The sequence below is a fragment of the Phyllostomus discolor genome, chromosome 3 (genome assembly GCF_004126475.2).
Source record: "Phyllostomus discolor isolate MPI-MPIP mPhyDis1 chromosome 3, mPhyDis1.pri.v3, whole genome shotgun sequence".
NCBI lineage: Eukaryota > Metazoa > Chordata > Mammalia > Chiroptera > Phyllostomidae > Phyllostomus > Phyllostomus discolor.
The window spans coordinates 196,804,711-196,948,889 of NC_040905.2; the positions used below are offsets into that span (position 1 = coordinate 196,804,711).

The 144,179-nt window shown below is 40.7% G+C and overlaps 2 protein-coding genes across 5 annotated transcripts; one reads left to right on the top strand and one right to left on the bottom strand.

The window, feature by feature from the left end:
- Positions 1-2,580: 2,580 nt before the first annotated feature.
- On the top strand, positions 2,581-110,300 carry KIAA1958 (KIAA1958 ortholog). Of its 3 annotated transcripts, XM_028517788.2 has the most exons (5): positions 2,581-2,754; positions 46,737-47,931; positions 74,550-74,633; positions 91,489-91,661; positions 104,552-110,300. In XM_028517788.2, the coding sequence occupies exons 2-5, from the start codon at positions 46,761-46,763 to the stop codon at positions 105,356-105,358; spliced, it is 2,235 nt and encodes a 744-aa protein (XP_028373589.1). In that variant the 5' UTR covers positions 2,581-2,754; positions 46,737-46,760; the 3' UTR covers positions 105,359-110,300. The 3 variants fall into 3 exon arrangements, with proteins under 3 accessions (XP_028373589.1, XP_028373590.1, XP_028373588.1); XM_028517789.2 differs by lacking the exon at positions 74,550-74,633; XM_028517787.2 differs by lacking the exon at positions 104,552-110,300 and having other exon boundaries at positions 74,550-75,599; positions 91,489-91,573.
- A 13,040-nt stretch (positions 110,301-123,340) lies between these two features.
- Positions 123,341-137,802, bottom strand: LOC114500087 (INTS3 and NABP interacting protein). 2 transcript variants are annotated; one of them, XM_028516677.2, is made up of 5 exons: positions 137,652-137,797; positions 135,663-135,742; positions 129,698-129,800; positions 127,356-127,446; positions 123,341-126,260 (listed from the first exon to the last, which is right to left on the bottom strand). In XM_028516677.2, exons 2-5 carry the CDS (start codon positions 135,685-135,687, stop codon positions 126,165-126,167), a joined length of 315 nt encoding a protein of 104 aa, XP_028372478.1. In that variant the 5' UTR covers positions 135,688-135,742; positions 137,652-137,797; the 3' UTR covers positions 123,341-126,164. The 2 variants fall into 2 exon arrangements, with proteins under 2 accessions (XP_028372478.1, XP_035877950.1); XM_036022057.1 differs by lacking the exon at positions 135,663-135,742 and having other exon boundaries at positions 125,534-126,260; positions 137,652-137,802.
- Positions 137,803-144,179: the final 6,377 nt, after the last annotated feature.

The window sequence follows — 144,179 nt, forward strand, 5'->3', positions numbered from 1 at the left end:
AAGAGTCAGTTGACTATATTTATGCCCATCTCTTTCTGGGCTCTCTCTTCTGTCCCATTGATTTATTGTTTATTCTTTAACCAAGGAACACTACTTGATTACATGGCTGTACATTAAGTCTTGAAGTTGGTCTTCCAACTTTGTTCTTCTCCTTCAATATTGAATTAGTTATTCTGGGTCTTTTGCCTCTTCATATAAACTTCAGAACCATTTTGTTGATATGCTCAAAATAACTTGCTGGGTTGTTTTTTTTTTTAAATCCTCACTCAAGGACATGTTTGATTTTAGAGAGAGGAGAAGAGGGAGAAAGAGACAGACACATGGATTTGAGAGAGAAACATTGATCAGTTGCCTTCCATACATGCCCCTACTAGGGACAGAACCCGCAACCTAGGTAGGTGCCCTGGCCAGAGATTGAACCCACAACCTTTGATGTACGAGATGACACTCTAACCATGTGAACCATCTGGCCAGGGCAACTTGATAGAATTTTGATTGGCATTACATTGAATCTGTATTGTAGTTTCAGACAAATATATGTCTTGATAATATTGTCTATCCATTAACATGAAATATCTTTTCATTTATTAAGTAGTTCTTTGATATATTAGAGTTGTGTAGGTTTCCTTGTATAGATCTTATACATATGTTAGATTTGCACTTAAGCATTTCATTTTGGGAGTGTTAGTGTAAGTGGTAATGTGTTTTAAATTTATATTTTCACTTGTTCACAACTGGTATATAGCAAAGTGACTGACTTTTGTATTTTAACCTTGTATCTTAAACTTTATGATAGTCATTAATTCCAGGATTGTTTTTTGTAATTTGTTTCAGATTTTCTACAAAGACAATTACGTCATCTATGAACGGTTTTATTTTTTCCTTCCCAATCTTAACTTTTATTTCTTTTTCTTGTGTTATGGCATTGGCTAGGACTAACAGTATGATGTTGAAAAGCAGTAGTGAGAGTTGATATCCTTGATCGTGATCTTGGTGGAAAATCTTCAAGGTTCATTTATATTTTAGCGGGTGACCGAATTTCTTAAGGCTGAACAATATTCTATTGTATGTACATGCCACCTTTTCTTTAGCCATTAATGGCCATTTGAGCTACTTCTACCTCTTGGCTATTGTAAATAATGCTGCAGTGAATGTAAGTAGTTAAATGGCTCAAGCTCCTGTTTTAAATTCTTTTGGTTCCAGTTTCTCCACAGGATTACATATTTGAAATATGTAGCAATTAACTGTTTTTGTTTTTTTTTTTTGTACAGACATCATTTTGTTAAAAATGTTTGCACAGATTTTGTATTCAGCCTAGACCAGGAGGAATGTTGGTAGAGCCAGGTATTAAGAATCCTTTTTCCTTTGTCCAGAAGTTAAGTGTCTGTCTGCCTCAGTCCTATTCTTGTCTCTGCTACCTTAAGAGTATAAGTGACTGAGGTTTCCCTGTTACATTTGGGATGAGGTCAAGATGTGAGCCCCATCCACATACAACTAGTCAGATATGCTCTAAGTGTCATTATTATCATAACTATTTTGGAGATGCTCACGTCTGTAAGTAGAAGGTTAAAAGACTGGACACTGCAGCCAGACTGCCTGGGCTGAATCTGGGTTCCTCCTGCTGCAATGTGAACTTGGGCAGATTTCGAAGTTTCTCTATGCCTCAGTTTCCCCATCTATAAAATAGGAATGCTCACACCAACTTCATAGAGTTTTTAGGATTAAATAAATTAATATTGGCTAAGCACTTAGTGTGAATTCCGGGCATACAGCAAATGATCTGAAAGTGTTTGCTAAGTAAAATAAGGGTGGGGGGGTGCCTGGTAGTACGTAGCATGTCCAACCTACTACTGTTGTGACGTATAGGTGGTATTTATCGTATGATTCCTTGATCTTCGTGCGTTTTAGGTGCTTTTAGCGGCCCCGCCCCTTCCGTGGGAAGGATGCGTGTGTTGCAGTTGGATTAGGAAATTCCACCGGGCAGCAGTCAATATGGGGTGTACGTCTGTTGGTTAGAGTGTTCTTGCACAAGCCTGTGTGTAAAGATGACTATTGAGTGCGTAAAAGAGGTGACACACACCTGCCATCCACGGAGCATGGTCTCGTAAAGAGGTCTGCTCCCAGGTTTTAGGTGGAGCTGTAAGGAGCTCCGAGTGGCAGCCGGGACCCCGGGCGTGATGCAAGACGGGGTGCTGCCCACCTCAGAACGAGCCCAGGGATCGTGGGTTGCACACCGTTCCGGGTGCGGAGACCAAGCTCGTGGGCACGTGTGTGTAGTAGGAGGAGGGTCGAGCCACTCGTCCTCGGGGCAGCGACAGTGGCCAGCTCGGTGCGCCGTCGTAGAAGTGTCGTTTACACACTTCCTGTGGGTCTCGCGGACCACAGAGCGTTTCCGGTGCCCGCTGAAGCCCGGGTCCGAGCCCCCGCCCGCTCGCTGGCCCCGCCCCACCCTCGCCCCGCCCCCAGCCCGCCCGCCGCGCTCCGAGCCGGGTGTGAGGAGCCCGGGGCGCACGGGTCGCTGCGCGCCGGTCGGCGGAGCTAGGCTGGCGCCCCCGCATCCTGCACCCCACTCCGCGACGTCGTCCGCTGCCCGCCCAGCGCCTTCCCGCTCTCTCTGCCGTCGCTGCCCGGCTCTCTGGCCGCTCGCTCTCCCTCCCTCCCCTCCCGTCCTGCCCAGTCCTGCCCGGGTTGCCCGGCTCCAGCAGGCCCCCCCACGGCCCGCGTTCCTATGGACAGACGCACAGACACCTGCAGGTGAGTGAGAGCCGGAGTGCAGCACTGGGGGCGAGCGCGCCGACGCGCCTACCGTGGCCTGGGAGTCCCTTTGTGTAGGGGGCGGCCACGCTGGGGTCTAGTCTGCATCCCCCTCAGCGGCCGCGCTGTGACCCGGCTGAACCCTCCTTTTGTCTCCTCTGGGCGGGGGGAGGGTGGGAAGGCCGGGAGTCGGGGCTGAGAGCTGGGCGGCCGGACGTCGGCGGCCACGGGCTTGGGGGCGTGACTGGCGGAGACCCCGCGCAGCCGGCCGCGGGAGCTCCCGGAGCCTGCCCTGCCGCTCTGTCCGCCTGCCGGGGGCCGCCTGCTGCCCAGCATCTCCGGTCGGCGGTGGCAGTGGGCGTGCTGCGCGGGTGCAGCTCGCCTGCCCCTGCTTTTGGGTTTGTTTGAGGGAAAGAGGGCGGGAAGGAAAGAAAAGATCTACCCTCTTAGTTTCCAAGTGTTGAGCTGGTGTGGGGGAGAGGTGGTTCGGGCTTTGCCCGACTCCGTGTGTCTCGCGGGAGGCACGCGGAGGTGCGTTTGGGGCGTGTGTGAAGGAACGTGCAGCGCTTGGGTCTCTTATTTATTGTTTCTAACGGAGGAGGGCTTTCTCCGAAAGACTCTCCCCCGCCCCCCATCTGAGGCTGCGCACAGTGATTTGTGTTTGTTATCAAATACATCCAGAAATGTATTTCCCTGGGTGGAAGGAGGTTGGGCTGGCGAGAGTCAAACCAAAATCAAAGAATGGTTGTGGGATTTCGGGTGACTTTCTTTCCGTTTTTTCTTCCCTTTCCTTTTTTTCTTTCTTTCTTGTTAAGATAGGGACTTAAAGGCGAGATATAAAAGACAAACATGGCTGTGATTTTTACAGTTTTTTATATGTGTATATTTTAAAGTTTTGGGGTAAAGTTTTGTTATTTCCCAGACTCCTTATGATTAACATGATAGAATCTTCTACCTATTTAAACAGTTAACAAGTGAGTCAGGTAGTGACAGCTTCCACGGTGGTTAATTTAGACTGCAGTGAACAATTACCTAGCTTTCCGTTTAGGCTGAAACCTTTCTTTTTTGCTTACTGGGGATAGATCTTTCACAGTGTGATGTCCCGCCCCCATGGTTGTGTTTTCCCTATTTTATTATATGTATTTATGAGTACTCTGTACATAACCCAACGATTGGGTTGCATATTTAGTGGATACAATGTTTTGAGAAGTATCGTGATATTTCTGATTTATATTTTTTTCTGGCTACGTTTCTTATAAACAGTTGCTATGTATTTCAGATACTCATAATAAATGAAGTTGAATAAGCACCCAGAAAATTAATTTTACAGATTCAGATTTTTAATGCAGGTATAGATTTACATCTTTTTATTAGTTTCAATCTGCTGCACACTTCTGGATACTTTTTATTTATTTTTGCCTAAAATCTGTATCGACAAACTTAAATATCACATTTACCAAATATAGTATAAAAAACTGTTTTGGGGGCACTCAGTTACATGTACGGCTGTATGTAGAAAATAGAGGCTTTGTTAAAAAATAAAAACAATATCTAAACTTGAAGGAAAAACATGGTGGAAAAATATTTGTTTAGATTTCATCATGTAGAAATTCATCAGAAAACAGTATACAATTTAAGCAGTTTTAATTAGGCAGACTGAGTTTTGTCCTTTTAAAAAGAAAACAGGTATACCTAAAAGAGCATTTTCTGGAAGAAAAACTTATCCTGGATTCTTGCTTTAGTTGCATTAACTGATCAATATCATTGCATGCCTAATTTTGTAAATGCCTGGAGTGTACATTTTTGTACCCTTAAAACCTTGGAAAGGCAACATCTAGCAATGATCTTGCCAGCCCCTTGGAGTTGATCAAATTTTATTAGTTCCTAATAGAGGAACTATTTTAGCAGGAACGAATAAAATAAGAGATAATCTAGACTACTTCTTCCAGTCTAGGTTAGATAAGTGAGTTTAAACTCTGCACAAAGGCATGGAGCTCTACCAGCTGCTGGTAGGCCCTTGAGCAAGGTTCCTCTTTCTTTTCCATTAAGGATGGATGGCCCAGAGAGGAGGGTGGGTATTGAAATCTGTTCAGGCTCTATCCTGAACGGGGCGTTGGAGTTCTAAGATTCTCCCAGAGTTGCAGCTCTTACACACTTTTCATGAGCGCTTAGAAGTATTAAAAAAGATAAGCGAACAAATCGAGTTGCTTGTTTATGTATTTATTTACAAGGCCGAGAGTCTTAGTGATAAGGGTAACAAAGAGTCACTGTGTAAACTGAACAGTAAGAGAGTGTGGCCTGTGTTGAGAACTGCTTGGCAAAGTTGTAGTTGTGCTTAACAGTTTTCTGGGATTGGCAGTACAACTGGCTGCTTTTTGTTGTTTGGGTTTTTGACTGTGTTGTGTAGATACTACTTTTGGGGGTTTTGTATAATAATATTTTGCTGTAATCAGAGGCATTCCAGAGAATCTTACATGTTTTCAACTGATTTTCCTTTTGGTATGTTGTTGTTTAGGAAGGCATATAAATTATTTTTCACTGTTCATGGTTGACATTTCTTACTGCTACTTTGAAATTTTTAATTTGTATAAAGCTGGATTTTAAATATAGGTGAGCAGTATATGACACCAGATTCTTTTTTTAAACAACATTAAGCTGTCCACAGTCAAATACGATAGGCTTAAAAATCCGTGGGCTTTTCTACCCTTTTCCTGTTTGTTAATTTTCAGTGTGGTACCTTTAAAGGCAACTCAAAAATGTCCCAGTTAACATAAACTGGAACCCTCAAATGACTAGTATTATCATTAGTAATAACCAAATGGAAAGCTGACAAGTAACGATTTTACTTTTTAGAATAGATTTATGACTTTCAAGTCCTTTTTTTGTGTGTAGTTTTTGTTGGCTAGGAGGGAAGCAGGTCTGACTGTGAGAGTGACCTCTTATTCTAGCCTTTATGTCCTGCATTGTTTAAAAATAGTGCAAACCCTTGCTGCTTGCAGAAAATGTAGAATTTACTCTTGGATTAATATTCTGCTACCAGATGTATGAGGCTGGCTCTAAAGTGGCTTTTTCTCTTAAATACTGTCAAAAATAGAGAAGCTGAAGATTGGAGAGAAGCCATTTATTTTGAACAGTTTATTTTCTGACAGTTTGTGTTTGTAAAGAAACCTGTTCATAATATTACGTAAGAGATCTGCATAGTTGCTAGCAGAAGCACCATAGGTTTCTTTTTTTTTTTTTCTTTAAAAAAGTTCCATCTGAGCCTAATTCTTACATGATACTTTTTGACTTTGCTTTTGATTAGTTGATTTATGGGACTTTATTTATTGACATAATGGGAGAATTCTTTTGCTATCCTGAAATTGCACTCTGCCTGTGCTCTGGTCTGTTTCCTAGGTAACAAATGCATTGCATAGATTCCATAATGAGGACTGTGGTTGGCTAGTTACAGTGTACATTCTGTTGTTTGGTAAAGCTTAGTCTCAAATTCAAGTAAAGGTCAAGAATCCAAAAGTACTAAAGATGCACATTTTTGAATGTTACTTTGTTTTCAGTGTCAACAAAGGTTAATATACTTTTCTGGAGAAGGGCACATTGTGTAGCAGTATTCAAGTTTGTTGCAAGTCTTACACTTGAATAGTTGACAAGCTTTTTGACTTTTTCCATATTGGTAATACCAGTGGCTCTGGTGCCAAAGAAGATGTATTTCAGAAACACTTTATCACACTTATAACATAGAAAGCAAAGGGCTTTGGTCTAGGTCATCAGTAATTGTTCCTTTTATACTGAAAGAAAAAATAACGCATATGTTTCAAAAGATAAATTGCGTAACTTTATGTAAAATACTCATATAACTTTAAAAATGTTAAGACTTAAAACATTTAATAAACTTTGTGAAAACATTAAAAGTCTTACCATAAAATCATACATTGTACTCTAGCACTTTTCCTTCTGTCTTCCTGAACTTTGCCTAGCGCCAGGGAGCGGGTCTCAGAATAGCGTTCCCCATCACCTTCCTCTCCTCTTGAAACCTACAGTCTCACCCCAGGTCCAGGGCAAGATGTAGTGTGCAATTGCTAGTAATTATTATGTGTTCATTTAAAAAAAACTTGCAATGAATCAGAATTTCATTATTTACCCATTGCAAATATCTTTTCATGGATTCCTGAAAGTGTTTCTTGTTTGCTAATCATCAAGGATTTTTGCTAGGTGAATATTTTAGTAATTATTTACAAGGAAAGATTTTATTACCTTTTTTCTGTTGAATTCTAGAGAATATCCAAACTTGCCTCCATTACTTTCCCTTGCTTGGATGGATTGTTTTTGGATTATTTACCCTTTTAAAGTTAATTTTAATTTCAGGACCAGGATATATTTTGGTTGGATTTGCTCTTGGTTTTCCTCAAAGGTAGCACTACACTAAACTTTTCTAATTGCAAATATATCCTTTCAGTTTTCCCTGGTAAATATTTACTATTTAAATTTTTTTTAAATCATTGTGTTATTGAAGACATAACCACCACATATCAAATACTACACTTTTCTGTGCTGGCTGGGTAGCACAGTTGGTTAGAGGAGTGGTTCCCAGCCTTTTTGACACCAGGGACTGGTTTTGTGGAAGACAGTTTTTCTACAGATGAGTGGTGAGGGTGGGGGCGGGGTGGCTTTATATAGCCTGCCACCAAATGCAGCATAATTGTCACTTGCCACTCACTGATAGGGTTTTGGTATGAGTCTGCAGACGGTTGATTTAGTATGGTCTCTGTGCAGTCAACCTTCTCAGCTAATGGTAATCTGTATTTGTAGATGCTCCCCAGTGCTAGCATCCCCGCCTCTGCTCTGCCTCAGATCATCAGGCATTGGATTCTCATAAGGGGTGCGAAACCTAGAACCCTTGCATAAAGAATATGTAAATGAACAAGCATTACGTGTTCTAATAAAATTTTATTTACAGAACCAGATAGTGGGCTGGATTTAGTTTACAACTCATAGTTTGCTGAATCTTAAATCTATTATATTCTGATAAAAAAGTGTTGTCAGATTCTGATACCAATATGATTTTTTTAAGTGACTTTATTTTTTTGCCCAGATGTCCAAATCACTTTCATTTTGGAGGGCCGGTAATTTTACTAGAATATGTCTTAAGTGTCGGCTCTTTTCTGATAATTTTCCAGATACACAATGTGTGTTTTATTATGTTGGCTCAAGTATTTTTTCAAAAAACTAATCAGTTATAGATTTTAGTATATATTGTTTCATTGTTACCATTTTCTTTGTGGTCTCCTGTTAACTCGTATGTTGGACCTTCTTTGCTTGTCTTTTATATCTATACCTTTCTTTAAAATCTTTTAAGCTTTTACATTTCCTTTACTTTTGTATTTTTTCCTTTTTATCCTTCAGTCTCTTTAATGTACTTTTCGTAGTATCTCTCTAGTAAGTCAAGTGTCCCTTTTAGTTTTGTCTCCCTTTCTGAACTTTTTTCTTTCCTAGTCTGTTCTGGACACTGTCATTTCTTACAAATGCTTAATTTATCTGTTCTCTTTTTTGGTTTCCCTGTTTCTGATATATGCGTCCTTTCATATCTTCTATAATTTTCTTAATTTCTTTTAGTTTTTTCTTTGTAATCCTTCCCCAGGGATATGTTTATTGATTTGAGAGAGAGAAACATTGATGTGGGGGAAAAAAAAATCAATCAGTTGCCACCTGCATGCACCCTGATCAGGGATCAAAACCACAACCTCAGTAGGTATGTGCCCTGACTGGGGAGGGAACCTGCAGCCTTCTGGTGTACCGGCTGATGTTCCGTCCAACTCCACCACCTGGCCAGGGTGCCTTTGTTTATTCTTAAGTATGAGTTTTTTTGTTATCTTGGAAAACTTTTTTTTCCTATTCATCTGTGTAGGTTCCAAAAAAGGTAAGATATACAGTAATTTGATTATTAACAGCTCTTCTTAATTATCTGCTTTATAATATAATGTGTTAAGCCAATATACAGGGTAGGGCAAAAGTAGGTTTACAGTTGTGAGTACGTGAAACGGAGTTTATTCTTGTACTATTATTTATTAATTATTGTATTATTTTCCATAGAGACAACTGTAAACCTGCTTTTGCCCCACCCTGCATATTTGTTGCAGAGAGTTTACTTCTTTTCTAAATTAATTGGGTTTTTAACATTCTCATGACAATTCTGCTTCAATAAAACACATTTTTTTGTTATTTTGAGAAGACAAAGAGCTCTATATTCATGAACTTCTGTATAACTAACGTTTATCTTGAGAAAACTTTAAGATTTTAATATTCTGGTAGAAAATATTCTCCTTGTGTAGATTACTATAGGTGCCAATTCAGTTACTTTTGGGAATTTGCCAAAGGAATTCTTTTCTGGCATCTGGATGAACCCAAACAATTTGACAGAATTTATCCAGAGTCATATATGTAGGCATACCCAGTACTTCTACTAATTGAAAAGAGAAAAAGATATGTACACAAACACATGCAACAAAAGGGAGATCAGGTTCATGGGCCAAATCGGGCCTGCCGCAGCCCAAATCCAGCCACAGCCATTGGTCACGGCTGCTTTTGTGCTGCGGTGGCAGAGTTTTGTTCTCACAGAAACCTTGCAAAGCAGAAAATAGTTACCGTCTGACCCTTACCAGAAGTTTGACGACTCTCCATTAGAGTATTATATGGAGTCGTGAAAGATTGGCTGTAACCAGTATATCCACGGTAGTGGAATTATTAGATAAATCCTGATATAAGCACTTGATGGAATAGCATGTAACTATTTAAATGATTATAGCCTGGACAGTTGGAGTGCTGTCCAGTAGAGCAAAAGGTTACGGGATTTGATCACCAGTTAGGACACATACTTAATTTGTGTGTCCAATCCCCAGGCAACAGATCAATGTTTCTGTCTTTCTCCCCTCTCCCTCTTTTCCTCTTTCTCCCACCTTTATTCCCTCTCTCTCTTCCCCCCTCTCTAAAAATCAATGTGTTATTTTTCTTGTGGATGTAGACAACAGTGGGGGTGGGGGATAGTGTGGCAGAGGGGATGGGGGAATAGGATAAAAGGTAATGGAAAAAAACACAAAATAAAAAATAAAATCTCAAAAAATAAAAAGTAAAAAAATAAAATTAAAATCAATAAACGTATCGTCCAGTGAAGATTTAAAAATAAATAAATAAAATGATTATAGAGATTATCCAGCAAACAGTTGTTGGGCATTTGATATGCATTAGGTACTTTTCTAGTTCCTGGGAAATAAATAAAGACAAAAACTTCTGTTCCCCTAGAACTTTAATTTTAGTAGAGGAGATAAGTGAATAAACAAGATAAGTATATAAAATAACACATACGGGATAAGTGCTGAAATTAAAAAAAGGGAGGAGGCATATATGAAACATTTCAGGATCAGGGCTTGACAATTTAGACTGACAAAGAGGCCTCACCAAGAAAAGGACTTAAAATCCGTGAAAGTGCTTGACTTACCTGGAGCTGGATGAAGAGCACTTGAGGCAGAGGGGACAGTACAAAGGGCTGAGGGACTTGGTCATCTGCAGGTTTTGGTATCTGCGGTATGTCCTGGAACCAATCCCTTGTGGATACCAAGGGACTGTATATACTTCATAGGGTTGTTTTGAAGATGAAATGAATTCATGTGGGTAGAGACATCGGAGAAATTATTATTGAGGTTAACTATCTAGAAGGGAAGGTTATTTGAACACTAGATATCAGAGAAAGTTGGTTTGAACAAATAACTTGTTCTGTTGAAAGTCTGTCTACTTTGACTTCATAGGTAATACGTAGTAATTTATTAAGCACAGCAGCTCCAAATCATGTGCTGTGTTAGCACATATACCGTATACCTTTTATAGATGGTTATTGACTTTTGGAGAATATTTCAATAGGAGAAACACTGTGACTTTGGTGATCAGCTTTTGTGGGTCATCTGATGAAACGTGGGGAAGGCTGAGTGGTAAAAGGCATTCGGCCAGCTCTGGGAAAGATTGCTTTTGCTTATTGGAGCATGTGGGAACTTTGCTTTGTGGGTATATAGGTCAGGGCGCCGAACAACTCTGTTTAGACAGATACACACAGTGGTGAAACGAGATCAAGGCGAGCGTGGTGAGTGAGGATGTGACCTGGTCCTTTGAACTGTGCCACCAAAATTCTAGTGTTTGAGTGTCTGCTCTTCAGAGAGGCTGAAGATCACTGAACTCACATAATGGATATAGTTAAAAACTTTTTTTTTTAGTTTTTCTAGAAAATGACTTAATTTTTAAAATACATGGGGAAGCTTTTGGTAAAGTCTGAAGTATAGAAAAAATGAAATTTAACTTAGAGAATACTATGGCGCTCTGGAAAATTTTTGTGAAAAATATTAGGAATATTTTTCTTTGTGGTATCTATTTTAGTGAAGGATAATTTTATATACATAGTGTGTCCTGAGTGTATTTTGGGTTTGTGACTATTTGGGGATTACATAAAATTATATTACCTTACAACGGGAAAAATCTGAAATCTTTTTACAGGGATGATTTTGTTTTTTTCAGTACTAAGTCTTCAGAAGTTACACTTGCTCAAGCTGCTGCTTAAAAAAAAACAAAAACAAACATAGGTGGATAAATGCAGTTATAGTCAGCTGTGTTTCTGCCACACTAGCTCTATAAGAAGGTGTCTGCCTTCCTTGCAGAATCATGGATTGTAACTTAGGATGTCTGTAGGCACATTAATTCTGAATAGAACCCAAGGATTGTGCTTGGTAAAGTGTGGCAGTTTTGGTAGTAAGTTGCTAACAGGACTCAGGTTTTTATAAGCTTACTAGTACACTCCTGTTGTAGCAATCATGGTATTTAGTTGAACCTGTAGGTCTGTTGTATTTTTCCTAGTCCATTAAAGTGAATGGAAAGACCTCCGAGAAGGTTTTTTTAAAAATGCAATTCAGTACTTATGATTTAGTTACTAGTTAAGCTAACGATTTTTAGAAGCATTTGAAGGTTGGGGGAAGGAAACCATGCGTTTACAGAGGTATTCATGAAACATGAGGTTGTGACACCGGATTAGCCTGTGTCTCCCAGCTCTCTGCTGATACACCAGACCCTGGTCCGAGGAGTAGCACAACTCAGATTCTCCCTTAACACTCTTGTCACTTATGCACATAATTAGTCCGGAATGCTCAGGAAGGATGTGTGGAATCTCTTTGGGCTTTAAGAAATGACTGATTGAATGTTTTAGTGTGATTTTTTTGAGGAGAAATTTTTGTTCTGTGTGATAAATGTGCAGTATTAGCACTAAGAAAACTAAATTTATATCGCCTAGGACACCAGTCAAATTTTCTATACCTGCAAGATCAAAGTTTGTGTCTTTTGTCTTTGATATTTCTTAATCACTTTGTGGATTTTTGACCCCTGTGAGAATCAGATAAAAATTTTGGATTCTCAGAAATGCCCATTTGTACATACAACATGAAATTTTGTATAAATTTTAAGAAATATGTGGATCACCGATGCATTGTGCTAACAATCTATTTTGTGTAATTACATTTTAGCATATGATTTCCTTCTAAGACTAGAAACCTTATAAATTTGAGAAGGATTTAGGTGAGTAGCTTATGTGCTCCCAAGAAAAACTTACTTTTTGGGTGAGGAGACGATAACATGGTATTTTTCCATCAGAAATTTATTTAAACTGTTGTTTCTGATAAGTGTGCTAGTAGTGTGCATCTGGTTAAGTCATTCTCTGCACTATAGGTTATTAAGAAACAGTATCTTATTACTGGTGCATTTACAATGGCAGACTAGCAAGGAAAAATTAAAAAATTTAAATTTTCATTCTCATTTCTATAGGAATAGAGGGAGAATTCATTATATCAAGCATTACAAATAAGCATGTATTAAAGCGGCCACGTGCGACAATGCCACGTTGTTGGAACACCCCATAAAAGATAATTTGCATGGAAGATGATTATTCAATAGGACTTTAATTTACAAGAAACATTCCGTCATTTAATTGAGCCCTTTTACACACACTGCTTCGCTTCAGTAGATTGCATTTGCTCCTGCATATGTGCAGTGCCATAAGGGTGGTTAAAACCTGATTCAGTCTAGCCGGAAGGTGAGACAGCAGCTGAAAGTCATGTCATAAAAACATACATTATTAAACACTTGAGAATTGTTTTTGAAATCGGTTTTCCGTTGGCTGGTTTGTACCATAAAGCTGATTGTCTAATTTTTTTTTTCTAATAAGATTTGTATAAGATTATTTGGCCCTGCTGGCCATTAGTTAAACTGTATGGTTCAGTTTTAAAATCTCTCACTTTTATAGGCCATTCATCTGTATTGTACTTTTATGAAATGAGCAAACATAGCCTGCATTTGTGGTCATTATTGAAAGAAAACTATTTGGTGATAAAGAAGACACTAAAATAAGCATTTCAACAAAAGCTAACTTGTGATTAAAATGCCTAGAAAAATAATATATGGTAAAACAAGTAATATAGCTATGTCTAATGTCTTCTCTGTATTAGCAGAATAGTGTATAATGTATAGATAAACTTTATCATAGAGAAAGAGTTTTGGATGAGCTTGGGACTGACTCATTGTGGGTGTTCCATTCTTGAGACACTTAAAATAAGCAGTGTTGTCATTAGCCAGGCCCATTCTTCATGAGGAACTCTGAATACTTCAAATGAGGAAAACACTGAAGGCCTGTGTGTTCAGGGTATCTCTTATCACCATGGACCGGGAGGTCCCAGCCAGTGTAGTAAGGCGAGTCCAGAAAAGGGGATACAGATGTTTTAAAGAAAGCCCTATAAATACTACCATTTGCAGGAACCGTGATGGAATAGAAGGAAAGAAAAGAACATTTCTGAGAATCAGAAAGTGGTGAGGTGGGAGGCTGAAACATTTTCCACAGTGCCTACTATGGTTTTGGTGAAAGAAGGCTTTCTACAGAAAGTAAAGGGGCTGAGGGTAAAATTGGGCAATGAAGAAAAATGAGAAGAAAGGCTTTGGAGTGGCAGCTGTGATGAAAAATTATTTGGAATAGCTTCAAGACTTCAACTGGGAGCGAATTGGTAGGAAACACTGGAGTCAGGTGACAGACGTTGGTTCCTACCAGTCAGGGTGACTTCTGGATCCTCAGAGCGTATTAACTGATTGATTACCCGCCTGGGCAGCTGAGAGGTGGTTCAGCCCCTTTCACAAAAATTTGCTCCTGAAATCTGATATTTGACTGCATGAAACCCTGAAGTTGGAGATATTGTAGGATCAATTATAAGTATGGTAAGGGAGAAAGGAACGATGAAACTATTTGAGAGCAAAAGCCTTGCTTAATTTTTTTTTAAAGATTTTATTTTTTTTAGAGAGAGGGAGAGAAAAGAAACATCAGCCCCTGTTGTCCCCTCACGTGCTCCAGCCCAGGACAGACCTGCTGCCCAAACATGTGTTCTGGCTGAGATCCAAACCAGCAACCTTTGCTCTGTGGGATGACGCTCAACCAGCTAGCTACACCCGTCACGGCTGTGTTTTATTTTTGTAGTGGACAGATCCATCAGACAGATTATGTACCCAAAGGCCTCAATGATAATTCATCCTTCCTAGGGTTGTTGTGGAGATCAGCTAAATCAGATGTGACAGTGGGTATGAGCCATTTATCACAGTGCCCCGAATTTAGTAAGCTCTGAGTAGATACGTGCTGTAAAAACAAAATCAAAACTCCTGTGCCATGTGAACCTATTATTCCCAGATATTGAAGCAATCTTGTCTCCCATACATCCATTCAGTTCTCAGCATCCTTAAGCTTTCCCTTTGCATTGGTCCGGGCCCCGTTCCTTCAGCCCTGCCTTTGCATCCTGAAAAACCTCTGCTTGAGCCTGCTGCTGCTGGTTCCCCTTTCTTCAGCAGTCCGATTTCTTACATAAGTGGATAACAGTGCTGTCTGTTCTCTTATCACTAACTCTCTTTAATCCCAGAGAATTTGGCTGCCCTTACCTCTCTTCCACTCCTAGTCTCAACATAGATGATAAACAGACAAACAACTAAGTAAACTATCAGGTTGTAATAATTGCCGAGGAGAAAAGTAATTCAAGGTGGGAGGCTGGGGAGAGCCAAGCACACTTCAGGTTTGTAGGGTAGTTTTGGTAGTTATCAAAGGGAAAGGCCTCTTTGATAAGAGGACACTTGAGCAGATCGTAAAGGAAGTGAAGGAGCGAATCATGCAAATATCTGGGGAGAAGAGCATTCAAGTAGCCAGCGCAAAATTCCTGAAGTGAGGGCAGTGTTGGTAGATTTGAGGAAGAGCAAGGAGGATTTTGCAGATGGGACAGAGTGACCAAGAAGGGGGATGTCAGAGAGGTAAGTGGGTCGATGTGACATTGGGAACAGGTGGAAGTGGTCTTCTCATTGCTTCTGTTTCCTCTCTGAGGGTGAGGATGGAGCAGAAGGAATTGGGGGTTCGAAGAGACATTTGGTTAGGACAGTGGCAAGTGAATAGATTTGAGCAAATTTTGATCCTGGACCAGCGGCATCAATATCATCTGGGGATGTGTTAGAAATGCAAATCCTTGGGCCTCATCCCAGACCTACTGAATCAGAAACTCCGGCAGTGACAGGAAACAATCTGTTTTAACAAGCCCTCTGGATTATTCTAATGTACAAAAAAGTTTGAGAACCACTGGACTAGGGAGGTAAATACAATTACTATGTAGTCCTGAGGACCCACTGGAGTTTAATGGCCTTAAGTTTGATGTGAAAATAGTTTAGGTTATACTGAAGAAAGAAAAGGATGAGGGTATTGAGTATGTACAAGAGATCGTTTTAAGTGACAGACCGTGACGTCTAAGCTGCGTGAAGAACAGAGAGAGGACAGACAGGTCAGTGAGACAGTGGAAACATGACAGGATCAATCGACTCAGGTCCCAGCAGGTCAAAAAATAGGTCAGTGAAAAAAAGTCAGACACGGATCTGATTGATTCCAAATTCCAGGTGTTTTCCCTTCAGCTACATGTCTTCATAATAAGTGTTCCCTGACTTTACAGTTGTATATCAGAGCAAATAATTTTGAGTCAAAAGTTTTGAGTTCAAGTCCTGCCTTTATTGTTGTCTTACTTTGAGTAAGTCACTTAATCCTCTGAACCAGTTCCAGTATCAGTACAGTGGAACTAAAAATACCTAATAGCTTAGCCTTACAGTTGTTCAGAATTTGAAATGAGAGACAAATGTATGAAAATCTTTGTAAAATACGGAGTCCCATTTCCTAGTCTGTGCCCTCCACTCTTTTCCATGGTCTTCCTCTCCTTTATCACCCCATATTTTGTTCACATAGTGTAAAAAACCTTGCCTCATGGCTATGATAAAAGTGTGAATCTTGTAGAAAAGCAACAAAAGAAGTATTCGTGGCTATTGTTGTAATTACTTGGCTTGTGATAACATTTTGTCTTAAAAATACATTAGACTTATGTTTCTGGCCAAGGTGGAGTAACTGGGAGGTGATTAATCATTCCACCTGTATTAGGGTTCTCCAGAGAAACAAAACAAATAGGGTGTGTGTGTATCTACATCTAAAAACACACAGTACACACACACACACACACACATACACACACACACACACAAAACTATATGAAGAGATTTATTATAAGGAATTGGATCACACCATTATGGAGGCTGAGAACTCCTAAGTTCTGCAGCCAGTGAGTTGGAGAGCTAGGTGAGCCAACGGTATAATTCCTGAGTTAGAACGCCTGAGAACCAGGAGAACCAATGGTGTAAATTCTAGTCTGAAAGCCTTTGGCAGGCTCAAGACCCAGGAAGCACCAGTGTTTCAGTTTGAGTTCGAAGGTAGGAAGACTGATGGTTCAGTTCAGCAATCAAGCAGGAGGTTCCTTCTTACTCAGCCTTTTTGTTCTGTTAAGGTCTTCAGTTGATTGGGTGAGGCCACCAGTGTTAGTGAAGTCAATCTGCTTTACTCAGTCTATTGATTCAAATATTAATCTTATATAGAAAACACCCTCACAGACACATTCAGAAAAATGTTGATGAGTGCCTGGGTACCGTGTGGTCCATTCAAGCTGACACATAAAATTAACTGTCATACCACCTGAAACAATTAGTAAACAAGACAGAGTATATCAAATGTGATTTTTAAGACATTGGGTATTAGACAATGAAAGGACAGTGATCTCTGAGAGATGAGAAACAAATAACATGAACCCTGTGATGACTCCTGTTTACCACCTGGAAAGGGTTTCTAGGCTGTGGGTGGTGCAAGGGGGAACCCAGGTAGAGGCTGGCAGACTCCGAGTTGAGAAGATGGGACTGGGAGTCTGAGGAAGCCAAGGTGACTAGAGGTCTTAGGAAGAAGAAAAACTGTTCACAGATGACATGGTCCTAAATATAGAAAATCCCAACAAATACACAAGAAAGCTTCTACGTCTAATAAATGAATTCAGCAAACCTGCAAGGTACAAAGGTCAGTTGTATTTCTACACACAAGCAATGAATAATCTGAAAAGGAAATTTAAGAAAGCAATTCCACTTACAGTAGCACCTAAAAGAATGAAATAACTAGAAACAAACTTAACCAAGGAGGCAAAAAGACTGGTACACTGAGAACTACAAAACAGAGCCGAGAGAAATTAAAGACAACCTAAATAAATATATCCCATGTTCATGGATAGGAAGACTTAATATTGTTAGTACATATGTGAGCTATCCTTATCAAAATTCCAAGAGCCTTTTTTTACAGAAATGAATAAGCTCATCCTTAAATTCATTTGGTATTGCCTGAGGCCCTGAGGAACCACAACAGTTTGGAAAAACAACAAAGTTAAAGAACTCACACTCTCTGATTTCAGAAACTATTACAAAGCTATAGTAATCAGGACAGTGTGGTATTGTCATAAGGAAAGAATTGATGGTGCAGAAATATACTTATATATCTAGGGCTAATCGATTTTTGACAAGGGTACCCTGTTCATTTGATGGGAAAAGAATACTCTCTTCAACAGATGGGGCAACTGTATTTCTGTACACAAAGAAATGAAGTTGGACTCGTGCCTCATACCATATATAGGAAAATTAACTCAAAATGGATCAACAACAACATTTCAGAGTTAAAACCATAAAACTCTATGAGTAAAATGTCGACTGCCAAAGAAAGTAGAAGAAATATCATTCTTTGCTGATTTTAGTTTGTGGTTTCTCTGTTGATTGCTCTATAAAACATGTGCCTTTTACCAGTCGGTGCTATTACCTATATTAACATGAGACTTGACACAGATTAGATGTTTATGATGTCTGAGCTTGGGCTCACAGCTTCCCAAACTGTTCAGGATCCATTTGGAAGTTTCATGATCTAGTTTTTAATTGTTGGTTATCAGCAGGACATCATATTCTTGTATTTAAATGTGATTTCACTATAGCAAAAGCATCGTAGAAGACAAATACAAGTGACATTTAGGTTTTTAGGAATTTTTTGTTTTGAATTATCCTTGCGACTCCTGAACATTTCCTTAGTGCTTATTTGCCTTCCTTAGTGTTTGGTGTATAGGTGCTCAGTGATTATTTGTGGAATGAGTATATCTTATGTAAGGTGTCGTGATCATGAAAATTAAATTCCAAATCTTTCTGTTCTTTCAGGCATTTCTAGCAGATACATATTATTGCTACAAGTGAGGACAGTGGGGAGAAATGCTCACATACTTACTGGAGTTCAAAGACATCTTTGTACTAACTTCTGATAAAACCATAACTACATGGGAATAATTTGATGTCACTGGATTATGTTCACATAGTTGTTGGATTATTAAAGCATTTAATTAGTATTCCAGTAAGTGTTGATATAAATATATCACCTTGTCTCTTGTTCTTAATTATACAGTATTACAGGAAGTGGACCAGTATAATAGGAAGTAGAAAAGACAGAACAGATAAACATACTATATTCATTAATTCAGCCTTTAGCAATGGCTTTGAGAAGAAGTACTACCTTCTTTTGCCAATAAGATAATGCATGTGGTATAGTCTCAAGTAACTAGAGACAGAATGAAATTGATATTTTTCATTAGTTGTGCATTATTTATCATGTCTGATAAAGCAGCAGCATATGCCTGATGCTTTACCTTACATGCCCCTAAATGACAAGTCTTTATTTTTGTCCACACACTTGAATGATCACTGTTGGGCATAGAATTCTGGTTTTAAAGAGCTTTCCCCTAAGAAACTATAGACCACTTTTGTTGTCTTTTAGTATTTCATGTTGCAGATAAGGTATCTCATATTCTGTTTTAGTGCTGTACCCTTAATTCTGTCCCCAACAACAGCCACCCATGTCTTAACCATGTCCTATATGTTTAGTGTATCTGTTGCCTCTAAGTAGCTCTTGGTCTACTTTCCTTTTCACCTGAATCACATTTGATGTCTGTCTAGCCTCTGTTCTTCAGACACCCATCTTAGCACCTGGTAGGTACCTTTGAAGAAGCCAGGATTCCTTCTCCCTTGGTTCCACACCGTGGATATGATTGGCTTGATGTGTGTAGTCATTCACATCACTTGTTTTGACCCTGGACCCTGACCATGTTGGGGACAGTTTCCTTATTTCCATTTACCATATCTACTTTTCTGTGGCTTAATCCTTGGTTACTGCCATAACAGTGATCCCTCTTTCCCAACCCTGAGTCTAAAGGAGGGCAAGATGAGGATACTAATTCAGAAGGACTTGGTTCAGCCTAGAGTGGAACAGCTGCCGAGGGCATCACTACAGGAGCTTATTCTCATTGTGTGGATCTGACATCCAGCATCTGCCTCTTGGTCATAATAGGTAGAATGGAAACTTGAATCCATATGGTCCAAATTGCTTTTAGAGTCTAGCGGATGGTGGGAGCACCTCCGATTTAACAGGTGTGGGTTGCTGGAACTAGCAAGGTGTACAGGGTTATGTGATGACAACTGGGCGATAATGTTTTTTACCCACAACACAGCCCCTACCACTGGAGCCACCATCATCACAGCTACCCCTCAGAAATTGATTTTTTTGTATTCATGACTTCTAATTTGAGAAGTGACAATGAGAATCAGATGCGAAGGGTGGAGGATGAGCCTGGCAGGATGCTGAGACTTTTCAGATTCATGTATAATTGAATATGTTGATTTTAAAGCACCAGTGGGTAGACATGTGGTTTTGGACGCTTTACGTGGGTTAAGTGAAACTTAGGCTATTTTTCAGATGTGTTCTCTGGCCTGGAATTTCCTCACCTTGTTGTATGCTTTTTGAAAGTCCTAGGGAAGGTAGTTGAGAATTTCATAGTGAAGTATATTCTGAAAACAAAAGTGAATCTTTACACAAATCTTTCTCTAAGGTATATGTATAAACACATACTTTAGTGTCATTTTAGCACAGGTTGTTGTATCACTTCTAGTCTAGTCTTGTATGGAGCTGGTCTCTGTATTACCAGGCACTGTTAGATCAGCTACAGGGGGGCCAGGCTGCCAACTGGAGAGGGGTGGGAGCATCAGCGTGCTGTAGACTATGCTCTGAGATACCATAGTAAGTAAATAGGGTCAGTGAGTCTACAAACTAGTGGAGAGGGGCCAGGGAATAAAGCTTGTGTGGATGAGGAGTGTAGTATACTGTAATAAACAATAGCTTCCATGTATTGAGGACAGACTTAGGGGCTGAGTTGAGAGCTGAATATACAGCAGAACTGGGAGGCAGTTAGCTGAACTGGACAGTGGCAGTTTTGCAGAGAGGAGTTTCTTAAGAAGTCTTTTTGCTGGATGTGATGTCAGTCTTGTACACATATTCTCTTACTACAGCCATAAAACTAAGGTGCTGTTACTATTATTTCTCTTTTATAAATGCGAACATTGAATCTCAGAGGTTGTGAACTGTTCAAAGTTATACAGTTAGTAATTACTGGAGCCAAGATTTGAACCATGTCTGTCTGATGCCAAAGCTTGTGTGTGGTGTATTGAACTACTGTGTATAACTGATAAGATCCATGAGGTGATGTGTATCTGTAACTTTATTTGAATTTGCCTTAAAAAAAAAGGCTTCAGGTTTGTTCCACTTTGTCTTAACAGATTGAACAGGAACATTGCCCTGAATGGGAATTTGCGAGTACCTCCGTTAAGATTTGAGGATTAAATGAGAGAGTGTAGGTTCATTCAACATCAACAGTGAATCTGAGTGGACTGCCAGGTGGTGCGCATGAGCCCACACCACACATATGATGCCATTTCGGGCGTGCTGGCTTCTTTCAAAGGCCAGTTGTCATGTTCATAGACTGATGACTGGTGGGATTAGGAGAGTTAGTGTGGCTGGTTTAGCAGCACAGAGAAAAGCTCAGTGTATTATGACCTATGTTGATGAAGTTGTTAGCATTTCTTTCTCTATATAAAGAAAATGCTAAAACAAAGCTTAAGATAGGGCTGTGTGATAAGTGGGCTCTGGTTCAGATGACTTTGTTTTTATTCTTGGCCCTCATGGGTGGTTAGGTGTTGTTCATGTGGGGAGTTGTGTTCCTAGAAGTCACTGCACATTATCACACGTGCCCCACGTGGGGAGTGTACATAAAATGCACCCATTCTAATAGGTTTAAGGCAGGACTCTTGAGTGAGATTTCATAACCGGGGAAGCCCTGAGGTTTGTAGGTGATGACAGAGATTGTGAGCTATTCTTACTTTGGGGCCATTGACCTACGCCTTACTCCCCACTACCCCCAGTCCACGCCACACACATAGGGCTTTTGCTCCTCTTGTTCTGGCAGACTTTTTTTTTTTATTATTCCTTCTAATTTCAATTTTTTTTGGGGGGTGTGATAAGTAGATATAACAAAACTTAACCAATGGAACCATTTTTAAGTATGCAGTTCAGGGGCATTAAGTGCATTCACATTGTTGTGCTGCCGTCACCCCCATTATTCACAGAGGGCTGCTTTGTTGTGTGGTGCTACAAGAAAGTGAGAAGCCTTCCTTCATAAAGATGGAAAGCAGTGTTGTCCTGCAGAACTTTCTGTGGTGATGGAAATGTTCTCTTTTGCCCTGTCCATTACAATAGCCACTAGGCACATTTGGCTGTTGAGCACTTGGAAAGTAATAGTAAGGACCTGAAATTTTAATTACATTTACTTTTAATTATTTTAAGTTTACATAGCCCCAGTAGACAAGGGTTAGTAAGTCTGTAATGATCCTGATGCTGCCCTGGCACCTTAGGGCTGTTGGAGGGTAGGGCTTTGATGCTGTGAAGAGTCAGGGCTGGCCACCGTGGTGGTAAACTGGGAAGGCATTGTCATAGAAATAATAATGATAATTCTAGTTGGTAGTGTTATGTAGCAATATTACTTCTATACTTCTGGTTAGCAGAGTAGGCTAAATGAGATTTTTGTGGGTGGCCTGAGAGCCTAATTACTTTATGTATAAAATTGTTTTTATGATAGCATCCTCATTTGTATTCTAAACCAGTTGACTTACCATCTTTGGACCTCGATCTTTTTAAAGAGGCTTGCCCTGTGTTTTAGACTTTGTCTCCCCAAAATGCCCTGCACGGAGGGTTACAGCACATTGTATTTATATAAGGCTCGATCCACGTTGACTCCTCCACTGGTGTGTCAGATGGTTTTGTCAGTGAAGATAGTTGGCTAGGTATTCTACGTACTGAATAATCACAGAACATTTTACTGCGCTGGCTGTGAACTGACATTTGACACATTTCCTTTTCTCCTTTGCTCAGTTCCAGTCAGATTGCTCATCCTCTCAGGACAGTAAATGCTACACATTCTCTCCTGGAATCCACAGCAGTTGACCTCCCTGTAAGCATACAAATCTTGAGAAAATGAGCCTTTCCTGTGGTTTTCATTTATTCATAATGGTATGTCCCCAGTAATGGTTGAGGTAGGCTGGTTCTGGGGATCACCAGTGGTCTGTTCATTGCCTGAATTATTTGGCTCTTCTTAATGATGCCATTACTCCTGCTTTATTGGTGTTTATTGCTGCAATTATTCATATGTGAAAGTAATTTTGCCCAGTACCTATTATATGAAGGGGAATTTATTACAGATTTCTTTTTTATGTAATTGTCTAGTCCTGATAGGATTCTCCAATTTTACTTTTTTGAGTGAGAGAAGCCACATCATGTCCTTGATCGTTGTTGTTATTTTACAGTCTAATTACATTACATAACCAAAAGACAAAAAAATAGACCCTCAATTTAATGAGTCTGGGTGAGCACAGAGGAGAAGAAATAGGACAAAGGGATTCAGTGGCTGTTATTTGGGACCTTGGGAGTGGGAGAACTTGGAAAGCTCCTGTAAGTTTTTATTCCGTTATACATCCCCATCTGTGAATTCCCCCAGTGCCACCCTAATCATTGATTGTCAAGGCTTCTGGTGTTTGTATAAAACTAAAAATTGTTCTACAAAGTTTGAAGGAAGGAATCCCCTTTGTGTATCTCTGGGAGGTGCTGAACAGGTTGGGGTCACTGCCTCTGTAAGCCTGGGAGGTGTTTGTGATCACCTCATTCAGGCACTAACATGTTTATGTACCAACAACGTTTTATCTCAACTTTTATATTGACAGGATTGTCTAGGTATTAAGGCACTTTCCTTCCTCAGCATCTTTACGCTTAGTGTTCTCTTTGCCTGCAGTTTCTCCCCCAACCCCCTCTGCTTCTCATGACTCTTTGGTATTCCTCAGTTCTCAGCTTAAGAATCACTTTTCAGAAAGGCTTTCCCTGATTGATCATCTTTATTAGGTCTCCCGTATAATTCTCTGTCATAGCATCTTGTTTGATTTTTTTCCCAGTATTTACCACACCTGTGGTTATTTAGCATGTCTTTATTTTATCTAAAGCTTCTCTTCTGATTGACCTTCAGGTTTATATATCTACCTGCCTATTAGACGTTTATACATTTATTTATTCTCGAATATTTATTGAATGCCATGGTGTGCCAGATGCTAAGAGGACAGACAGTCTGGCCTCTGCCCTGCCCTTGTAGGTTTATAGCTTCCACAGCACATAGTGGTAATCAAATACAATTGATCACCACTGTTTGTGGATTACGTATTTGTGAAGCGTGCTACTCACTAAAATAAGTTTGTAACTCCAAAATTAGTACTTGCAGGCATTTGCAGACATGCCACAGTGGCAAAAAATTTGAGTTGATACACACGTGCCCAGCTAAGGTTGAACAAGGCTCTGGCTTCTCGTGTTCGCTCTCATACTCTAAACAGGTGTTCTTTTCATGGTCTATTTTGTACCACCTTTTTTTGCACTTTTTTGGTGATGTTACTGTTTGAAATGCCCCGCTCGTGTAGTACTAAAGTGCCGTCTAGTGTTCTGAGTGCAGGAAGGCTGTGATGTGTCTTATGGAGAAAATATTTGACAGATGAACTTTGTTCAGGCATGAGATACAGTACAGTTGCCTGTGATTCCGGTGATCATCAGTGGTGTCCAGTATGTTGAATTAGGTATCTTTAAACAAAAACACATATGAAACAGTGTGTCAACCAAATGGTGAAAATTTTATGACCAGAGGCTCACAGGAACTTACCTGTATATTTCTTTCCTCTAGGAGTTCTTATTCACTAATGCGGTGTTATAGTGACTTTACAGAACAGAACTCTAAACAGAAGTAACAGAGCAGATAAGAATCAACTGTAAAAGATTGCTAATTTCTCCTTCAGCATTAGGTGATACTTTTCCTTTACCATATACTTTTTGTGGATGGTATTATAGAAGTAAAACCAGCGTCACAAAACCTGTTCATTTATTCATTCCAGAAATGTTTATTCAGTGGCAGGAGGTGCTCTGACTCTGGAATGTAGAATAGTAAACAGAACAAAGCCCCGCTCTCTGGGAACTTGGATGTGTGTATGATCTGTCAGTACTTAGATATCCGTTTCAATCATGTGTAATTCTAGAACAGTTTTAGATTTACAGGAAAGTTCCGAAGATAGTACAGAGAGTTCCCATGTACCCCATATCCGGGTTCCCCTATTATTAACATCGTCTGTTAGTATGGTATATTCATTACAGTTAATGAAGTGATGTTGATACCTTATTATTAAATAAAGTCCACACTTGAATCACATTTCCTTAGCTTTTACCAAATGTCCTTTTTCTGCCCGGGATCCCATCCAGGATACCACAGTACACTTAGTCGTCATGTCCTCTTAGACTTCTGTGGGCTGCGGCAGTTTTTCAGACTTTGTTTTTGACGACCTTGACAGTTTTAAGGAGTACCGATCCTGTAGAATGGAGAATGTCACTCGATTTGGGTTTCTCTGATGTTTTCCTTGTGCTTAGAAGGGGATATGGCTCCCTGGGAGGAAGACCACAGAGACGAAGCACCATTCTCATCCCATGACATCAGTGGTACACGCCATCAACGTGAATTACCACTATTGATGCCTGATCACTTGGCCGAGGGGTACTGTTTGTCAGGTTTTTACACTGCAAAGTACTCCCTCCGCCCCCGAAACTGCGCTTTTTGGGAGGAAGTCACTGTGTACAGCCTGCACCTAGGGGTGGGGAGCTATGCTCCAGATTCTTGAGGAGGCACCATTTATATAAGTTATTTGAAATTTTTCTATGCAGTAGATCAACCTGTTCTCTCATGTATTATTTATTTAGTCAGTGATTTATTTATATCATGTGGACTCATGGATATTTATTTTATACTTTGGTTCACAATCCAGTAGCATTTTATGTATCGTGTTCCTCCCGTTGTTGTACCTCTGGCTGTCGGGGGCTCTCAGAGTCGGCTCCCGCGCTCCTTGAGCATGCGCCCATCCGTTTGTTTTTGGGCATCTCCTTCACCCCCGGTTCTGTGGGGTCCTCAGGCATCTTGGTTTGAAAGTGTAAGTGATTTCCCTTCAATGATTTCATATAGAATTTAAAAAATAATATGTGTATAGATGAACCCAGGCTATGGAGTAGGTAAAAAACAATTTCAGTATTGATTGGTTTTATTTTTGTGATGATTTATACAGCTACTTCTCATAGGTGAAAATGTATAGGGAATATGAAATTTCTCAGAATAAGTGTTGTGTTTATGACCAGTTTTTATACTTCAGTTTGTTCAGATACAAATTCTACTTTGCAGTTCACAGTAGAGAAGTTTTACATTTCTCTGGTTTTCAGGGACATTTATGGCTGCCAGTAGCTGAACAGATATCATTATGCTGGAAGAGTTTCAGTGATTATATGTGCTGAGTGTTAAGATTGCTTAGTCTAAAAAAAGGACTCCACAATATTTGGCTTTTGGTTATAATTACCAGTATATTTGCCAGAAATTAAGTTTAACTTTTAGAAGCCTGGAATTCTTCATGTTTATCTTTAAATATTTCAGAGACTGTTATGAAGCTCACAGTAATTCCATTATATAGTATATGTTCAGCTTATTCTGAGCTAAAGCTGATGGAATAACATATAGCAAGTGATTGTACAACATAGGAAATGCTTATGATAACAGGATGTGAACAGCAATATTTAGATTTATTATTGCTATTTTTTAAAAAGAAAGTAAGTGACCCCAAGTACAAATAAAAAGCTGGAAGGAAAATACCAAAGTGCTAACAGTCAGTGACTGTTAGGTTGTATGACGTGACTTTTTCTGTTATTTTCCAGTTTAAAAAGTTGGCATGGTTTTCTTTTTTTAAAGCGAAAATGAGGGAAATTCTTTTAATTTAGGAAAAAGCATATTCTGCAACGACTGCTATTCACTGTTTGTTTGTTTGTTCCATTCTAGATGCTGAGAGTTAAAAGGCCTTTTAAAAAATTCCATAACTTAGTTTCTCTCTTCCAGTGACCTGGTGAGCCAGTTCTTATTTTTATAGCAACACTTTACAGTTTACAAAAATTTTAATATACCTTATTTTATTCTAAAAAAGTCTGTTATCAAATGGATTTTTACTTCACTTATACACACAAACGGATCAAGGTACAAAGGTTAACACTCAGTGTTGACGGATTGAAACCCTGGCTTGATTAATGCCTGCTCAGTGGGGCAGGCTTGGAGGCCGAGGGCCCCAAAGGCTGCAGGGCGAACCCTGGCCTTTGCCGTGGCTGCCGACAGACCACATTGTGAGGGACAGCCGCAGTTCCTCTCATAGGAGACTGATGGCCTAAATAGATCCCTTGGGGAGCCTCTTCAGATTAAAAACACCTAACTCTGGCTGGTGTGGCTCAGTGGATTGAGTGCCGGCCTATGAACCAAAGGTTCCTGATTGGATTCCCACTCAGAGCATATGCCTGGGTTGGGGGCCAGTTCCCCAGTAGGGGGCATGTAAGAGGCATCCACACATTGATGTTTCTCTCTCTCCCTCCTTCCCCCCTCTCTAAAAATTAATAAATAAAATCTTTAAAAAAACCCACATAGCATTATTTGGCTGTGTTGCTTTTTTTTTTTTAAGCAGTGAGGGGTAGGTATGAATGGAGGCTTGGAATTGGCATAATAGCTTTAGCAGCCTGACATCTCTGCATATCCTCAGGATGGGGCACAGATCGAGGATCATAGTGATAGATTTTATGGATTATATGTTCCAATCTTCACAAGATTTGCAAAGGTACCACAATTAAAGGCAGAAGCATTCAAGTCACTTTTCTTTTTGTTAATCCCTTCTTAAAAAAGTAAAGACCATACTCTTCTTTCTAATTTAACATTTAGAGATACATTCAAAAGGACTTTTTTTTGTTCTTAAGGCAGAGGAAAATTATTTTCTTTTTAATATGACCCTGTCCCTAATGGCCAGTACCCAGCCTCCTGATCTTTCTGTCCCTGGGAAATATATGCAAGAGAATAGGGATGGGAGTGGTCATATCCCTGGTTGCCTCCTGAGGGTTAGTCTGTTTTAACAGAAGGTTCTGATAAGTGGTGGGTTCACCACAGAATTTGGTAGCCCAGCCATGGAATTAGGATAGCAATGCCAGAAACTGAGGCCCCATTCTAGTAGTGTCATTTTATGGTGTCAGTGGGATTGGTTCCTCCAGCCCGTTGGGTGCCACTGTGCATGGTGTAAGCGTGCCCTGTGCCTTGACAAGCTAGTGTAGTTTTCAGTAGAATGTCCGTGAGTTTTTTACAGCTGGATTTATCAGGACACTAAATGGTAATCAAGAGCTGTGCAGAAACTCTCAGGCTCTTTTCTTTATAATGGCCCTCAAAATAGCCCTTACAAATCATTGCAAGAAAACTTGGCTGTCTGTTCACAAAACTGTTTCAAAATTGAGAAAAAGCTGTGTATCACATGTATAATTAAATAAACCGTTAACATTTGGTTATATTTGCTTTATCTTTATGCATATGTATATATCTGAAATTATGTATGTGTGCATATACACATCTCCTTACTGGACCATCTGAAACAAGTTGCAGACATGACACATCTGGGGTTTCTTTTTAAGTGCAATTTGTCTAAACAGCCCCTGTATTGCATTGCTGCTACTTCTTTCCCCTTTAGTCACCCTCTCCCCACATCAGCACCCCCTACCTGGGTAACTAAGACAGACAGTCTAGTACGAGTCCTTCCATATTTATTACACGCTCATTAATTACATGCATACATATATTCATATGTGCAGTTTTGTCATTGTTATAAAAAATGGAATCATGTGTACATTTTTCTGCATCTTGCTTTCCTTACTCAGACTTACCGTAGGGAACTCCTTTAAAGTCAGCTGATTTAACTATAATTAATTTCTTCTTTTTAATATCAACTGACAATGTATCTCACATACCATAAGTATACTCGTTAAACTGTACAATACAGTGCTGTTAGCATATTTATAGGTTTGCAACCTGATCACCCACAATCAATTCGAGAACATTTTCATCACCCTAAAAAGAAATCTGGTATTTATTAACATTTACCTCCAATTTCCCCCCAAAGCCACTCCCAGTCATTAGCAACCACTAATCTGCATTCTAGCTCCATAGATTTGTCTATTCTACTCATTTTACATGAATGGAATGTGTGGTCCTGTATCACTTGATTATTTTACTTAGATTTCCATCCATGTTGTAGCTTTTACTATGTTATCTGAGTATTTTATAATGATCAAGTATTAGAAAAAACAAAATACTTAAAATTTATGATAAAATGTTTTATTATAGTAACAATAGTTGATTTATGTGGAGCTTATATGGATGATTATTCTACTAGTCTATTTTATCTATGTTTGATACTAATAAAAAAGTAGGAAAATGACATTAGAATGTTTTCTGTGATCATATTATTGTAATATTTATGTATTAAAATTTTAAAATCACCCACCCAGCGTAGCTCAGTGGATTGAGCGCGGGCTGCAAACCAAAGTGTCACATGTTCGATTCCCAGTCAGGGAACATGCCTGGGTTGCAGGCCATGACCCCCAGCAACCGCACTTTGATGTTTCTCTCTCTCTCTCCCTCCATTCCCTCTCTAAAAATAAATAATTGAAATCTTTAAAAAAATTTTTTTTAAATTACATTTAAAGAAAAAAATGCCTTAAACATTCCAAAATTCTGAAAATATTTCCTAATCTTGTTGGTTTTTAATTCCAATTTTTAAAAAAAATTTTTTTAAAAATTTAAAAATTGTTTTCTAGGTAGACATGCAGATCATGTGGAAATAACGCTGGTTTTATAATTCTTTTCTAATATTTTTGTCTTCCATCTTGCCTGAATCACAAGCCAACAAAATCTGTAACAGCTTTGAATGCTTATGCTTAGTAGGCATCTTTATTTTTAGTGGCAGTCTCTTGTTCCAGTTTTAAGTTCTTATGATTTTTTTATAAATATCGTTTATTGTGTTAAGGATGTTTCCTTCTAATGTTAAAATAGTTAAGTAAAACAGAGCAGTCAAATCACAGAATTAAATAAAGACCAATTCTAAAATGTAGAACAAAAATGAAGGTACTACTTAAATTTAGACCCCAAAAACCCCTGTTACTTCTGTATGTATCCCAAATCGCTGTGTTCGAGTATGGTGAGAAAAACGGAGAGATGCTCCAGAGCCTGTGAGAGCTGAGACCCCAGGACGGCACTGGTGCATGCCCGAGTGAGTTTCACTGGGTAGGTCCTGGCCCTCCTGTGTGCTTGGAGGCAATAGCCCTTCAGAAGAAAGTACGCCAATTCACCCATAAAAGCAAGTGTGTTCTTCTTAAAACAGTTTGAAGGAATGTTCATTTTGTCAAAGGTCAAAATTATCGGATGGATTAGTTGTCTTGTGCATATACTCTTAATTGAATATACACAATGAATATGTGTATATTGTTCTTAATGAATATATTCTTAATGAATCTACTGATATTCATTACATTTTAAATTGAGCTAAGAATTTCCTAATATGACCAAGAGTAAAGGGCATGAATATGAAGATCTGCTGTTGAAAATATGAATATAGTCTTAATGACTATATTGATATTCATTAAATTTTAAACCAGGTTCAAAAATGCCCCAATGTGAAGAACGTAGCTCATGAATATGAATATAAACTTATGAAAATGTTCATGAATATATTGATATTCATTAATTTAAAACTGCATTAAAATGTTTTCCCTGTAGGGCAAAGAAGAATATATTCATGAATATATTCATAAGGAGGATATATTCATGAATATAATCATCATAAAGAATATATTCATATTTATTGAATATATTCATAAGAAAACTTAAACCACTCTACAACTCTTTGCTTTTAAATAGTTCTTAAAATGCTGCTATGAAGCAAATGCTAAAATTTTATTGAAATCTTCAAGGAGTAAAAAAAGTATAACTTTAGTGTATTCAGTGAATTGAGTCAATTTACGAGTTGGCTGCTAGTGAATAATTTTTGGCAAATTAATTTAGAGCCCTCTCTCTCAATATGATATGAACCATTATTTATTGCAGCATCTATTCTGGGAAAACCATGACAAGAAAGAGAGGATATTGAAAACATCTGGGCTATCTGAATACTCAGAGAAGATCAGTTAATGACACTAAGAACATGATAGTACCGGTTAGACATAATGACACTGCACCACACCCAAGAAGCAGAGTACTCAGATACGTGGGACTAGTAAGTCAGTGAATGCAGCCAGACATTGTTACTTCAGGTTCCTGGTCATCTCCCTTGGGTTTATGTTCAAAAGGCTGTATAGCACAGGTGGCGAACACAAGGCCCGTGGGCCGAATCTGGCTCTCCACCTTGTTTTATCCGGCCCGGCACCTTGTTTCTACCCGGTGGCAGCACTGAGCTGTTGCTTAACTGTTAAGGAGTAGTTATATTTATACAGCCCTAAAGTTACATTCCGGCCCTTTGAAGGCAACTGTGAGGCTGATGTGGCCCCTGGTGAAAATGAGTTTGACACTCCTGCTGTACAGTATAGTGAAAGAGTGGTTTCTGAGATTGGACGACTTACATTTGGAAATCAGACTTCATTTACTGACTCTGTACCTTGAGTCTTCTTTAAAAAATTCAGATATAATTTACATACGATAAAATGGACATGTCTTTAAAGTGTGTAGATTGACAAATTCTTACAGCCAACAACTAAAATGTAGAATACTCATCACTCTAGACACTTTCCTTATGCCCCTTCCTAGCCAGTACTTACCCTCTAGAGATTGCTTTGTTGCTTCTTGAAATTCATATACATAAAATATACAGCAAATATTCTGATGTGTCTGGCTGTGTTCACTGAGCGTAATATTTCTGCAGTTTATTCACTATAATTGTGTATCAGAATTTTTTTATTGGTGTACATTGTGTGACTATTCAATAAATTTTTAATCCATTCTCTTGATTTTAGTTCAGTTCCACTTTAGCACTGCTAGGAAATGAGACTGCTATTTATATTTTTGTGCTTTTTGTGGACACATATACTCATTTCTCAAAGTCTTTTTTGATAAAAAGATGATCAATTATAGTGTATTGCATGCCTACTAGGTATTAAGCAGCACATCTGCTCTGCTTTGAGACAAATACACTGATTAAAAGAAGTTTCAGCAATAAAATACAAAATAACTAAATATTAGAATATAACTGAAAAGACTATCATTTAATATTTGTTAACAGATTTTAGTTTAGATATGGTCGAAGAAGCTGGAGGGGGTCAGTTCAGAATAGGCTTTCCAGGCGGGAAAGGGGCCTGGGTCCGTCTCCTTGGTGACGTGTTCCATGCTACGTCAGGTGTTTTCCGTACCCCTTGCCTGGCATTCAGCAACATTGGCAAGCAGGTGCCACCTATTTTAGATTGTAAACGCATCTGAGGTGTACCTGCGAGGCACATCTCTGTCTTTTGTTATAGAATAAGGTGTTTTCAAACTTGGAGCTAATGATACTCTGAAGATTACTATTTTCTTTTTTGAATCAGTAGTATTTTGGGGCTGAGGAGGTTAGCCCACCTATCATCTGCAAAATGATAGAGCTTAACTTAAAATGAAGGGAATCTGGGAATCGCATGGCTGGCTTTGTGAGTGTAGTACCTCATTTTCGTGTTTTGATAGTTCAGAAAGTAATGCTTATGTTTTGGTAGCTCAGAAAGGAATGTTCAGGCTTCAGTTTGCTACCCTAAGATCTTGTAAATAAACATTTACGGTCTGAGTTCACCTTAAGCAGATTGGAGTTTGGTACAGCTTGAACCCTGCTCACCCTAGAGGCTTCCTGCCAGCAACAACCCAAATTTCTCAGCCCATTTATAAAAATAAAATTTTTAAAAATCACAGGCACATCTTTTGGAAAAAATACTATTAAAATTTCTTAGCATTCTGTGGGTACTCAGAAATAACTGTTACCCCTTATGTTCATAGCAGAATCACTTGCAATAGCCAATATTTGAAAGCAGCCCAAGTGTCCATCAGTAGATAGATGAGTAGATAAAAAGCTGTGGTACATTTAGACAGTGCAGTACTACTCGACTTTAAAAAAGAAGGAAATCTTACCCTTTGTAACAGCATGGATGGACCTGGAGAGTATTATGCTAAGTGAAATGAGCCAGTCAGAGAAAGACAAATACCATATGATTTCACTTATATGTGGAATCTAATGAACAAATAAGCTAACAAACAAAATAGAAACAGACTCACAGATAAACAGAATAGACGGGCAGCTGTCAGAAGCGATGGGGTTGGGGCTAGGTGAAAAAAAGTGAAGGGGCTAAGAAGCAAAAAACAATAACTCATAGACACAGACAACAGTATGGTAATCACCAGAGCAAAAAAGGGGGGTGGGGGAGGGGGAAGGGAGAATTAGTGGAGACGGAAGGAGACTTGACTTTGGGTGGCAACCACACAATACAGCGTACAAATGGTGTATTGTAGAATTGTGCACCTGAAGCCTACATAATTTTATTAACCAGTATCACCACGATAAATTTTATAAAGATTTTAAAAAAGAGATAACCATCTATTAATACTTAACATACAAATATGAGTAAACAATTAACAATTAAATGTAAATGCGTGTTGAGTACACCAGATCTTGGGAACCTCTTGGTTATATTGATGTTTCGCATGTGATACTAATTTTTCTGATGTTTGTGCGAAGAATTCTGTAAAATGCTTCACTCCTCTGTTAAGTTTAAATCCACCACTAAACTTTGAATTTAGTACCCATTTCTGATTTATAGTTACTATGCTACAACAAAGATGCCTAATCTTTTTTAGTGCATACATATGTGAAATATCTATCATGGAAATACCTTGTTATAGACGATTGTTGTAATGTTTGTAAGAAGTTCCAGCTGAAATACCAAGTCATTGTAATATAGATTTTCTTACAGTATTTACATTTCCCCAACGATGTTTGTGTTGCTATTTTGTCCATTAACTAGTTAAAGGTGGTAGGTGTGAACCCTTGTCTGTGTCTCTGTTGTCTTAATAAAGATGTTTTCTTCTCTGTGTACCCAATTTTTGTGCACTAAAATCTCCCTTCCCACATTTCTATAGTACAATATTCATTTCTTAGTCCTTCTTTTAATCGTCCGCCTTCTTTACTATAAAGTGGAGGAAGTGTTTAGCGATTTGAAAGGTTTTTAAATTTTTCTATATGACTAGGCTTGAAGTGAATGTTAGTTGGATCTGAGAGAATCCTCAGAGGCCACCATTCAGTCCCTCTATTTTATTGATCAAGAACCTGAAGTTCTAGTTATTTCCTCAGTATAACTCATGCCACAGTTTTATAATAGCTTGTTTAACCATAGTCATTTCTAGATAGACTTTAAATTCAGTGGGAATAGGGATCACATCTATCTTATTTAATGCTTCATCTCTGGCATTGAGTGCAGTGCTTGGAAGAGAATACAGCAGGTTGTATAATGTTTCATACTGATGAAATGTTGTAGGAGCTTCACACTTGCTTACATCAATTAGCCTAAAGTGGACTTGGTTTCATTATATGTCGTTTTGCTTCAACTCCCAGAACCTATTAATGACATTGAGTGAGGACTTATTGTAGATGTTCAGTTATTGGTGTGGAATAAAAAATATCAATCAGTCAATCACAATGGACGAAGGGGCTTACAGCCTACATCTGCTGAATCCCAGTTTAGCATATTTAAGGTCGGACACACACTGCAACACTCTAGAGAGTCAAGGTTTATGGAAATGATTCATTTTCTTAAGTGCATGCCAAACTCTACAACGGATACATTTCCACACACTAGCTTCCTGCCCCCCTGCCACACACACACACATACACACTGGCTTTCAACATACAGAGGCAGATAGATATACAGGATATCAATTGACCAAAGAAACACCAGAGGATATGCAGCCTCATTCTTGCCAGGATAATATGTAAGTTCTTGCTGGTAATATAAACTCATGAATTGCATAGGTGGATGTAACTATGACAGATACCGGTTTCAGTCCCCTGATTTCTCCATCCCAGTAAAGTTCAGGCTCTTCAGCTCGGCCTCTGTAACTCTCCATGCCATCCCATCCTATTTTTCGTAACTCGTATCTGGCTCCTTTCCCTAACCTACTCTGTTTTCAAGCAAATGAGAGTTTTGCTGTTCTCTGTACACCCGGAACTTCCCACCTTCTTGCCTTTTCTTAACACTGTTTTCTCTCTATAAATGCCCACATTATTTCTGTATCTCCTGATTCTATTCATTCAGTCAGTCCACAAGTATTTAAAGCCTCATTATGTGCCAGGTCCTGGGCTAGAAGCTGAGAGTATAATGATTACTAAAATCATAAGCCTTATGTTCGAGGAGTTAACACTTGAGTAGAGATGGACATTGCAGTAGGGTATACCACAGGGTCCCAGGGGAGCAATTGGAGAGGCACCTAACCAAGCCTTTTGGTGGGTGGGAAGGGGAGTAGAGGTTGAAGAGATGTCTCTGTCAGTGGTCCTCAAACCGAGGTGGAATAGAGGAAAGCATTTGATGATACATGGAGATGTTTTCTGTTGTTACAACTTGAGAGAGGAGAGTGGGCTCCTGGCATCTAGTGGGTAGAGGCCAGGGATGCTATAAGATATTCTATGCACAGGACAGCCCCTCACAACAAAGAATTACCCAGCTCACTAGGTAACTAGTGTCTAGGGTTGAGAAGCCTAGCCCTAAATTAACTTGGAAAGATTGAGTAGGAAGGTGTGTAGTTAGGGGGAAAAAGGCAGTATTTGTAAAGATCTGGAGTTAAAATACTGCAGTTTGGGGACCTAGAATGAGTTTAGCTTCTGAATGGGAGGGAATTAGGTTTGAGAGGTACGCCTCAAAGGCAGAGTCCAGATCCAGGACTTAAAAGCCATGTGGAGAAGTTGGGATGTCTTTTCTTGGTCTATTTGGAGCCTTGATGGAGAGTGATATTACTCTGGGCAAAACCTAAAATCCACTCTAATGTAAATCCACTGATAAGTAAACAGTTGATATACTCTGGTGCTTTGTAACTAGTAACAATCTGAGTTTCATCTGTAGACACCCATGGTAGAGTGGTGTCGCTGAGAACAAACATTCTAGCAAGTGTGAACTTTTGGTTACCCACGTACTGAGGATCGTTGGTAAGGCTCTATAAGGGAGATCCTGTTAGCTGAGGATAAATGGCACTGGAAGCACATTTAAAGGGAAGCCACTGAAAAACGTAGGGACAATTTTATAGGAGCTAGTGAGGAGACGTGATGGGGGCTTAGTGTTGGAGTGTCCCAAGACCACTCCCATGCTCGATGATTCGCTAGAATGACTCACAGAACTCAGAAAGCTGTTGTACTCATGGTTACAGTTCATTACAGTGCAAGAATGCAGATTAAAGTCAGCAAAGGGAAAAGACAAGTGGGTGAAGTCCAAGAGAAAGCAGGCATAAGATTCCTGGTGTGCCCTCCCGGTGGAGTCGTTAAGTCCCAGCAGCAATGTACGATAGTATCGCCAACCAGGAAAGGTCACCTCCAAGTTACTCAGCCTGCAACCACCTAGAGGTCAAACCGATAGCCTGTGGCCTTAGTGCTCAGGCATAGAAAAACATTCTTATAGCCAAGGTACTGCGTGAGTTTAGAGGTAATCTCCCAGAAACTTGGTCAAAGGCTAGTCCTCCTTCCTTTGAATGTGCAGGGTTTGAGCAACCCTAGCCTGCTGAATTAACCCTTTACTGCACAGGTCTTTTTTCCCCCTTAAGGTTGTAAGGAAATTACGTATTATTTCTGCTTTACTATGAAGGCTTTTTGTTTTGGTGGTGGTTAATAGACATAACATAAAACTTGGTATTTAATCATTTTAAGTGCACGGCTCAGCAGCATCAAGTACATTTATATTGCACGTGGCTGTGCAACCATCACCACTGTCCATCTCTAGAATTTTTTCATCATCCCAAATTGAAAATTTAATGTACCCATTAAACAGTAACTACCCATTTCATTCTCCCCAAGACCCAAGTTACCACTATTCAATGTTCTGTCTCTTTGCATTTGACTTTTCCGTGTAACTGATGGTAAGTGAAATCACACATTTGTCCTTTTGTGCCTGGCTTACGTAACATAATGTCTTCAAGGTTCACCCATGTTGTGGCATGCGTCACAATCTCATTCCTTTCTAACCCTGATGCTGCACGAACGAGTTTCAACTCCAAAAATAAACCAGGAATTATTCATAGTCTTTTAAAAATCTTGTATGTAGCAGTGTTTATATAATTGAAGGTCATGCTAATTCTTAGAAGAAATAAGAAGTGGCTTAGGTGGTCATTTGGGGGATATAGTTTTCCTGACAAAATTATTTAAGAGCATAATGCCATATATCCATCAATTTGATTTCACGTAGCCAGCTTAGGAAGAGGGTATTATTGCACAAATATTCCTTGGCATTTTCAGTCTTCTGAAGGGCCTCTCTTTGTTCTTGGAAATTTGATTTGTTCTTTTTGAAGTATCTGTTGTATCATCTTTGTGAATTCTCCACATTTGTTAACTAGTCTAACTCTGCCAAACATGAACTTGTTAAAATGGCTTTACACATGATTAAAGTAGTTCTCTAGCATTTTTCAGCAACTTCTTTGGAAATGCTTTTAGTTTCAGTTTACATTCATCCTGCTTTTATGTGCTCAGGTGTTTGCAGCATCCAAAAGTGAGAATGAGTGACAGAAACAGGTTCCCAGAACTAGACCTGGTGTTGGGTGAGAGGGAGTTTGAGTGGAGACTGGTCAGCTTGTTGGGGAATGTGTTTGAGTATGACAGCTTTTTCTTCTCTCCACAACCTCATGACTATAGGGTCATGGTTAATGAGCATCTGCATAATGAAGACTTCTGTACTTTATTTGTGGGAGAAGTGTACATTTGCTCAATAATCTGTTAGAGGATTTAGCTCACTCACTCATTTAGGGGCAGGACCGAGTGAATGTCCCTCACAATATTCCTGGAATGTGCTTCTTTAAGTTGTCATACTTTAAATTTTCAAATAGTTTGGCAGATTGACAAAGGATTAAAGATCTTTGGTTTTAAGCCTTTATAGTTCCCTTGTTTCTAATGCCTGTGTTTTCACCATGTTCAAAGTAATTCAGTCCGTCCTTAGTGTTTATAGATGTAGTGTACATGCAAGTGTAAAGATAGATGCCAGCCCATAGGAGCCAGGCTGCGGTCAGGCAAGGTCATTACAAGAGGTAATCGCTTTCAGTATGAGAGTTTTAAAAATCAGAAATTGATGGATTCCCGCCCCCCCCCCCGCCCCATGTCCTCATAAAACAGTGGTGGTTAATGTTCAAATATCTCACAATACAGAGATGATTACCAAGAAATTATCAACATGGGTGAGTTGGTGATGCTAATTTAGAAATAAGGAAAATTCCCTTCCTTAGTCAATACTCTGGGGGTTGTGGCGCGAGGGCTGCAGTTCTGAAAGCAAGAGGGGGAGGAGCCTGCGTGCCGTGTCTTCGGAGCCGTGCAGCACTTCATCCTTTGCTGATGGGGCGTGGGCTCAGGAGCATCACCTGAGAGGTAGTATAAAGTAGTGGTGAGTAGCCCTGACTCAGGTGGACTATGCAGATTTGAATCCTGACTCTTAATTTACTAGGTTTGTGACATTGGGCATGTTTCTTAAACTGTCTGACTCGGTTTTCTCATCTGTGAAAGAGAGATAACAACAGTACCTCCTCATAAAGGTCAATCAGTACATTAATATATCTGATGTGTTTAGAGTAGAGCCTGGCGTATGGTAAGTGCTAAGTCAGTATGTATTATTATCTTAATTGTTAACTTTAATTCTCAGAGGAGCTTTCGCCGACATTTCTAAATAGGTCAGGTCTCTGCTTTATAAGATCTAATGGCACCACCTATCACAGTAATGATAATAAGTACCATTCACTAGATTTACTTATTTGATTACCGAGTTAATGACACTTTAAAAAAGACTAAGAACCATGTTTGTTTTTGTACTACAATGGTCACAGGGCCTGAGAAGTGTTTAAGAAATATCTATTGAATGACTAAATATCTTTACAATTATAAAATAATTCAGCAATAAGATGTTATTTCACCTCTAATGTTAGCAAAGATTTAAAAAAATACTGTCATACGTAGGCAGAGAGGTGAGGAAATAGACACTCCATCCTACAGTTGGGCGCTGTCGGTAATAGACCCTCCCCTGAAGGCAGTTTGGCCAAGAGAATTAACGAAGTCTCTGCTTTTGATTCTGTGTCTCTAAGCATTTATCAAAATCACATCCAGGTGTACTAAGAGGTTAATATAAAAATATGTTCATTGTAGGACGTATATTAGTGAATAATTGGAATCAAACTAAGCAAAACATCTTCAAGTAAAGTCTTGGTTAAGTATAATATATTCAACAGTAAAAATTTTTAGAGCTATAGTTCTCAAATGATTCTTATATTGGCTGCAAGATAGTCACCAAACATTAGATGAAAACAGATTTCCAAGTTTAACCTTTTGGGAAAGCTAATCAGAAACTCTAGATTTGATCTGAGAGAGTCTCTGTTTTCTAACGAGAACCCTAGATGATTTCAGTGCACAGCCTGATTTGGGAGCCACTGCTCTGGTGGCTCTCAGGTTATGCTTTGACTCTCAGTCACCTGAGCCACAAGTTCTACTTATTTCTTTTTTATTTTTAATAATATTTTATTGATTATGCTATTATGGTTGTCCTGATTTTTCCTTCTTTGCCCCCCTCCACCCAGTGCCCCGCACTCCCTCAGGCAATGCCCCCACCACTGTTCATGTCCCTGAGCCATGCATGTAAGGTCTTTAGGTACTCCATATCCTATACTGTACCTTACATCCCCATGGCTATTCTGTAACTATGCCTGTTTGTACTTCTTAATCCCCTCACCTCTTCACCCATTCTCTCCTTCACCCCTCCCGTCTGGCAACCTTATAGTAACTAGTTTCTTTTGTCTTTAAAGAGGCTCTCTTTATCTTTAACCTTTGGTCTTTTAATAATGATGTGTCTTGGAGTGGGCCTCTTTGCATCCATCATAATGGGTACTTTCTGTACTTCCTGGACTTGGATGTCTATTTCCTTCACCAAATTAGAGGAAGTTTTCTTTCACTGTTTTTTTCAGGTAGATTTCCAGTTTCTTATTCTTGCTCTTCTCCGTCTGGTATCCCTGTGAGGCAAATGTTGGACCTCTTACAGTTATCCCAGAGACTGTTTATACTATCCTCATTTTTTTAAATTCTTTTTTCTTCTTTTGTTCTGTGTGGTTATTTTGTGCTTCCTTATGTTCCCAATCATTGATTTGATTGACTTGGTCCATTCTACTGTTGGTTCCCTGTAAATTATTCTTTATTTCAGTTGGTGTATCCTTCTTTTCTTTTTTATGCTGTGGAGGTCCTCACTAAGTTCCTTCAACATCCTTATAACCAGTGTTTTGAACTCTGCTTGTGATAAATTGCTTATCTCCATTTCATTTCAGTTCTTTTTCTGGAGTTTTGATCTGTTCTTTCATTTGGGTCATGTTTCTTTGTCTCCTCGTTTTGTCAGTCTCCCTGTGTTTGTGTCTATATATTCGGGAGAGCTGCCTGACTCTATGTCTTGGTAGTGTGGCCTGTTGTAGTTGGTGTCCTGTAGGGTCCAGTGGCACAGCCTCCCCTATCACCCAAGCAGGGTACTCAAGGTGTACCCTTCATGTGGGCTGAGTACATCCTCCTCTTGTAGTTGAGCCTTAGTTGCTGTTGGCAGATCATTTGGAGGGATTTACGCAGGCCAGTCAGCTGCAAGGATTGGCTGTGACCACTAATCTCTGCCCTCCGTGGAGAATCAGCTGTGCAGGGGCAGGGTGGTGGTACTCCAATGTGGTCTATAGCCATGCACTGTGTGCGCAGGCCCTGGTGTTTCCCAAGAGGTTCAGGCCAAGATCAGCCCTGACCTGTCTTTTGCCCTGGGCACCCAGCCTGAGCTGTAAAGCAATCTGAGGTAGCTGCTACTTGTGCTGGGCTTGGAGTCCCAGGTGAAGTGGAACTGTGGCTCTAAGGCTCAGTGAAGCAAGCTGTTGCTTGTTTGATAGGATTTAGGAGTCAAGACCAGCCATTCTTATGGAAATGCAGCTTGGGTGGGTCTGTAAATTTGGTAGGATAGAGTCTCTGTGGATCTCCAGGGTGGGTCACACAGTGTTAGCCAGGTTGACGGAATCTCAGATATGGCACCAGCCTAGGGGCTCTGTGGGAGGAGGGCTCAGCAAAGGGACAATGACCACTGGCTCACCCCGATGCCAGGCACTTCAGTCTCTCCCTATATACCACTGGTTCCCTTCAAGCTGCCACCCCAGTGCTAGAGCTCAGAGGGTGAATAGGTGGATCCGTGTGGGGGTTCCCCCAGAGGAACTGCTTAGCACTCCAGAAGCCTCCTCTACCAACTCAGTCCCTGCTGGGTTTTGCAGCCAGAAGTAGTGGGGACTTAACTTCCTGGCACTGCAATTCTGGGCTGGGGGACCTGGTGTGGGTCTGGGACTCCTCGCTCCTGAGATACCCCTCTTGAAACTTTATCCACATGGGTGTGGAGCCAGCCTGTTTAGTGTCCACGCCCCTCCTACCAGTCTGGATGGATGTGAGTTCTTCAGCTCCGTAGTCAGACTTCCATGCAACTCGATTTCTAATGTTCCTGAATGATGATTGTTTTATATTTTAGTTGTGATTTTGAAGTGGTTGTGCAAAGAGGGGAGCTGTGTTTGCCTACATCACCATCTCCTCTACTCATCTCCTAAAGCCAGGTGGAATGCCAACTATATTAAAATATGTAGGGACCCTAGAAAAAAAAGAATGAAGACTTCCGAAGATCCCCCATCCCACCCCCCAGAACAATCTGGAAGAAAGGAAGGGGATGGGATCAGGTTATCCAGAAAGAAAATTGGTGCTGAGCACCCTAACACAAGCCAAGGAAAAGTCTTCTTCCACCCACTAGAAAAATTAATGGATGAGTTTCCCCAAAAAGAACAAGAGTCTCCTAAAAATTGGAGCAGCAAGGCTTGGTTTTGGAGGTGATAGTTACCTACACTAGAGCTCACAGCCAGGCAGCATTTTGAAGGAATATCCTTCAGTGTGACAACATGGATGGAACTAGAGGATATTATCCTCAGTGATGTAAGTCAGACAGAGAAAGACAAATGCCATATGATCTCACTTACATGTGGAATCTTAAAGAACAAGAAAAGAACAAATGAGCAAACACAACAAACCAGACTCAGAAGCAAAGACCAAAAAGATGGGGTGGGGAAAGGAGTGAAAAGGGTGAAAGGGAGTATAGTTGAGAATATTGTGATAAATGTACATGGTGACAGGTGATTACTAGTACGAGGGGGTGATCACACTCTAAGGTATAAAAATGTCAAATCACTATTGTACACATGAACCTAATGTAATTAGTATAATATTGTATAGCACCTATACTTATTTTAAGAAAAGAGTTGATGATCTTATTTATAGTTTTAGTCACCATAGATGTTTCTGGGATCCCATGAGCACAGGCGAGGCAAGTGAGAGGTTAAGGAACAACCAAGACCGAGGCGTTGTACCACACAGAGCGGGTGGTCGTGCTGTTCACCCTCTGACTTCACTTGCTACCCCTTGGGAGCCAGATGAAGTTCAGAATACTCAGTGATGTGTCTTCTTCTTTGAGTAGACCCAGGCAGCCTAAAAGTTGAAGCCACTGTGCTTTCATGGGAGGCCCAGCTCTTGGTCTCTCCTGAAAACCCTCTGCACCCAGGGCAACGTCTGCTGCCTTCAAAGCCAAGTAGCTCCCAGCCGAGTTCCTTAGAGTGGCACTGGGCATAGTTTCGAGCAGTTTACCACCTAGTATACACACATGCACGAATTCACATATTTAATTCACGGGCCTATAGCTTTACTCTCTAATTTTGTTGTTGATTGGATATAATACATCCCTCTCCACTTAGACTTCTTGAATGAGCTAGGCAAAAAATGTAGCAGGCTTTCTGGGTCATTTTTTAGTAATGTATAACTGCAATTAAAGATGATACATACTTGTTGAAGGATTTTTAGCCAGTGAATATTTCCCGTGGATTTTAACCCCTGCCCCTTCTCTTGGCATCTGCTCTAGTCAGGTTGGGTAGGAGGTAGTCAGACCTGGGAGACACACAAGGTTGAGCTGACAGGTGGACAGAACAGGTGGGTAGCATATTTCAAATCAAAGAATTCATGAGAACTCAGTTGAGTTTGTTCACGTGGCAAGTAATGATTCAATATTTGTTCAGTATTAATTGAATGCCTTCTGTGTTATCAGCCTCAGTAGTGCTGGAGGCACAGTACTGGGTAAGGTTTCTGCCCTTCCAAAGTCTATATTTACTGCTCACAGAAGGATTGCAGAGCAAGAAGTTGCCTTGCACACAACCACTTAGCGTCAGAGCAGTGTATTTTTGTCAAGATCCCCAAATCTTAAAAAAAAAAAAAAAACATTTAGAAATCTAATTCTGGGATTTGGGCCTCAGCAATAGGGAAAATGGTAGTGCCATTTACTAAGATATTAATTAGGGAAACATTTGGGAATATGTATCTGCTAATGAGATTCACAGAGGTGGATGAAAGCCTCATCTAGCAAGACAGTACCATGAGAGGACTTCCAGGACCACTGGCAAACTTAGCTTTAAAGGTCAGAAAGAGCCAGTGACAGAAATGGATTAAGTAGCGGTGGGGATGCAAAGTGGGTCAGCACTCAGAAGTCTACAAGTTCAACTTGCAATGTGAAAAAGAAAAAAGATCAAATTACAGTTGATTAAAACGTGTGATAAAGTTCAACATTCCTTGTAATGAAGAAACAACAAAAGTTTTAACAATGTTAAAACTTTTATTGGGAACAAATGTCTAATGTCATGCTTAATTAGTGGAACATTGAAAGCCTTGCCACAGAAGTTAGGAATTAGAGTACAATTTTGAAAAATAGGGATAATGAGGAGGGATCTGCCTTCCTAGATATAAAACCATATTCAGCTGTAGAAATTTTAAGTGATGCATTAATTGTAAGACAGGTAAATAGATCAAGGATTCAGAATGTGTTTTTACAAAGGGGCCATACATAATATTCAATGAAAACCATATCAATTTTTTAATTCCTTTACGTTTCTCAGGAAAATGGTTTCTTTCCTTCCGTGATGTTTTCTAAAATGAATGCTGTGACCCTGAGTTGGAGGGCTTACTTCTATTACCAGTGTCCCTTTTATTTCTAAAGCATTTCACTTCATGAACAAAACTAGGTTACATTCCCAGCACCTGTCACAGACTCATCACCGCATCTGGAGCACTGGTACCACTTTCATTACTCACCACCCTCGTTCAGAATGGAGGGACTATTGATATGATCTATACAGTAGCTTCAGAATCTTACTCCCACGAGCAAATACTTCACAATGATAAGAAACACCCGTCTTCCTTTCCTGAGAACTAGTAAAGATGTAAAATTTAAATTGCATATTATGCAACTGTGTCCATATATGTTATATAATTGTATCCATACTTATTACCATATTTAAAATGATAACGAGTAAAGAAAATACAACTCCGTCTGAATGTTTCATCTTTTTTCTACGAGCTTTAGAAGTGTAGCAGTAATCAGAATCTTTGTGAAGCCTAATCATTTGTGGAAACTGGAGGCCAGAGATGAGTTCTCAGAATTGAACCAGCCCTGCACATTCCTGTGTGTAGAAATGTGGAGGGTATATTGGAGTCAAAGGTGACTCGCAGGATTTGGATTTCAGAAGCTGAGGAGATGGTAATGCATTGATTGAGATATTAATTTGGATCCTGATTGTCAGGATATATCCCTGATAACCAGATCCACAGGGGTGGTTGAGGGACAGCAATCTAGTGAGACAGAACATGAGCAGAGTGCCAGACCACTGACAAAATTCTGCATTAAAGGTCAAAAAGAGGGTGATGAGCCCCAGCCAGGAAAACTGGGAAAAAGCAGAGCAGGGAGGGTGGTATGGTGGAAGCTAAGGAAAGAGAGGCTTTCACGTAAGGCAGAAAGCTCTTTTAGCCGCTGAGAAGCCGGAGGACGAGAACCAAGGAATGTCCATTGAAGTTCCTGACGTGGAGGCTACTAGTGACCTTGACCAGAGCAGTTCCAGTGGAGAGTAGAGTGGCATGCGTGTTTCCACACGATTCTCTTCCGTTGGGAACTGCAGCCTGCCTTTAGTTCACTTACCAACGTGGGACTGTATTTTCAGCATCTAGGGCAGGTTCTGCATCATCAGACTCTGCTACTCTCTTAAGTCTTAGAAAATTCCATCAAGAGAATGAGGCTATGTAAATTTAAAGGCAGCCAAAAATGTTAACACCACTTACTTTGAGATAGGATTTTCTTTTTTTCTGTTTACTGCCCTTCTTTGAGTGGGCTGTAAGGCACAAATCATCATGTGAAATCATGCTCATTGGTGGGGAAACCGCTTTAAAATGTGATCAAATAATTCTGCTGGTAAACACCTATAGAACAATTTGACTGAATGGAATGCCACCACCAAAGAGATGGTGAGCTGCATTTTTTAGGAAAGGGCAGGTGAACTATGGTAGGGTGGTCAGGGCGAGAAGTACTTCAGATCCTTGCATCTGTTATCCCGACCCACTGAGCGGGTGCTGGGATACTACAGAATATGGCTGAGGGTAGGTGTATAATGGGGGGAATTCCAGAACCTTTCTTAGATTCTTTGCTTGTGCTTATCCTTATGCCTAGAAGTCTCTTCTCCCCTTTGGCCCCATCCCTTTTCCTTTTCATCTAACCAACCCTTTCTACTAACCCTTCAGCTCCTAGCTTAAATATCACCTTCTCAGAGAAGATTTCTCTGATCCCCCAGAAGAGAACAGTTCTCCCTGGTTTTATGCTCTCTTAGCACTCAGTACATTGCTTTTGCAAAATTCCTATCAGAATTGCAACAGAATTATTTCGTATATAATTATCGTTTGCCCCTGTCATCCTGCCATGGTGAATTCCACGTAGGCACAGACGTGACTGTCTCGTTCACGGCAGTTTTCCTAGTGCCTAGCAACTCGGTGTCATTCTGTATTTGAATGAAGCGATGCCACTGAAAAGCATGGCCATAGGATGGATTTCTGTTAAAAGAAACTCTGGGACTGAAGTTCTAAGGTGACTACAGAATAGATTGTATAGCTGGTGTAAGGGCCTGTTTGCATGACTCCCAGGGGTGTCTGGGTAATTGGCTACAGCATGAACAAGTTTCCCAGCAAATTGGAAGTAGAGTGGTGGCACTTTAGGGGACTGTGGACACGGATGTGAGCAGAGATACAAAGGCAGCGGGATGCTGAAGTTACGCAATACTAGGGTATGAGGAGATTTTTTAGATGATCCCTAATGCTAGGGTATAAGGAGATTATTTAGATGATTCCTAATATGTTTATATTAATTGCATTTTTATTGTAATCAAGTAAAGACAAATATTTTGACACAGAATTTCACACTTTTGGTCTACAGCCAGCCTGTGCCCCCATCCCAGCAGGATCCTGCCCACTAGTGGCTCTCCCAATCTGCTCTTCCTTCTCTGCTGAAAACGTCTTCCCTACTTCCCAAATTTAGCCCCCATCCCCCTTCTTGGACTCCTGGTTGTGTTGTTTGCTTTCTGGTGCCCAGCAGAGGACTGACGGATTGGCTTCCCTTCTTGCACCTCTGTCCTAGAACGGATCTGAGCCTTGGTTGACTCTGCCTGCCTCTAGCAAGGAAATTGTTGATGGCAGAGGGGAAGTTCTTAGTGCGTCACCTTGGTTAATAAAAAATACACGTATTTTATTATTAAGGAATTGACTGAATTTCTCTCTTTGTGACTTTGGAACTATAATGTATCATGAAGAGGCTCACTTTTTTACCAGTTAACTAACTTATTCTCGCTCTCGCTCTCATCATGCAGGTACTAATAAAGGAAAGTAATAAGAATTTTCTCAGCTCTCACAACCATACTTTTTGCTGTATTTTCCAGTGCCTATCCATATGCAGTGATACTGGCTGGATTCAGTTTTGAAGTGCACTTCTTTTTTATGCTACGCGATGATCATAGTTCAAGGAAATGGAAGTGATTGAGATACGGGAATATCTCGGGTAATAACGGCTTTTTATTTGGATTGTTTCCCTTTAGGAAAGACACTGCTGATCCTGTAACATGGAGGACTGCCTTCATACCTCATCTGAGAATCTGTCCAAATTGGTCAGCTGGGCCCACAGCCATGGGACTATTTGCAGCCTCATCCCTAACCTGAAACACTTGCTTTCGGAAGGTTCCCATGGGAACCTGACCGCAATGTGGGGCTGTAGTGCCGGGCATGCTTATCACTGGCCACTGACAGCTACTTGCAGAGCTGGGTCCCAGGAAAGGGTCTGTTTCCAGGATAACAGAAGTTTTAACTCCGATAGTCCCAGTATAATCGGAGTGCCCTCTGAGACACAAACTAGCCCAGTTGAAAGGTACCCTGGGAGACCCGTGAAAGCGAAGCTAGACTGTAATCGGACCAGAGACTCTTGTGACTTCTCTTATTGCAGTGAGCCCTCTGAACTGGACGAAGCTGTTGAAGAGTATGAAGATGAAAACACCCTGTTTGACATGGTTTGTGAGTCTTCTGTTACAGATGAGGATAGTGACTTTGAACCCCCAACCCAAAGGCCTCAAAGCATTGCTCGAAAAAGGCCTGGAATAGTCCCGTCTTCTCTCCATTCAAGCTCCCAGGCTCAGATGGTTGATGAATGCAGCAGCGATGTCATCATCAAGAAAATCAAACAAGAGATTCCTGAAGATTATTACATTGTGGCAAATGCAGAGTTGACTGGAGGAGTAGACGGACCGGCCCTGTCGTTGACACAGATGGCCAAACCCAAGCCTCAGACTCATGCTGGTCCCTCCTGCGTCGGCTCTGCTAAGCTAATTCCCCATGTAACATCTGCCCTCAGCACAGAGCTAGACCCACATGGTGTTTCTGCATCTCCCTCTGTGATGTCCAGACCAGTGGTCCAGAAGACCGCCAGGGCACCTCTGGCTTCACCAAACAGAGGGCCCTCCGGTGCGCATGGCACCAACCAGCAGGTGGCCATGCAGATGCCTGTGAGCACATCCCATCCTAACAAACAGATCAGCATCCCCTTGTCTGCCCTGCAGCTGCCTGGACAGGATGAGCAAGTTGCTTCGGAAGAGTTCCTGCCCCACCTGCCCAGCCAGGTCTCCTCCTGTGAGGTGGCCCTTTCTCCCTCAGTTAACACAGAGCCAGAAGTGAGCTCCAGTCAGCAGCAGCCCCAGGTGGCCCCAACCATAACCACCGAGGCCATGGCACAGTGCATACCAGGTATGGCACGAGAGGTGACAGTGAGTCCCTCATCCATGTACACCAGAGAATTCTGCGCCGCCCGCACTTCTAAAACCATAGGCTGAGTTTGCTAGACGCCGGGCCTTTATTATTCTCAGGAAGATAGAAATAGTGAAATGGATTACATCCAGGTGATGCTGTAAGGGAAATCTGAATTGAGGCCATCCGTCCAGTTGATATACCTCAAGGCTGGGAGGGCAGCTGTGGGATTGTGCTGTTGATAATGCATGGCTAGATTTAAGGTTCGTATCTGATCTTAAGCCAAATTTTTATAAGTGAAGTTATTTTTAAAAAATTTTTTATGCTGTCCTATTAGTATCAAGATATTTGGTTGCTGTTTAAAGCCAAAATGATGTTGAGTTACGCATATAATGACAAAAAGCCTAATGTTTCTCCATTATTATTAATTTCTCTGAACCAGCTTGGCATTGCTATTTATTTTACTTGGTGTGGCAGTTTAAGACAAGTTTTTTAAAAAAAGTATTTGATCTCTTCTCTCAAAATTTAAAGGAATCAGATAGCTTGTATGTCTGGAATACATGAGTCTAACTGGAATGGATTGGGAGGACAGGGAAATAGTTTTCCGTGATTCTAGTATCTAATGTTCTGTAATTTTAACAGTCAGTCCTTAACTTAATCTGGGTTATTATTATATGAAGGGGGTTTGGATGTCATGCTTTTAGGTTCATGATTCGAATCTCATGAGCCAGAGTTAGAAACATGGACAAAGATAAACAGACATGCAGAGGGAATGGAAAGCAGAAATTTGTGGCACTTTTTGGTTTCATTTAGTCCAGGTCAAGAACGTCAGGATTTTGGGGAAAGCTTCCCAGAGGCCTGAGGCACCTGCACCTTCTCCCTGTAACTTCCTGCATTTGGGGTGCTTTGTAAAGTGCCTTCCCGATGCTGGTGTCAAACCTGAGATCACCAAAGGAAGCCTTTGACTTCTGCTTTTCCTGACACAGTCATGGTATACAATAAAACATACAACTGAAAACACATCTGGATTTGAAATTGTGCTTTTCAGTTTTTCTTTCATTTTAAAATACTAGCTTTCTTGAGATATAATTCACATAACCATAAAATTCACTCTTAAAAAGTATACAAATCAGTGGTTTTTGGTATATTCGCATGCTTGTGCAACCATCACCACTATCTAATTTCAAAAAATTACCCCTTTCCATTACCCCTGAAAGAAACCCCGTACCCGGTAGCAGACGGTTTTTCCTTCCGCCCAGCCCCTGTCAGGCACTAACGAACTTTCTCTGTGGATTTGCCTGCTCTGCACATTTCCTACAAATGGGGTCTCATTATACAGCCTCTTGTGATGGCCTTCTTGCACTTAGCATAATTTTTTTTTACAGATTAATCTATGTTGCAGCATATAGCAGCATTTCTTTCCTTTTTATTGCCAAAATAGTATTTCATTGTATGGGTAATACCATGGGTTTTTTTCTTTCATCTGTTGGTAGACATTTAAGTTGTTCCAGTTTTGGGGTGTTGTAAGTAATGCTGTCAGTAACATTTGTGTATGAGTTTTGTGTGGACATATATTTTTGTTTCGCTTGGGCAGCTCCCCAAGCAGTAGAAATGCTGGGTTGTGTGGTAGCTCTGTGCTTGACTGTCTGAGGAGCTGCCTATACACTGTTTTCTTCAGCAGCGCCACCATTTCACAGTTTCACCAGCCACGCAGAAGGCTCCCGTTCCTCCGCATGCTCACCAGCATTTGTCATTGTCTGTTTTTAAAAGACCAGTCATTCTGTTTGTTGTGTTAAGTAGTATTGTGATTTTGTTCTGCATTGCTCTAATGACTAATGATGTTGAACTTTGTTTCTCGTGGTTATTGACCATTTGTATATCTTCTTTTGAGAAATTCATATCCTTCACCCATTTTCAATTAGATTGTCTTTTCATTGACAACCTGTAAAAGCTCTTTATACATTCAGAATATAAGTCCCTTACTAGATATATGATTTGTAAATATTTTCTCCCATTCCATGAGTTGTCCCTTCTTCCCTGCTTTCTCCTTCCCTCTTTCTCTACCCCCTTTCTTTCTTTTTTTTAAAGTTTTACTTCAGTCATTTAAGAACAATATAGTCTTTGGCTAATCTTCACATCATTAGACACAATATTATCTTCATTAGGTTGAGGAAGTCTTAGCACTAGGATATCTGACTCGATACATACAGGATAGGAGTAGTACCTTTTCCCTTAAATTGCTGTGAATCTGGTTTATTTGTTTCTCTCCCCCAACCACCATCTTTAAAAAAAAATAGATAGGAGACAGCCTGAGTGAGTTTTCTGCCTTCTCACTTAATTTATATTTGAGGGTACAGTTATATTTTGCAAAGTGAGTCAGCAGACCAAAACGGCACAGTGAGACTGTTGTTTGTAGTGCACAGCTTTCCACTGACTTCCCCTGCAAAGCAAGATGCAAGATTTACTTGCATCTGCCTAGGGGATAGTAAGTGAGACATTTAGGCTCTTTGTTAAACCAAATAAGAGTATCTTACTGTGTAATTATTTTGGAAAAGAAATTCAGCCTATTGGAAAAATATTTTAATCTACTTAATGTTGTATGGATGACATTTCCTTAGGTTTTTTTCCTTTTCTCAATGAAAGTACACTTTTAAGACAGCTGTAAAAAGCAAACATGAACAAGGATAGCGTATAACATATACAGTTGTTAAACTATGATTTAGCGTTACTGTTACAGGGAGGATTCGTGTAGCTTGGAATTGAACCTTCAAGAAAAAACAGTATGAAGAACTGGTGGTGGGAGTTTCCTAAGGAATGATTCTGATATTTTGATCGATTGTTCTGTGGGAGAATATTATATTGCTAAGATACTATTAACTTTAGGGAAACGCTATTTGGATTGAGAACATCAATGGGACAGATAAAAATCTGACGCTTTTCTAGTGGGAAACATAGAAACTTAACTTACAATTTACCTTGTTCCACAGAGCCCAAACTACACTTTGTGCTGTAAAAATTTTATTTATTTGTTTTGCATATTTAATTATAGTAAATAGTTGTGCTAGAAAAGTTTTATTTATTTATAGTCTTCATTATAAACATAGGTCTTTTTTTAAATGGAGAACCCAGCATATCCAAATACATGTGAATAAATAGGTACAGATGGCCCTTACACAGTTACTACGTGAAGCATTACTTGGGACTAAGCAAAGAAAGAGAGGTTCTGAAAGAACTAGGGCAAAGCAAAACTAGATACATTTAAAGTGGGTGTTGTATAGGTTGAAGTCTTTATCAGATCATTGTAGAAATACTGCATGTGTTTGAATGGTACATTTATTTATTGATTTATTGTTTTGCTGGACAATATTTTATTATTTTTTCCTTTTTTATTGAGGTGACATTGGTTGATATAATTATAGGCTTCAGGTGTACCATTCTAATATATCATCTGTATATTGTATTGTGTGTTCACCATGCCAAGTGACAGTATTTTATTTTTAGTTAATTTATTTTTATTGTATTTTTTCCATTCCCCTTGTACCTTCCTGTGCCCTGCAAGCACCACACTGTTGTCCACTTCCTTGAGTCCTTTTTTTCTTTTTGCTTGATCCCTCTGCCCCCTAATTGCCTCACTGCCCAGATCGGTCAGCCTGCTCTCTATCAGTGAGTCTGTCTCTATTTCTCTTGTTAGTTCAGTTTGTTCATAGATTCCACATGAATGAAATCATATGGTATTTGTCTTTCTTTGACTGGCTTATTTCACTTATCATAATGTTCTCCGGGTCCATCCATGCTGTTGCAAAGGGTAAAATTTTCTTATTTTTTTGTGGCTGAGTACTATTCCATTGTCTAAATGTCCCATAGTTACTTTGTCCGTTCATCTAGTGATGGACACTTGGACTGCTTCCGTATCTTGGTAATTGTGAATAATGCTGCAATGGACATAGGGGTGCTTACGTTTGTTCAAATTAATGTTTTGAGTTCCTTCAGATAAATTCCCAGAAGCGGGAACAGTAGGTTATAAGGCAGTTCCATTTTAATTGAAGTATCTTCAAAAAATTAAATTTCGTTTTTTGAAGTATCTCCATACTGCTTCCCACAGTGGCTGTACCAATCTGTATTTCCACCAACAGTGCAAAAGGGGTTCGTCCCCTTTCTCCACATTTTCACCAGCATTTGTTGTTTGGTGATTTATTGATGATAGCCATTCTGACTGGTGTGAGATGATATCTCATTGTGGTTTTAATTTGCATTTTTCTGATGATTAGTTACATTGAGCATCTTTTCATATATCTATTTGCCATCTGTATGTCCTCTTTGAAGAAATATTTATTCAGATCCTTTGTGTATTTTTTAATTAGATTGGTTTTTTTTTTGATGTTGAGTTTATAAGATCTTTATACATTTTGGACATTAACTCCTTATCAGATGTATCGGCAAATATACTCTCCCATTCCATAGATTGTCTTTTTATTTTGTTGATGGTTTCCTTTGCTCTGCAAAACCTTTTAGTTTGATGTAGTCCCATTTATTTATTTCCTTTTTTGTTTTCCTTATCTGAGGTATATATCAGAAAAAATATTGCTACGGACAGTATCTGAGATTTTACTGCCTATATTTTCTTCTAGGATTTTTATGTTTTGGGGTCTAACATTTAAGTCTTTAATCCATTTTGAATTTATTCTGTGTGTGGTGCACAAAGGTGGCCTTGTTTCATTTTTCTATATGTATCTGTTTTATTTCCCAATACCACTTATTGAATAAAACTGTGTTTAGCCCATTGTATGTGCTTGCTTCCTCTGTCGAATATTATTGACTATAAAGATGTGGGTTTATTTCTGGGCTTTCTATTCAGTTCCATTGATCTATGTGTCTGTTTTTATGCCATTACCATGTTATTTTGATTACTATGGCCTTGTAGTATAGTTTGATATTAGGTAGCATGAGTCCTCCAATTTTGTTCTTCTTTCTCAGGATCACTGTTGGTTTGCATGCAGGGACCTTTTGTGGTTCCATATAAATTTTTGAAATATTGGGTCCAGTTTTGTGAAACATGTCATTGGTATCTTGATAGGAATATGTTGAATCTGTAGATTGCTTTGGGTAGTATGGACATTTTAATGATGTTAATTCTTCCTATCTATGAACATGGTATGTGCTTCCACTTATTTGTATCTTCTTCAGTTTCTTTCTTCAGTGTCATAATTTTCTGTCTACAGGTCTTTTACATCCTTGATTAGGTTTCTTCCTAGGTATTTTATTCTTTTTGAAGCAATAGTGAATGGGATTGTTTTCTTTCTTAATCTTTCTCTGATAGTTCATTTTTGGCATATAAAAATGCAGCTGATTTCTGGATATAAAATTTTGTATCCTGCTACTTTACTGAATTCATTTATCAGTTCTAACAGTTTCTTGGAGGAATCTTTAGGGTTCTCTACAGTATCATGTCATCTGTAAATAAAGACAGTTTTACTTCTTCCTTTCCAATTTGGATCTTTTGTATTTATTTTTCTTGTCTGAGTGCTATGGCTAGGACTTCTAGTATATATTGAATAAGAGAAGTGAAAGCGAACAACTCTGTCTTGTTCCCAGTCTAAAGGGGAATGCTTGAAGTTTTTGTCTGTTGAGTATGATGCTGGCAGTGAATTTGTCATATGGCCTTTATTACGTTTAGGTATATTTCCTCTATTTCCACTTTGCTGAGAGTTTTTATCATAAATGGGTACTGGGTTTTATCAAATGCTTTTTCTTCATCTATTAATATGATCATGTGGTTTTTCCTTCTTTTTGTGTGTGTGGTATATTACATTTATTGATTTGCAAATGTGCCAATCTTGTGTTCCCAGAATAAATCCCACTTGATCATGGAGTATGATCTTTTTGATGTATTGCTGTATTCAGTTTGCTAACATTGTGTTAAGGATTTTAACATCTATGTTTACCAGGGATATTTAATGGCCTGTAATTTTTTTTTGTAGTGTCTTTATCTGGTTTTGAAATTAGGATAATGCTGACCCCATAAAATGACCTTGGGAGTCTTCTCTCCTCTTGAATTTTTGGAAATAGTTTGAGAAGGAGATGTGTTCATTCTTCTCGAAATGTTTGGTAAAGTTCACATGTGATGCCATCCGGTCCAGGGCTTTTGTCTGCGGGGAGTTTTCTGAGTACTGCTTCAATTTCACTAGGTATAATCTGTCTATTTAGATTCTCTGATTTTCCCTGTTTAGTTTTGGAAGATTATACAAGGTCTGTCTGGAAAATGTCCAGCCATTGTTAATATAACGAGAACGGTTTACACGACATCAGTGGAACCTGGCAGCCAAGGAGCGTGGACTGGAATGCAACGCATAAACAACGATGAATTCACTTTACTCGTGAGGGGGCCCTAGCTGCTGTTGAGTGAGCATGTGTACCATGTGGCTATTATATTCACAACGACTGAGTGAGTAGAGCAATGAATCGGCATCAAATTTTGCTTTAAGTTTGACATTCTTCTGCAGGAACTATTCGAATGATTCAGAAGGCCACAGCTATGGGCAAGTGATGATTGGCAGCTTCATCATGACAACGTGCCCACTCATGCGTCATATCTCCTACAGAGTTTTTTGTTGAAACATCAAATTACCCAGCTGACTCAGGCCCCCTACAACTTCTGTGGCACCCATATGTGGCACCCTGCAACTTCTGGCTTTTCCTAAAATTAAAATCACCTTTGAAAGGGAAGAGATTTCAGACTGTCAGTGAGATTCAGGAAAAGACTACACGGCAGCTGTGGCGACTGGGAGAACTGTCCGAGTTCCTAAGAAACCATTTCGAAGGGGACTGAGGCATCATTGTCCTGTGTACAGTGTTTCTTGTATCTTGTAGCTTCAATAAATGTCTGTTTTTCATATTACATGGCTGGATACCTTCTGGACAGACCTCATTGTGTTTCTGGAAACTTATCCATTTCATCCAAGTTGCCCAATTTGCTGGCATATAGTTGTGCATAATATTTTCTTAGAGTCTTTCATATTTCTTTGGTGTCAGTTGTTACTTCTCTTTCATTTCTGATTTTATTTGGGTCCTCCCTTTTTTGTCTTAATGAGTCTGGTTAAAGGTTTGTCAATCTTGTTTATCTTTTCAGAGAAACAGCTCTTGGATTCATTGATCTTTTACACTGTTTTTTTTAAGACTTTTTTGTTTATTTCTGCTCTGATCTTTATTATTTCCTTCTACTCACTTTGGGCTTTTTTTGTTGTTTGAATAATATTTTTAAATAATTTGACAGGTGACTATTGAATCAGCTGAAACAAAGAGAAATTGTTCAGTTTTGTTTAGTTTTAAAGATGCCATTTAAATTCTATTTCTGTAGTGGAAAAAGGCATCCTTATTTCTGTTCAGAACTAAACTCACAGAGTTACATAATTTTAATCAAGATGTGGATAAACTTATTAATTTTCACATCAGTTCTATCATACTGCTCAACCCAAATCTTAGCAAATTTTGATGAGTAAAAAAGACATACATTATTAGAAGAATACTGACTATTTCCCAGTAGCTTAGATTCTATTAATTTTTGAAGTTTTTAATTTGGGCATTTGTCATAAATTTAAATCTCTATTGCATCATAAGTTGAGAAGCAGTTATCTGGGGAATGCAGCATCCACATTCAGGGGCACGTTGTTATTTCGTCTGGATACCCAGTAACTTGGAGCACTTCCTGTGCGAGAGAACTCCCTTCTTTGTGCACCTGCACTCCCCATTGGAAGGGCCAGAAACTTGCTTTCCAAGTTTGTACTTCAGTGAGGGCAGTCCTGTGAGTCAAATGCACTCACATTGGACTATTCAGAAGGACTTGGAAGAATCCGTTTTGGCAAATACAGTCAGTTTTTAGAGGCAGCAGGAGCAGCCTCCCAGCAGGAGTTCCAGTGTCAGAGGCCCACTCTAGAGTGTTGATTTCTGGGCTGCCCCCACCAGAGCAGATCTGTGGTGTGATCAGGGAATTATCTGTAGACACCTCCAAGCCTGATTCAGTGACGTGCCAGGAAGTTGTGTGGCCTTTATTCAATTCTTTTTCTGCCTAAGCTAGCTAGACTGGGCTTTCATTTAAAAAAAAAAAAGCAATCTGGAGGAACATAGCATCTGAATCTAGGAAAGGTGTTAACCTCTGCTAAGTGTTGCAGGAAAATAAAATAATTTTCTTTTTGCCACTAGGCTTGTATTTTCAGCTAAAATAAATGACATCTCCTTGCTAAGTAACAACTTGTATGATGATGCTTCTTAGTGTGTGCTATCTTGCTCTTCAGACTGTACAAGCACCCCATTGGATGGTAGAGATAGCTGCTTCTCACACTAAACCTTCCCCCCTTTCCCAGTGGGAGTTTCTACTGAAATGTGTCCTTTGTGGGCATTTCCTTGTAACACATTCTCTGAGCCTAGAACGGGAGAAGGAGGTACTTAGTGCCTTTGCTTCCCACCCAGGCCTTTAAGGGCATTCTGGGAAATAAGAGAAATCCCAGTTGGAACTTCTTACCACCATGTTGCCTCTCTAGTAACAGTTAATTTTGAATTATGAGTTTTCCCTTAGGTGTACCTTTTTTTTTTTATGTCAGTTCACATGATACCACTATTTCCCGAAATGGTCTGTGTTATTTCTTTAGCATTTCCTAGATCGGTCCCTTGTGGAAGGACATTATATTACTGAGAGGAATTGAACAGCAGAATCACCAGGAGGTAGCCCACAAGTAAGGCTGTGTTACACACACAAGTAAGGAGGACATTAGGAATCTGGACGTTGACATTTTGTATTGCCTCGTGTAAGTCATTTCTTTCCTTCCTTCTTTTCTTTCCTCTGCCTTCCATTATTTCTCTTTCTCCTTGCCTAATTTCCTTCAGTTGCCATCAGTAGTGGTAGTAATGTGGAAAGTTTGGTAGGGTCCAGTGAAGGGGAACGAGCTTTATTTCATTGGACCTCTAGATGGAAGTTATTGGACTAGATGCTTAACTAACTTAGTTGCACTTGTGTTAATGCTGAGGGAGGCTTTAGTGGGACTACGCAGCACCCTTATCTCCAGTCCCAGTGTCTTGCACATTGTACGCGTGTGGCCATCATGTTGGTAACTAATTGACAGCAGGAACACATCCTAGGGAAAAATTATATACTTGGTCCCAGGAGTTTCCAGGACTTAACTGCTTGGTGTTAGCGACCTCATCTAAAAGCAATAACCTGGTTTCATTCCTCCACTCACCTAATTGGCAGGGAAGAAGTCAGTAAGATAAGGGACTGCATGTCCACGGGAAGAGAGAGCACATGAAAACCTTGATGAAATCATGGATCCCTGATATGTCACTAGACTCTGGGAACCCTTTCCAAGCTGTACTATCAGCACCCCTTTCCACAGCCTCTTGGAGGCTACCTTCCGCCCTCTGCTGGGGATCACAAGGTTTAGTTATTTCTCTCCCCGCAGGTCTCCAACTCTTGACTCTCCTATATGAGTGTCACAAGATCTTCCTCCCCTAAGTGTCGCAATGCCCTTCCCCACCTATGGAGCAAAGTGCAGTTCTCCGAGTGGTGCTGGGGTTTGTGTTAGGTTTGGCTGTGTGTAGGGGAAAGCCTGTGATCATGATGCAGGGAAGGAGCCGGACGTCGTCATCTCCAGCCCCTGGCTTCTGACCTCTCTCTTCCTTCCTACCTGCAATGCAGTTCTTAGAAAATGGCTTTAAAATTAGTAGTTTTTAGCCTTGTTTTCTACCCTGGGGGAGAGGTATGGGGAGGGGATATGTAGTTAAGTACTGTCATTCTTTTGAAAAAGAATTGACTATATTGTCATGTATTAATATTTTCAAGGTATTTATGTTTTTATAAAGATAGTTTTACCAATAGTGAAAGCCCATTATAACTTACATAACATACAGTGTATAACATATACACCTTATTATAAAGCTATAGTGATGAAAGTGGAGTGGGCTGGCACAAAGATAGACGGAACAGTGGGACAGCACAGACAGCCCAGAAACACACGCACACACGTGCAGGAACCTTGTGTGAAAGAGCTGTCACAACACATCGGCGGGAGAGGAGCAGACCAGTCAGCGAGTGGCTTTGGGCATTGGTCACCTGTGTGGGGCCAAATACTATAGTTAGACCTTTCCTTCACATCAGACGTGAGATAAATCTCATTGAAAGATGTGACGGTGGAAGTATAAAACTTAAGACAGATGATAATCTTGCAAAATGGCTTTGGTGTCAGGATGAGGTTTTTAAACATGACACACAAAAAGCACAAACCATAGAGGAAAAAGCTGAAAATGCTGACAGCCTGAAAATAAAAATCTTACCTGGGACAGGGGCTGTCACAGGTTATGTCAGTGTGCATAACCAAAATATTCACATACAGAATATATAAAGAACTGCCACAAATCAGCAGGAAAAAAACGTCAAATAATCCACTAGTGAAATAAGCAAAGGTCATGAAGCACTTCTAATAAGAAACCTATGTGATTATTAAATATATGGAAAATGCCCAGCCTTGCTTGTAATCAGGAGAATGCAAATTAAAACAACAATGAGGTATCAGCAGAAAGGCAAAAGTTATACATTTTAACTGCCCTAAGTGGTGTTGAAAGTATGGGAGAGTAAGGACATGCTGGTGGGAGTATAAATTAGTATAGCCACTTTGGTGAGCAGTGTACAGTATCTGATAAAGTTAAAGATGTGCATATCATATGACCCAGGAATTCAATTTCGAGGCATCTGCCCTAGAAAAACTTTCGTAAATATATGTGAATATATGTCTATATCCATAGATATATATTCCTCAAAAGGACAAATGTACTGGGGCATGCATTGCAACTTTGTGATAACAAGGAAAAAGTCAGTTACCCAGCCCAGCATCTGTCAGTAGCTGTGATACAGTTTTCAGTGGAATATATGCATTTATTCATGTAGATGAATCTTGAAAACAGTTACAGAATAATTTAGAGTTGAATAGAAAAAGAATTGAAATTTAGAACACCATACCTTTTTTAAAAATACAAACATTGCTGTGTACCGGTGCATGTCACACACTCACGCACCACGCAGAATTGATCGTGAAACCTGAAGGGAAGAGAGTTGCCTCAGACACGTGATGGTGGTTCCCTTTGGGGAGGGGGGTGTGGGAATGGGCGCACGGGAAACTCGAACTGTAACTCTAACATTTTCTTTTAAAAACATGTAAACATATTAAAATCAGAAGGCTGTCTTATGTGAGAAGAAATCTGAATGCTGCATTTTAAAGAGGGTTAAACTGGAATAGGTAGAATGACTGATGTATGAAATGTGGATTGACTGGTGTAGTGAAATACATAAGAAATATGCAGCCGGATCACTCATCTCGGCATACATAGTCCTTGATCGTTTGGATGTGACAGAGACTCCGCAAGTAACTAGCACAATTGTTTTGTTTATAGTAAAAAATAAAAAACATAAAAATATGACAAAATATTAGTATTAGTGTTAAATCTGAATGACAGATTTAAGTGTGAAAGAACATGAGTTCGGGTTATACAAGAGGCAGATATAAGCACAGGGCCTAATTTTGGAAATCCAGGCACACGGTTGCCTGGATTCAAATCCCAGCTCTGCTCCTTGTTTTCCAGGCAACTTGGGCAAGTTACTTACCCTCTCTGTGGTGTGGCCTTATCTGTAAAATGAAGAAAACAATGTATCTGGTTTACAGGGTTGACATAGAATTAATGTATAAAAAGCCCTCTGATTTATGGTAAGCATCCTTTAATATTCTACATACTTCCTATATATTTTAAAATGTGAATACTTTTAAAATACAGGTTGTGAGGCTTAAGTAGAATTGATTGCAGAATGATGGGGCCATTGCAACATTGTTATGTTATTACTGAACATAGAGGAATTTTTTGTAAGAAAGTAAAACTTCACTAACATTGTCTTCTAGTATATTTGTGTATGGACAGAGAACTTGAGAACTAGCCATAAATTCCAGTGCTGTGGCTTCCCTCCTTGTGACTATGATGAGATGCTGTCTTGGGGCATTTTATTAAGTTCTTTTGCTGAAATAAATAAAAAACACAAACACAAAATGTCCTCTAATACTCTATCAAGCACTTTTATTTCCAGGGTCAACAACTGCCTGAATTCCATGAGGAAAGAGGTGGTTTCCTTTATTTTACTGTAGGAAATGAGACACAGAATAACTGGATGACTTGCTTGGAGTTACAATGGGAAGAAAGTTGGTCCCCCCTTGTTAACCGAGAGCGATGGAGTGAGTGAGTCACTGCTCTGCGCCCTGGTCCCTCCCTCTGCTTGTCTTGGTGCAGGAACCGCCTCAACCGCTGATGGCTTCCCTTCCCCTTTCATTTTCAGGTCATGCCCATCACTTTCCCAAAGCTTAGGCTGCTAAAGTGTATCCTAAAGAGATCATCCGTTTCCTCTGAGAATCGTTTTTGCAAGGACCCAGAGTTGAACAGAAGGACTCATTGTACCAGGAGCAGGGAGACGTGTCTCGGTTTCTCTTTCTGCTGGGCATCTGGACACATCCCTTACCCTTCAACTTACTAAACATTTTTTTCAGGATCAACCATATGTCAGGGCTAGTGAAAATACAAAGATGAATGTCAAATTTCCTACTCCTGGAATATCCGTCTTTAGAAAAGGAGGCTGGCAAACCAACAACTCCACTTCCAAGTATATAGAAAGAGGTATATAAAATGCGGTGGAACACAGGTGAGGAGCAGTTCACTCAGCCGTATGGGACACGGGGAATGGCATTTCAGGTAAACGGAACAAGATGAGCAAAAGCCTTAGGGCATGGACATAGGCAGACTACTTAGGGAGGCAAGGATTCGAGTGTGGCTTGAGAGTAGGTTTCAAAGGAGCCAGGAGAGGTGCTGCTGGAAAGGCGGCTGGAGCCATTGGGAAAGGCTGTGCAAGTGAGGTCACAGGTGCCCTGTGAGGGGAGCAGAGGGACACAGTTCATCCTCTTAGACGATCAGACTGGTAACAGTGGGAGAGTAGAGACTGAGAGCCAAGAGCCGTTGTGTAGGGCTTTGCAGCCATCCAGGTGGGCGATGGCAGTGAGCCCTCCTCTGAGGCAATCATAAGGGCCCCAGACGGGAGGAGGGAGGTTGAGGTTTTCAGGAGTTAGAAAGTGCCTTGATGACCTCTGCATGTTGGGCCTTTTGGGATCTTTGTTGTCTCCCGATATTCTCGGTCAGAAGGCACAGCACCGTTTTAGGCCACACCGGAAGGTCTTCAGAACACAAGTATCTACAAGGAAGCCATAATCCTCTGTGTGTAGGACGAAACAGTGTTAAGAGTGCTGAAACACGCCATGACCGTTCATTCACCACCCATTCGTTCAGCAGACATCTGTTGGAAGACTTCATACAAGCTGGCTCTCCGAGCACAGCGACAGGCAGGGCAGAAGTGTGGTTCCTGTCCTCATACCGCCCACACTCGAATGGGAGAGACAGCCTGGCACTTGCCCTCCCGAAGCATCTCCAATTAAAGAAAAAATAAACAAACAAAATGGAATCAAGATGCTGTTCAACTGTGAATGACTTTGTAAGACTAAATTGATTGCCTTTAGATAATACATTTCTGAGATGATATATGACTAAAAGTGGTTAAATGAATAATTAAGCCAGTATGATAAATGAAAGTCAGGTCTTTCTTCGCTGGGAATTAAATGTGCAGAGGCTACAGGCAACCCATTCCACATCATAATTTATTTGAAACAGCTTTCTGCTCAGCCAAAAATAACAGGAGCCTAGTTATATTACAATTATAATATTGCTTGTTTTTGCAAACAAGTGACCTATCTTTAAGAATTAAAAATATAATTGTTAGTTTTCTGAATGGCTTTTCCTCCAGTGCTTGCACTTTCTTTCTTGATATCATTTGTTTTAATATTTCACAAGAAAGTCTTCCCAATTAACTGTTTATTTCTTTAAAATAAAGGCATTTTTCTATTATACCAATGAAGTGAAAACCATTATTTATATATTAAGTATATATTATTTATATACATAGAAATTCACCCAAATACAATTGAGACTTCCAAATATAAAAAATGTACCTAAACACAGCAGGCTAACTATTAGCTACAAACCTCAGAAGGTAATTTTCTTTCAATAAAATTTGGATTTGACTAAGACTACTAGGAAGCCAGGAAACGGGTCAGAATTGAAGAGGTATCGGCGTTGATTTTCTAGCCTGGGTATTCATTCCTTGTGATCTGAAAAGATGAAATAATGTGTAGTCAGGGCAGATGAGTCGGTGTCAAAGCACCAAAGCCTCAGCTTCAGTGTCCCATCATCCCTGTGTGTCTTCTCTCCTCACTGGCGAGCTGTCCTGGCCGCGTTGGGTCCCCGCAGGCACAGGCAGAGTGCAGGGGACCCACTGTGTTTCAGGCCCAGCGGTAACTTCTCTCTCGGTCTTGACCTCACTTGTGTAACTCATGACTTGTAGTCCCGAGAGGGAAATTAGACCCAGAAGAAGGCAAAAATGATAAATTATGCTTCTATGACTACAAGATTATTTTAAGCTTTATTTTAGGTGAGAACAGTGATCAGACTTACAATCAAGTAAATCTGATTTAATGATCGATGTGCTTGGTGTATTGACTTCAGTTATGAAGTTATGAATATAAGTCAGTTATGAATATACACACATCAGGCTGATTCTTCTGTGCATTCTTACAACTACAGAGTTGCTTTCTTAGACAAAACAACGATATTTATTGCCCTTTTCATTTTTTTATTTTACCAAGGTAATATGTGTATGTGGCAATGAAATAGTAATTGTTTAACAATAACAGTCTCACCTCAGTCTCATCACCACGTAATCCCAACTCTTCCGAGGAAACTTCTTTGGAGCCTTTCTGTTCAGTTCTTCCACAGTTCTAACCAAATTGTTTATACTTTTGTTTCTTGATTTGTTTTCTTGATTTATCAATTTCAGAAATAGCTACAGAGTCCTTGTGAATGGTGAAGATTTAACTCATTTTTTTTACCCTTCTAATATTTGATTGTTATGCTAGTAAAATACCCAAGTAACAAATAGAAAAATTAAAAGTAATGGAATGGGAAATAAATATGCTTTTTTTAACCTCAGGGTTTAGATACTGGTGCTCCTATCCTTCCTTCCACTGGTCTCCCCTCCCCTCCCTTCTCACCATCTTCACAAGGTTGTCAATATTTTCATTCTCTTTTGTGGCCATAACTGTCTTTCCTGCTTTGTCCTTAGATTGACTCCGAATGTTCAGAATCAGAAACACCATTTATATTATTTTTGACAGTGTAAATATTGTTCATAGGTTTTCTTGCCATCCTGATGAATTTCATGACCTCTGGGACACTGAAAACAGAATGTTCCTAACAGTGGTGGGGTAAATGGCATGGTCCATGTGCTAGAGCAATTTCTGGTACAGAGAGTAAGTCCTCAAAGAGTATGTCTGTCCCAGCCAGCATCGTCATTATTACCACTGTATTTCATTGTATCCAAAATGCCACCGATGGTAAGATGTACCATTATTTTATGTTTCACAAAGAAAGAAAACCGCCCAGGAATTTTGAGACAAACTTCAGAGCTGTTAAAATGTGAAGAAGTATACCTTACAATCAATGGAACACGGTACTGTTTAGTTTTTAGTGTTTTGTGTGTGTGTGTTTTTCTAAAATTTTTGGTAGCATTTCTTGACAGAATAGCAGTGTGCCTTTATATATATGTGCCTCCCTACCCCCACTACCATTTTGGTTCTTAAGGCTTTCTGCTTTAAGTTGGACTAACTGATTTCATGCAAACCTGAGGTAATCCATCTCCCAACTCTGAGGCTTCCTCTGGATTATATCCGTTGTTCCCTAGATTTTATTTATTCCTCTATTTTTCCTCATTTTTGCTGGAGCCCATCAAATAATTTCCCAAGAGTGGATATGTGGAAAGAGAATTTTGAGTCTTTAAATTACAGAAAATTCCTTTCCTCTAGTATTATTTTTTAGAAATTTCCTTTAGTATTTGTTCTTTTATAAGGACTGTATGTATTCATAATCTCTCAAATCTCGGAAAATTTTAATTAGAAGTTTTCTAAAAAGTTCTCTTACATCCTTGAATTATCTTTTCCTTTGCTTTCCTGTTCTTTATTCTTATCCTTCTCTTTAAAGTTGCTAGTTTTCTCCTGATGCCTAGTCTAATTGTTCACATTTAAGAATACAAGACAGGAAGCTGGTGTTGTTTTCTTCTGCATCTTTATATGGTTATAATTAACTGCCGCTAAATTATTATTCTATGTGATGGAAAGCAGCCGTCTTATTAAGGAGAAAGTTTTATTTTCCTATTTTGCCTGTACTTATAAATGAATAATAGAAAGCTAATATATATAGAAAAATAATTTTTATTTTATCAGGAACTTTTCAAGAGTATAGTTTGTTATTATCCACTAAAGTTGATATCCTCCTGTTCATTAGGTTACTACTTCTTGGATGGAGTTTAATCAATATTAATAGCCTAACTCAGAAAAGAAGGAGGTAATTTATTAGAGTTTTGTGCATTTCCATTTTTGTGTTATCTGTTTTCCTTTGCTTTATGCGCCAAACATCTTGTTTCAAGGTAATAATTCCTTTGTGTTTTTTACTGTATTATACAGTTTCAGTAAAAGATGCTTCACATGTTGATCATCCTCACCAATTAAGATGTGCACTTGTGTACATCGAATGTAAGTTTAAAGGAAGAAATGGTTTCTAATCAGAAGTTTGTTAGTGACAATAACTTTCTACTGCAGTATAGCACTTCATCTCTTAAATTCATCAGATGCTACCTTGTATATTGTGTTTGAGTTTCTGCTCAGTCATTGAAACCATAGAGTTTTGGCAAACTCATGAAAAGTACTTCTCGGATTCTCAGTTTTGACTGACATGCTGATGAACTATTGACAAGTGGTGACGATTATTTTACTTCCAAACTCCCCTTCAGTGGGCAGGGTCATGTGCTGTTAGCTTTCTTTGATTACTGTATGCGAAATAGCAGTAAAAATAGCCAGTGCGTGTGGAGTGCTTATTATCTTACTTAATGACTGATGGAACTCAGTTCCCACAACTCTGTGAAGTTAGGACTACAATTAACTCCATTTTACAGATGAATAAACTGAAGGTAAAATGGTTGAACCTGTCAGAGATCACACAGGAAGAGCGTGGGAGAGCTGGGGTTCGGGCCTAGGCAGTGTGATCCCCAAGTCCGTGCCCTTAACCACTAGGCTCACTTGCCGTGGTGACACTCTTAACGTGCTTCGGTGTTCTCCCTCCTAGCACTTTTAAAAGTCCTCTTCTGGACCTGAACTTTCAGTTTTCTTTATTTCTCAAAAATCCTTATCGCCAAAACTTACAGTTTTACTCTTCCTTTTCTGTCTGCTTTTATTGTCTAGTTTTCTCCCCAAGGAGGGGACAAAAGTGTTCAGCGGTGGAGGAGACATTTACGAACGTGCCTAAAACAATGCCTGTCATTGTTTTAGGAAGTACCGAATATGTTTCTGTCGAATGTTGAAGCAGCTATGCAAATAGGAAACTTTGTAGAAAGAAAAGATAACTTTCATTTCCTGTTTTCTTTTGGGAAAACTCACTCAGGCTACTTGCTGTGTGGGGAACAGTTTGATGGGGGCAGAAGTGGACACAGGGAGTTCTCAGAGCTAAGAGAGGAGTTTCTGGGTCACCAGTGGTTAATGAATCCAATAGCAAATTCTTCTTCACGTCTTCAAATCTGTAATTTTAGATGATCAAAAGATCATCTTATCCAGGCACCACTGTGTTAATAGTAATGTTGCTCTTGAACACCAGACAAAGCAGATTTGCAAAGAAAGATAAAATAAATCACAAAAGAGAACTGAAGTGTATAGTTAAGATGAAATAGACTAGATTCTTGGTGATTAAAGAGTACTATTTTAAACTAAAATTTAAAGCCAGCTATCCACCAAAATGGCTATCTATGGGTGATGGATTTTTAGGCAGTTTTGCTTTCTTTTTTATACCTTTATTTGGGGAAAACTTTATATTTAATATGTATTTTATGATAAAACAAAATTATTTTTATTAGAGGAAATCTACATGAAATAATCTTTTCCTCTTGTGAATATTTACCCTACAGCCATCTGTTTTTTAAAACTTCAGTCATTTCTAAATTAGAAGAAATTTATGCAAAGCATTTTTAAGGGTGTGTTAACTCACTGAGGTAAAATGTAGACATTGCTGAATTCCTGAGCTGTGAAAGAACTAGTTTTTACTTTGGAAAATGATTTACTATTCAATAAAATTTTGCTTAAGAGTTAGATGTTGAAAACAATGAAAGAACCCTTGTAGGATGATGAAATAATGCCTGTTAAACAGTCCTCTGTGCTGTATACAGAATCCAGCACAAATAACGCCCGCTTTTTATTACAAAATCATAAGTGTGTAATTCTGTAACATAACAATATCACACTCAAGCACACCATATGACATTTTAGGTGAAATGTTCAAATTAAAACCATAAATTATTACACCCATATTATTACCCTGCCAACCACACTCAAGCAGGCCTTCTGCCGGACCCTGCAGTAATGGCGTCACCGTAGAGTTAACTGGAAAAGAGAACCATGTGTGGAAAGCTGTGGCTCCATGACTGAAACTGGAAAATGTAAATATCACATCTATAATGGATCCATGTATCTTAAACAGCTGTTTTAAGCAGAAAAGCAAGAATTTAAAAACAGGGTCCTTTTTAGAAATCGTATGTGATGTTTTGTATTTCAGAGTCTGGTGGCAGCCCCTCACTGTGCATTTTATGTGTTGCACCAGCAGGAGACATTTCAGGCATATCACAGATATCAGAAGGTACTCGTGATTCACTGTCTCTGGCTGTATAATAAAAAAGTGGGGAAGAAATTTCTGTAGTCTCTAATAAGCAGTATATCAATGAGAGCTGTCAGATTTTGTGGAAAATTCCACAGCATGATTTATTGCATTAATTACAGGCATGTGGGTTTCATGCCACTAAGCCTGAAAATGCAGCCACATTCTAAAGTTGATTTAAAATATAGTTTGGCCAAGACAAAAGTGCTGCTTATTGTGATTAATGGAGTACAGTATTTACTCTCGTGTTCTATTCTTTCGCCTTTGGAATGCTTAATTTCTTTTCTGACTTGAAATTAAGTTTGAGATTTGAAAAGCTTCATCTCATTTTTATTCATTCCTGTCATCTGGTCTCCTTTTTGCCTTTTTGTGTCTTCTTAGTTGTCATTGAATGTTGCATCTCCTTTATATGTGAAGCCTGTGTGACTGCTCTCCTTCTAAACAAACGTGGGCTAGCTCAGAGCTGTCCCTGGCTGGCGGAACTGACCGTAAGGCTTGTTAAGCCCCACCTGGGATGCTACGGCCCTTTTTTTGAGGGGGTGGGAGGGAACAATTGAGGAGAAACTCTCATTTCCTTAATTTAACTAAAAAAAAAAAGCAGCATTCTTAGAAGAGAATTGCATGATTTTACCCATTAGTACTGTGCTGAATTTGTACAGTCACATGATGTCTCTTACAGTGACACAATCAGCTTGTCCAATCACAGGATGCGAGGTCAGTGGAATGGAAGGGCCCCTAACAGCTGTTTTAGATTCATCTATTAACTCCAGTTGTTTACACGTCTGTGACAGGATATGCCTAACATTGGTGACCTTTATAAAGCTAGCTTGGAAGAATAGCAATTAGTTGCTAGAAATTAAAGCATCAGTAGAGGAGGAACTCAGTTGAAGTACACTTTGACTTTTGTGGATTCGAACACATTTCTAAGCAGTGATATGTTTAAAGAGTAGAACTAGATGATCTGTGTGCCCAAGGCTGAGATAAGTGTATTGCTTTTCTATTTTATTTAATATTTGTACATCTCATATAAGTACAATTATTATTTTGCATACCTATTTTACAATTGAAGAAACTGAGGCTTAAGTTTAAAAAAAAAACCCATACAAATTCACATAGCTGGTTAAGTGATTCGAAGGCTGGGATTTGAACTGCATTCTTACTGACAAAGATGGAGCCATTAATCATTTGCTACACTACTTACGTCAAAGGCCTTGAAAGGGACCAAGTAAGATGAGATTTGAAAAATTGTTTTTGGCAATTAGGGAAATGGTGTTGAATTTAGTAATTCCAGGAAAGTTACAAAAGAAAAGGTGTGAATCCAAGAGGTCTCAAAGGGAAATAATTCTTTAACTCATTCATTATTTTGTCAAACAATACCAGTTAGTCCAGTATGGATTTTTATAGTACTTTTCACTGAAGCAGAACTCACTTAAACACTTATTATTTATCTATGTATGAAGCAACTGTTCTGCTAGGAGAAAGAATTTTTCAGATCAGAAAAGCTGCTGTTCCTTCAGGATGGCAAGTGCTGTAACTGAGGCCGAGCTTGGGCTGAGGCTTATTTGAAGGAGTCATTTTCTAGGTTTTCCAGAGGAAAGGAGAGATAAGACACTGTTTCTTAAATCATGACCTACTAGACCTCACCTATATTAGAATCATCTGAGAACTTGTTAAAAATACGGACTCCTGCACCCTGCTGGCCATAAATTAATTCCTTGTTGTGAGGATCTGCAAGGTCAGTGCCTCGTCTCTTCACACGCGTAGTATCTTACCCCACCATCCAACACACACAGCTCCTTGACCTGATTCGATTCATAGATGAACAGTAAATATTGCGTGAGGAAGAGATGTGGCTTTTTTGCCTGTGTTTTGGTTCATAATACTTGTATTTTTTGTGCTGTACTTTATTTCAAAAGTTTTTATTAAGGAGAAATTTTTCTAGATATTATAGAGTCACATAACATACAACAAGGAGAACTGAGCAGATGACAATGTTTAAGCGATTTCTGCTTCAGTGAAAAGCACTATCAAGGATCATGCTGGACTAACTGGTACTATTTTAAATTTTCATGCTCCTGAATGTTTATGTAAGACAAGTGTTTTATACCCACTATTGGAAAAGATTAATTGAGCCTGAAAATAATTTACTGGTCAGATAGCAATAAAAGCATACAAGTCTGGCTTCAATTAGTAATGTTAACAATCCTAGAAAATAACCTGTTTTAGAGTTCTAGGAGAATGCATCATGTATGCAAGGACTTGGGTGCTCAAAGGAGAAAAAAGACACTGAGTCCATTGCAGGGGTTAGGAACTATTGCTATTTTAAAAAATGAAACAATGAATGTTGGCAAATATGAATGTTTAACCCCCGACAAATAAATTGAAGTTGGCCTGTTTCCTAAGATGACCAGCTAGGGAGTATTTTTTTTAAATACCAAGATTATTTACTTTGAACCTAAAAAGAGTTATAAGAAAGCGTCTTTCAAATGAATACATGTATGGATGAAGTAAGTACCTAATAGGCAATGCCATAATGTCAGTATAATATCTTTCTAAAGTGGAGATTAGGATTGGGGGGAGGGACCTAACCCTCGATTTTGTGTCTATATTAATTCTAGACTTTTGTTAAAGTATTGTCATGTTTCCTTATCATAAGAGTAAGATAAAGATACAGTCTTGTAGCAATTTGTGTGATGGCTGGTGTGTCCTTATTTCCTAAGGAATTAGCCCTGGGAAAAGCTTCCAGTGGCCTCATAAGTTATTTCCTACCACAGCTGACTCTCCAAAGAGCCTTCACAAAGGATGAGGTGACAGATTCTGATTGTGAGTCCCAAAATTTAATTTTATGCCACTGACTTTCATTTTCATCTTTTCTAAATGCAGTCTTTTCTAAATGGGCTAAAGTGAATTGTGTGATCTCCCTCACAGAGTTATCTCAGTAACTCCTTTTCAGCTTTTGTGTTAATTCAGCCTACACACTTGTAATGAATGCTATATTCTCCAGTGCTTTTCCAGACCCTGGGAATAAAGCAGTGAGGTCCCGGCCTGCACAGTGCTCACGGCCCACTGGGGAGAGACAGATGCTAAGCAAGTTATGAAGTAAATGTGTAGCATGTCAGGTGGTGATATGGAAGAAAATAACACAGACATAGAAAATTGGGGTATTTATTTGTTTTTTCAAAAGCAACTTCTTCAAATGTCTGACATTTGGAGTTTCTTTGCATTTAGAATATTCGGTCTCTTCTCGTTGGTGTATATTTTTATAATTATTATATTCAACCCTGTATACCTGGTCATCCTACTGGTGTAGCTCTCTTTCCCACGCCAATCCTTCTCACACCTCCAAACCAGGACCAGTGTTTTATAGTCCTGACCATAAGCCAGTTCCTTTCCATCTCTTTCCCTTTGCTCATGCAGTTTCTTTCTGGAATGCCCTGCCTTCCTATTCTGATTAACCAAGTGGTACGTACCCATCCTTTAACACCTAACCCAGGTCTCCATTCCCCAGGGAACAGATCTCCAGCACCACTCCAGCTCTGTTCGACTTCTCTCTTCTTCTTTCTGAATTCCTATAGGATCTAGAGCCACAGATTCAATTCCTAATTACACAGCTGTGTTTGGTGTTTTTAATTAGTTTTGTGTGTAATAGTCATCTCTTCTAGCTATGATAGAATCTCTATAACCATCAGGGACTTGCCTTTGACTACACTCCATAGGTCTTCTTGAAATGCTAGGGGCACAGTGGGTACTCACAAATGTGGATTAAATATTAATTCCAACCGTAGCCTTGTAAATATAAATCTACTCACCAGTTTTCTTTATACTTTTACTTTCCAAATGTAAAAAACATTTTTATTTAATAAGCTCATGGATTTAGCATTTACTGATTTATAAGAATTTGAACATCATTGGTTTTCTCTGTCACGTGAAAGGACAAAATACTCCTCTTAAATGCAAATAAATAATAAAGAAGTTAAACATCAAGAAATGTATTACTTCAGTAAAATTCTAAAAGGGATGTCATAACTGAGTTGTTTTTTTGTTAAATTGAGTGCTGTAGCAATAGATGTAAATAGATCCGAATTTAAATCTAACAGAAAATCTCAAAGTAAGTGAGAACACAAGATAGTGCTCTAATTTTGTGTTTTTCCATTCTAGCTCCTAACAAGGGAGGTAATAATTGGATTAGTGGGCCGTGAAGACTGTGTAAATAGGAGAGAAAAGCCCTCTGTGGAAACCTCACTTAGGGTCTGGGTGAGAGTTGTGACCCGATGCCTAGACTCCTTCTGCAGCTCCCCCTCGGGTCAGGTCGCAGATCTCTTGGAAATCAGTCACCTGACCTTTCTGGGTTTTTTTGGTGGGGGGGCTCCATTTGTTGCAGACCCATTTCACCGTACATGTTTCCCCTGCTGTCAGACAGTAGAGCATTCCTGTGAAACCTTCCGTAAGCCGAAATAACGTACAGCGAAGAAGTAATTATCATTGACTTATTGTGTTCCTGTTTCATGATTGAAACACTTAATTCACGTATAGTTTTACGCTCATCATTCCACCTGTACAAGCTCTCTTGGCTTTTCTGATACCTTAGGATCCGGCTAAAGGATGCGCAAAATAAATCAAGTTATAGCACAGGTGCTCACAGACACAGTTCAAAGCTGTGGCAGCTTGATGCTGAGATGCCGAGTGTGGTTCCCAGGAAAGGAGCTTGGCCGGACTACGCAAGCTGTTCCGAGTTGGCTCTGATTCCATAGGAGCTCACTGCACAAGCAACACTGAAGGCTATTTTTACAACAGCGAAAATCCTCTTTGGATTTCTTCCCATTACAGCAGAAACAGATAATATTAATGTAGGTCTTTTCCAAAAGTGAAGTAGCATAATGCAGCTTTTGAAAAGTGGGGTGGGATACCTATCCTAGGTTTTATGGGATGGCTTTCTCTTTTGAAAAGCTTAGAGTAAGTTTGAGTAATAAATATTATGGCTCGTATGGATGTATAGCAAGAAATAAGTGACCATTCGTTCAAAGAACTGAGGTCACTCATACCCTCTACTTTACAGTATACTGACTAATGTTTAATTACACACTTAAACTCTTTTACTCACATATTCTTTCAAAGAACTTTGAAAAACTCATTTTTAAATTGACATCCTAAGATATTTCGATGTTAGTTTCAATCTGTGTTTTTGTAAAAAGGAGGTAGAAAATATTGAATATTATATACAGATGAGGAATTGACCATAACTAGAATCATCATTTCATAATTTGTTATAGTTGTTAGGCATCTTTTTTAAAAAAATTATTTTATTATTGTTCAAGTACAGTTGTCTGCATTTTCCTCCCTCATGCCCCCTCCCCTGATTGCACCCCGCCTTGGTTTTGTCCATGTGTCCTTTACAGTTGTTCCTGCAAACCCTTCCCTCCTTTCCCCCCATTAAGTGGAACCTAATCAACAAAACAAGCAAGCAAAATATAACCAGAGACATTGAAAATAATGGGGGTTAAGCATCTTATAAACAAAAGCAGGCTGTCTCTGAAAGAATTGAATAAAATTTTAACATTTTGGTAGTCCTGGAAAATATTCCAGTTTCAGTTAAAAGAATCAAAACCTCCCTAACCCATAACCCTTTGAAAGTCCTGATTTCAGAACACTGCGATTCAGGCCCAAGTACCTTGTTTCTCATGGCAAATTTCACCTAAATTAGAACATGTATAAGACAGACGATAAGAACCATGATGGATTTAGTAACCAGTTTATAAATTTTGATGGCTTCTTAAAGTCTTTTCAACCCTCCAGTATGTACCAAGGTGGATTTCAGATGCTAACATGCGCAAAATCGGTCTTCACTTCGGACAAAAAAGTTTTAGAAAAGGTTCCATGGGAAAGTTGAGGAACTGGGGTTTTTTTCCCTCAAGTTGTCTGTGAATGTTTATTTCTTAGAAAGTCTTTGTTTGAGGTTTGAAGACTGCTGTGACAGGTATTTGAACAAGTAGCCAAGATAAACAGATGTGCCGGTCCCCTTGGCTTCACATGTACACAGTAAAGGGAGCCAGCTTGGTAAAGGTTGCTTGTAGCCTCTGGCATCATCTTTTTGATGGAGCGAGACACAGTTTTACATGCATCTTTATTGTAATATAAACTATTTCAAGTGGAAGAAAATAGCGTGCCTGAAAGTTAAATCTAATGAAGCATAAAATGTACTTTTGTAAATTGGAATTTTGGAATTATGAACTCAAAAATGTGCTTATAAAATAATTTGCTAGTTTAGTGAATTTTAACTCATTTCATTTTATAAAGTTATGAGGATTTTGGCAATTATATCTTAGGACTGTCATTTTAAAATAACATCATTTTTAAATGTGTACATTAATACAAAAAGTAGTGTGTTTTGTAAATAAAATTCAGTTTATTAGAAAATTTATTTTTACTACTGTGTGCTGTTATTGCAAAGACTTACTTCTACTGAGCATCTTTATAAATTAAAGTTTTCCTAAATGGATAGTTACAGTAAACAGAATATTTTATGTTATACTGTAGAATCAGAAATTACATGTTTACGTTGTGATAGCCTAGTTTTCTATTGTGTAACTTCATTTTTAGGATTTCTCTTTTGAGTTCCATACATTACCATGTCCGATATAATAGTGGTGATTTTGACAAAACGTTTTCATTGTTAATGTAAAATTCCAAATTTAAATTGTATATTACTGAAAGGAAGCCATTTAAATGACCAGTAAACTAAATCATTGTTTAAAAAACTGAGTAAAATGCGGTAGGGTTTTCTTCATTAGACATAAGCACTAGAACTTTGTTTCAATGCGTTCTTTTGAACCTCAGCCTGGCCTCGGAGGTGCCGGCCAAGATGCGGTTTCCTTGGCCTGCCACCCAGCACTCTGGTTTTGACTGAGCGTCCCGTGTGACCCTGAAGCACTCTAGAGCGTGGGAGCCTCTGCTCCACAGCAGCGTCACCTGGTCAGGGATGACCCATAATGCAGAGTATAAGTAATAAACAGTGATCCGGGAGACAGACCCTGGTCCTTTCTTATATCTTGATTATGATAGCTTGATTTAAATTCCGCTGTCCTGTCTTTGTAGCTGTGAAGTTTTATCCTCATTACTTTGCAAAGTACGAAGTATTTTTATCACTTATTACAAACTGCCCTGCAATTATATGCAGAGTATTTGTAAACTCTGTTTATCCTTTACCCAAATCACTGTAGAATTAGTGAATTAACTGCTGTAAATGATCTGTTTAGTAATTTTTAAGTAGAGCTCTCTAGTGATGTGCTAAATAAATTCATATATTTTAGTTTAATTCAATAAAATGGAACCAGCGCAACCTCTGGTTTCACACATGAAGTGATTCAAAATGATTGTGTCTGTTGTAATGGGGTCCTTGCACACTGCCATGGGATACCTAGCACATTTCTGCCTCACACTTTTCCTAAAATGAAAACGACCTTTAATCTCTTTCCACAAACCTCCATGCACTAAACTACGTGCCAACGGCATGAGATGCTCGTTCTGACTGCAGTGGGCCATACTCTTGCCTAGTACATCATTTGTGAATATAATAGTTGCCTATTACAATGCAACAGGTATGTAAATAACATGTATCAGTGATCTCTGTAAAATTGATTCCCTCTTTCCCTTTTCATTATAAGAGGAAACTTTATTTCAGAGTAGAAAGTGCATTGTCTGAACTCATCAACACCCTCTCTATCCCTCCCCTCCCCAATTTGTTGCAGACCAGGATGAAAGAGCAGCTGAGCTCAGCAGGGAGCAGAATGAGAAAACCATCCGGAGCACGCAGACTGCGCTCCGCAATTTCCGGGAGTTCCTCATCTCCAAGTATCCTTCCGAAACAAGAGAGATTTATGTCATCCCTTGTAAAGAGTTGGATGCCTACCTTGCCTCTTTCTTTGTGGATGCCAGGCAGAAGGATGGGTCCGAATATGAACCCAATAGCTTGGCCAATTACCAGTGTGGACTGGAACGGTACCTAAAAGAACACAGGTATGGCTACAGTATCACCAGGGATAAGGAATTCAAGCGTTCTCAAGAGGCCCTGAAACAGAAGCAGATTGAACTCCGCTGCAAAGGAAAAGGAAATAAACCCCACAAGTCCATGAAGCTCACCTTTGCTGATGAGCTCATTCTGCGGAAAAGGGGCTTGCTAAGCCGCTATAACCCTGAGGGTCTGCTCAACCTCGTCTGGCTCAACAACACAAAAGCTTTTGGGCACTGCACAGGCTTCCATGGATCTACCTTGAAGTGGGGTGATATCCGTCTCCGGGTAACAGAGACAGGGTTGGAGTACTTAGAGTGGATGGGTCAAGACACCGGTGACCTGAATGCCAAAACCAAGAGAGGGGGGACAGATTCCCGTGTGTATGCCACCCAGCATGCCCCACAGACGTGCCCCGTACAGGACTATAAGGAGTATGCCCAGCGGCGGCCTCCCGCCATGCGCTACGAGGATGCCCCTTTCTACTTGTCTATCAAGCCAGTCGTGAACTTGGCGGCTCTGCATTGGTACAACTGCCAGGCTCTGGGCAAGAACAAGCTGGCCAAGATGGTGAAGACCATGTGTGAGAAGGGCAACATCCCCGGCAGGAAAACCAACTTCAGCGTGTATCAGAGCTGCAGCACCTTGTCCGAGGCCCAGAGCAACCAGCTGGTGCTTATCTGTAACAATTTGAGCCAGCAGGCGGCCCAGTCAGTGGCGGGGCACTCCAGCAGCGGCAATTTCATCGTCTCTGCCTCCTACGACTCTTCCTCAGATACTGCATGACCAGGTGGCTTGAGCCTGACCCCAGTTTGGTTACTGTGTCCAGAGAAACTGTGATTATACACTGCTTCTCGTGCCCTTTCCCCTGCCCTCAGTGTTAACTTTATAAAAATATAAATCTATAATATATTTTTCTTTTTACAAATAAGCCGACGGAGATAGTTTAGTATTACTAACATAGTATTTATAGGCTTCCAACAAACGTACTTGTGGGTGAGTCAGTGTCATTACTGTTACAGACTTTTTCAAAACCGTAGTGATTCTCAGGCAACACAAACTAGAGAAGGAATTCTGTTTTTTAAAAAACTGTCCAAAAGGAAACTGAGTCGTGCTAGACGCTGTGTCCTCAACTCCCACTTTTTCTTCCCACAGCAATGCTCATTGCTAGTCTACTTAATAAATGCCTTTATTTTTTTAATTTTTAAAATTCTCTATTAATCAGGAGGCGATAACACTAACTTTACTGCTTACACACAATTACATTCAATCAGATCCAAAATATGAAAGTGTTGGCTGTAAGCTCGACTTCCAATTATTTATATACTCTTTTTTTTACTTAATTAGAATTTTAGCTCCTGCACCTCAATTTTTGCAAAGTATGAAAATTTAGGGGCTTAGCTAACATTTTTTTTCTTTGGGGGGAGGGAATAGAGGGAGGGAATAAGGTACTACACATTTTGGAACATAATTTTAAAATAATATGCAAAATCCATTTTTATGGCAAAAAAGACTGTTACATGACTTATTTTTACTATTGTGCTTGAACTTGGATAGAATTTTTTTGTTCCCTAAGAAATCAGTGTAAATGAAATTTGATGATCAGATTTAAAAGAATTTAAAACTACCAAAGCCTTGAAAATGTTCCCAAGCATTGGATTGTATATCAGGCATAAAGAGAAGGTAGAGAATGGGAAAATCTTACTAAACATCTAGAAGCACTAGTTAAGACAACAAAAAAACTCATTCTCTTCAAAGCTCAAATCCCTCTTGAATTATTTATTTATAAGCATTAAACTTCAGTATCTTTTCTCTAGGGGATTACTTGACTCTGTAGTGGAGATCAAAGGAAAATTGACACTCATTTTAGGTAACAGCATTTGTTACCAGAGTTAGCTGAATTCAAAGCATTCTTGCAAATGTGCAAAGTTCCTTCTATAGTAAATGTAAATGCATTTATCTGCATCATCCTACAATAATAATAATTTTGGTAAACAGCTCCTTGTGGTAGTTTTTCCAGGGTCTTTATTTGCAAGTCTTGAAGTCTGTGGTGAATTATTAGTTAACATACTTCAAAAATAAAATAAATTTAGACATTAGGGCCACAATAAAGCTGAGCTAGGTTCTCATCCTGTATAATCATTAATGCATAAAAAATCCAAATCTTAATTGCTTTGTTGGATCTGGGCATTCTGTTGGGGAGTATTTGTTCTTCAAGGAAACCTCATAATTCAGTTAGCTAGGAAGGTAGGTGTTGTATTATGTATTAATTTATTGTACCACCAGGACAAATTTCATTTTGATTTGCTTTACTAAAGCATCACATTAGCTGAACTTTCCCATGGCGAGGCAGCTAGGCAGCCCTTTCCAACACTAAATAATAAGCACATGAAGACCCTTTCCTCTGAGCTGTGTGACCTTTGAGTTGGCTTGGGAGTGGGAAGTCTGTCGCAGCCTTTGTGTGGTGGAATCGACTTCATTTCATGACTTTTCCTCCATAGAGAGGCATCCATAAACAAGAAGAAAGGGTGAAAGATATCTTATTTTTTTGTATTAATAATGATGATAAGCACCATTTTTGATCCAGTATGTGTTCCAGCACTGTGCCAAGTGACTTATATGCTTCAGTTATATAAGAAGTAATTCCTAATTGTATGAAAATTAAGAAATACAGATAAGCATAAACAAGACAAAATATATACACATTAGCTAGCCAAAAATAACCTCTGTTAACATTTTGGTATATATTTCTTCAGGCAGTTCAATATATACCTATGTATTTCTATGTGCATTATCTTTAATCCTTTCAATAACTTTGAAAGGAAGGTAAATTATCTTCGTTTTATGTTGAGATCAAGACAAATCAGTTAGATTATAGCTAAGGAAACGGTACTGTCTGTCATCTGACTCCAGAGTTCTTCTGTTTACCTTTCTTAGTTCCAACTCACAGTTTCCAGTGATTTGAGCCAGATGTGGGGGCAGTGTCTTCCCAGACCTCTGGGGTGCTGAGTTCTCTCTTATGGAGGCGCACTCTGTTCCCTGGTCCTCGCATTCATTTTGAACTGTGGTCCTCTTTCTCCCAGTTCTTTACGAAACATTCCTGTTCTGCTTATTTGGTAACTGGTCTTATAAGTGCATAGGACAGCCTACTGTAAAATAACTTTTTAAAATAAGGATATTTTTACATAGGGTACCTCTCATGTTTAAGAAAAGGCAGAAGCCTTATAAAGTGTTCTTTATAAAAGAACACAAAATGGGATTGTGCGTTTTATTTTTGCATTGATTTTTTTTAAAATTCTTGATATGTTTTAGATAGCAAAGTAAGTTTGTTACAAGGAAGAAGAGCAGTCAGTAAGCAATGAAAAACAGAACTAGGAAATTTTAAATTTCCATTTGTGTTTATTGAGGTATTAAACTTAAAATCTTGTTTTTATTCCCATTGCATTTTTATTTAGAAAAACACAAATGGAGAATGTGAATTATTTTTTATTTATTTTTGCTTTGGTAACCAAATAGGAACATTGCAACAGATTTGGAAAGCTGTTTTTGGAAGAATGCCTTGGTAGACATATAGCCAAATTAGTATCTGTTTGAGTTAAATTATGAAAAATTATCTGCAACTACCTCTAAATTTTGTGATTTTATATAAACAATACTGAGGACATACCACTGCCAGATGCCATTTTTATTATTTGTTATTGCAACTTAAGACAAATTATGTGCATACTGTGACAGTGGTAGACACCAAAGTCATATATGCGCTTCAGCAACAGTGCGACAGTTTAGCAGTATAGTACATGTGCTACCTTTCCAGACGATCCCGTGGTTCATATAGAAACACTAAAACTTTATTTGCCACATTTACACTTGAAGGTCAGTGCAATGTCATGTAAGGCAGTTTCCAGTGCCCCTCACATGACTCTGGAAGTTTTTTGCACTGTCTGTAACAAAAATGTCAAACCCATCTGTTCATTCGGATGACATAGCATAATTCAATCCTCTATATTCATTTAAGTGACTGGCTATTGAAAACCATAGACTGTAACAGGTTTTTTTTTAAGATTTTATTTATTTATTTTTAGAGGGTAAGGGAGGGAGAAAGAGAGGGAGATAAACATCAGTGTGTGGTTGCCTCTCATGCGACCCCCACAGGGGACCTGGCCTGCAACCCAGGCATGTGCCCTGACTGGGAATTGAACCGGTGACCCATTGGTTTGAAAGCTGGTGTTCAATCCACTGAGCCATACCAGCCAAGGCTGTAACAATTTTTAAAAAAGAAAAACATAATGTTTGAAGAGATTAGCGATATTCAGGATGTTAATCCAACAGACCCTATACTTAAGATTCCATTTGTTATCTTGGTTAGTAGGACTGGTTTGAATATGATTCATAAATATACATCAGCTATTTTAAATGTTTGTTATTTGATCATTGTTTTTCCCAATGTCAACTTTTCCCTATGCTAATGCACTCTTCCTTTTGTTAAATCACTTCCTGATCTACAAAGGCATAACATGAAAAGTTTCCAGCATAGATCAGGTCTCTTTGGTTTTTTAGTTAGGTCACTGTTAGCTGAAATCTTCCTTGCGCTCACTTGGCTGTGTCCTGCGACTTAGCTTCCAGTGGCTCAGTGAAATCCAATGACTTCACTGAAAGGACGTGTCCGGCCATAGCAACGAGAGTTGGAGCACCCAGTATCTGGACTCAGTGAGGGTACAAAGATGTAGAAATAGTCTCTGCTCTCAAAGAACTTAAAAAAGATACTGTAATAAAAGTTTCGTTTCGTTTTTTGAGAGCCCAGCAAAAAAACAACAACTCTATGCCGGTGCTGGTTTGCAGTTTCCCAAACTTTGTACTCGTGTTATTTAGCTGTTGGGGATGTTGATTCCCCATAGAATACATAATATTGATTTGAGCATTTTGTGGAGAATCTTCCACAGAGTCTGTTTTGAGATGATCGATGAGGCAGGGCTGTTTTCTACACCATCCATTTGTTCACACAGGTGCACACACGCATAGGGAAATGCAGGTTGTCCTCTCAGACTGTCATTTATTGAGTTCACACAGTGTGCCATAGTGCTAACTGCCCCTATGAGTTGTTTCTCTTAATTCTCACCGCAGTCCCATGAGAGTACACATGGTCATCTCCCATCTCTGAGATGAGGAAGTCCAGAGAAGTCAGATGGGTTGCCCACACTGTCGTTAATACTTAAGAACATCAGGATCTGAAACTAGATCCTTTTCTGTCCTTTGCGGCTGTAGCTTCTTGTTCACAAAGTGGTTTGCTGTGCTTCTGTAGACCCTCCAAGGTAGTAAGTTATCCATGAAATCCCTGGTGTGATAAAATTCTCAATATTCATTCAGCTCTGAATGCGCGCAGTGCCATCACTAGCACTGTGTGCTAGACATTGCTTAGGCTCCGCCACCGTAGCTTTGTGAGATGGGACGCTTGGGAGAGTTTGTTTGCCCTGGTCACTGGGAGAGAGTGAAAATTTGTGTCACTCTTGAAAGAACATTGTATCGTGAAGAGGGGTGTGTACATGCACAAGTGATTTTAGCTTTAGAAGCGATTATTTGTTTTTATCCCAAGTAAACCAGAAACCCAGTTTCAAGAAAGTTCCTTATAATTCAGACGAGGAATGGGGAGGTTGTGGACAGAGAGAGCACCTCTCAGGCCCAGAAGTGACATTGCCCTTCACCAGACAGTGAGGACTGGGGGACAGGCTCCCAGGGAGTTTGGTCTTACCTATGAGTTTGGTGCTAGCAAATGCACACTATTTAGTAAAATGTTTTGTTCACATTTTGTTTTTGTTTTTTAATCAATTGTGATTCTATAACAGAATTTGTGGGGCATACTAGCCTCACAATTCTCAGAGTTAGAGATTAACCCTGAAACCGTTGTCATGTTTTGTCATTTGGCTTTCTCTACTGTTTCATGTATTAGACACCAACACTTCTGATTTTCACCAGCCTTTTTCAGACTGGTTTTCTTTGTCTACAGCAAGGATGTATTTTAGTTTTCATTTATCGGGCCAAAATAAAGCTGTAATACCTAGCATCTATAAATAAGAACTCCCTACCATATAATGAAGTAAATAAATTTCCAGACATAGGAGGAATATCATGGGGCATGTGTGATCATTTATTGCAGTAAAATAAATTTAAAGTGTTCAATTGTGAAAAAGTTGTTATAAGTACTGATGAATTAACAAGTTCTCAGTCACTTTAACATATTTTTAAATAGACACGATACACCTGCATATTCAGCATATGATGTGGTGCAAATAGTTGCAATACTTATTAAGAAACCCCATTGGCAACAACGTCCTCATTCGTCTTTTGTTGTTTTTTTTTTTCTTAATGCATAATATTCAAACATGGCTTCTCCCCACTAAGATCTGGCAGAGATGATATGACTGCATAGCATTCTCTAAGGCAAAGTAATGAAACCAGGATGGTTGTTAAGAGATCCTTGCCATACATAGAGCGTACTGGGGTAAAGAAATACACTCACTACATGTGTCATCCTGTCGGCGTTTGGAGTATTTCTAATGATACAAAAACAGAAAAGAGGGGCGATATTGGTGAACTGCCAACAATTCCAATTTCACTTTTCTGAACAGAGAAAGGTAATCAAAATATCTTGCCGCCTATCCTGTTTGTAAGTTCACTAATTGGGTCTGCCAAAGCTGAGGCTCTGCCAAGACCTGGTGTGGTATTGAAGATTACATTATTTTTTAAAGATAGCATTTTAATACATTTAAATTGAGGTTTTATGTAAACCATGACCTAGTTTTATTAGGCTCAGAGTACTGATTAGATCAGTGTGCTAAGCTAATCAGAAAATGAGTTAGGCCAGAGTATTAGAAACATCTGAACTAATCCGGCCCTCCTCTTACAGGAGGGGGAAATGGCCCCAGAGACACTAGAGGAATGCCCAGGTGCACACGCCTGGTTAGAGTCAGAGCCAAGAGTAGAACTCAGGGGAACCCAGGCATCCGGGCTTCCAGTCTGTAACTCGAGTTTAGGGGAGAAAAACAACCTCAGGTTTTCACTGAGCTAGAAGGGATATCGTCATTTTCAAAATTAGGAAGAATTTTAAGCTTAATCAAGTTTCTGTTAGAGGGACATTCAAGCTGCCAGTTTTCAAATATGCTTTTTTTTTCTGCCATGTGTATTTTCACTTTTCATTGTGTAGTGTTACATCTTGATTTTAGCAACAACTTTGGAAAATTGATGGGATGATCTCCAAATGTAATCGTTTACCTTTTTATTTTAATGAATATCTCTTACCCTACCCCATTTATATTTAATTCTTATTTATGGAAGGGAAGCAAACTACAGTTTTCAGTGATATGAATTCAGTAATTAGTATAATCTATAATGATTATAAACTAAAAAGTAACTTCTCAAAAATTGCAGCATTCATTTGTATATCCAGCTGTGTAGCATCCATATCATTGCTTTAGAATGCGGTTTGCAGTGCCCTGCTTCTCGTCTGTGAAAGGTTTTAAAAACCGTCCTAAAGGTTTGGGACAGATCTTCAGTCAAAATGATCACATTTCTATCAACATAATTAGAATGTTTCTGAAGTGAATTTATTTTAGAGACAGGAAAGGGGAAGAAAATGGGAACTAGGAAAGAGACCTACGCATAGCAGGACGATGTAGAAATACAAAATATTTGTAAATTCTCATACTAGCCTGCTTACTCCTCTAACAGGGAATTCAAGCATAAATACAAAAACATTCTACAAAATTTTATTTTACAATTTATAGTTACTAAATCCTAGTTGAAGGGAAAAGATGAAATTCTAGGTTGTTAAAGTACAACGAAACTTTGCCTTTTGAATGCAGTGTTGAATTTTGCTTAGACTTCTAATGTTCTTTATATCACACTGGAATTAGCATTTTTACCATTTTACATTCATTTCAAAGGTCTTTGCAAATGTTTGGCATAATATATTTATTTGTGGTTGGTAGAATTAGAAAGACATCAGCAATATGTAATCCTGACAGTAATGTGCATACTGTATTAAGTGATTTTTATGCCTGTTTACTTTCTGTAATCCTTCTATTTTATAAATCGAATAGCTTAGTATACTTCCACTAGAAATTAATTTATAATGATTATTTATACTGGATGAAGTAGCAGGTTCATTTTAGTATGAATCCACTCAGATCAACTTTATCAAACTGAACTTTTATATCTACAGTCCATTATATTACAACTTTTTAAATAGCATTTATAACAAAAGAACTTTCGTTTTATAAAATATTTGTTACAAAAAAAACCTTGCCAAAAACCATTACAATTTCTATGCATTGTGTAATATTCAGTGATGTCTTTGTTGAGATTTTGCATGTCATCATAGGGTGCTCTTTCATATGTGTGTTAGTGGTGTTTATGTGGAATTGTTCATCATTGCTGCTATCACTTACTGTAGTTAAACTGAAGAACTGTGCTTACGGGGCTGTGCCAGTCGACATTTTATGTGTGACCTGTGAAAGTATGTACTTAGTGGTTTAATATTTTGAGCCAGTACGTAGTGGCCTCTACAGAAGGAAATGTTGTAGTTGTCAAGTGGTGCCAACTTCAAAATCTTGTTTCGTGTGTATAATTCCAGGTTAGCTCTTCTTTATCCCCAGCTCTTTGAGAGGGAAATGTTTGCAAAAGGAGAAAGCAAGAATTCTGGGCTTTTTTTAGTACTCCTCTCCCCCAGCTTAAATCTTCTTCTTTCCCTGATACTTGAGTACCTTGCAGAGAAAATCCAATAGAATGACAGTATAGCAGCAACATTTCCCTTGATCTGGATATTTTTTGGTTGGACAGTGTGATAACACAGGACTATAAGGTGCATACATAATTTTTGTTGGTTATCATAACTTACTGTTTGAATTGCATTTAATGAGAATATTTAGTTTTTAAGTTTGATTTACAAGTGACCATGGAAACCTCAGTGTTCCCACATACTAACTTTTATATTCAGCATTTGTATGGACTTATTTAATATACTCTGTTGCCTCACATCAGAATTTTTTCACGCCCGTTTGTCTTTAGCTGGTTCCTGGTAGTTCCATTTTGCCCTGGCAGTTTCATACAAGCTCTGAAAGTAAAGAGAAACAATTTCAGTGGATTAATTCTATTATTCTACTTGTTAAAAGTCAACATGGGGAAAATATCATTATACTTTTTTGTACATTTATAGTCTTAAAATGGAAGAGAAACTATCATACAATGTTAAGAAGGCTACTTCCTGAATACCCTTGTTACCCCAGCATGCCCAGATTCCTCCCTCAGTGCGGTGTTTCGTTCTGTCTGTTCAATGGGTTTGTAGCTGTACAGTCCCTTTAATAAAGGGACAATCTCCTGGACTGTACAGGGGCTTTTCGTGTGACTGTCAGACACCTGGCAACAGCCAGTGCCGTGTACGGAAACACTGCTGCTGATACTGCTGATTTAACTCTGAGAGTATAGAAAGTAATTCTTTAAGGCTCCTGCTCCTTCTTTGCTCAAAGGAAAAGAAAGGCAGATTTCAAATGGGAGCCTTCTCTCCAGAATATGCTTTAAACACTTGCCCTTCCAGGGAGGTAGTAAAGCAATGAAAGGAAGTTCAATTATGCATGTTCTGAAGATGTTCTGCCCTCGGTCAGTGGCCTTTAGAGTAACAGTAACGTATTTCTTGATTCCTGCATTGGGGGTTTGCAGGCAAAGCCTTTGTTCTTAGAATTCCTTTTATATTTTGGACACCAAAGATTATGGCAATGTATCCTGATGACTAATAGTCACAATTCCTATTAGTTAGCAGTGGGCATATTTATTTGCATGCTCTCTTAAGTTTTATTTACCCCCTTTATGTCTTCTGTACATTTTATATGTCTGTCCTGAGACCTTTATGCCTATAAATGGGCTACTTTTGAATCAAGTAATACACACATATTTGTTAGGTTTCTAATTTATAGGGTTATGTTTCCACCATGACTTTTAAGCTTTTTCTCACTGCTAACGTTAGACATAGATTTGCCCCATGGTGAGCAATAACTTGTACCTTTTTTGCTGTAATCTGAAAATGTAACTAATACTATGGGCTGAAACCTGGTGAGACAGTGACTGGAAGTGATTTGGATTCAACAGAATCACTATATGACTCATTTATTTGGTGGTTTAGTAGAATGAATGCTGTATTCAACTTAAATAAGGTCTTCCATCTTTCTTACAAATTTTAAGAATGATTTAAAAATTCCTTTAAGTCTACCACTTGGAAGTTCATTGAGAATACAAATTATACCAATTTAGTATAACGTAATACCAGGCATCTGTTTGGAAATATAACCACACAATACCTAGAAAACTTTTGTGAACAATTGAACTATTCTTTGAAGATGCATTCACTTTTTCCCCTGTTTGATATAGATCATTTTTGATATATTTTCTGGTCACTGGGTTTTTAACTGATATTACATGAAAAAAGCACATGTGTGCCTATTCACTCTAATGTTTAAAAATTTTCTTCTTAAGCTGCTACATTTATAATTTGTGAAAGAGGAGAAAGGTGAATTGAAATGGAGAGAAATTTCTGTTAATATGTTAAAATGTGTGACTGTGATACTCTTGGTTAATTAATATTCTGCCAGTTGATATTTGTAATATAATACAGCTTTTTTGTTAATAAGTGTATACTCTCGGTTTCATTTTTATTTTAACGCTCACTGATCTTTTCCTCTAAAATGTTTCCATCTTTACCAGCTCACTGTTTTTGCTTCATATTTGTCTGTGTACTTGTGCTCTAAATAAAATTCTAGTTTTGTGTCCCGGCGGCTTATTCATTGTGTGTGCAGTGTTTGCCTGCAGTGTAATAGTGTGATTTCCTATTGTGTTCAGCGTTTGTTGGTGCAGCCTCAACTTATGGAAATAAGAAATACAATCCAATAAAATCAGCTAATGTCTCTGTAATGAGAGCATGTTTTAATCACAGTATTTTGTCTGTATTTGGGTATGTTAGTCTTCATTTAATAAATGGTTTTCCGCAATGCCGGCTGACTTTTGTAGCTACAACAGTTTAAAAACAACTTAAAACCATGTCGTGAATAACGAAATTGTCCTCTTCACCATGCATCAGCCCCACATGGTCAGTGCATAGTAAGCAGAGCTTTCCATGTCAAGTGCTTCTAATGGAGGAGCGGGCATTGTGGGGAGAGAAGCATCTCTCTATGCGAGTACGTGGAAACAGCCCCCCCCCCCCCGGGGTGGGGAGGACACTTCAGGAGGGCATCTACAGCTGAATAATCACATGCTTCCTGGAGCCTCAGCCCCCAAAATCCTGTTTTGGGGCAAAAGTCTCTACTCAAATTCACTCTCTGGCTTTTTGTCTGTGGAGCTCTTGTCAGCCAACTGTGCAAAGGCATACCAAGCTGAGTCTGCTTCCAGACTTCCTCACTTTCAGGAAACGCCTTTTTGGTCAGGTGGAATTCTTCATGTGCTCTTGGTTGCATTTAGCACATATGACGATGTTCTGTGAGCAGAATAGGAATGGTTATTCAAAAAGATTATAGTAGTTCAGACATCTTTGTTGTGTCACTAAAATTATTTAGTAGAGAAATGCATATTAAAACACCAGAAAACATAATGTTCTCTTTCACAAAAGTGCAAATGTAGTTCTTTTAGATGTATAATCCAGCAAAGTCTACTCAGAAGGCTGAGTATTGCAAATAGCAATAGCTGTACTTTGTATGATAGTATTTTAAATGGTATTAAAATTACGTTACAAATAGTTGTAACGTAATTTTAATGTTTTTGTACTACTTTAAGAAACAAATTACGTAATTAAAATGTGACAGATTTTATTTCCCTGATAGAGGAAGAATATTGGAATTCAGGTTGAGTAATACTTAGCCTGCAAATCACGAAATGTCCTCTTTTTTAAAGTTTTATTTATTTTAAATTTATTTATTTATAATAATCTTTTCTAAGACTTCAAGTGACTAAAACAGCTAATGCATATAACATAACGCAGTGTTGGCTGTACATCAGGCATAGGACCACTGGATCCTACAGTACATGTGTGCTCCCTTGGGTAGATGCTGCCCGTTAGCTTCCGAAGTGGCCGTACAAAGCGACATTCCTACCAGATGAGTGAGGGTTCTGTTGTTTCACATCTTCACCAACACTTGATGTTTATAGATTTTGTTTTTAATTTTAGCCGTTTTGGTGAGTGTATATTAATTTATATTTCCTGAAATGTTAATGATAATTTCTTACTGTACGCATTGCCCATTCAAGTTGGTCCATTTCTAATTGGACTGTCTTCCTTCTAATTGATTTCTCAGATATATTTGCCAACTATCTCCTACTGTTTTGCTTGTCTTTTCACCCCCTTAGGCACACTTTGATAAATGTCTTTTTAATTTTAATGAAATCCAATTTATTGATCTTGTGCTTTGGGGCTAATAAGATTGATGTCCTGTTTGAAAATATGTAGTTACCCCATGGTCCCAAAAATGGTCTCTTGTGTTTTCTTCTAGGAACTTTATCGTTACTACAATTCACATATAGGTCACGATACATTTGGAATTTTGTTGTTTATAGTGTGAGGTAGGCGTTCGGTTGGCTCATATTATGTTAAGGATTTTTTATCTGCTTAGGAGCTGTGTTGGCTTGTAATTTTCTTTTGTTGCATTTTTCTTGTCATATTTTTATAGCAAACTTATGCTGCCCTGTAAAAGACATTAAATTGTGTTCTCTTTTTTTTTTTTCTATTCACTGCCAGAGTTTCATGGTTTGGCATTATTTGTTTCTTAAATTGTAAAAATTTACTTGTAAAATCTATCTTAACTTGAAGGGTTCATGTGTGTGTGTGTGTGTGTGTGTGTGAGAGAGAGAGAGAGAGAGAGAGAGAGAGAGATTTTATAGATTGAATTTCTTTAATGGGTATGGGACTATTTAAATTTTATGTTTCCTATTCAGTTGTGGTAACGTGGCTTTTCTAGATATTTGTCCATTTTACCCAAAATTTCAAATCTATGGGCATCAAGGTCCTAATATTGTTACTGTCTTTCTAATATATCTGTAGGGTCTGCAGTGATAACTCCCTTTTCATTTCTGCTGTAGAAATTGTGCTTTTTCTTTTTTTCTTATGTATTATTAATTGTAATAGTCTTTCAACTCCATCTCTTGGCATTACTATTTTTTTTATTGCAAACTTTCATTGATTTCTGTTCTTACATGTATTGTTTCCTTCATTTTACTTTTTTGGGTATATTTGTCTTTCTCTTTTTTGATGTCCTGATACAGTTGATATTCAACCTTTCTTTTCTAATCTCTGAATTTAATATAATCATTTTTCCTAAAGACACTATCCCATAACTTGGACAAGTTATCATTCAGTTGTGTTATCATTCAGTTTGAAATACTAAGTCCCACTGATTTTTGTTTTCCTTTCACTAAGGGTTTATTTAGAAGTATATGATGACTTAATTGTCTGTTAACAAAATGGAAATCTAGAATTCTCTTCCTTCTTTCTCTTCTTCCCCTTCCTTTTTTTCCCCTGAACTCTTCAGTTTGGAAGCTCCTGGCGGGGAGAGCAGAGCAGGCGTTGGCACTGGAGTGAGTGTGTGTTCACTGAAGGAGCTGGGATGGTCAGGCATGAAGCCTGCAGTGTCAAGAGGGCATGCACACAGGAGAGCTGCCCAGTGAGGGCCGTAGGCAAGTGACTGGGGCAGGAAATATATTTCAGCAAGAGGGCAATCTGGCAAAGTGGTAACAGCTTGAATTGGGAGAGAAAAACATCCCGTGGAGGCGTGGCCAGGCATGTGGCGTGATCGCCTGAGCAGGGTGAGTGGGGCCCCCACACTGCAGCGGGGAACATGGGGAGAAGCCCTGTGTGAGAAGTCAGAGCCTTGCTGAAGTGAGTAGGGCTTCACGCATGGGGGTGGCCTGGTGTGAGGTGTCATCCCAGGAAGGGTGATGAAGGCGTCCACGTAGCAGGGCTTCCGGCATGGGATGTCGGAGTTTGAGTGGCGTGAGAAAGGTGTCTGTGTCTGGAGGGTGGCCCAGTGCCGGGTGCCACGCTGGGAGTGGGTAAAGAGGGCATCTGTGTGTCTGGGAGGGGCACATCACAGCCAGGTGTCAGAGCACAAGCAGGTGAGGGGAAATCCGTGAAAGACCGAGGGGCAGGACGAAACACAATACATGATGCTGAACTGGACCCCTTCCCAGGGCAGTACATTATTGGGGCAACTGGCAGAACTTCCATGGGCATACAGGTTCCATTTTCATTGTACAGTCTCTGTCCTTCTGCCCTCTGATTAGAGTGAAATTATTTAAGGTCACATCATTTAACATAATAATTAAACCTAATCATCCTATCTTGCAGTGTGAGTCTTTCCTGTGCTTATGCTATAATGAAGTGATGGGGACTGAGCTGTGTTGCAAACAAATCCTGTTTTTGTTGTATTTTTAAAAACTATTGAAACTATAGTGTTTGTCTAAATAAAGCAGACTTAGTTTTCCTCACTGCAGGTTAATCTGAGTCCATTTTGGGAGCCAGCATATATTTTTTACAAGTGGCCAGTATTTAAATTGCATTCTTTACTGAGAACTTGATCTCTGTAGTACCTGATTCTTTTGCCGCAGTGTCCAGAGCATAGAGTCAGCGGGACCCAAGTCCAAATCCCGGCACTTGGACTTGGCTGGCTTGTGCACTCGCTAACTGCGTGACTCGAGATTCAGCTCAGTGCCAGGCACAGAGAGTGTACCTCAGTCAGTATTGGGTGCATGATGTATGAAGTTACTGTTTGAGGTTCTGTTTCCTTATTTGTAAAATTGTTACAACAGTAGGGTTACTTAGAGCTTACTTTATATAACTCTTGGTATATAGCACAGGTGGTAAACCCAAGGCCCACAGGCCAGATCTGGCCCAGCACCTTGTTTCTACCCGGGGGCAGTGCTGAGCTCTCACTTCACTGCTAAGGAGTAGTTACATTTACACAGCCCTAAAGTTACATTCGGCCCTTTGAAGGCAGTTGTGAGGCTGATGTGGCCCCCGGTGAAAATGAGTTTGACACCTCTGGTATATAGTAAGCAGATGCTAGTAGATGTTAGTGCTAGATGTAATAGTAGTACATTTTATGCTAGAATCCTTTCATTAATATCAAGCAAGTCCCAGAAGTAACACAAGTTACCTCAGTTTATGAGGGTGGTGAGAGAAATATGTCTACATGACTCGTGCACTTCAGATAGCTTTGCTGGCAACGTTTATTCCTGTCCTGCTGTAACCATTAGTTAAAGCAGATTGTGTGTTCAACAGTTAACAGCAGGCCTAAAGGGTGAAGGCAGAGTCTTCAGGAGCGTACAAACCCATTGAGATCCTCCTAACACAGGTCACAATTCTACGGAATAAAGTAAATGTGGGACACACTGAAAGAAAGAAGAAGGGAGTTGAGCAGGATGGACAAACATGTACAAGTGAGCTTTGAATTGGAACGGGAAAAAAAGGCACTTTTGATTTAATACAAAGACCATGGGGAGATTTCTCTGGCTGAGTGTGGGGAAGGTGGGGTGTGAGCGTCCTGGGTGTAGCCAGGTGCTGGGAGCAGCAGGCGGCTGGTGGTTCGCGTTCCTCGGTGGGAGCAGTGAAAGGTGAGGTGAGTTAGGTAAAGTGAAGCGCATTTGTGGGTCACCTTGGTCATTGAACTACCTTTTCTTCTTTCTACTTCTCTCTTTAGTTCCTTGTTTTGAACATAGAAACATTCTGGAGAAGGTCGGAACCACTAGATACAAAATACGAATTGGCATCATTTTTACTTTCGGTGGTCTACCTTGATTTTTTTTTAGCCAAAGGTCACAGTATGAACAATTTAAGCCTATTTTTAGTAGGTCAGAGTATGAGGAAGGGCCCGCTAATGGTGATGGACTTGACTATGTCTTTGGTAACCAAGAAAATAGATACATTGAGGAAAACGAGTTCTAATATGAAGTAATTTGGCAATTGCATCTTAAAACCTGTTGCCTTTTTCTGAGACATGTGAGTGTCTGGAGTATCCCTTCCCCTGCTTTCCCCTAATATGGCTCTCCCTCGCCCTAGCTTTCTGATTTTAAGCTAGCTGATGAGTTGTGGAGTCAGGTCCAAATGTCTTTCTCTTTATTAATTTTTGAAAAGAACTGAAGAAATATGCTAATACTGTTTAGTTCGCGGCTGCCCAAGATGGCACATTAAGGCATCTGAGGCTGTATATTACAGAGAAATAACAGCTCTTCATGTGCTAAGGGTAAGGAGAAAGGATGTGTAACTTGTCTTCCCATCTATCTTTTTGTCGTTGTTGTTGTTAATAGAAATGCTGTTTTTTTTCCAGTGAAAATTTTAGATAGAACATTCTTTGTTTCCCTGCATCCATTTCCCCGCATTCGTTTCCCCTGCTTTTTGTCATTGGAATGCCTGCATGAGTACATCAGTAAGCATATACGGCAAATGGTTGCGATTAAATGCAGGGTTACTGCATTGATTTCATGCTAGAAATATTGCTTTCTATTTATCCAGATATATGTATACTTGATAGAAATTTCATTTTTTATAAGTGCTATCTCTTAGGAGCCTTCTGTTATTTAACATGAGCTCAAGATGTAATTCTCTAAAGAAAGGAATGGCAAGTTATGTTAATGCCCTTTATTTTTTCTGTTTCTAGCCTATTCCACTAAGCTCAACAAATTTCCTGTATTTAATATTAATGATGACTTGAATGATCTGTGTACCAGTGCAGTAAGCCCAAACACTACCAAAGCCACGCGCTATGCCCTGAATGTGTGGCGATACTGGTGCATGACCAATGGGCTCAAAGATCACACGGACATCACCAAGGTAAGGACCTTTCGGGTTTACTTCTTTCAGCCAATGTCACTGAGTGCCCAAGTGCCCAGCACTGTGCTGAGGATGGTGGAGAGCACAGAACAGTTGCTTTCTGCCAGGAGAAACTTTGAAAGGACATAAAATAGAAAGGAAAAAAATGTCATAGTTCAAAGCAGAATTTAATAAATGCCCTATGACTTTACAGATCAGAAATGCCAAAAAAATATTATCAGTTGGATAAACTAATTTCAGTGTGGTGACACTAGCAAAGGCACTGATATTTAAGCTGTATTTATGGTACAGAGGTAGAATTTCAGTAGAATTGGGTAAAGACACGGGTCTTCTAGGCTGAGTGACACAGACAAGAGTAAGATTTGCAGGGTTAGCCTTGCCCGTAGAAGGGGCTTCATATATGGGAATAAGGGGCTACAAAACTAGATTTGGATAACCCTCCCATGCCAAGCCACAATCTTGTGACTGTTGGGAAGTCATTGAAATTTGTTTTGCTTTTGTTTGCGCAGTGGGGAAGGGACTGTTGTAATGGGGAGGGCGCTCTCACCATGCAGTCTGCAAGGGTCTTAAGGTTCAGGCAAAGGGGAAGCCACTGAAGGTGTCCGAATGGGAAGAAACAGTGAAAGTGATATTTTAGAGGAACTATGTGGAACTGATGAGCAAAAAATCAGTTACTATCCTTGGTCCTCATTTTCCCCACCTGTAAAATGAGCTCTGAGAATATGTTCCACCTTGAAATGTTTGGGGTTTGTGACTGGGAAAATGTTCTTGGACGTGTGGAGACAGAAGACGAAGATGTTGTATTTGGTTTGGATATACTGAGTCTAAATCAGACATGGCAAGTAGGCAGTTGGGAATGTGGGTTTCACACATGGGGGACGTGTTAAATCTACAAGTATAGACTTAAAGGCCAGGCAGATAGAGGTGGTAATTGAAGCCCAAGGGCCGGTGATGGCTCCAAGGTTGGGCGATGTGTTTAGGGCACCCACAAGAGATGAAACAGGAAACCCAGGTTTGTACTTCTGACAGCGTGGCGCACTAGACACAGCAAGGGGCCTCTCCGCTGTACTTGCAGAAAAAGAAGGAGTTCATCTCAGGGCCAAAACAAAGGACAGCTGAAACTGGAGTGGTGAGCAGTCAGCACACCTGAAAGTTGGGGCTCTACCTGAGGGCATATGTTGCCAACGTTGTTAGGGAAGAGAAGAGACAGGCAGGTGAACTGAAGAACCCTTGATTGAGGAGAGGACCCTGAAAGGAGCTTGAGAGGTTCCAGGTGAGCAGCCTACCCTGGCTCCTCACTGTTATGTTGTAATAATCTTTGAAGGGAAACATTCCTTGAAATTCCTTGGGTTTTTGCAAATTAAAAGCAACTAAATGTGCTCATTTTTTAACAAGTCATCGTTCACTCAGGGAAATGCGTGACCGTGAGTGAGAATGACTAGAAACAAACCACAGATTGAGACACCCAGGACTTCACATAGTAAGTTATAGATTAAGGATGTGTGAAATGTTAAGGGTGTATGAAATGAAAAGAATTACAGTGAACTGTTGAACAATGTGGGGGTTAGAGGTGCCAACCCCTGCACAGTGGAAAATCTGCATATAACTTAAGTCAGCCCTCCACATATGTGGGTTCCCAACTGTGGATCAAAAATACTTATAAAAATGTACCAGCACTAGCCTACTAATCAAACTGATCCAGCAGATTTGAAAATAAATTGAAATTTCCACTCCTGGTCATAAGGGAATGAAAAGATGCAGAATTATCCTTCTGCTGTAACAGCTAGAAAACTGGACAACTCTTTGAGACAGGACGGGCAGCACAGGACTTGACCCCTAAGAGAGAGGTAGCAAGGGAGATGAGAGCTGCCGTCTCCCCGGCCATCTGCCTGGAGGCAGTCTCCGAGCTGCAGGGAAGCCAGGGGGACTCACACAGAGCCCGGGAATCTTGCTGAGTTGAGAGGAGACCGAGATCCGGGTTCAAGGAGGGCAAGGACAAGAGGACACTGGAAGAAAAGTCCCAACACTCATTGAAAAAATAAGACAAATGCGGTACTGAACAATGTAAAATCCACAGTTTCTAGTGTGCAATTAAATACTACTCCTTGCCAGAAGTGTGACCCATACTCAGCAGAAAAATCAGTTGTCCTTCACTTCCGGCCAATTTGGAGAGTAAGATTTATCCCCCTTCCTGAAACAATCAAAATACGGACAAATAATATAAAGTGTTTTGCAAGGTACTATATAAGACTCAAGGAAGGGATGTTCTCTCTGAGAGACAGCAAACGAGGTGAGCTGTATGAGCAGCCAGCCCGCTGCCCTAAGAAGAGTTCTGGGGCTCTGGTGCAGGGAGGGGCAATGCCAGCAAGCCCAGCTGGGTTGCTGAGCTGAGCAACAGAGCTGAGAGTCCAGAGAAACCAAGGGGGTTAGCATTGTCATGACAGTATTCGACAGTGGAGAGCTACAAAGAGAACTGAAGACAGTTCCCCTCAAGCATTAAGCTGAGTACTGATCGACAGATGCATGTGGGGAAACCGCCTCAGGCTGGCAAAAATCACCTGAAAGGTTCAGCAGTAGCAGTACCCAGAGCTCACATGGAACTGGAAGTAATACCCGTTCCCATTGGCCAGACTAGAAACACCTCCGGATTCATGGGGTGGAGCACTCAGAAAGGTCGGGCATCAGATGTGGAGAATAACTGGCCCTGGACTGAGCTCTGCTCTAATCCCACACAACAAATCTTACAAGCAAGACCCAGGTGCGTGAGAAGGTGCTAAACATCAGTAATCATCGGGGCAATGCAATTTAAAACCACAATGAGATACCACCTTACATCTGTTAAAATGGCTAGTATCAAAAAGATAAGGAATAACAAGTGTTGGCAAGGATGTGGAGAAAAGGGAACCCTTGTACAATGTGAATTGGTACAGACACTATGGAGAACAGTATGGAGGTTACTCAAACAATTAAAAATAGAACCCCATACAGTCCAGCAATTTTACTTCTGGGCATTTATCCAAAGGAAACAAAACTGCTAAGTTGAAAAGATATATATACCCGCCCCCATGTTCATTGCTGTGTTATTTACAATAGCCAAGACATGGAAGCAGCCTACATGTCCATGAATGGATGAGTGGGTAAAGAAATTGTTATGTATATATGTAATATATGAGGTCTGTCCAGAAGGTATCCAGCCATGTAATATGAAAAATAGAGACATTTATTGAAAAAAGATACAAGAAACATTGTACATGGGACAATGACGCCTCAGTCCCCTATGAGGTGGTACCTCAGGAACTTGGACAGTTCTCCCAATCACCATCAGCTGCCCTGTCATGTTTTCCTGAATCTCATCAATGGTCTGAAATCTCTTGCCTTTCAAAGATGATTTTAGTTTTGGGAAAAGCCAGAAGTTACAGGGTGCCAAATCTGGGCTTTAGTAGGGCTGAGTCACCTGGGTGATTTGACGTTTCACCAAAAAACTCTGTGTGAGACATGGTGCATGAGTGGGCATGTGGTCATGATGAAGCTGCCAATCACCAGTTGCCCATAGCTGCAGACTCCGGAGTCATCCAAGTAGTTTCCATGGACGAATGTTCAAGCTTAATGCAAAATTTGATGCAGATTCATTGCTCTACTCGCTCAATCATTTTGAATGTGATGGCCACACAGTGCACATGCTCACTCAAGGGTGTCTACCACCCCCACTGACTAATACAGTGAAGTCACCATTGTTCACGCATGTGCATTCCAGTCCACTCTCCTTGACTGCCAGGTTACATCCATTTCGCAACCCTTCTCATATTAATAATGGCTGGACTTTTTTCGGACAGACCTCATTTTGTGTGTGTGTGTATGTGTGTGTGTGTGTCTCACAATTATATATATAGTGGAATGTATGTATACAATGAATATTACTTGGCCATAAAAGGGTATGAAATCTTGCCATTTGCAACAACACAGATGGACTTTGAAGACATTATGCTAAGTGAAATAAATCTGAGAAAAACAAATTTCATATGATCTCACCAGTAAGTGAATCTTTAAAAAAAAACTCCTAGTACAGATGACAAATTGGTAGTTGCTGGAGGTGAGGGAGCAGGTAAAATACATGAAGATGGTCAAGAGACCTAAGGATGTAATGTACGGCGTGGTGGCTGCAATTACTAATACTATACTATATATTTCTAACTTGCTAAGATAGTAAATATTAAAAGCTCTCATCAGAAGAAAAATATTTTTAACAATATGTGGTGATGGATGTTAGCTAGACTTATTGTGATGTTTATTTTGCAATGTATACAAATATCAAATCGTTACCTTGTACAACTAAAACTAATATAGAGCATGTCATCTCAAAATTACACATGAATTTTTTAAAGTAGAAAAAGACCCAAATGGATCAAACAGTTTTCAAGTAACTATGTCCCAGGACAAGACTTAAGAATATTTTATACTAATGTAAAAATATCTAGAACCCAAGAAATAAAATTCACAATGTCTGGCAACTAAACATCAGCAGACATGCAAAGAAGCAAGAAAATATATTTCTTAAAGAATGATCCAATCAAAACCAACCGACACTGACATGGAGTTTAGAATTGGCAGGCAGAAACATTGAACAGTTGTTATAAAGAAGATAAACAAATGGCCAGTAAGCACATGAAAAGGTGCGCAACTTTATCAGACATCAGGAAAATGCAAATCAAAACTGCAAAAGATTTCCCCTCATATGCAGCAGGAAGGAAGGATGGGCAAGAATGCAAAAAAGAACAGATAGTAACAAGTGTTGATGAGGATGGAGAGAAATTGGAATCCTCATACGATCCTGGTGGGAAAGTAAAATGATGTAGCTTTTGTGGAAGTGATTTAGCAGTTCCCCAAATGTTAAATACAGGGTTACTCTGTCACCCAGCAATTCCTTTCCTAGGCATATACCCAAAATACGGAAAGTATATATCTGTAAAAAAAGTATACACAATTACTCATTGTAGCATTATTTACAATAGCCAAACTGGAGAATCAACCCAAAGGTCAGATGAATGAATAAACAAATGTGGCATATCCATACAAGGGAACGGCCTTTGGCAATAAAAAGAAATGAAGTACTACATGCTACAACGTGGGAGAACCTTGAAAGCGTTATGCTAAGTGAAATAAGTTAGACACAGAAGGCTGAATGTGTGTGACTCCATTTATGCAAAGCACTTAGAAAAGGCAAGTTCGTGGAGACAGGAAGTAGAATAGAGGGTTACCAGGAGCTGGAGGGAGGAGGAAGTGTGGGGTTTTTGTTTGACAAGCACAGTTTGTGTTTGGAATGATTTAAAAACATAATGGAAATTAATGTGGATGGTTATACAACATTGTGAATGTACTTACTGCCACTGAATTGTATACTTACAAATGGTTAAGATGGTAAATTGTGTGTTTTTTACATATACATATTTTATGACAACAAAAAGATCAATAAAATGTAACTTTCACCTTTATCAATAATTTTAAAATTCAGCTATTCTCACAGACCCCCTTCACCAGTTAGGTCTTCATCCCTGTGAGCCTTAACCTTTTCCAGGCCAGAGGTCAGTGAAGTCACTGTGAAGATACTGTCTGTTGCTGGGAAACTTTACGTTTCTGTGCAGGAAGCCATGAAAAGGGCTTCATTTCTTCAAACCCTCTGTAGCTTAGAAAGCATACACCCCAGGAGATGGAAAGGTTCAGTAGTGTGCACCTTATCAGTACTACTGTGCTCTTAATATGATAGAAATAATTAGTATTTCTTAGTTTCCCCGTGATATCTAGAGAGATAATGGGTGAGGGAGAATATATATTTCAGTCTTCTGTAATCTACTCACATGGGTCCCTCACATATTTTTAATAATGAGGCCAGTATCTTGGAGAATTAGCCAGTATTTAGTTAAAAGGAGGACTTGAGCCCTGGCTGGTGTGGCTCAGTGGATTGAGAGCCGGACTGCGAAGTAAAGGGTCACTGGTTCTATTCCCAGTCAGGGCACATGCCTGGGTTGCAGGCCAGGTCCCCAGGAGGGGGTATGCGATAAGCAACCACACACTGATGATTCTCTCCCTCTCTATCTCCCTCCCTTCCCCTCTCTCTAATAATAAAGAAATAAAGTCTAAAAAAAATCATTTTAAAAATAAAAAGTACCTGGTTGGCGTAGCTCAGTGGATTGAGCTCGGGCTGGGAACCAAAGTGTTGCAGGTTCGATTCCCAGTCAGGGCACATACCTGGGTTGCAGGCCATGGCCCCCAGCAACCACACATTGATGTTTCTCTCTCTCTCTATCTCCCTCCCTTCCCTCTCTAAAAATAAATAAATAAAATCTTTTAAAAAATTAAAAATAAAAATAAATAAAAAAATAAAAGAAGGACTTGAGGCATCAAGGCCCATATTCTCTAACCTCACTTTCTTGGTTTCAATGCAAGCTCTGTTTAGTCTAGGTGTGTCTTTCAAGATAGATAGAGCTGACAGCAGACAAGGTAGCTAACAGCCCTTGTTTACTTAAGGAAGGAAGCAAGGAGTCAAATAGACTTCAAAATATAATCCAACTACGTAGAGTATACACTGTCATTCTCTGTCTGTATTTAACTTAGTAATTTTTCACGCAGGGGTGACCCACTCCTCACTGATCCATCTCCTTCAAGGTTGCCATCGCACTGACTTCTGTATTTCTCTCATCCACTCAGAAAATAGAGCATCCTGAAGTTTAGTATCTGTCTTTCTGAACAAAGTAAAATTGGTGAAATCATTTTCTTGTTAGCGATGGTTACTCTGAGATTCATTTTATTTTCCTATTAAGTTCTGGAAGTTCATAAGCATTTTCTCTACCTCCTTCATCCCTTTAGACAACATGGTCACAAAGGGAATTTTGAGGCGTTCCCCCAACAGTAACTCTTGGTTTTACTTGTCTTCTAACACTTCAAGTTTCAAGGATTGCTGTGTAATTCCAGGAGTTTGAAGTTTGCCTAACAAGTTAGGTTTTTTATTTTTATTTTTTCCCATCTGGAGTCATCAGCCCCATGACTACACTCTCACTTCTCGTTGTTCATTTTTACATCAGGGAAATCACATTTATAATCCATGGTGAATTTTTTAAATATATTTCATTGATTATGCTGTTAACAGTTGTCACATTTTTTCCTCCCCTTTACCCACCTCTGCCCTGCACTCCCCTCCCACCAGCATCCCCCCGCTGTAGTTCATGTCCATGGGTCGTACATATAAGTTCTTTGGCTTCTCCATTTCCTATATTCTTAACTTCCCCCTGTCTGTTTTGTGCCTACCAATTATGCCTCTTATTCCCGGCACCTTTTTGCCCCATTCTTCCTCCTCTGTCTCCTTGCTGATAACCCTCCATGTGTTCTCCATTTCTGTGATTCTGTTCCTGTTCTAGTTGTTTGCTTAGTTGGTTTTGTTTTTTGTGTTTTTTTTATGTCCAGTTGTTAATAGTTATGAGTTTGTTGTCATTTTCCTGTTCATAGTTTTTGATCATCTTCTTTTTCTTAGGTAAGTCCCTTCAACCTTTCATATGATAAGGGCTTAGTGATGATGTGCTCCTTTAACCTGACCTTATCTGGGAAGCCCTTTATCTGCCCTTCCATTCTAAATGACAGCTTTGCTGGATAGAGTCATCTTGGATGTGGGTCCTTGCCTTTCAGGACTTTTGAATTCTTCCTTCCAGTCCCTTCTTGCCTGGAAGATTTCTTTTGCGAAATCAGCTGATAGTCTTACGGGAATTCCTTTGTAGGTAACTGTCTCCTTTTCTCTTGCTGCATTTAAGATTCTCTTCTTAACTTCACTCTTGGGTAATGTAATTATGATGTGTCTTTTTGTGTTTCTCCCTGGATCCAACTTCTTTGAGACTCTTTGAGTTTCTCGGACTTGCACGTCTATTTCCTTTGCCAGATTGGGGAAGTTTCCCTTCCCCATCATTATTTTTTCAAATAAGTGTTCAATTTCTTGCTCTTCCTCTTCTCCTTCTGGCACCCCTATGATTTGGATGTTGGAATGTTTAAAGTTGCCCTGGGGGTTCCTAAGTGTTTCTTCATTTTTTTTGAATTCTTGCTTCTTCATTTTCTTCTGGTTGAATGCTTCTTTCTTCCTTCTGTTCCAAATCTTTGATCAAAGTTTCAGTTTTCTTCCCGTCACTGTTGGTTTCCTATATATTTTTCTTCATTTCGCTTTGCATAGCTTTCACGTTTCCCTCTATTTTGTGACCATACTCAACCATTTCTGTGAGCATCCTGATTACTAGTTTTCTGAACTCTGCATCTGATAGGTTGGCTCTCTCTTCATTGCTTAGTTCTTTTTCTGGAGTTTTGATCTGTTCTTTCATTTGGGCTATATTTCTTTGTCTTGGTGCACCTGTTATGTTGTAATGGGTGGAACCCTAGGTATTTTCCAGGGCAGGGCAACCCACTTGCCTGCATTGTAGTGCTGTATGTGGGGGAGGGGTCAGAGAGGGAACAGTGCCGCTGGGTTGGCTGTCACCCTGCTTTTAGTCACTTCACTTGCTTCCCACAAGTGGATTGTGTTCTATCAGATGCTGATTCCCATGAGGGTGGGCTTGTGTACATTCTAGGATCCTATGGGCCTCTCCAACAGACAGTCCTTTGAGACTGGGAGTTTCTCCCACCTCCACAACCCCCACAAATTTTTACAGCCAGAGCTTTTGAGGCTTTAGTTTCCTGCTCTGGAACCCTGTGTTGTGCGGCCTGTCTCACTCTCCAGTTGTTCCTCCTGGATCATCCACTAGTGAATGTAGGATATCCTGGTATGCCAGCTGCCGCCTCACCTGCCCTGGTCCTCCAGCCACTGCCTTGCCCACCCTGGTCCACCAGTTTACTGCCTTGTTGCAACTTGTTTACTTTGAAACTTGTATTCTTTGTAAACCAGAAAAATGTTCTGCTTCATAAGTCAGCTTAGTTCTCCTGATACCAAGGTTAATTTATTAATTTAACCCATGTTTATCAATCAGTTAATTGGTTCATGATATAGTTCAGGGATTCTGGCATGTGATGAAGACCTAGTCATATATAAGATACAGTTCTTGCCTTCAAGGAACTTTCAGTCCACTTAGAGAGACAGACATATAAGTAGATAAAAGGCTGTGCACTATGGAAAGGCCATAACAAAGCTTAAGTGCAATGGGATCCCAGGTGAGAGAGTAACTTTGCTAAGGGAAGCTATAGAAGCCTTTAACAAGACAGCAGAATTTGAGCTAGATTTGAAATAATGAATTGAGATTTTCCATGTAGAGAAAGTTAGAAGATAGAGAAAGAGCATTTGGTTTCTGTGAATGACACAAAGTTCACTCACAGAAAGAGGCTGGAAATAGAGCACAAAAAGAACAGACGATGAGGCCAGAGAAAAACTGACTCTACCATTTATTTACCACTGCATAACAAGTCACCCCAAAACTTAGTGGCTTAATGCAACATTCATTTTATTTGCTCATGATTCTGTGGGTTGTGCTCAGCTGGGTGGTTCTTCTGCTGGGCTCAGTTGGCATGTGCACGTGGGTGCAGTCATCTGGATATTAGACAAAAGACAGCTTGCCTCTACTTTACATGTTCCCATGGTCTAATGGGGCTTCCTCAGCAGCAACATCACACTAAGAGGATGAAAGCAGAACTTGTAAGGAATTATAAAACAAAAGCAGATGAAAGTAGAATCTCTTGAGGCCTAGGCTTGGAATTCATACATTGTCACATGCTACATTCTATGAGTCAGAGTAAATCACAGCCAACCCAGATTCCAAGGTTGGGAAAATAGATTCTACCTCTTGATGGGAGGAGCAGCAAAGTCAGGTTGCAAAGGGGCATGGGAACAGCAGGGAGTGGGGAGGGATTTGGGGACAGGGACGAGGGGAATTGTTGTGGCTATATTTAGAAATAATCTACCACAGAGTGGAGCCAGATTATGAACACTTGCATGCAAGGTAAATAGTTTGGAATTTGTCCTCAGGGCAACAGGAAGCTAACAGAAGTTACTTTTTTGTTGTTGCTGTTTGGTTTCTAAGCACTAAGGTGATGAATAACATTTTCTACTCAGAACCCCTTATCTAGGAGCCATCTCTCTCCTACAGTCCCCATGGGTATTGCAAAAGCCATCATGTTAGTACAGTGGCCCATCCCTCGGTCAGTTGTTTGGATCAAGAGTGGGCCAATCAGAATTCTTCAGCTGGATTTCTTTTCTGCTGCTGACGAGAGGTGGTCTCTTGCCAATACCCAAAGCCATCACATGTAAACCTTGGGGAGTGCTAGGTGGCTATGTTTTGAGCTGTATAAAGAGAACCGCTCTGCACAGAGATGTGGTGATGAGGGACAGAGTCCTGATGCTGTACTAATTTTGATATCCCTTTTGCCTGAGCTCATTCAAGTTTGATCTGTTTCTTGCAACCAGGTAAATCCCAACTAATACAAAGAGTGGTTAATACCACTCTTTAAGTAGGGAGTACAAGTGGCTACAAAAAAAAAAATCTGAAACCAGCTGACTTAGGATGTCATGGTGAACTTAGTTTTAGTAGTAGATAAGAAAGCCATTGCTTTTTATATTTTTTTATATAACTATCCCGCTCTTCTTGATGGATTTTCAGCTTGGAGTTTCATAGACCAATAATCAGATTATCAGAAAACAGTTATATTTTGCCTTTTTCCTTGCCTGTATACATGTGTATGTAATTTCTCTGTCTTGCTTCACTTGGTTGGCTAGACCCTCCAGTACAGTGTTACATAATAGCAGTGGTATTCAGCATGCTCGCCCTAATCCTGACATTATAAAAAAGATTCCCATGTTGTCATCTTGGGTGTAATTTCTGTAGTTCTTGTCTGTAAAATACTCTTCATCATAGTAAGAGGATTATCCCTTCCAATTTAAATTGAACTTGAATTTTTAAAAATTTGAAATGGAGATCACATTCTTTAAAATACTCTTTTAGTCTTTATCAAATTCATATTATTTCTCCTTAATATGGGAATAAGTCGATTATATTAAAATATTCATTGAGATTAGATCATCCTTGCACTCTGTAGTAATCCCTCCTTGTCTTGGCTTGGTGTGACTTTCCCGCCTCCTGAGTGCAACTGCGTGAGAGGCGGTTCTCGTTGTGCGTGGCAGCACGTTAACTGCCCTGCGCACGTGTCAGAGCCGTGTCCCTGTTACACGCAGGGTTCTCACGTGCACACGTTTTATTTAATATGCTGCTGTGCAAAACAAAAAGCACTGCTATTTTACTTAGGGAAGTTTATATTTATATTCATATACTTTGTTTTTTGGTATAATATCTGTCAGATTTGGGTTCGAAAAAAATGGAGAACGTTTCCTTTTCCTGTGCTGCAAAACGTTTAAATGCGAGAGAGAAGCTAGGTCGACTCCGCAAAGCCATCTCTTCGGGAGTGATCTGCACCTCTGACGGTCCTTTCACCCTCTGCCCCTGTTTGGGGCTGTTCAGAATTTTCTACCTCTTATGGAATCAACTTTGGTCACTTATATTTTCCTAGAAAATTAGTCTACATTTTCAAATTAACATGCATAAAGTATATGATATTCTTCCATGTTCTTGACGCATTTTGTGTACAGTCTTTCTCATCCTAACATTGTTTATGTGTATTTCCATTCCTTTTCTTTCTCTCTCTGTCTGATCTACAAGTTTGTCAACTTTCTAGGTCTTTTCAAAAATGACAAGTCTTTATTTTTATCTATTCTAATTCATATATTTTCGTGTATTAATCCATTCCATTTTTATTGATTCACTCTACTGTTAATTTGGCTTACTTTTTCTAGCTTTTTGAGTTGATTAATGTTTACTTATTTTCAGTAAAGTTTTCTAATACATGGGGTGTTATTGGAATGTTAATGCAGCATCTCATACATTGCAATGTGTAATGTTTTCAGTTTGGTTTATTTTAAACCTGTAATTCAGTTGTTATTTTCTCTTTGACCCAATAGCCATTAGAAGAATAAATGTTACCGGTACAGTTTGTACTTTTAAAGCATTTTTTATTGAAGCTTCCTTTTGTCCTAGAATGTGTGTTCGTTCAGCATGAATGGGCACTGAGCAAGGTCTGGTTTTCTCTTTTAGCTCCCTCTTAAAAACAGAGCTTCCTTCTCCCCCTACCATACCCCGATAAGGAGCCCTCTCAAATGGTCAGTATGGCCATTCAGTTTTTCTTTTATGTTGAACAAACAGTGACATCTAAACTGTATGGTTCATTAAGCCAGTGACATTTCCAGACCTATTCTGGTAAATTCAAGTGAATTCAAGGATTGTTAACCTGCCACAGCACCATGTTTAGGGCCAGCAGTGCCAAATACTATGTGCCGATATCGAGGAAGTTAATGTTGGAATGACTCAGAGTTGGATAAGGCTGGTAGAGGAGTTCTTCAGAGGGGATGGCTGAATTTTATTGAAGGGGAGGAAAGGAAAGGATTTGCTAGAAAAGAGAAGAAACTGCTTTCCAGAGAGGAATAGTGAAAGTTAGGCCAATAATATTAATAATAATAATGATAATAATAAATGTGTATGTATATCTATTTACATGTGTGTATTCATTAACGTTTACAAACCTCTCACATCCATATTTACTTAAGCATTATAGTAATCCTTTGAGGAGGCATTGGTTATTATGGCCCATTTTGTAGCTTGGAACACTGAGGTTTAAAGATATTAAGTGGAGCCAAGTATGGCAACTAGATCCTCCAGCTTGACGTTCCCCATTTTTTCCATTATATCGCGCTAAGGAGTCAACCCTCTAGAGGCCACGAGATGCCTTGCCTACGGGACGGCCCCTGGTGAGGATTAGGAGAAGGAAGGAGGGGGTCTGGCTATGTGGGTGTCCTCACATGTGTAACCCCGGTGTTTGTCTCATTTGAGATCCCTGCAGTGAAGTTGAACGAACTGCTGGAGAACTTTTATGTCACCGTTAAGAAGAGTGATGGCTCGGACTTCCTGGCCACCTCGCTCCACGCCATTCGCCGAGGCCTGGACCGCATCCTGAAGAACGCAGGCGTGGGCTTTTCCATCACCAGCAGCACCTTCAGCTCTTCCACCAAGAAACTCAAGGAGAAGCTGTGGGTGCTGAGTAAGGCAGGGATGTCAGGTGCCCGCTCTCGCAACATCATCTACTTCTCCCTTTCCGACGAGGAGGAGATGTGGCAGGCAGGGTGCCTGGGGGACGACAGCCCCATCACTCTCCTGTCCACCGTGGTCAAGTACAACAGCCAGTACCTGAATATGCGGACACTGCAGGAGCATGCAGATCTGATGTATGGTGACATCGAGCTGCTTAAAGACGCCCAAAACCAGCCCTATTTTGCCCGGACAGACAGCGTCAAGCGGGAGAGCCGGAGTGGTTCCACTAGAATATGTCATGGGGAAATCTACCACGAGCATTCCAGGGGACACAAACAGTGCCCTTACTGCCTCCTCTACAAGTACATGTACATCCACCGGCCCCCCACCCAGATGGAGGCCAAGTCCCCTTTCTACCTTACCGCTCGGAAGGAGGCCATAGACATGGGCAGTGTGTGGTATGAGGAGCAGAGGATGGGGCTTCGGTCTCTCCGGGGAATTGTTCCAAACTTAGCCAAGAAGGTCAAGCTGGAAAACTGTGAGAACTTCACCTTCGTCTCATTTACTCAGGTCTCCAGGAGGCTCAGCTCCCACAGCTGCTGCCAGTGAGCCTTCCTGGGTCCAGGCCACTGCTTTGACACAGCCGGCAGTGACCGTGACTTCATGGCCAGGCCGGTCTCTGTCAGTGTGACCTGCTATTTCTTTGACTTTGGGTTTTTTTTTTAAGCTGAAAGTAGATGAGTCTGAATAATTAGGATGTTTTATCCAAATGTGTGTCACCTTTGTTAAATTATAGAATCTAATACAGTGTGTAATTGCTCCATACACAGGAGCAAGGAAGTTTATTTTATCTAGTGCCTTTTTAGCACAGATTTTCTCAAAAAAAAAAGGAAACTGTTTAATTAGTGATTTTTTAAAAATCCCAGTAGCCTAGTAGCTTTAGAATGTTTAGAAGACTATATACACCTTATTAAAGTACACTCACAATGAAGAACCAGAGAGAGGCGGCAGACACATTAACTGTTTCCGGAAGGAAAATTGCACTCGACACCCCTCTTTATCTTGTGTTGATGGATAACTCGATTCTGCAGAGCAAGCAGCCTTGCGTGGCAGAAGGTGCTGGAGACTCACTCGGTCACGCTCTCATCACTGGGAGAAACTTACCTCTGCGTCGTTAGAGGCGATTTTACGAAAAAAGACCAATGCGCCAAAAGCTGTGTGTGAGAGCAAGGCTTCCAGTAAACTGGGGGTTTGTGCGGTGAGGGAATTTCCAGTAGCGAAAGACAGCGGCTTGGAAAAGCGGTCTGTGCTCAAACGTGACCACCTCCTGAAGCAGAAGTGCCTACGTTGTGTTTCTCAGCACCATGGGAAAGCTCCTTTCATTTGAACATTTTTTTTGGAGTCTTTTAAAAATCTGTTCTGTGTGTCCTACAGTGTGTTTGGTCAGCATATAGCACTGGATCTGTAACACAAACTAAAGGTAGTTTTCAGGCGGACCCAGGGAAACCCAACAAAACAAGCTACAAAGGAAACAAATCGGAAAATGTGTTCATTAAAGCGCATTGAAACATTTTTGTCCAAGTATGACTCAGCCACAGTAGATTTCATCATTGCAGGTTGGCACCAGTGTTTGGGGCACGATGCTGTAGGCAGCTGACCAGGTAAGCAAACCCAGCGTTAAGGACATAGCTGTGAGAATCCAAGCGTGGTGATAGGGTATTCATGCAGTTTGAAACCATCTCACTCAGGTAAAATCCAACCTGACCACTTGTGACTGAGACATCAGCAGAATTTTCCAGAAGCTACCCTGAATGAGAAGTGAGAAATTTCCCTAAAGAGTGCTAGCTAATAATAATAATTTCTAGGGATCCTTCTTTCGCATTTGAAGAAAGACTGCTACAACTTGATACCATTACGTTCCTTGTGTATGCTTTCTAATTCAAAGTTAAAATTCCAATATAAGTTGGCATTGTAGGAGTCCTAAAATCAGTCCTATTACTCTTCAAAATATTATTTTAGGATTTATTTTAATTGTTTTCAAAAATCATTCACTGGTCACTGAATACTTCCTTTTTCAGAGGAGACTCAGCCAATGCTGCCTTAAGGGTTAATGTTGTTCTCTTTGTAGTTGCCACACATTTATAACGTTGTTTACTAGTTGATCTGCCCTGAATGTAGATTAACTTTGGTATGTCTCCATTTGTATGTAAATAACAGGTAATATTTAAAACCCAGTGTTACGACTTCATGGTGCATACTGTTCTATTACGGTTTCCTGTGGTGATTTTAGGGTTTTGATTAAAAGGAGATCCAAAACATTAGGTATAGTTTCTTTTAGTTTGCTAAACGTCCAAAGGATATGTTGTTTGTGGAAAACGGATGGTCATTTTTTTCTCGTCAGTTCTGCACTTAAACAAAAATAGAACCTATATGATTTGTTGGGCAGAGACTGCAGCCTGTTGGCAGTTAAATAAAATCTCCATTTTTATTTAAATAGACTCAAGAAGAAATTGCCACCAGGAATCACTGGGATCTTTTCAGATTTCCAAAGGTTGTATAATCTTTGTGTTGACAGTGGCTTTTCATCAGCTGAGGAACCAACCATCTCTCCTATTTGGTACTTACTACCTTTGGTGCCGTGTAAATCCCCAGAGTTCTGAAGCGAGTGATTATAATAAAACATCAGGGGCTGGAATCTTCAGTGATGGCCGATGAAATGAAAGAATTGTCTCTCAGCATTCTAAATGCCGTTCATGACATGCCTCCTTGGGGAAAAGGAGGAAGAAAATGCATTTATCAAATGCTGTTTTGGGTACTTTGTGATGTGTTTGTGTGGAGGTGTGTGTGTGTGTGTGTGTGTGCGCGCACACACACGCACACACTTTAAATTCCTACGCGGTAACACGTAGTGAACCTGCTAAAACAGCCAAGCCCGTATCCATGGCTGTGCCTGTGCTCAGGATTCGAGGGGCAGGGCAGCTGGCTCCAAGGCAGCTGATCTGCCTTTGCAGATGGCTCTAAACCACACCCACTGGGGGCTCCACAGTTTTCTACTCTTCTCCTGAGCCAGGAAAAAGAAGAATCCCAAGAAAAAAAGTGGGGGAAGTTGAGTGTTTTCTCCACTTGCCTTTAGTTGTTTTTTTGTTTTCGTTTGTTTGTTTTTACTCAAAAGTGGGTATGAATATCAGGAATTCGCCAGTTCCCCGAGGCACAGCTGCCCCTGGCTCCTCGCCAGGAGGGCCTGCGGAGTCACTGGGTGCCCTCTGCACCTTCCGCACCTGCTCTGAAGTGAGCCCTGCTTCCTCGGTACCTCCTCCCTGAGTCCCTCAGTCTCCCCTGGGACGTTTATTCTGCCTGAGAGAACAGGCGTCAGCTGGAAGGGTGTGATTCAGTTAACTATACAGGGTCTAGCGCAGCACTAGGCACACAGTAAGCATGCAATAAATGTGAGCTGTTTTAGTTACAACTCTCAGTAACAGTAATAACTAATATTATTCAACTGATCTGCATTGTACCACTTATTTCTTCCATTTGGAGATTTTCTTCTTTAAACTGTTGAATGCGAAGAGGCAACCAAACCTTATAATCTGGTTATATTTATGCCCATCAATTCTACCTCCAATACAGCCAGGACCTAATACCTCAGATATAAGCAAAAATAAATGAAGAATGGAGAAATGTCAAGAAACTTCATAAGAAAGCTCGTTCATTGTTTAGTGTGTTTGCAAAGGGGAATGTTATGGAAAAACCTGACCAAAGTTGTGACAGAAATGGTGGCAATTTCCATGGATTATATACCTATGCTGTGTTCATCTGCCCTGACTGATAAATGGTGTTTGAAGAAATGCAGGATTCTGTTACTTTGATTTTTATTTTAATTTAGCCTTACTAAAAGCATTAAGCCCTATACTACTCTCTCAACATGTTCCTAGACGGTCATGGGGAGAATCTGGACAAAATAATGTTCACGGAGAAGCTAAAGCCTCTTGTTGTAATAGAAGGATCACTAGCCTGGGACTCCTTGGTTGCCCACTTGGCAAGTTCTGTTCCCACTCTACGGCCAAGGATACAGTGGGCCCAGGCGAGGGGGTCGTCTCCAAAGTGAACAATGTTGCACTTCTGCAGCTGGGGCGGGGCAGAACTAGGGAGCCGAATTCCTAACCCCTCAAGGTCACAGAGTGATTCTTCTAAGTTAGTGCGTCTCGCTGGACTGGAACGCTTTCTCTAGGAATAACAGTTTTCTTGAATTTTCAAGTTTCACAACTTCTAAAATTATCTTGCTATCTTTAGGCAGCAGAAGGTTGGTTATTTTTCTGTTCAGGCTAACACTGACCACATGTTACTGCTTAAATAAAGTAAACAGAAGATTCGCTATGCTTGTCCAACAGGCACCGCTTTGCTGCTTTTATTGGACTCTGGATTGCTGAGCAGTTTTGAGCTAGTCACCAGTTCACTTCAGGCATCAGTAAACGCAAAAACGAAGACCTCCAAGAAGAGTTACCTCATTGTCTCCACATGAGCTGCCACTTGGTCCAAGTTAAGGCCCGTGCATATTTAGAAGCTGTTAACATACCGCCCTACAGAAAAGAATACATTAAAAGATTCAGACTCATATGTATCTTTTAAGTGTTTTTGCTTTGGGGTTAATTTTTCATGCCCAGTATTAAAAGAGAAACGTTCAGCCACTTAGGCAGTGGTATTAGGTAAAAACCTTTGTTGTGTTTTCCATATAAATGAATGGCCTTAGCCTAAACATGAGGGGGGGGGGGCTCGGCGGTGACCGAAGGCCAGGCCCCCTTTCTGAGAGAGGAGAGGTCGTGTGGGATGATAAACAAGCTCATCTCCGGAAATTACATGCCCTGTATCCACGTGTTCTGACCTCACAGGGTTTCCCAGAACTCCTTTCGGGGAGGCTGCCCGTCCTTCTGACAAAGTTTGTCTGTTCCTGTGACGATGCTGGTTCTGAGTACTGCTCGTTCTTACCAGCCAAGAAATCCAGAGAAGTTCCTCGTGTTTAGCGGTTAATCAGATCCATTTTTATGTAAATTAAAGTGCTTTATTATTTACCAAGTGCAGCTCATGTAGAAATTAATAATTTCAGGAAATATTTATCAAAACCAAAAAAGGATCCCTGGATTCTGTGTAGGTGTATGTTGCTTCCATTACTGTTAAGAGCAAGTAGACACACCCCTTTCCCCCACTGAGATGAGAATGGGCTCCTAAATGTTTTATGATCCATATAACTGAATTGTTTACTTTGTAGTTGACTGTAGTTATTGTCACTATTTGTTCAAATAAGTTTCTAGAAGGTTCGGATTTGACTAACACTGTAGCAAGGTGCTTTCTTTCCACTGCTCCATTCTCACTCAGTTCTCACATCAGCTATGCAAGGTAGGTCTGATTACTGACCGACAGGCCAGATTTCCCAAAGTCTCACAGTGCTCATAAACCGGAGAACTGACATCTGGACCCCGCCCCAAATCCAGTGCTCAGACCATCAGACGAAACTGCCATCTTCAGGCCCACAAAAGTCCATTTATCACAGAGACTTTTAAAAAATTAAACATAATGTGTATTTGAGAAGTTTTTCATTTCCGAAGCTATGCTGTCTCACACCTTATGTACACGGTCTGATGATCAGTTGGTCACGTGGCCCAGTTCCGTGGCTCCGGGAAAGCCCGATGGTTTTCTGTGAATGAGTATAACATGTTCTGCTTCCTGAGAACCTTGCCTGTATCCAATAAATAACTTGTTTTGCCCATTGTCTACCTTAAAGGGCGGAACGGTCATGCCAGTTAATTCTAATAAAAGTCAAGCAATTTACAAACTGCGCCTGTTTTGACATTGGTATTACTGCTTAAAACGTAAAGGACTTCTAACCTATGTCACAGTTATATATGCTCAGGTATTTTCATTTTTTAATGTTAGTGTGAGAGGATTTTTATGATCTTTAGGCTTAAGGCACCCTCAGAGCAAAATATAATTAGTTGTTTGGGTTTTTTTTTATCCTTTCCTTTATGGGGACATGCTTATTTTCTGTTTTGAGACTTAAAAAAACAATAGGCTATATAGGTCAAATCTCCTCGTTTTACCAATAAGGAAATTAAAGCCCAAAGGTATTAAAGGGCCCATCCAAGGTCAGTGGGACAGTAAGTGGTAGAATCAGAAAAGTATCTTGGAACTGTCTCCTTTATACCATCACTGGGAAGACTTGGATTTTTAAAAATTAGTTAATGGAACTGCATCTGCCAGAATGACACCTGGCTGTCAGGCCCCCAGTGAGCTCCTGCCTTCGCAGAAAAGCACTCCTGGAGACCCAGTAGGGCCCCGGCCAGCCACTTGGTTAGAGCATCATCTCGGTATCTTAAGGTTGTAGATTTGACCTCCAGTCAGGGCACACACAGGAGGTAACCAGTGAATGCATAAATACGTAGAACAACAAATCCATGTTTCTCTTTCCCTTCTTCTTTCTCCCTTGCTTTTAGAGAGAAAAAAAAAGACTCAGAAAAAAGGCCAAATCTCAATTCTCAAATCTATAGGGAATGGAAAGTTTCTCTATCCTCCCTACCACGCCGCCTCTTCATTCAGCCCAAGACCCCAGCTCCTAGGGCTGGAACAGGGGCAGGAGGCAGAGGCACGGTGCTTTCTGAGATGAACACCCTTTATGGTGAGAGCAGAAACAATCACTAGGTAGAAGATATGTAGATACTGAGGTTTTTCATGTATGATGTTGATTCAGAGAGGCAGGAATCTGGTGAGGAAAAAGATGCCACTGTAATAGAAAAGTGCTAAACTGGAAACTGGACTTGGAAATTTGCATGTGACCTTACCATCAGCCTCTGTGTTGGAAAATGGGATTTATCTGTCAGCTGGACAGATAGCATAACCAGGGGCAAATTCTGGGTCCAAGAAGAAAGGACCGCGTTTAAAAAGATGAGTGGAGAGGAAAAAGCAAAATGTGTATTTTAAAAATGTGACTTAAGGAAAATGAACAGCTTCCCGAACATTTGAGAGTGGAAGTAGTAGTTTTGGAATCCTTTTGTTGTAGTTGAAAGAATGGAAGAATTGATTCTATGCAACAACAGTCAGAATGGGAATGGGTTCAGAGAAAAAGGCAATAGAATAAAATTAAAAAGATAGATGAGAAAGAAGGACTTCAGGGAAGCTAAAAACAATGTCAGATTAAAATCCACGTTGGAAACAGAAAATAATACTTGGTGCTTTAAAAAAATCTCAAATCAGTACTGTGAAGGACAAACAAGATTTTTTCCTTAATGTTCTTTCCAAAGACACAAAAGATGAAAATACTGGGGAGAGATAATGGATTGAGAAGATAGAACATTCGCTGACATTACTGATACTTGGTTTTCCTGGTGGACAGACTATATTAAGAAGAAATAGCAACCAAAAAATAAAAGCTTGCCCGAACAGAATGAAGATCTGTGTATGTAGATTGAAGACTCAGTGCAATCCAGCTCCCCCTCCCCAAAATGAGACCCGTACCTAAGCACCTGGTGGCAATAATTTTAAACTACTGAGGGTGGAGGATGAAAACGTGCCGTCATCCACTCAGAAAGTAGCAACTTGCTTATCAGAAATACAGAGTGCATTCTGGCTTCAGACTGCTACTCTAGCACCAAATGCCAGGGAACAATAGGGAATTTTGGAGGGGAAAGTTGTGACTTTGGAATTTGTTATGCATTTTATATGTTAAGACACAGGAAATGTTTTTAGTTATGACAATCGTTCAGGGCATAAACCATCCATATTCTATTCTTACAAAGATAGATTGCGCTGCATCCTACAAAGTTTAATTTAAGAAAACAATTTTTGCATAATAATTTCATGGGACTCTGGGGCATTAAATATCAGGATCATTACCCACAGAAAGGATATGTATGCTTTAAAATAGATAATATGGCCAGGAAGCCACATCTCTAAGTGCCCAAACCCAAGGGCCCCACGTTCATCTGGGGGTCTGGGAACCTCGGCTGGGGTTCATGGAGGCCAGCCGTGCGCTTCTCCTCTCTCCTGAAACTCAGAGCTGACAACAAGGGCAACATTAGAAAATTGCAGAATACATATATGTGTGGCTCAGAAAGTCTGAGATCAGGCAGATCAGACTTGTTTCAGATACAAATCCAAGAAAAGTTGTAGTTTCAACAGCAGAAAGCTGTCCTGGGGCAGTGAGGTGCTTTCCATAGCTGTACTTGAAGGAAGGGTCATTTTGTTTTGTTTTGAATTTAATTTAATTCTTTTCCATTACCATTGACATTCAATACTATTTTATATTAGTTTCAGGTATACAACGTAGTGGTTAGACATGTATATCATTTACAAAGTGATCCCCTCAAGAAGTCTGTTGCGCTTGAAGATTTGTGGAACCGTGTTTACAGTGAATAAGGGTATAAAAGCAGTAACAACAACAACACAGCAAGTTAATTACTTCTGGAGTCCACAGTGACAGTGCTAGAGCTGGAGCTGGTGGTTCCGTGTCGCTTTTCACGGCCTTGCACTAGGAGGCCTTGAAAACACGGGGATGTCCGCTATCATTGGCCTTAATGCTCAGTTCCTTCCCGTTAGAAAGAAGGTGTTATCTGTGCCCCAAGTAGGCTTGCCAATTGACAGTCTAAATTAAATTTTCAACACCAGCATGTTTGCTTTAAATTTAGCAGTGGAATAATAAATGGGTTGCTTTACATTTGCTGGGTTTGTCATTCGGAAGCACAGCTCACCTCTCCCGGTTGTCACTCTTCCGGACAGGTCTCGAGTGTGACTTCCCCAGGGTCTCCCCTGGCTTGGCTGTGACTGGCAAAAGTCTGTTCACCTTAACTACTTAGATAAGAAACACAAATGCTTGTATTTAAAATTTTAATATGTTCTATGTGGCTGTATGTTCCAAATGATAGCAACAAAACCGTCCTCCTGTTTGCACTGTTCTGGATGTTTTTTGTTGTTGTTGTTTTTATTGTAGAAGAGGGTATCCAAAATTTCTTAACACTGGAAACGTCATTTAAATGATGAAGGAAATGGTCAGTAACTCGAGTGATTTTATTGTACCATTTTCAACTTTCTCTCTCTTCCCCCGGCGATGCCTGTGTGTGCACGTACACACACACACGCGTGTACACACGCACGCGTGACATCTGTGTTCCGTCGGAGTCAGAGTTGGAAGGGCTTCTTTGTTCGTCTAGTCCAGCCTCCTGGTTGATACTTTATAGTGGAGTCTGTTAACAGTTTGCAAGGTTTGGGAGTTGTTGGTTTTTTTTCCCCCAAGTAGTTATTGTTGTTTGGTTTGGTTTGGTTCATGTAAATGCAGCTTGACTGTTTAACCCATATTTTTTAAAATAAAAAAATGTTCATGTATATTTTGTCTGTTTTATTAAAATAACAGTTATTTTAACTTAACCAGCAGTATGTATGGTTTCTGGATGTTTATTTTGGTATCACATTCCTAGAAGTAATGTTTTCCTTTGCATTTTGCAAAACGTCAGCACATCTCGGGGCACCGTTCCGCACCCCGAGTCTGCGCTCCCGAGCCAGTGCCCCGGGTGCGGTGGTTCCCTCCTGTCCAGTCTCTGACTCGGACCGCTCCCCCGGGCAAGCGGAGAGCCCGTCTGGAAACCTCTCGTTGATTGTCCACTGACCATTGTGTACCTGCTTCCAATTAATGTTTTTCTGCTCTTTAAATCTGTTACTTTCAGCTTTTGCAGAGTACATTTAATACGTTTAAAAACTTTTAAAGTAGAAGTTGACTGCTCTATATGTACAACAGCTAGAGCCATTCCCCAAAAAGTTCCAAAAAATACTGTGAGTAGAATGGTGGTGATGGTGAAGATACCTCACTGACAACTACTGACCCTCAGACGGATTGATTCTCCCTCCTCACTGTGCCACTTAGGGCGATACTTTCTACAGTTGTAGACTCCTGAGCCAGTCTGAAGATTTCATGAAAGCTATCGACCATTTTCTCAGGAAAATGCACGAAACACCCTGCATACAAAAACCCAGGTTTCAAAACTGTTATACTAGATTTTTAAGACTTGTCTTTTCAAGATACATACTAAGTAAACTATTTAGGGATTTGCTTCAAAATAATCCAGAGGGGAAGAGTAGGTGGAGATATAGTTGATACACAAATTGGTATAGATAACTGTTAAAGCACATCCGTAGATATGTGAGAATTTGTTATGTCCTTTTGTATATATTTGAAATTTTCTGTAAGGCAGAGTTTTAAAATAAACACCCCCCCCCCCCCAAAAGCTCCTGTACTAAAGATTCCACCGCCCTCCTCACGGCTCTCAGATCACAAGCTGGAAGGAGGGACCTGAGGAGCGATGACAGTACTGACCCTGCCAAACACAGATCTGAGACCCTCCAGATAAAACCCAAAGTAGATGTTCCGGTGAGAAGGCTGGGTTGAGGCAGTAATGGCAGTAACTAGTCAAATTTGAACTATTACTGTTCACATGACTTCATTTGTATGCACCAGATGGAGACACTTTTTGTTCTCTCTTTAATTAAGAAATCTTAGGGATTGATTTTTTAAAATTGTATTTATTTATTTATAGAGAGAGGGGAAGGGAAGGAGAAAGAGAGGAAGAGAAACATCAATGTGAAAGAGAAACATTGGTTGCCTCTTGCACGTGCTCTGACCAGGGACCAAACACACAACCTAGGTGTGTGCCCTGAGCCTCGAACCAGCGACCTTTTGCTTTGCAGGACGCTGCCCAACCAACTGAGCCACAACTATCACGGCTCTTAGGGGTTGACTCATGACAAACAGATTGCTATGCAATCCTTCGTGCTGAAAGTGCTGCGAAGACTGGCAGTCTGAGTCCGGATGTCCACGGGCCTGGGCTAGCACACGGCCTTGTAGGCCACAAGGACAAATATCCCTCCAGGAGCTGCTACGGGAACTGTGTGCTCCCAAAACCTTGAAAGCGGGAGGGGACCTCCAGGCGAGCACCAGCAAGGGGTACATGTAGCGTGGATGCAGCAGTGGCCAGGCGTGTGCCCCCTCTCACTGAGCCGTCAAGACGACATTTCCCAGTGCTGGGAGGGGCTGTCAGTACGTTCTGGCTGGTTTCAGCCTGTTCCATCTCCTTTGTCTCGCCCTCTCCAAGATGAGGACCTGGAGCCCCAGAAGGCACACCCACCTTTCTTCCCAATACGTTTTCCTCTTTTTTCTTTCTTTCAGTTTCCCTGTTTTATTTCTTCCTTTGCTTAGAAGGATTTTCATGATCATTTTTTACTGGCAACACACCAGGGACAGGCATGAAAGACATTAAACAAGATATATTTCAGCAATAAACAAGACTCTTGTATTTCTCATGGGATCCCAAAGAAATAAGGATGAGAAATAAAAATTCCTGCTGGAGTATTTACAATGTACTCAGCTGTTGAAATGTTCAAAATGCAATCAAGGAAGTAATTTAGCACGTTTCTAATACGCTTAACTATGGTAATAATGTTGAAGAATTAGGCCAAATTTAAAGAACCCAGCGAATCTTCGAGGACATTGTTAAAGAATCCAACCCCCACCACAGCAAATGCATTTTGGTAGTTAATAGGTAACACAGTACTTGTGGTTTGTTGTCCCCAGGATAATGGCCCAGATTTGGAAGGATATAATTTGACCTCCCCCTAGGCAGGGAATAGTATGATCCAGATGTTTCCTTTTGTCCTATATCAGAACGTGTGCAGTCGATGGCTACCCCACTATCAGATTCCTCCGCTCCGTTATTTCTCAGTGGCACTCTCTCCAGCCAGGGCACTCCTTCCCAAGGGTCAGCCACTCACAGGCTGCCTCCACAATTTTATGATAGCTAAGCCCACTTTTATTCTGCAAATTAATTCCCTTTTTTCTTAAATGTATTTTTTTTAAAGCAGGGTTTCTTGAAGCAAACCACTTGGTTTCAGATTCTAGCTCTGCCTCTTATGAGTTCTGTGACCACAGGCAACTCACATGACCTCTCGGTCCCTCCATTCCTCCAACTCTAAGTGGGGGTGACAATATCTACCTTGTAGGGTTGTGGTGAGGATTCAGGAAGGATGTTAATGCATATAAAGCACTTAGAACAATGGCTGGTAAATAATAACTCTCAAAAAATAGCTATGGTTATGTATATTACTATATTGATGCTGCATTACTTGCAATAAGTAAATACATGTAACTATTAAAATTGAAAAGGGTTGCCCGTGTGTACCCCAGGAATCAACTCGAGCATCACCAGTGGCACGGTAGCCACACTTTGGGAAGCAGCTTTAACCCTCTCTCCTTTTCACAAGGATCTCCACACCGGCTTCCACGACAATATGAGGTGTCCCTGCCTCCTGGTTTCCCCATTGTGTCTCTAGGTTCTCTTTCCCAGGCTCCTCATCCCCTGACTCCCTCATTTACAGATTCAACTACATATACAGTTTCTCAAGGCAATTTCCTCCACCCCCGTGGCCTAAGCTTAAGCAGATGTGCATTATCTCAACCTCTCTCCACCGGGGTTCCTCATCTGAGCCACATGCTGCATAAAATGACCCAAGTGCCTATTCTCCTCAGTTCTCCTTAGGACATAACTGCCAGTACCACTGTAGGTGCAGAGGGGAGGTGTTAATTATTCCAGACAATGGAGGCCTCCTGGCATTAGGGCTCCCTCTCTAGGGAAAGCACAGTGGAGAAAGGCCCCTCAACCCCATGTCCCCTCCCTGTACTTCTTCCTAAGGAAATGGCACCTATATCCACCTCGTTGCCCAAGCCAGAAATCCGAGTTATTCTAGGGCCTCCTTCCTCCCTTTCCCTGGTCCTCTTTCATCCTCCATAAATGTTTCCATTTTCTGATAATTCTGCCTACCTTAGTATCCTTGAACCTCTTTGCTTCCCATTCTCCTCACTGCCACCCTCTCGGTCAGCCCACACCACTGTGCCCCACCAGAGCTTGAAAGCAACCTGAGTGGTCTCCTTGCCCGCCCGAGTCCACGCCCCCCTGCTGCCTGGGAAAGTCTCACGGAATACAAGTCTTACTCTGTCGTTTCCCCTTCAATGGCTCTCCAAAGCCTTTCTGACACTGCTCCAAACCCTCCACCTGGATTGCCGGCCAGTGCTGTTACACCATTCCCTCCCTCTCTGCCACTGTGCCTGCTTCTCCCCTCCCCCTGCTCTCTCCCTCCCCCCCCCCCCCACCGCCCCTTCCTTCGGTAACAGTCTTGCTCACTCTTCAGTTCTCCTCTGGCATGTGTACATGGGGGCTCCTCTTCTAAGGAGCAGCCGGTCCTCTTGGATTCCGCAGGTTCAGAAGTCAGCAGCGTCGAACAGCCTACAAGCTGATCGCGGTCACCCGGCAGGCCATCTCCAATCCTAAGGAGCCAAGCACGTTCAAAGGGAGCAGCTCGGCACCTGTGAGCGGTCACGGAGTGGCTGCCCTGGGAGAATCAGCTCTGTAAAGGCGGCCTGCGCCTCCCTGGATGCGGGGCTGTGCTCCTGCCCGTGGCTGCTCAGAGCCTGTACATTCACTTTTGGATGCTTTCCTGAGAGAATGGGAATTGATAGCTCAGTGATGACAGGTGAGGGGCTGGCGCCCACACTCCTGTTTTCTTAGCAGAACGAGGGCTGCCAGCCTCACTGCATTTGCTACACAACATTGCAAGGCTTGCATCTCCTGGAGACTCCTGAGGGCAGTGACATCTGTGGTGCTGAGTTCCAAAAGGCTGCCCTGGACAAGCAGCTGAAAGGGGCGCGGCTAAATTCCTTCTCTTCAAAGGGTTTTAACGTGGCGCCCATGGCTGGGTCTCAGGGCATGTAGGAACCCCCTAATTTATATATATTTTTGTGTGTGTGTACATTTCACTTGGGGACAGGGTCTACTACTGATGATCAACATGCCAGTTTTCCTTTTGATGTCAGACTTACTTCGTTTATTCACTAAAGTATCTGAACACTTGCTATGATGTGCCAGGCACTGTCCTAAGCACTGCGGATATATGTCAGTGGAAAAAAAAAAAAACACATAAAACCATACCTACACTTACGGCACGTATATCCTGGTGGGAAAAGACAGACAATAAACAGAAATAACTTAGCAACAAAAGCAACTCAAAAGTTGCTAAGTGCCACAGAGAACAATTAAGGTTGCAGGGGAACGGAGTTGAAATTTTGAACAAGGTGTTCAAAGAAGGCATTATTGAAAAGATGACATTTGAGCCTAGAGGATGTCAAGGAAGCAAGCTACGCGGGTGACAGGAAGGAGTGCATGCTGGTCAGAGAACAGCGCATGCAAAGGCCCTGAGGCCCCAGAAGTATCCTAAGAACTAGCTCTTCGAAGTTGCTTTGGCCTGACGTTCAAGCAGACCGCAGGGGCTAAGAAAGGTCATCACCTTCTGGAAGAGTGGAAGGGCCGAACATCTCAGGTCTAACCATTTTCTCTTTGATGAAACAGCCTGCTTTGGCTGGTCAGGCTGGTTTGCCTGACCGAAGTAGCACACAATAAGGATATCGCTCTGGGCCGGGGACTGATACTCATTATCACTCAAACCTGCTAATAAGCCAACGTGTCTACTCTTGGCTCAAATTCCCACGATCATTTTGGTCACTAACCATTTTCGGTAGATCACAGCCTCTCAATAAAAGATCTTAAAACTCGAAGGGGGAAAGAGGAAGGGTATATTATATCAAGAGGGGAAAACTTCACTTTGCCTGTTTACAGCTAAATTCTTTTTGTTCTAACAAATAGACTCATTTGAAAAATATTTTCTATATTTGCAAACCATTGTAAAGAGTTTGGCTCTGGAAACTCATTAGAGAAGAAAATTGGCACAATCTTATTCATATTTAAAAATATATTTGTGGTAAAACATATGACACAAAATTTACCATTTTAACCATTTTTTAAATGGTATGGCTCAGTGGCATGAAGTCTATTCATATTGTTGTGACCATCAGGACAATTTCTAGAACTTTCCATCATCCCATACGGTAACTCTGTACCATTAACTGTAACTGTACAACGATTGCTCACTCCTCCACCCCCAGGCCCCAGGCCCCTGGTAACCACTGCTCTTTCCTCTCTGAACTTGACCACTCTAGGCACCTCATGTAAGCAGGATCCTACAATACTTGTCCTTTTGTGTCTGGCTTATTTCACTTAGCATACTGTGTACAAGGTTCATCTATGCTATAGCGTGTGTCAGAATTTTCTTTCTTTTTAAGGCTGAAAAATATTCCATTGTGTGTATGTAACACATTTTGTTTATCCATTTGCCCACTGGTGATCATTTGGGTTGCTTCCACCTTTGGGTTCTTGTGAATGAAGCTGCTATAACTGTGGGTGTACAAATATCTGCTCCAGCCCCTGCTTTCAGTTCTTTTGGGTATACGCCCAGAAGTGGAATTATTGGTCCAAACGATAATTGTTTTTTGAGGAACTGCTGTGCTGTTTTTCACAGTAGCTGTGCCGTTTTACAATCCCACCAACAGTGCACAAGGGTTCCGATTTTTCCACATCCTCACCAACCCTTTTCCATGTTTTTGATAATAGCCATCCTAACGGGTGCAAAGTGGTCTCCTCATGGTACATGATCTGCATTTCCCTCCGGATTCGTGATCCTGAGCATCATTTCCTTGTGCCTCATGTTTTGAAAGTATCACTCTGGCTAAGGTATCAAGTATTCGCAACCATGAAGGGCAGGGGACGAAATGTGGAAAAAAGAAGACCGGCCAGGCTGTTGCCGTCGTCTAGGTAAATGGTGGCGGCAGCTTGGAACGAAATGATGGCAGTGGAACTGGTCAGAATTCGTGGCATTCTGGATACACGGAGGCCGGAGCCGCTGGACGGAAGGGGAGCGGGAGAGAGGAGCCTAGAATGACTGCCATGTTCACGGCTAAGCAGGCAGCCTTTTACCGAGGTGGCGCGTGCTGCAGGGAGTGTGCTGGGGAGGTGAGACACCGAGGGCCCCATTTTGGACATGTTACCATGCTTTGCCATGTATAATGCGCACCTACGTTTTTGGCCCAGACTTTCAGGAGAAAAATCTTTCATTTTAATTCAATTATTTATATTTCGATACTTGTTTTTTGTATTATAAAGGAATTTTAGCATTTATATTTGAACGTGTTATGGTACAAGAAATTTAATGTAACAACTATGAAACACAAGAACAGATACAAGGTACAAGAATATGTACCGGTAACAAATCAGTACTACCCAAGTATAATGCGCATCCTTATTTTTTCCCTCAAACACTTGGGCAAAAAAAAAGTGTGCATTTATACACGGCAAAATATGGTATATTAGGACGCCTATTAGATTTCAAGGTGGAGATGTCAATGTTGACGACGGATACAGAATTTTGGAGATCAAGGGTATTCCCATTACCTTTTGCTACATAATAAACTACCCCCAAACTTAAGAGGCGTGAAACAGCAATGATGTACTATTTCCCACAATTCTGTGGGACTTCTGCTCAGCTCGGCAGTTGGGCTCTATGTGGCATCCCACTGGGGTCTCACCTGGCCTCACACAGCTTGATGGCTGGGCTGAGAAGGCAGGCGCAAGGTAGCTTCACTCACATGTCTGACACCGGTGTTCCACATACAGCCACCCCGTGTGGTTAGCCTGGGCTTCCTCGCAGCAGGGGCTCATGGGGAGTCAGGTCACGGGGGGTCAGCTCCCAGTCAGGCACACGATCACAAGAGGAAAAAACCAACAGTCTGCGGTGCACTGTGCTGCCCAGCGAGTTTTGGATACGTGGGCCGAGCATGTCTGAGGTAAGCCAGGCTAGGGCGTGGTATCTGGTAGCTTAGCTGTATTAAATGCGTTTTCCCTGAAGAGTTTCCAGTTTAACGGTGGATTTATTGGTACGTAACCCCGCTGTAGGTGAAGGAGCATCTGTATATACATACACATTTCCCTTTACACAACAGGAGAGAGAGACACCCTTTCAGTAGTGTTCTCAGATGTGTGAGGACATACCTTTTCCAGAAATCCGGCAGTCCTCTCCTGGAGTTCCGTTTGGGTTGAGTTTGGGTACAAAGTACAATGCGGAACCAATTCCTGTGCTCTCTGAAATACCACGGGCTGACTGGCTGTGGCAAAAGGGAATAAACCCCCCGATGGGTCCGGAGCACGTAAGGGTGTCCTGCGGCTGGGCAGTCCTCCGCCCCTGAGCACACTGGCCGTACTGGGGAAGGCGGGAGGGGGAAGGAGGAATTCATGCTGAGTGGGTTACTAAGAACATCCACTTCTTACTGAGCTGTTGTGAAGATCAAATGGAAACTGCGAGGATGCACTGCCTTTTCTTTTTTAAAAGTTTCTGGGAGGTGGAGATACAGAAGAAAGCTGGGGAGAGAAGAGTGGTTGATGAGGGAGGGATGTGAAGAAAGAGAAATTTGGAGGAAGAGTACCAGGGTTAAATGAGAGAGACAGCAGGGGAAGGCGGGGCTGGAGTTGACGTGTGCATGTACACAGAACATACCTGCCTGAATTCTCAACAGGAATTAAGAGTAATCATATTCTGCCCTGGCTGGTGGCTGGTGTAGCTCAGAGGATTGAGTGTGGGCCTGTGAACCAAAGGGTCACTAGTTCGATTCTTGTTCAAGGAGCATGCCTGGGTTGTGGGCCAGGTCCCCAGTGGGGGGCACGCTAGAGGCAATCCCACATTAACGTTTCTCCCCATCTCTTTCTCCTTCCCTTTCCCTCTCTGTAAAAATAAATAAATCTTTTTTTAAAAAGAGAGAAAACATCCCCCACCCCCCAAAAAAGTCTTATTCTGATGCCTTATAAGCTCCCCTTCCCCAAGAGCTGATGAGGCCCAAACTGGTTCATCTCTGTACCTGCCTACACTCCAAAATGTTCAATAGCTCCCAGCGGAGGGCCTGGCTGAAGACACCTGCCTCACCCTGGAATTCAGGACTCTTCAGAACGTGAGTCCAGCTTACCTTCGGCTTCATTTCTAATGACTGCCCCATATACATCTATCCAAGTCTACCCCGGCACGTCCAGCCAAATGGGACTTCTGGTCGCTGCACACCGGCCCCTACACCTGCTCTCCTCCCTGCCTGTTGTGCAGGCTTTTCCTTTGAACGTTGCTCTTTCCTGGCCGACATCTTCTCATCATGAAGGCCGATTTCAGATGCTTGTCCCCCTTCACTGGTCCTCGAGGCTCCAGTACTCGTCTTGTCCTCAGTAAGTGGCGCCCAGCATTAGTTGCGTGCCTGTCTAGATGGTCAGACTCTTGAGGACAGTGAAGGTCTCCTCTCCATCCATTCTTTATTTGCCCGTTAAAAAATATTCCCAGCATCTACTGCACACTAGTGCACACAGAAGTGGGTAAGAAAAGCACTCAGTAAATATTGGCTGAGCTTAATGCTGTTGAAACGGGACTTGGGCTAGCTGATGGGATTCGGCAGTGGGGGGGGCCTGCACTAATGAACTGATATCCTCTGCTCTTCTGTCCTGTGTGACTGTGTTCCCAGAGCCTGTCTCAGTGGGCCTTAAACTCATACGAAGGCGGCGTTCCAACCGCCAAAGCGAAGCGAAGCATTGAGACAACTTAATGAGACAGCTTACAGATTGTTCAGGAAAAAAACATCTGCTTTTGAAATTGTGTCACTTCAGTTTTTATTCCAGAATCGTACAAAGCACTATCACCTGTATTATTTACCAGTGGCTTTCAAAACTTTATCACCATGAGACACAGGGAAAAAAAAACCGTTATATCACCATCCAGGTTATAAATACTCATTCCTTCCTTCCTTCCATAAGTAGGTGCTGACCTTCTACTAAAACAGGAATAACCAGAGAGGGAGGAAGAGAGGGAGAGAAGGGAGGGAGAGAAGGAGGGAAACAAAAATCCCTGCCTTCCGAGATCGCACTGGTGGAAGACACAATAAACAGGTAAAACACACATATACACACAGGAACAGATTCATGGAATGAAGCCTCCCATTACCACATGCTGTGTCTCTCCAATGAAGGAGGAGTGTCCTGTTCTTACATTACAGGTGGGATGGAGTGACACAGAAAGAGAGGTTAAGCAAGCGAGTGAGGCAAATTCACCCACAATCCGAGGGAAGCAATAATGAAACTTCCCCTCAGCCCTGAGGGGTAGTTGGCTTCTGACTGAGCCCACTGCTGCCCTTTCCGGCATCCCCTGCGGTCCGCTCCGTGTCTTAGCTCCTACTTCTGTTTGATTAGGAAATCCCCAGCTCTGCCTGGAGCAGCTCTCCCCTCCCTGGCCAGGTGAAGCCATGCTGATACCTCCAGGCCTGTCTGGACAGCCGGCTATGTGCTCCACGGTGCCTCTCCCACACCCCTCACGGCGTTCTGGCTTCCTTGGCCACCACTGCTGCGCCACAGTAGGCCCCTCTCCACTGTGACCTCCTTAAGGAGCAGGTGTCACTCACCGTTTCCCCCCAGAGCACAGTGTTTTACAGAGCAGCTATTCATCAGTACATATGGAACCGAAGTGAAGTTGAAAGTGATTGGGGTGGGAGGGAGCCAGGACTGCAGATTTAGGCAACATCTATTGAAAAGGCGAAGATACTAGAAAAGGTATCACTGGAAAAAAGATCTCTTTCACCTAAATTATAAAAGTCACACATTAGTTAGAGGCTTTGAGAGTATAAAAACCACAATCCCAATTTCCTATCTGCCTAGCATCAAGTAGGTAGATTTAGAACCACGGATTTGGGTCATGTATCACAAAGAACAGAAACTTAGTCAAGTTAATTCAAGAAGATGAGGCCCACCACAAGGAAGCTGCAGGGACCTGGGGCAGGGCGGAGCCAGGGCCCCCGGGCAGCTCCTCAGCGGCGGCCGGAGTGAGGGCACCTTTGCTGTGACGGCGACCATGGCAGTGGGGACAGCTGCCGACTCACCGGATGAAGAAAATCGGTTCAGATCCTCAAGAGGACACCTACATGGCACAGCCAAGCCTAGAGCTGTCTGCTCCTGCCGCAGTTTGGGTGAGACGGGGCTAGGTGGCTGGTACGCATGTCTAGGGAGGGACGGAGAAGAAACTTTCTGAAAAGGGAGATGAGCTTTGAGTAAATATTAACCCTGACTGGAATTTTAAGTTTAAGTTTGATCGTCCACTACAGAAGATGGGGACTCAAGGCCAAGGTGAGGTCAGTTATAAGCAGTTATACAAATAAAATTCTGTGTCTGTGATATAGTATAAAGTATAATTTGAATCCTATTAAAAGTAAAATAAAGGAGATTATTTTACTTTTAAAGTTTCAGGGACCTGCACATTATAAATTTATAAACTTACAGGACCCAACAGAAGTAACACCAGAGTGTGGTTGGCAGGGTAATGATATGGGTGTAATCATTTATGGTTTTAATTTGAACATTGAACATTTCACCTAAAATGTCATATGGTGTGCTTGAGTGTGATATTGTTATGTTAGAGAATTACACGCTTATGATTTTGTAATAAAAGAGTCTGTAGTAAAAAAGGGGGCATTATTTGCGCCAGTCCCTGTATATCATGAAAACTGAATTCTCTAACCCATGGTTTTCAGACTTTATTTTGAATCAAGAGATTCTGGTTCTGTAGGACTAGGGAAGGCGGTAGGGATATTTAAATAAGCACTCCAGATTCTGTTTAAGATGTATCATGTTGAGAAACTGCTTAACCTACCTCCTTCCCCTTAGAGTAATTAAAAAGGGGCTCAACTGCCATGTTTTTTAATTAGAATAAAAATGGACAGGAAAACCACACGGGCACACCATTCATTTGGTAACACAAAATAAGAGCATGCATAAAATTTAAAACCACATTTCACATCATTGTTTTTAATAGCATTTAGTCACCTAATTTATAGTGGCATATTGGTTTATAAACGATGTGTCAGAGTGACTAATACCTTAGTCTTGGATTTTCTTTTAAAGTTGAGAACAAGGAAACTAGTTATGAGTTAAAGAGTATTATTTCAGGATGACGTGTTGACTATAAACTCAAAAGGTACACAGATATCAATTCTATAAACAGCAAATATGAATGTAACTTATTTAAGCCTTTTGGTTCACATGTTTAAAAGCACCCTCATTTCTTTAAGCTAAGTACTATTAATGGTTCTTAAAAATCTATTGTGGACATGATGTACTCAGTCCAAGTAGTTGGGAGCTGGGGGAGTGAGTTTATGTGACCATCTAATTCAGAGTTTGATTTAGCCCTAAAGTCAACCTGCATTACAAATAAGTTACAGTCACGGGTAGCAGAACCAGTCTTCAGATACAGCTTCCAAAGCTCTCATCTTCCTGGTTCCCCCTCTTTTCCGTTCATTTGCACATACCTTTCTTTTAAAGGAGCAAAATATTTACGTTCACCGAAATTCTGAAAGTCACAGCTTGTATAGCACTGAACAATAGTAGCTTTGGCATTTGATGTTACAAAGTCAGTTTCATTACAAATAATTTCTTCATTCTGGGTCCAGGCGAGGTAAAACAGGAAGAATAAGATTCCCAAATGCGGAGTCTTGAGTTATGAAGTATCCAGACGAATGTGCGTGTGCATGCTGGGAAAGAGTTTTAAAAAGAACAGCAATTAAGCTATTAAGACTCATAATTCTTCAACAAAGGCATTAAAAAAACTACTTATCCTTTCTGAGTACTTGAGATCAAATTTATTTTTAAATCAGTTCTTGTGCTAATTTTGTTTAAATACACAGGAGATGGACAATGATGAGGAATTCACATCAACAAGTTGCACCGGGTACCCTGGTGCACCTTCTCCCCAGTGATCCCAGTCAGAAACACAAATTACGTACTTTGACCCTTGGAGTGGGGGAAGCTAGCAAGAACCGTCCCAAAGCACTCTGCTTTTGACCAACAAATCAGGAGCCTGAGAAGGAAGGCAGCATTTGGAAGGAGACGGAGAAAAAGGCAGCTGAATGTTGGACTGTAAATAACAGAACACCACCAGTGACTTCCCCTGTCACTAAAGACAGGGGGACTGTGTTCAGGTTGTCTAAAATGAGATGATCTTTAATCTCTCTTCTAATTCTGAGATCCTAAGGTTTAAAAGCATAGATAACCGTGTCTCTGGGAAGCTTAAATTATCTATGATCAGTGGAATACTAAAACTGTTTATTATCATGAAGAAAATAAGTTTTTTTAACTGATGAATTATCACATTCCTACGGAAAAATTTAGTCTTGAAACATTTCCTGCACAACAGCCACGCAGACCATTAGAGAATCCACACAACAGTGAACCAGCAAGACTGTCAAAGGATATAATGGCATGACAAATTTGAAAATACCTACCTAACTAAACAGACACCCTCACACTGTTAAACCAGCCAGTTCAGCTTTGAAAATCGTTCTGTCCATCCAGACATGCTAAACGCCTAGGCACAAGCACTCCCTTGCCGGGTACAGCACCGAATCAATCAGGGCCGTGTCAACACCATAAAAGATATTTTCATTACCGCTATATTGGTCCTTCGAATCCTCTGGGCACCACTGAACATCAGCAAACCACTGCAATTATGTGTGGAACATTTTTATTGGTATTGCTCCACTGAAATACATGCAGAATGGGAACTGTGCTGGCTTCCAGGGAGACAGGCGTCTCCAGTGAGACGAGAGTGTCAGGCGCCCTCCGCTCACCTGCAAAGCCGCCTTCTGCTGGGCCGCAATGTGCTGCTGCTCCGCGTGGTCCCGGAAGTCCTTGTTCAGGGCGGGTCTCGAAAGTGCGATGCTAAAAAGGGGAGCTTCGTTACTCGGCTGTTGAAGGTACACGCTTCCTTAATTCCGAATCACATTTTTTGTTATCTAATATATAGGGGTAAAAAAAGACCTTCCAGAATACATTTCGCCTTTTCCCACTGTCTACATTAATGTACACGAAGAAAGCCTGAGTTATTTACTGGGGCTTCCAGTGATCTCCTTTTTATTGATGATTTATGCTCCCCCACTTTCAAACAGACCTGAGGTACTCTGGTCTATCGTAAAGCCACATTTATGATGAAACTGAAGGGCTGAATGTCCCAAACAGGAGGTACAGAATGCAGGGCAGAGGAACTTGACGTGTCTGAGGAACTCAAGAGTTCAGTAGGACTGGAGGTCAGGGTTGGGCAGGGGCGGAGTGGGTTGGCAAAATATGAGGCCAGGGAGGAAGGCAGGTGCCAGGATATGAAGTGAGTTAAGAAAGGAGGCTTCTGAGGAACATTACAAGCAGAGGAGTGACAGACCAGAAGCAACACATGACGGATGGGAAAGCCCACAGTGAGGGCAGGCAGGGCCGGTCTCCTCAGCAACTGTGCATCTCTCTCCTTCCGTGCAAATGGAAAACCCACGCTTAGTTCAGTCATCAATGGTGCCAGGCTTCGGGCCGGCCCGGCTCCTCCCTCGGGGGTGAACTTCAGTGTAAGAAATGCCATCCATAATCCTTGCTGGTTTCTGGCTTAGGCAAGAAAAAGGTCCCTGATTCTAAGCAACTAGGTTTGATAGGTAGCCTGCTGCAAGGCTTCTGAGAATAGTTTCCTCACTTTTAAAAAAGGAACGTAGGATAGGGACCTCCCGGCGTTTGCCTCTGTAGGCAGCTCAGTGCGGAGGGGAGGCCTAGGGCATGCAGTCCCATCTCGACCATTAGGGAGCTACTGATCCATGCGGAAGGCAGAAAGGAGAGCCGGGAGGACGTAGCTGGTCCCTGCTGACACGGCCGTGCCACTGCAGCGGGCCGCTCTGCACCACCCTCTCTTCACCCTCCGGCTAAACACGTGTCCCAACCTTTAGGGCGACCCTGTTGGTTCCCTGAGAGACTACAGGGAAGTTCAGTGAGGAAGCAGATGTGGTGACTGAGCACAGAAATGACGGTGCCAGGACCTGGGCAATGAAGAGAAATAGACGGATCCGAGACACGTTTCAATGTGTAAATGTAAGAGAAGGGTTAAGTGCCTGGAGATGAAAAGTGAAAGGGAATGATAAACAAATTCAAGTTCACATTTCTGACTTTGATAACTAGTAGATCCGTACCACTTGCTGAGACAAGAAGCCAAAGAATATTGAGTAACTAGTTAAAGAGAGGGAAGGGAGATGAGTTCAGTTTGGGGAACACAGGGTTTGAAAGGCCTGTAGCCCACCAAAGTGGGTATGTCCAAGAGGCAGCCTGGTGCTGGGGAGAGAGAGGTGGGTTAAAGGGGCGAATGTGTGAAGGTTATCTACACATAACTACCAGGTTGTGAAAGTGGATGCAGCTCTCCAGGGAAAGGTGTAGACTGGGAGACTGGGTCTAGAACAGAACTCTGAGGAACATCAACATTCAAGAGGCGGGCAGCGGAGAAATGTTTGCTAAAGAAAGCAAGGTGGTGGAGTGACAGTGAATGGAAGCCAAGGAAAGAGTACTTTAAGGGGAGAGTGATCGGTGCTGACGGATGACAGTAAGGTCTCTAACAAGAAAACGACTTTGCTCTACCAGTTTTAGCCACTAGGAGGGTGCAAGTGCACTAGGCTCAGGCCTATTCCGGGTGGGGGGAGGGGGGCCCTGGCTGTCAGACTGTAGTGGCCTGAGGAGTGAGTGAGAAAGTAGAGGTGAGGATAAGGTGGTGGGTGGAGGGGACAATGAATCTGAGGGAAGAGAGGTGAGATGACAGAAACTGAATACTGTACAATAAAGATCATTAAGCTACCTCAATTCACCTACTTTGCAGAATGCTTAAAGATGGGACAGTGGAGTAAGTTCAGTAATAAATAAAAATCATACAAGACCCCCCCTTTTTTGAAAGTAGGCTGTAAAATACTCTAATAGGGAAAGTAAAATATTCTAATTAGAATTAAAATGTTTAAAATTTAGTCAAATAAATTGTCTAATTTTTTTCAAATCTAACTAGGAATCGAAACAACGTAAATTCCAATGATAAAGAAACAAACCACTGCCAGCCAACTGCAATTATTCTGTCCAAGGTAGTTTTTGTATGACTGAACATAAAAACCCCATTATTCTTTAATACCTAGCTCCAGGATGATTTGTTGAAGATTGGTTCTGCATTAGTAGTTTTCTTTTCTCTTTGTCCAGTTCGGCCAAGATTGCAACTCTATTTTTGTTCTGAAAACCTAAAGAAGAAAGGAGGGTTGGGAGAGGAGAAAGAGAATAAACATTTCAGAGCTAGTTTATAAACCCAGGCCATCTAGAAACCCAGAGTGCACAATCCTCTTCTCTTAGCACGCCGGTGAACTCACTCGCGGGCAGGGAGATTCTTCAGATGGTTACTGTGTCCTCCTGCCTGTTTCCCGGCAACTTGAACAGCACAACACGTGGATACATGCAAAGTGTAACAATGACAGAGGACTTAAAGCCTCAGATCCAAATAATTTTAACCACCAAGGGATGGGTGACAGCATTTGTTTTTTAACAAAATCTCCGAGGCCCCAAGTGCTGCAGGGACCAACCTGCCCTGCTCAGTCCAGCTCTGGGAGTGGAGGTTTTCTCAGTCCCCAGAGTTAGGCCCCTTCGTGAAGGCCTCTTTCAAGGAGGGGGAAAGCATTAGACATACTCAGATCAAAACGGTATTTATTTCTTTTTCTCAACTGCTTTCATTCCAAATGACACAACCTCTGAAGGAACAAGTCAAAGAATTGCAACTGACTGAAAAGCAATTCTGAGAAAGAAATGGAGCGTAACTGACAGGGTCCGAAAAGGTGTGTGCTTTACCAACACCTAATACCGGGCTTGGCTCTGAGCTCCAAACTTACCGAAGATTTAGAGAAGAAGCTGCAAGGTCTTGGCCTAGAAGCAGTATTCAAAATGTTTTAAAAATCCGAATTAAATGCCAATGTGCAAACACTGAGAGAGTACATACAAAACATATACACTGAGGCCTGCAGCATTTTCAGCTAAGTCCCGTGCCATCCCACTCCGTCCCTCCCAGGGCACGAATCATTCCTCTGTGCAGGGCCCTCATGCTGTGCACGCAGTAAGATGTTTTGAGAGAGAGAGAACACAGTCACACAGCTTTTATTACAGTGTATCGTTATAGCTGTTCTGTTATCAGTTATCATGTTAATGTCTTACCGCACCTAATTTATAAGGTGAACTTTATCATAGGTATTATGTATAGGAAAAACGTGTCATATACCTAGGACTCAGTACTACCTGAGGTTTTAGGCACCCAGGGGGTCTTGGAACGTGTCCCCCACAAATAAGGGGGGGACTACTACTATATTTTATAAACCACAGCGTTAGGCCTTTACTTCAACTAACACCGAAGCAACTGATGAACAATTCCCTTCATTTCATCACGGCAATCTGTCAAAGGGTTTGAAAATCAGGTGCTATACAAATAAAGGCAATAAAAAAATAGTTTCAATGATGAAATAATGTCTTACATATCTAGACCTCTAAGAAGGGGGACCATCACAAACCATAAATATCAACTCATGTTTATACAATTAGGAGTATTATGTAAACATGACAACTAGTGTAAGGAAACTTATTTTCTGTATTAAATTTATTAAATTGCCTATATCTGACCATTTTCTGCCTACAAAACTAACAATTGCATATAATTCACCAACTATTTAAAAATTTAAATCACATGTCCTCCTTGGCTTGGTTAAGAAGGAACAGCCTCCTTAAAAAACCCATGCACATTTAACAATCAGAGCACAAGGTAGCTTGTAGTCACTCCCTGCTGCCGTGAAAATCAGTGTGAAAAGTAGTAACTATAGGCTCTAAATTAATATATGATTTCTAAATTAACACAGTTTCTGACTGCCAATGCTCTTAGTCTGCTAAGGAAGGCTATGTTATTGTCAATCTACTTAGTGCCTAGTGGTTGGCCGGTTATCCCAACCAATAAATGACTATAAATGATCTGATAATATATTAGGTGGGAAATGTAGAATATGGGTATTACTGATTTTATACCATAGAAAGTTCCCTAAAAGAGATGTAATACAAATGAAGGAAAGATTACTACAGAAGGATAGGTATATTCCGGACTATATTATTTAAAGGAACCCAAAAGTGAATTCTTTGTAAAGTGGAAAATGCTTCTCAAGGGAAGCTGGTACTCTCCCCTTTGTATATAGGATGTTGTAAACATTTAAGGCAAACACACCACTCGCTACATTTTCAACTATAGGACAAGACTTTTTCCCTTTTTTCAGAAGAGGCTTATGGATTTTCAGAGGAGAATTATGTAATTACATCATTTTAGAGATTTAGAGATACTATAAATATAAAATAGAAAATTCTTGAAAAGCAAATTAAAAAATCTGAGAATGTCTAAATTATATGATAAGCAAAAAAAAAAAAGTCACCACATTGGAAAGGACCGAAGTGCTGTTTACAGAAATATAGATTCCCTCTAGATTAATTTGTTCACAAGAAAACACTTTAGTCCTGGCCAGTGTGGCTCAGTTAGTTGGAGCGTCATCTGTAAACCAAAGGGTCATGGGTTCGATTCCAGGGCACATATCTTCTAGGTCAGGGCACATATCTAGGATGAGGATTTGGTCCCCAGTTGGTGTGTGTGCAAGAGGCAACCGATCGGTGTTTCTCTCTCACATCTATGTATCTTTCCCTCTCTGTCTCCCTCCTGCCCTTCCCCTCTCTCTAAAATCAATAAGCATGTCCTCAGGTGAGGATAAAAAAAAAAAAGAAAATGTTTCATACTATCCTCCACCAAAAGGAGCTAGGGTTCTCAGAAAGTACTAGTTCCCTGTCTTAGAGCAGGAAAATAATCAAGATAGGCCTGGAATATCTTATCAGAAAGCAAGATTTTTTTGGTAATGGCTCAGGATAGTGCTCGGAGATCAAAGCAGCCAGTTTGAGATTAGCCAGGCTGTCACAAATGGAACACTAAAGAGAATAATTATAGCTAAATGGAACAGATTGAATCTATGATAAACTATAAATTCATAAAATACAAAAAGGAAAGTGAAAGTACATAAAAAAAGACAGTTGTAAAAAAGGGTGAAAATAATAGTTACTATGTTAATAATCAAGTAAACATTTAGGTGTTTTGTTTCCCCTAATAAGTATATGTCCGTTTATAAAGTACAGCTGTGACCTTTTTTGTTTAGGTGCAGGAGGAACTGGTGGATACAGGGAACTGTAGCTAAGCCAAAAAGTTCCAGAAAAGCAAGTTGTGCATCACTGGGACAAAGCCCTGATCCAGACGCAGCACACCTTAGTACAAGCCTGAGGGGTAAATCTGCCCTCCTTCTGGACCACAGGTGGTTCAGGTAAGACTTCTGCTTGGGTCTGGGAGGTTCAAGCAAGACAACCTCCCAGGGGCTCTGCCACCCACTCCCTACACAGCCCCTGAAATCGCAACTAAGAGCATCCAGAGTGGCCCCAGATCTACGTCCCCACCACTTGATCTGCAGGGGTTACAGTTCTTCTACAAGCATTCTGAGATAAGTATAAAATAATCAGAGAAGAATTCATGCGCCTCACTCAGAATTTCACCAGGTTTCTCTGTGTATATGAAATCGGGTTAGACCAACCCAGCTGCCACCACGAGACCACAGGACTTTAATGTCACCAAGAATGAGAGACTCTTAACATAGGAATGGTACTTGGGACAAATTCCAGTTTGACAATCTACCTTTACATACCAAAATTCTCAAAATGTTACTTCAATCAAGTAAGTTTCTATACTACCACAGCTACTAAGAATATGGGACTTCAGTAACTGTCTGCCAAGAGCTTATGAAATTCAGCAGTCCTGATTACTACTGCAGCATGACACAGGACTAGACTGGAAAGAGGGCTTAGTGAACACGATGGGATCCTGTCCTCTGTGCCACAGACACTAATATAATGCATGGACCAAGACTTTTTTCTTAGTCATTGTTCTTTCAGTTATCACTGTAAGATAATGATGGCACCTGACATTCAGTCTCCAAAATAAGTGGTCCCTGTATACATAAACAGTGCAGAGATAATTTGATATAGAGGGTAAAATGCCATACATACAAATAACAATTTACAATTTTCACTGCAGAGTATGGGAGTCTCTAGAACGTGCTACTGGCTCCCTCTGCTGGTGGCTAACTGCAGCAGCTCCAGGACACCAGCGAACTGACAAAAGAGTAGTAACAAAAGCCAAAGTGGCTTTGATTGTTTCACAGTGGGTCTGACTAGGGATCAAAGGCAACACTGAAAATAACTGCATTTTATTGCAACTGCTAAAAAAAAGAGTAACTAGGTAAACTTCATTTGTGTTAGAATGAAGAGATAATTTAAAAATTTATTTTCATTTGGACTGCAGTGTGATTTTTAGCAGCATGATATTTTCTTTTCAAAGTAGACTTCTCTTAGTTTTCCTTTTTGTGTAAATTATTTTTAATCTGAGTCCCTATAACTTGGGGAAAAAGAGGTCAAAGACCATAGGGGAAAGCTGACCTGTGCTCCGAGAGGACAGAGCAGGGAGCCCAGCAATACACAGCAGCTGGAAGCTGACAAGCACGGGCAGATTCAGCTGCTGCCCAGCACACGGGAGGCAAGAAGCTGAGCTGAGCTGAGCTGAGCCCCGCTGACTGCTAGAAGAGAAATCACATTTCAGGGGAAAACAACAACATCCAGAGCCACTATGATGTGTTAGAATACCGAGCATCCAATAATGAATCACCGAGTATGGTAGGAAAAAGGCGATGGTGACCCATACTAAAAAACAAAGTGCAGTCAACAGAAACCAGCTCCAAGATGAATCAGATAATGCAATTAGCAGTGACAAAGAACCTGTATCCAGACTCTAAATAACCTTTAAAATAAACAGCCCAGTTTTTAAAAAACAAGCAAAGATGCGACAAACACTTCACAGCACAAGAGATTTACGGTGGCCAAGGAGGACGTTAAGAAGCTGCTCAACATCTGTCATCAGGGAAATGCAAGTTAATACTATGATGAGATGTCACCTCACACCCCTGAAAACGGCTCCAAAAAGAAGGCAGCCAGTGAGTGCTGTATGTGGAGCAGCCAGAATTCCCCCAGTTTGCTGGAGGGAATGGAAACGGCACAACCACTCTGGAAAACGGACTGCAGTTTTCATAAGGTTTACTATACACTGCGCTGCCCCATCCCTAGAAATTTATCCAAATGGCTACAAAAGAGCTTACAGCAAATATTCAAAGTAGCTTTACTCACACTGGCCCAAATGGAGACAACCCCATAGCCTCCCCACAGGAGAATGAATAAATAAATGAATGGGGGTAAACTCACAGAGCAGAACTCCCCACTAGAAAGAAAGGCACGACTAGCGTACGTGGCCCAACGTGGGTCAGTGGCACAGATAGTAGAGGGAGTGCAAGAGGCTGGACACAGACAAGTGCACACTTTATGGTTCCACGTATATGATGTTTAAGATAAGATGAAACAAAGATTTTTTTAAAAATCAGAAAAGATCAGAACAGAGATGAGTAATAAAACATATGGTGAGTTAAATAGGAATTTGCTTTAAGTTTTCAGGTAGGAAACGACTTACAAAGTAGAACTTAATACTTTATAGAGATTACATTTTACCTTTTAAAGCTTACATTTAAGTAAAAATGTCTTTAGGATGTGTCTAACTTGATTTGTTTTAGAGAGCTAGAGCAACACCAGTGAAACGAGTATGAAAGTTTTCAGAGCAAATGAAGGCACAGGTATGGATTTAGCTTAGTGACATTATAACTGCTTTGAAAGTGTTCTGATTTCAAGTACAAGAGCAAGAGAAAACAGATTTTAGAGGAGGACCTAAGGTTTATGGTGTGAATAATCTTAACATATTAAAATAGAAGATTAATAGCTATTAAAGATTTTATATATCTGATACAATGTCGGACTTGCTTCAAATATGGGGTTTTACTTTGCTGTTTACTTTTTATTCTGGCTACAGTAACTGCCTAATGCCTAATTTTCTATTAAAATACACTTACTGTATGAGGAAAAAGTCCCTACTAATACAGTCAATTCCAGCATGCCATTACCTTGTCCTGATGAGTTTGCTGCCATCTTCCTATTTCCGTTTTAACCGTTCACTGGCAATTGCTCCGCACTTTACAATCACCTGTGAAAATGTGTACATCCATGAAAAAATGCACCATACTTTAATGACAAATTAGAAGTTGTCAGGAACAGCTAGCCTTCCTACTATGAAATATTTGCACTTTCTTTATCTCTTCAGAAACATACTTCAAAAAGAACACAGACTTAAATCGCAAACAGACTCTGCAAGTATTTAATTAGAGCATGAAGGGCAAATATTTATTCTTGCAGATGTTGGTGCAACATTTGGCATTACTGTCTTTAATATAGCATTAGGCTGTTTACCAAGTACTACCACATGTATCAGTTGATAACATCAATACGGTCACAGTGTTAGGAAGAAAAATCATTCATTTATGGTGCCTTTCGATTCACTTAAAAAATGTACCCAGTATATAAAGAACTCATCCGACTCAACACCAGGAAGACAGACAACCCAATTAAAAAATGGGCAAAGGACTTGAACAGACACTTCTCCAAGGAGGACATACAGAGGATCCAGAGACACATGAAAAGATGCTCAGCATCGCTAGCTATCAGAGAGATGCAAATGAAAACCACAATGAGATACCACTTCACACCAGTCAGAATGGCCATCATAAACAAAGCAACAAACAACAAGTGTTGGAGAGGTTGTGGAGAAAAGGGGACCCTAGTGCACTGCTGGTGGGACTGCAGACTGGTGCAGCCACTATGGAAAGCAATTTGGAACTTCCTCAAAAAACTAAAAATGGATCTGCCTTTTGACCCAGCAATTCCACTGCTGGGATTATATCCTAAGAACCCTGAAACACCAATCCAAAAGAACCTATGCACCCCAATGTTCATAGCAGCACAATTTACAATAGCCAAGAGCTGGAAGCAGTCTCGGTGCCCATCAGTAAATGAGTGGATCAAAAAACTGGTACGTTTACACAATAGAACACTATGCAGCAGAAAGAAAGAAGGAGCTCCTACCCTTCCCGACAGCATGGAGGGATCTGGAGAACATTATGCTAAATGAAATGAGGCAGTTGTTGAAAGACAAAGACCATATGATCTCACCTATAGGAGGAATCTAATGAGCAAAATAACTAACAAGCAAAATAGAACCACAGGCATGGAAACGTGGAACAAACTGACAGCGACGGGCGGGGAGGGAAGGGAAGGGGATAATGGTGGGTAGGAGGGGAAAGGACTAGACAAAGAACACGTATGAATGACCCACAGGCATGGGCAACGGCGTGGAGGTTGACTGTGGGAGTGGGGGTTGAGCTGGGCAGAGGAGGGCAAAGGGGGAAAAACTGGGACAACTGTAATAAAATAACAATAAAAGTTTTTTAAAAAATGGAAAAAGAAACGCACCCAGCAAAGATTGTGCACACTGAAAGCTAAAAAGGAAACGAAGGGAGATCCCAAATAAGTAACACCCTTGTCCTGCCCTCTGGGAACATAACAGGTGGGAAAACATAGTCTCATGGAAACAACCCCACTGAAAAAGTTTAACAAACGCGCTCTTTAAAAGGCGTAAACACAACTCTGGAAGCCGAGAGGAGCTGGTTCTCCCGGCGTGGTGAGGGAGGCCTTCAGGGGAGCCGGGGAAAGCCCTGGGACTAGCAAACTGACGTCGGTTTTGAACCAACTGTGGTTAGGCATCTCCTGCAGCTGAAGCTCGGAGCTAGCGAAGCCCGGCTATGAGGGCGCAGCGGGTGAAGGTCAACGTCAGTGAGGGACGCGATGGGGCTGGACCTGCTCCGCTGAAGGGTCACCGCAGGCGGGCGTGGATGGCAGGCGGCGCTGGGGCTGCGGCCGAGAGGAGGGAGCGGTGAGAAACTTTGGGAAGCGAGGAAGGCTGAGAGGCCAATGACCAGTGGCAACAGAGACAACGGCTGCAGGTCAGCGCTGGAGCCACACTCCTGTGTCCCCCGGCGCCGCCAAGCGGCCCTACTTACCGGGTGTACGCGTGCGCGCCCGGGAGTGCCTCACCGTCCGGTCGCGCTCTCCGAGGGGGCGCGACCACTTAAAGACCGGCAAACCTCGCCCAACGTGCGGCTCTACAACCTTCCCGCCCCCGCGGCACTTCCGCCTTCTATGACGTAACCCGAGGCAGCGGAAGTCCCGCCTCCTACCCGAATCAAACAGCCGCTGCCCTCGATGATTTGTATTTTACTGCCGCCTCGGGGCAGAGGCCAGTTTCCTTCCGAAGAGTGACAGCCAAAGAGGCTCATGGGAGATGCAGGCTGCACTTTGAGGGCGGTGCCCGAGTGGGCGGGGCGCAATGACGTATCCTGCTGGCATAGCAAGGTAGGGGCGGGGCGGAGACCAACTGGGTCCCTAGCACCTTCTAGTGGCTCTTTCCCTGAGATCACACAAGCCACCGCCAGGCTGATTGATTCAGCGACGGCGTGGATACTCAGACTGGGACTGAGTCGCAGCTGCTGCCTGAATTCGGAGAGCGCGTCTTCACAGGGTGGGCTTGCTTTTAAACTATAACACCTCCCTCAGGTTGCAGGTCCGCACACACAAATCCCAGGATTATTTTTCTTTTCTATAATTGGCATAATTATACACATAAGAAAAGTGCTAAACATGGAGATCTTTTTAGTACTGTTTAATAATTTGTATTTAAGAAATGGGTGTGCTACATCTCAGAACCCTAAAGTCGCTCCTAGTGGGGTCTCACCTGATACCTGATTCCAGCACACTAGATCCGTACATTTCCATTAAAAGCTAATCTTACATTGATGTATATCGCATGTTCTGTGGTCGTTCATCTGTTATGCATCTTTTCTAGAATATGTTCCGAATAATCGATATTTTCTCAACAGTAGATGTTTAGGATGTGCCGTGTTGTGGTTCGTGGTTCTCTGACTAAAGCAATTACACGACCAGCATTTATTGAATGCCTTCTGTGTGTCACCTAGGTGCTCCCTAGCAGGCTTGTCGTCCCTGATTTGTGTGAGGCCAAGAAATGTTGAGTTACTCTATGTCAAGTAGCCAGCAGAGTTTCAAAGGAGAGAAGGTCATATACTAAGGTCCGGGCTCTTAAATCTCACATGTCACCTCTGCTTAGAAGGAAGGAATTCCTCTGAGACCAGCTCTTGCTGACTAATCTAGATATAAAGTGTAACTCATGAGTGTTTTGGTAGTTGTCCTGGATCCCTTTTCGGTTGAAGGTGTTTTGATTACCAGAGTGACTAGAAAAATGACCGATATGTATATAACTGATAGAGCCTTAGAGAACATTTGGTTTTACATTGCCTGACTAGACAATACAGAAACTAGGGCATTGAGAAAGCTCCAAACTAAGTCCCTAATAGCCATTGTGAGCAAAGTTTATTTAAGGAGAAAGGGGGGGGGGCTAAAAAAGAGTTCCACCCCCAGAACATTTGCCATTTCCTGGCAAGTTCAGCTTCCCAGGGTTGGGAGAACATTATCAGGAGAAAGATAAATTGCTGCTAATCATTTTGCCCTTTAATTGGTAGGAGTTAGCCCTTGACTCAAATCTTCTTCTTGGGAGGTTTTGGAACTTCTGTCTCACAAGAATTTTAACATATTGGTTAATAGTCAATTTATTTGAGTTCAAATCCCAGCTCTGACATTTAATGATTTTGAGCCCTTATTTAACTTTTTGGTGCTTAATTTCTGTCATCTATAAAAGAAGAATAAAAATAAATGAGTTAACATTTTATACCCATTACATGGCTACTACTTTAAAAAAAAAACAAAATAAAATAAGTGTTGGTGAGGACATGGAGAAAATGGAACTTTTGTGCGCTCTTGGTGGGAATGTAAAATGGTATAGGTGCTGTGAAAAACAGTATGGTGGTTACTCCAAAAATTAAAAATAGAATTATACGATCCAGCAATTCCACATCTGGGTATATATGTAACAGTGGAATATTATAACAGGGAATTATAACCCACACCGCCATTCTGTTGACATTGTTGCTGTAAGTGCTGACTCTGACTAATATGTAGCTTGTAGATGAACAGCATGTTTGTATAAGAGTCCTAGGAACTAACTTCAGAAGATACAGACTGTGAACTTCAGGCACCTCAGCTCTGGGAGATTTGCTGACCTTGGCCATGGACCCGGGATGACGTGAAGCAGGGATGGCTAAACCGGGATGATGCACACCGGACCATCACCCCCTCATGGGAATGGACTGTGCTCGTCTGCACGTAGAGCACTTTCAACCCCCGCCCTGGATCTCTTTGTTCTTCTGTTCCCCTCTCCCTTCTTTTAAAAACCTCTACCTCCGCTGAGATGTACAGATGGGCTTTGTGACATGAGTCCCCCATCTTCCAGGTGGCGGGCACCTGAAACTAAACATCAGCACCTGCCTCTCAAGTATTGGCTTTCACAGCAGCAAGCAGCCAGACCTGCATTCAGTTACACATACTCAGATGAACTGAAATCAGGGCCTTGAAGAGATATGTATTCATACACCAATGTTCATAGCAGCACTATTCACAATACCCAAGAAGTGGAAGCAAACCAAGTGTTTGTTGACAGATGAATGGATAAACAAAATATGGTGCATATATATGTGTGTGTGTATATATAATTAAATATTATTCAGCCTTAAAAAAGGACATTCTGATAGATACTATAGCATGCATGAACCTTGAGGACATTACGCTAAGTGACATTAGCTAATCACAAAAAGAGAAATACTGTGTGTGATACAGTGACTTATAAGAAATATGCATTTTTCATTTACATTGGCCTTCACCACAATTCTTGGCTCACAGCTCAGGAAATCCTTGGGATTTCCCCAGGCTTGAGAGTGATAAAGGTGTCTTTTGTTTTGTGAATGAGGTGGCTTTTGGAAAGCACTAAAGGATGAGGAGTGGTGGCCAGCGGAGCCAGCCCAGTGATTATAGGGTGGGAACATTCAGTCCCACCCCTGACCTCCTGGGATGGGAAAGGGTTGGAGATCGAATTCAGTCACCAGCAGCCAATGATTTAATCAGTTTTGCTCACCCAGTGAAACCTCCATAAAGACCCAAGAGGGTGTTGGGAGAGCTTCCAAGTTGGGGAGCCAGAGGCTTCCCTGTGCTACGGTGATGCACCCCATGCTCAATGAGGACAGAAGCTCCTTTGTTCAGATTCCTCGCCCTATGTATCTCTCCATCTGGCTCCTTATTTGTATTCTTTAATATTCTTTGTAGAAAATCAGGAATCTAGTGAATAAGCAGATTTTTCTCCTGAGCCATTCTAGGAAATTAATTGAACCCAAGTAAGGGTCATTGGAACCTCCAATCTGTAGCCACTCAGTCAAATACTGTGGCTCAGGGAGAAGCACAGGTAACCTGGGCTGTGTCTTGCATCTGAAGTGTATGTGTTGGGGGAAGTGTGTGTGTTCCTTAGCATGTGGAATCTGATGCTCTCTCTGAGCAGATAGTGTTAGAATTGAGTTGAATTCTTTGTTACCCTGCTAGCATCTGAGAATTGCTTGTTGGTATGGGGTAACCAACCCCCACATCGGAATTGGGTCCAGGAACTCTATTTACTGTGTGATTACATTCATACGAAGTACTTAGAGTAGTCAAAATAATAGAGACGGAAAGCAGATTGATGGTTGCTAGGGGCTGGGGGCAGGGGAGAATGGAGAATTATTTAATGGGCATAGGCTCTCAGTTTTACAAAAGGAAGAGAGTTCTGGGGATAGATGGTGGCAATGGCATCAACTATGGAAGGTCCGCGTCGTACCAGGTATCTTGGTACTTGGTCAACAGGTCACAGCTCCCACCTATCTACTAGGACAAAGTCCAGGATAAAAGAAGTGCATGTTATAGTCCTGTGGCTCTATTAACTGATAAGGAAACTCAAGGTAGCAGTGTGTGAATTACTTCATCCTGAAGCTGTTATGACTGTTATAGACCTTCAATATCAAAGTAGAGTTGATAATAGTCCCTGTTTTCCAACTGAAGCCACCCTAATCCCCTTTTGCCATTCTGTGATAAAACTATTTATGGGAAATGCGTTAGGCTAGACAGCCTTTGGGTGTAGAAATCAAGGGTGTAGAAATTTGAGACAATTACTGTATCAGCCATCTATTGCTTGTAACAAATTATCCCAAAACTTGTTGATTTAAAATAACAACTATGTATTCTCTTACATTTTCTGAGGGGCTGCAATCTTGGTTGTGTACTTGGTTTAGGATCTTTTGTGAGGTTGCAGTCAAGATGCCCCCTGGGGCTGTATGGCCATTGAAAGCTCAACTCGGAGGAAGGACCTGCTTGCAAAACTCACTCAGGACGGCTAATGGCAAGAGGCTTCAGTTCCTCACCGCACAGGCCTTTCCACAGGGTTGCTCATGACATGGCAACTCACTGCCAGAGCAAGTGACACAAGAATGAAAGAGAGGGGCCAAGCTAGCAGTCGCAGTGTGTTTTATTAACCTGAGTTTGGAAAGGACACATCCATTGCCTCTGCCATATACTGTTGATCACACAGACCAGCCTTCATATAGTGTGGAAGGGGACTACTGAACACAATACCATAGACCGGGGGTCTTATGTACAACAGAATTTTATTCCTTACAGTTTTGGAGGCTAAGAAGTCCATAGTCAAGGTGCCAGGATGATGGGACTCTGGTGGGCCTGTAAGTCGGGCAGGGTGGAGCCTCTAGGAATCACGAGGGAGAGGCACACAGCGTGGGCCAGGCTGATGGAGTCTCAGACACGGCGCCTGCCTGCTGGCGCTGATGGGCTAAGAAAAAGGGAAATGGCCTCTGCCAGCACTTCTGTCGGGGAGAAAGCTGCCTCCCAGCTCTTGCCCTGATGCCAGACACTTTAGTTTCTCCTGTATGCCTCTGGTACCTTTGAAGATAAAGCTAAATTTATCTCTTAATTTGAAGATCAAATTGGCTTTATTCAATGATTCTCGAATCAGGCGGCATCCCATCTAGAGAACAGAAAGGAGCACCAAAGAGCTACACAAAAGGGAAGGCGTTTAAAGGCAGAGGGATGTGGGATACGGAAGTCCTCAAGAAAAAGATGGATTGTTTCTGGCAAGGTCACCTTCCTTTGAGGGACAAAAAGGGTCTATTAGGTGGATCACTTCACTGGTGCTGACCGAGAAATTTCAGACGGACTGGGTAAGATGACACCCCTAGGAGAGGTTGAAACTGCAGATAAGCTGGGCGTTCGGTTTCGGTTCGATGATGCCGGCTTAGCACAAGCGACGCCATTTGGGGGTTGTTGTTTCCAACACATGAGTGAAGATCATTTGCTGTATGACTCTAGACGCTGCTTTAAGGGGTGGTGAACATTGTAAGTGATGATCATGTAGAATAAAATTAAAATGCAAACTAATGTTCTGTGATAATGATTTATCCTATGCATACCCATTTCAATGTCTTAATATGATATACAAAATATGTGATACATTCTTGAGTCTGTTACTTTAATAATTTAACTGGCTATTTCACTTGTGTCCTTACTAGAGGACATGTTTCATCCAAATTGAAATTAGTAAAAAACTGTCTAAGAACTACAATTATGTAAGGGAGTTTGTCCCATTGGACAATACCGTTGCTAAGTTAATTACACAAGGAGGCCACTGGACCAAAGTGGTTCTCACGCCGCCCCAGCCCACATAAGAGAAACAAAGTCTGAGACTGTAAAAACCTCAAAGTTGATGAAACTGAAACCTGAGGACAACCAATCACAGACAACTAGGCTTTAAGCCATAACCAATCAATAATTTCCTTACTTTACTCCTACCTTTTCTCTATAAAGTCTCTCCCCAGCTGCTGTTGGGGGAACTCTCTTAACCACTTTGGTTTGGTGCTGCCCAATTGGAATTGATTTTTTGCTCAAATAAACACATAAAAATTTTAATATGTCCCAGTTTACCTTTTAACACTGTCATTGGAACACAATTTATGTGATACGTCTTATAATCTTATAATAATATAAATATTACCTTGCTGTTAGAAAGGCAAGAAAAAGAAATTTTATACACTGCTCATGTATTGATTTTATTACTCACATCAAATAGCAACAGACCACCTAGACATGAAAAATAACAGAGTAAGGTGTCTTCAATATTTAGCCAACTTTCAGTCATTTCAAAGCCATAGCTTTGCACATATTCATTAGTGTGATTTATAACTGTCAAATATTTGAACATATGGAAAGTAAGCCTGCACATGTACTCTTACCCCAGGCCCCACATATGCTCAGGTGGGCCCAGCTAGGCCTGACTAGGCGTACCTTTACCTGTGTTAAGTCTGCTGCATAAGAAAAGTTAAAGTTGAAAATTTTCTCCTTTTTGACCTGGAGAACATTACACTAAGTGAAGTAAGCCAGTCAGAGAAAGACAAATACCATATGATCTCACTCATATGTGGAATCTAATGAACAAACTGAACGAATAAGCAAAACAAAGACAGATTCATAGATGGAGAACAGATGACAGCTAGTGGGCGGGGGAGTCAGAGGGTGGAGGGATCGAGCAAAAAGGA

Excerpts from the sequence above, each read along its gene's own strand:
- KIAA1958 (XM_028517788.2), top strand. The coding sequence starts at position 46,761 with ATGGAGGACTGCCTTCATACCTCATCTGAGAATCTGTCCAAATTGGTC. Across the intron at positions 74,634-91,488 it reads GACTGCGCTCCGCAATTTCC|CCTATTCCACTAAGCTCAAC; the intron begins GGGAGTTCCTCA and ends TTCTGTTTCTAG. Across the intron at positions 91,662-104,551 it reads ATCACACGGACATCACCAAG|ATCCCTGCAGTGAAGTTGAA; the intron begins GTAAGGACCTTT and ends GTCTCATTTGAG.
- LOC114500087 (XM_028516677.2), bottom strand. The coding sequence starts at position 135,687 with ATGGCAGCAAACTCATCAGGACAAG. Across the intron at positions 129,801-135,662 it reads AGCAAACTCATCAGGACAAG|GTTTTCAGAACAAAAATAGA; the intron begins GTAATGGCATGC and ends TTTCTTCTTTAG. Across the intron at positions 126,261-127,355 it reads AGCAGAAGGCGGCTTTGCAG|CATGCACACGCACATTCGTC; the intron begins GTGAGCGGAGGG and ends ACTCTTTCCCAG.